The sequence below is a fragment of the Myotis lucifugus genome, unplaced genomic scaffold (assembly GCF_000147115.1).
Source record: "Myotis lucifugus unplaced genomic scaffold, Myoluc2.0 scaffold_202, whole genome shotgun sequence".
NCBI classification, from domain to species: Eukaryota; Metazoa; Chordata; class Mammalia; order Chiroptera; family Vespertilionidae; genus Myotis; species Myotis lucifugus.
Window position 1 is genome coordinate 350,886 of NW_005871250.1, and position 140,674 is coordinate 491,559.

Here is a 140,674-nt window from a genome sequence, read left to right on the forward strand (position 1 = left end):
GAGAGGGAATGCAATGATCTTCTTCATATAGTGACAGGCATTTATGTATTTATGTATTCATTTATTAACATCTATATAACTATATCTATATCTATATCTATATCTATATCTATATCTATATCTATATATCTATTTTATTGATTTCAGAGAGGAAGGGAGAGGGGGAGGGAGATAGAAACATCAATGATGACAGAGAATCATTGATCGGCTGCCTCCTGCACGTCCCCTACTGGGGATCGAGCCCACAACCTGGGTATGTGCCCTTGCCTGGAATCTAACCCTTCAGTCCGCTGGCCGACGCTCTATCCACTGAGCCAAACCAGCTAGGGCTAAAATATATTTTTATTGATTTTAGAGAGAGAGGAAGAGAGAGAGAAAAACATCACTGAGAGAAACACCAATTGGTTGCCTCCTGCATGCCCCTTACAGGGAATGGAGCCCGAAACCTAGGCACGTGTCCTGACCGGAATCAAATCTCAATCTCCTGTTTCATGGGTCGACACTCAACTCCTGAGCCACACCAGCCAGGGCCTTTCCTGTTAGTAACAATGCTGCAAAGCCTGTCCTGGTACCTGTGTCATACCTATGTGTGTGTGTGTGTGTGTGTGTGTGTGTGTGTTTGGCGGGGGGTGGGGCGGGGGGGTGGCTCTTTCGGACAAAGGCCTGGAAGAGCAGTTGTTGGATCACAGGTCGCATGCATTTGTGATTCTGAGATATATTGTCCTCTGTCCCCCTACAGAAGTTATAACCAATATGTCCTCCCACCAGCAATAGATGGTCTCTCCAGGCAGCCTGGGAGAGAGGGAGGAGGAGGATGAGAACCTGGGAGGAGAATACATAGATAAAAAATAGAAATTAGGAACCTGGCAGTGAATACATAGATAAAAAATAGAAATTAGAAAAGATAGAAGTAAAAAATGGAAGAACCTAATATTTTTCCTAAGCCTGGAATGATACCCCATATTGGAAACCATAGGCCTAGCTTTAAGAAAGCATTAGAGGTGTGTGTGTGTGTGTGTGTGTGTGTGTGTGTGTGTATGCGCGCGCGTGCGCAAGAGCACATGTACTAACTCAGGAATGGAGGTGCTGGGAGAATTGGGAGGCTTGGGACATGGGAGGGATTTTCTTGAGTGGCAGGGGCCTGGGCCGAGCCTGAATTGGAGCCCTGAGTGAGGAGGGGCCCATACCTGTGTAGTAGATGGGCTGGGCCTTCGTTGTCTTGGCTTGGGAGCAACTTGGCAAGATCCCTGGACCCCAACTTTGGCTGCATGAGATGGGGAGCCTTTCAGCTTCATAATGATCCCATTCCTCACCCTTAGAGTCCCCTTAGATAAGTCCCTTGCCACCTTAAACAATGAGCTTAACTATGGGGACTTAGTTATGTATTTATTATAATTATATATAACACTAGAGACTTCTGTTTTTATTTCTATCTTTTCTAATTTCTATTTTGTGTGTGTGTATTAAAGGAATATAATATATTAGCATACTAGTACTTTACAGAATTTGTAAAGAATTGTTTTAAAAAATAACCTACTTAAAATTTATTTATTTAAATAGACATGGAGATCCAGCTAGCCCCTAGCCTATTTTTCAGGAGAGGGAGGAGGGCTTGTGCTAACAATGACTGCTATTGCAGGGGGCTCAATTTGACAGGGAACCCAAGAGTAATGCGATCATTGCTTCACCTGCTCGCTGTAGAACAAATTCATATTCACTGCCTATGTGTGAGAGGGTTATGGTAACAGCGGGGTGGGGGGGAGTTATTGGAGACAATTTCCAACTATGAGCAACCTGGTTGGTGGGATTAGGGAAAATTACTTTAACGTCCCCTTTAGGCCTTGGCTTAAGTTTTGCGTGTTCATCTCTCCCCTCCGCTGCTGAGGCCCCCTCCCTGCCCCCACCCCACCAGCCCCCACCCCACCCATGTCTTTCCATCTGACACTCCTCAGCCAGCCCTTGGGACTGCAGGCTGACTCCAAGCCTTCGTAAACCACCCAGGACTGTTAAACAAATCCTATAATTAGAAGCCAGGTTTCCTAAACGAAGTGAAAAATGTAACGCTGCCCTCTGTTTGTTCACTGGATGCTCAACGCATGTCCCATGACCCAGAGGAGCTGTGACTTTGGGTTTCCAAGAAGCCTTAATAAGGTAATGTTTATAAAGTTCTTAACTTTACAACTCCGCTGGAATACAACTCCGCGAAACAAGGAAAAGCCACAATTCCAAAGAGATACCCCCTACCCCCATCTGCACCCCATCCTGTCCCAATAGTGAGGAGTGTTGTCCCCTTATGGGGTATGTGCAGAGCCCCAAGACTTGGATTAAATTGAGTGAGTTCTGCCCCCAAGTCTGACCCTGAATGGCTGTGTGATATTGTATTAGTCTCTTTCCCTCGCTGGACTTTATTTTTAAAAGTAAATCTTTATGAATTCAGTAAAGTACTATTCCAGTCTCCCGGTCTGGAAAAGAGAAGAAATGATAAGACTTGCTTGTTCTAAAAGTCCCTTCTGACTCTGACATTCTGCAGTTTCATTCTGTGCCTCTCTGGCATTGGGTTTGTCTCAAGCAAGGATTCTTCTCAAAATTGGACCTCCCTTCTCTGTACTCTACAAAAGCACTCGGTAATGGAACTTGAACTGGGTAAATCTAGTTTGGGGTTGGCAAGACCCATAGGTGTACCTCTTCCTCCCTTGGATTTGAACACCTAAGGGCCTCTCTCATGAGATAAAGTGCACAAAAAATAATGTGAAAATATCTTGTGGAAAATAAAACAACAAAAAGAACTCTAACTCTTGAAGGATTTCAAATTGGTCAATGTGAGGAACAAGGAAAAGAACAAGGCTGTGCTGTCTGGAGATGGTAGTGACTGTTAAGTTAACTTCCCGCTTTAACATTATGTTAACAACATAATAGCTGACATTTATTGGGTTCTTTCTATGAACCAGACTCTGCTGAGGACTCACATCCATCCTCTGAGTTAACCTCACAGCAAATCTGGGAGGTAGGTTACTTTCTCATCCTCCTCATTGTACAGATAAGAAACGGACAGTTAAAGAGATGAAAGAATTTTCCCAAAGGAAATAAGTGGTTGGAATAGAGACTCCAGAACCCATTCTTGACTTCTATAAATCTGTTGCCTATAAACCTCTGATCCTTTGTGGTAGTCAATGTCATGATGAAGCATCCATCACTCTGTGTCCCTGAGCGATTCCGACGAACAGAGCATGCCCGGCAGCCAACTTGTGAGAAAGACACCTTCCCTGGGCTAAGCCTCCAAGATCTGGGGGCTGTTTGTTACTGCAGCCCAACATGGCCCCTCCTGACTGATACTCCTTGTCATAGGGCAGAGGGAATAGCTTTGTTCTGTGTATTTTCAAAGAGCAAATTTGTCACCAGCAGAGGAAAGGGAGGTAAACATTTAAAACAAGTAGATACTAGTAAGAGATTCGGGAGCATTGAATAGGAGCATCAGTGAGAAGCCAGAAAAATGACCAGTAAGGTCTCGTTGAGCCTGGGACTGTAAGAAATGGTCTAAAAATTGAGAAGATTTGGAATGATGAGGTCAGAGCTAGCTCTGTGGTTGAGATAATGGGATAGAATGCAAGGGAAGCCCAACCTGGAAGACAACAATTATAGACATAGATAGCTATGTGATCACCAGACTGAAGAGCCAAACCAGCCCAGCTTTTCCATGAACACACTACTGGAGAGAAAGAGATCGGGATCCCAACCCTTGAATTTTCTCTGGAACTGACTCAGAAAACATTCTCCCTGGCACCAAGCCCTCTCGCCAAACACATTCCCCTCCAATGTAGATTTATCCGTAGAACACAGCGAGGCCATGTCAGAAATCATTTGGATGACCTTTGGCACTCTGTGTACCCTGCCGAATGACAGGCAAGGGTGCCCCCCGTAATTGCTGCTTGGCTTCAATGCTCCTTTCCTAAGCTGGGGCAAAGGTTAGCATGGGTGGTGGTCAAAAGTGGCCTCAGGGGCCCAGGCTTTCATCCTAAGCTCTGCCCCCTTTCTGTGCTACGTGACCATGGGAAGGTTATTTCCCTTCCCTGGGCCTCAATTTCCTCTTTTGTAAAATCTTTATATTCACATGGGGTTGTTACACACAGTAAATAAAGTCAGATATAAAAGTGCTTTGTAAACTGTCGAGTGCTATACGCATGCCAAGGGTATCGCTCTTACCACCAGGGCGATGATCGGCCGTATCTGCCTGGTTCCTGGGGCTGGACCATTTCTGTCTCCCAAGACCAGAAACCTTGAAGCTGTCTTCCAACATAAAAACAATTATGGAGGCTTCTTTCCTGGGAACCAGACTTTGGAAATGGCCAGACTCCACATGAGCCATTTCTTCCTCTTTCCTCACAAATACAATATTTATGAGAACTGACCTTCCAATGGAAATTTGGCAAGCTACCACATTCTGGAGACATTGTACCTTCCTCCACACGCCCTGAGGGCTGAGGTCATGGGCTTCCCAGGAGATCCTGCGGTTCCCAAGGATGCAGGAGGTACAGGAGACTGAGAGGAGAGGGGCCCAGTAAGAGTCCCTATACCGACCATAGGCTGACCCTAAAGTACCAGTATGGTGATGCCTGCCATCCTCTATAAGAGCATCAGCTCAGGACCTGTTTAGCTGTTCACTGCTGTTTGCCTCCAGTAGATGCTCAAATACATTTCTGTGTCCAATGAAGCGAATGAACCCTCCTCAGGGGTCCTCACTGCCCATCCTTTGCAACTTACAGTTTCCCAGACAACTTACTTAAACCACCCCCTGGTTTCTCAAGATCATCTCTCAACAGGTTCAGGCCACAGAGACAAGCTTCTGCATGGAGGCCAGGGCTGGGATACACTGGCGGCCTCAGAGCCTGTATGTTTTTGAGGCTGTTTTCTGGGGGGAGGAAGGATGGGGATGGAGGCCTTGGCTATATCATCAAGGTTCCTTGCTGAAGTGCGATGTAATGCTGCCAGTCACCCCAAGGGGTGGGTTGTGAGTGGCTGTTCCTTCAGCAAGACCTGCCCTGGTCACAGGTCCCCAAGACAGGCAGTGAGAAGCACATGCATCAATTAGACATGTTAGCTGCCTGTAAAACCTTCCAAACCATAACAAAACGAAGCACACACATACAAGACTCCGCCCCTGAATTTGCACCCATACAGATACACACCAAACAAGTGCAATAAAAACAGCACCGCTGCGGCAATGACGGGAGCTAACATGTAAGGCAGACTGATAAATACCGTCCATTTTTAGCTTGGTTCCGGGGAGCAGGCCTTTGAACCCAAGCTGCAAAGGAAATCTCCTCTCCCCCTCCCAGGACTCCTTTCCTATAAACAGCCAGAAGACATGGACCCCCTTCTTCTCCCGTCCTCCACGGCCCAGGCTTCTTCCTCCACCGGGGTCCACACTCTGGGGGTCTGAAGGGAACATTTCTCATGCTGTACCCTCTTCCTGCTTCCGCTGGAAGAATGGAGCCTCCCACCCAAAGTAGACACAGACCCACCCTGCAAGAGGGGGGTGGGCTGACAGCTCTGGGGGGAAAGCCAGAACTCTGGATCTTGTAAGTCCAGATGTCCCGTAAACTCCGACCAGAGTATAAACATCCCCCGGGACCGAGGAGAGGATATGCTGGTGGGCAGGGGGGCCGGCGCCTCCGTCTGCCCTGGGGACAGGCTGTTTATTCCATGTCCCTCACGAGCCCTCTTGGGCTCTTTCCTGCCCCAGGTCTGGGCAAGTCCAGGCAGGCAGAACAGCCCTATATAGTGGTCCGAGGCCTTGAACACAAGACTTCAGCCTCTCAGGGCTGGAGAGGAACTATCTATTAAAGCTCTACCAGTCCAACCCTTTCCTCTTCTTGAATCTCCCTCACAGCACTCCCAGCCGGTCTTCTGGCCTCCGGTCTTTTCGGCTGACGGGGAGTTCACTCTTTCCCAGGGCAACCCATCCTACTATTGGGATTTGGCAGTTAGAAAATTCTAGAAAAGAGCTGACTAGAATTGTTCTGTGCAACCTGACTGAGCAGCGCTAAAAGCCACGGGTTCAACAAAATAGCAGCAGGGCCATTCGCTGAGCACCGCTCTGTGACAGGCACTTACCTCCTGAAACCCCCTTCCTTCTGAGGAGGACACATGCGCTCAGGAAGGTTAGGTCACTTGCCCAAGGTAACCCAGCTGTTGTGGTCAATGTTTGTGCTTTAAACCTTAGTCGACACTGGGTCTTCCCAATCAAAACCAAAAATAGCACATACACCCGCAAATCACCCTACAACAAACAGGCACACACGAAAACCAACCAAGTTACAAGGAAAACAGCCCAAACTTGCCAAGTATTAAATGCCAGGCAAGTCATAATTTTTATGACAAATCAATGTTAACAACCCTCTGGGGAAACTGAGGCTCACTGAGGTTAGAAGACATGGACATGGTCACGTACGGAGGGGCGGGGCAAGGGCCCAGCCACCATTTCTGAAGTCTGCAGTCTCCCACGATACCACATCGCATCACGTGTGTGGTGGGGGGACTTTAGCCTAATGGAAGTAAACGTTTATAATTATAATGGTCATTCTCACCAACTAGAGCTTTAAAACATGGGGTGTACATCTTCGGAGAGAGATCACCTCCCTGTACTGGAGGCGTCCAGCGAAGGTGCTTTGGAAGGGTTTCCTACTCTGGTGGGAGCTACACAAGATATCCCTGAGGTTCTATGGGCGGCGAGCATTAACAAGAGACTGGGCACAGCGCACAGTATGCAACCCAGAAGCAGCACAAAGTCAGTATGCAACCCAGAAACAAACTCGGCGTTTTCAAGAGTGGATGCTGGGCAGGAGGGAGGCCTCGGCCACCCAGCCCCCGAGCACAAGCCCACCTCTTAGAATCCTGCCCCAGCTCACACTTCCTTGATTGGTCCCCGTGGGGGAGGAGGCATTGGCACCTGGCCTGGGCAGAGGGTCATGTGGATGTGGTGCCCCCTCTGTACATCCCGGGGGCCGCCCATTCACCGAGGCCTTTCCCTTTTTTGAGAACTGGGAGCTTGCTGGCTGGGTCTGTTCCCACCAACAGTGTTCCCGTCCAGGGATCTTAAAATAGTGCCTCTTGGCTGGGGCTCTGCAGTGAGCAGTGAGGCAGGCATTTGTGCAAATATGGGCCTGGGAGAAGGACTCCTACCAGGAGGGTGGAGGGTGGGGTGGGCAGCATGGCAGGAGAGCCAAGACCTCCTGTGGAGGATGCGCCCTCCTGGCCACAGCCCCCCTCCATCTTGCAGCGGAGGCGCCGGCCAGTCTCCTCCTGCCTCCCCCAGCCTTACCGGGTCCACTTGGACTGGTCTTTAGACTGAATCCCATGGGCCCTCCTGGCCCAGCCGAGGTTCCCGGAGAAGCCCACTATGAACAGGGGCCTCTACGTTTTTCTGCTGGTTCTGACCTTGACCCCACCTAACAATGCCCTTCCTACCTGGGAACACCCCAGAAATATCGCTGAAGGCCCAACTCCAAATTTGTTTTAACAATAACAGTGACAATTGCAGCTGCCATCCATCGAGTGCTTACTGTCGGCAGGCCCGCTGCTGAGTGCTTTGACATGCATGATGTCATCTGAGCCTCACGACCATCCACTGGGAGCCAAGTTATTATTATCTCCACTGTGCAGACGAAACGAAGGCTCAGAAAAGTCAAGTAAGTTTCCCAAGGCCACAGAGTGGTGAACTGGTCGAGGCAGCATTAAAACTCAGGCCTGTCAACCTCTGGAGTCTGAACTCTTAGCCCTTGGGCTGCACCTCCTCCACCGGGGCTCCCTGCTGTTCTGGCCTCCCGTTCTCCATCCCGGCCTGATCACCCTGCGGCCTGATCACCCTGCGGGACATACCACTGGTGTGATTCAATGCATGAAACAGCCAATGCCTGCGTCGTGTCGGGAACATTGCTGGGTGCCATGCCCATCCGCTGGGAGTCCTCGGGTCCCCTTGAGGACTCTTGTTTGGGCTTGGGCTCCGTGATCTCCCCAACACGCAGGGTCCAGTTTGTTTGAGAATATCAGGGTGAGGCTGAGGCAAGCACAGACTCCCCCTTGGTGACCAAGAGACCAGCTGGACGTCCCCCCTCCTGCCCTGGTTGCAATGCTCCTCTTCTTGTCCCACCGTACGGAACAGCATGTGCATGAATCAAACTTGGGCTCCCTGAGCATCAGTTTCCCCTTTCTATATTTGGGAAAAAGTTAGGGCCTCACTAGGGTGGGTGGGAGGATTAAGTGAAACTGTGCATGAAGGACTTAGCACAATGCCTGCCAGTCAGTAAGTAGATATTAAGCAACAGCTATTATTATTACTAGTTGCTATTTTCTGGAAATTATGATGTCCGGGTGTCAAATGGCTAGGGCCTAGCACATAGTAGGTGCTCCAAGTGAAGGAAATCACTCACACAGCAGACAGAAGCCCCCTTGCTCATCCTTTCCCCTCCCACCCCCTCCTGCGGCTGTGTCATTCCTGCTCTAATGAGGAAGGTGTCCTGGGCACTGGTCCTCATTAACAATAGGGTCACTCGGGCAGCCAGGGGTGGGCACAGGTCCCAAACCCGCTCTCCCAGACCCTCAGTTTCAGCTCCAGGGCCCATTCCAGAGAAAAGAAGCGGCTGGTGTCGAAGTTCCCTCAGGCTCTGCCAGGATCTTCAGGGATGTCTGGTGGCGCCACCTGGTGGCGAGCACAGCACTGCTCCTGGTCAGGCCTGTAGCTCTAAGTGCCTCCACCCTCTGCTCTGTAGCCCATCGCCCCTTCCCTCATTCACAAGTACCATGTACTGACCACCTCCCGTGTGTAAAGACCTAAGGACCCCAACTTTGCTGTGGGGCAGAAGCCCCTGAAGCCGAAGTCACTATGCCTCCCTCTCAGGCCTGGCTCTGACCACACTCTGCCAGAATCCGCATCGGTGAAGGCAGATGACCCTCCAGTGGTTTCCAGAAGCCAAGGCTGGAGGAAGGGGCCTTCTTCCTGGCCTGAGCTGGCCAAGATGGTCACTGGGCCCACCCTTGACTCCTGCTGCCCCATTCTTCGCCCTGTCCCTCTGGCTGTTTCTCTGGTTCAGAGGACAGTGGCAGTGGGGCTGCGACAGCCCGGGGTGGGAGTGGGGGCCCTGTTGCCTGAGGAGGTATTTTCAGAGTCCCCCTCCCTCTGGAGTTTCCAGCGATAGAATGGAGCCCTGTCTAGTATTTGACCAAATAAGGTGGTATCTCTCGATGAGCTCAAGCCTCAGCCAGCTTCTCAGTTATGCTGTGGAAACCTGCCCTGGACAGATTAATCTTGTGACATTCAGGAGCGCCTCGCACCCCGCGTTCTTCCCCTAGCCCATTCCTGTAAATGGCCAAGAGTGGCCCCTCCACAGGGCGCCGCGATCCTGGATGTCTGTTCACAATGTCCCTCCCCTGCCCTCTTCACACTCCCCCCCCCCACCCCCCATCCCGCCACCCTGGGTGGACTACTCCCTCACAGTTGGCTGGGCTGTTCACTTGAGTGAGAGAGCTCGACCAGAAGGGCTGGGCAGTTCAGCATGTGATTCCAGGACACATAGACCCCGGGGTCACCTGAGCTCACAAAATTGTGGCCAGAGCCTGTGAAACCCAGAGCGCTCTCAGCCAGGAGGCTGGGCCCGGGGGGGTGGAAAGGAGACTCGGCTGAGCAATGCAAACTGTGCTAGCTCTAAGAACAGTTAATGTTCATAAAAACAATTATAAAATTATTTTATAATAATTTTCATAATAAACAGTTAAGTGTTTATTGAGCAGTTACTACGTGCCAGGCACTGTGCCAGATGGGCTATTTCTTTTACTCCTTATAATAGCCTCCAAAGGTGGATGCTGTGATGATCCCTTTTCGAGAGATGTGGGAGCTGAGCCTCAGAAAGGTTTCAGGGAGAAATGGGCCAGGCCTCTGTCAGTTCCTGGGCACGGCACTCATTTTACAGAGAAGGAAACTGAGGCTGAGAGAGAATCAAAGTCACAGACAGTCACAGGGGGCCAGGTCCCTGGCGTGGAGACCTTCTCTATGCAAGGGAAGGCCAGCACGACTGGCCATGAAGTCCTCATGGATCTGAGACTTGGCTGGTGTGAGAACACAGATTCAGAAACACATTCCCAGCAGGCCAGAATTGCACAGAAAATGTCCCAAGAAAAACAGCCTGGGCTGGTGGATAGAGCCCTGCACAGGACCAGGTATGAACCCCAGCTCTGTCCTCTGTAGCTCACTGTGTCATCCTGCACAAGTCCCTTCCTGCTCCAGCCTCAGTTTCCCCGCCTGTGAACTAAGGAAGCAAAACTCCCGTCACCAAAGGCTGTTGAGCTCACCTGAGACCGGGTGAGGCCAGAGCGCCTGTGTCTGTTTCCCTGGGAGATGGGGTCTGTGTCCTGCTCCTGGCCAGCACACTCTGAGAACATTTGCTCTCCTGACCAACGGACAGCCCGTCCCTCCTCTGCCCTCACCCCCTTGCCATCCCCAAAGCAAACGAAGCTGATTGTCTTAGCAGGCCCTGTGGGTGCTGGCCGGCCGGCCGGCCGCAGGCCACAGACGGAGGTGCCACCCGCCAGAGCCCCACCAGACACACAGGGCATTGTCCCTTAGTCAACAGCCCCTGGGCACCTCGGCCGGTTCCTGGCCTGCCCCCACGCCCCTCACCGCCTGCCACTGCGCCAGGCCCAACCAGCTGGGGGCCCAAGCCGATGACGAGCCCACCCACCCCCGGCAGCCCCCTGATGAGCTATAATTGCTTCGCTCCATCCTGTTGCTGCCATTCTCTTGGAGGAGGCATCTGGGGTTCCAGGCGGGCGGCAGCTGCAGGCCGACCGCCTGGCTCGTCGGGATGGACTGGCTGTACAACCTGGTACGTGGCGCTTCCCCACCCCCACCCCTTTGAGGGCCCGAGTGTTTCCGTACTTCTTTCCTATTGATTAATGTCTGGCTCTGTTTGGCTTGGAATCGGCCGAGTTCTCCCTCTGCCCTCTCCCCCAGGGCTGGAGAGAAACAGACTGGTCTCACAGCCTGCAGCCATGGCCAGTAGCTCAGGCTCCTGAACTGGGCCCGTCCACACTGAAGCCCTTTCAGGCCAAAGGCACCTGGGGAGATCCTGGCAAACTCAGTTATCGGGGTTTTTCCAGCGAGTCCTTGGGTGCTGAGAGCCAGGCGGTGTGACCCGGGGCAAGCCCTTCTGTGTCTCTGTGTCCCACCTGCAACATGAGAGAAGGGGCCTCTGCTTCTGTTCCGTGTCCCTCTGCATGAGGAGCCAGAGTGTGAGAACACCGAGTGAGAGACGCAGATGCGAGGAGAAAGCCTATGGTTAGGGAGACATCTTTCTGCATCAGGATCTGGGACCAAAAAGGAAGAATGTAGTGACTTGACTCTCTGTCGTGGATTTTGCTCCAGGAAATGGCTCTGCCAAGAGGGACTACGCTCAAACTTGTTTCCAAGGGTCAAGACTTGCTGGGTAGCCTGGAAAGGTCAGGCGCGGGCCATGTGAACCGTGGGGTGAGGGACACAGGGCAGGCAGGGGCCTGGCTAGATTCCGTGAGGAGATGAAACTCCCCCTGAAGGTTTCCCCCATCTGCCAGCCCTGGCCCTCCCCCAAGCCCTGGCCCTTCTCTCCCCGGCTTCCTGAGGAGTCTGGGTTCTGCTGGCCCCCGGGGCCTCTCCTGTGTGAGCCAGGGGCTTTCCTGACACTCCGGGTTCTGAGGGCAGAAATGGACGGCAGGTGAGGGTGGAGAGGGGTGGGTGAGGGAGGACGAGGGGTGGGGCAGGCAGAGGGTTAGGGGTGGAGGAGGAGAGCACAGGTGCCATGGAGTCCAACAGAGATCCTGGGCCTCCACCTGCCCCCCTCCGCAACTTCATCTCATGCCCCCTCCCCCTGCCCGCCCCCCCGCCCCCTCCCCGCCACCCACACTCTACTAGGCCTCACTGTTTCCTTCCAGCAAAGCTCTTAACCAACTCAAACCTCCTCTCACACTGTTTCCCATCTGCCTCCCTCTTATCCTTCAAACTTCACCTGACATGCCTGCACCCCAGAAAGGCTTTGCGGGACCCTACACTGCCACCTGGCTAAGCGGGTGGCCCTGTTCTTCTCTAACCATGTGCTGCAGGGTCCCACCATCGCACGTATCTCTAGGGAGATTTAGGTGTTTGCTTTCTTGTTCACCACCTGTTCTTTCTCCCAGACTGTGAGCTACAGAAGGCAAGGATGGTGACAGCCACTCATTCACTCAGACACGGGGGCTAGGACAGTGTGAGGAAACTGGCGCAATGCCTGTCCTCATGGGGTCTGTGCTTAGTGGGGGACAGGCCTAGAAGAGAATCACACTCAGAGACTGTAAGACTGTAGTCATGCAAGAGGCATGTGGTGTTGAGAGCCCAAGAAGGCCCACCAAGGCCTCCGTAAGGAAGTGACACTAGAGAGGCATTTAGAGGGCGAGGAGAGAGGCCCTCTGCAGGTAGTAGCCTGTGCAAAGTCCCTGTGGCAGGAAGGAGCATGGTGAGAGGAAGGGAATGAGAGAAGGCCAGAGGCTGAGACGTGGGTGTGAGAGGAAGCTCAGGCCCCGGAAACTGACTTTATTAGATTTGCATTTCAAATAGCTGTTCTAGATGTGGAGAATTGATTCGGAGGAGGGGAGGGGGACTGTTGAGCTGTTCAGGGAAGTGAGAACACTGATGCAGATAGAGAGAAGTGGATGGGTGGGAGATTCCCGCCCCCCCCCCCCCAAGGAGAAAAATAGACTTCATTTACAAGTAATGATATTTAGAAAAGACCCATCCTTGGCCCTTAAAAACCTTTCCATCAGTTCAAATGGGCAGGGAGATGTTTGAAGGGTGCAATAGACAAGACTTAGTGATGAGTGTGGTGCATAAACGTGTTGGCACACAGGAGTGGTGGGCTGGTGGGACCAAGACAGGGCATGGCAGGTAAGAGTCACTCCCATAAGGCCTTTCCTCTTTTTTTTTCTCCACTCTGAGCCCTGACTCTTGGCCCAGAGGGAGTCCTGGTTCTCTGACCTTTGACCCATGACCTTCCTCCTCAGCTATTTCTTCTTACCATCTCCATCTTCCTGGGGCTGGGCCAGCCCAGGAACCCCAAAAGCAAGAGGAAGGGGCAAGGGCGGCCTGGAACCGTGGCCCCTGGGCCTCACCAGGTGCCACTGGACCTGGTATCGAGGGCAAAACCATACGCCCGCATGGAGGAATACGAGAGAAACCTCGGGGAGATGGTGGCCCAACTGAGGAACAGCTCTGAGCCAGTGAGGAGGAAGTGTGAGGTCAACCTGCAGCTGTGGCTGTCCAACAAGAGAAGCCTGTCACCATGGGGCTACAGGTAGGCCAGGCTGGGTGGCCGTGGGCAAGCTGCATTGCATGTTGCGGGTTGCACGGGGAGGGGGGCACCTTGCCCACTGTCCCCATCATTGTAAGAGTTAAGACCTTGGATGCAGAGGCCTGACGCCTGGGATGGAATCCTGGCTCTGCTTCTTATTTGCTGGGTGGCTTTAGGCAAGTTGCTTAGCCTCTCAGTTTCCTCAGTGGAGGTGATAGAAGTACCTACTTCCTAGGTTTGTTATTAAATGAGATATCCATGCAGAACACTGCTGTTATTGTTCTCCAAGTCCCCGCTGAAGCACCTGCAAGGCTTTCCCTGAACGTCACTTCCTCCAGCTTGGGGTGTCTTGTGTACACCTCTCAGTTACAGTTACAGCACTTCCGGGTGGTCTTGAGTTGACTGTGTCCATATCTGTCTCATGCTAGACTAGGACCTTCTACAGATTCTCATGCTCCATCTAATCCAAACCTCCAGGGCTGAGGCCCAGAAGGTGGGATTTTATACATCTCCACGTGATGAGGAGGCACAGCTAGGTTTGAGAGTCACAACCTGCTGCCCCTAGATGGAAGGGGTGGTATCTTAGCTTGGTTGTAGCTCCACTTCCTAGCACAGCCCCTGGCACTCAGAAGCCACATCTATATGTGTTGAATGAATAATGACGAAACAGACTAACCCTGAAGGGTCCTCTCACAAACTCAGGCCACACAACCGATGTCCAGAATAGCATGTTCAATAGAACATTCTCTGATGATGTCAAGTCCAACCAACCTCATGTGGCTCTTGAGCACCTGAAGTGTGGCTGGTGTGACTGGGAAGCTAATTTTGATGAATGTAAATAGCCACATGTGACTAGTGGCTACCATATCTGGAATGTGGCCATTGGAAGTGGCCATTAAGATCCTCCAAATAGCCGAAACCGGTTTGGCTCAGTGGATAGAGCGTCCTCCAAAGCTGGGCCTCTCACTGTACTGTGCCCTTGACTTTTAGGAGATCTTATAAAAATGCAGGTTCTGATCAAGAGGGGGTGGGGGGATGGGGGACACAGATTCCACATTTCTAACAAGTTCCCAGGTGATCCTGACACTGCAGGTCCACAAGTCAAGTTCACCCCTCACGTTTAGCAGACGAGGAAACCGAGACACAGTGAAGACAAGGTCCAAGTCCCCATCCTCTCAGCTGTAGGAGGGAACTCCTCTGTGCTGTCCATCAGTGAACACCCTAGGCCAAGGACAGACTCGTTCCCATGGGTGGGTGCGTGAACAATATTTGTTGCATAAATAGAAATTAAGTCAGAATAGACCCCAGGCCTCCTGACTCCTCTTTTAGTGAGAATTAGGCCTAAATGTTCTCAAATATTAACTTCCCGTGGATTAAGTTTCTCAAGACTATAAGTAAGGGGGTGGGGAGGCAGAGGGTCCTTAGCTTCTTTGAGACCCCACAGCACCATGTAGTAGCAGGATAAGGATCTTGCTGGAGGAAAGAAGAAAACTGGGTGACTGACTGGTGTCCTTGAACCTGGATAACCTTGGGGTGCCTGACTTGCCTTCCATGGTTCCTTTTCTCACCCGGAACACGGAGTTGATTACTGTCCTTCCTATGGCGAAACACAGGCTTGCCGGGGAATGAAAACCCGGGGTTAGGAAAAGCAGAGGCGTGGGGCGTGGGGGCCAATTTGCTGCCCCCCCCCTCCCAAACACACCACCAGCAGCAGCCCTGCGTTCTCTCCCGTCCTCCTGCAGCATCAACCACGACCCCACCCGCATCCCCGCGGACCTGCCCGAGGCGCGGTGCCTGTGTCTGGGCTGCGTGAACCCCTTCACCATGCAGGAGGACCGCAGCATGGTGAGCGTGCCCGTGTTCAGCCAGGTGCCCGTGCGCCGCCGCCTCTGCCCGCTGCCCCCGCGCACCGGGCCCTGCCGCCAGCGCGCAGTCATGGAGACCATCGCCGTGGGCTGCACCTGCATCTTCTGAATGGCCCCGGCCCCGGCCCAGGACCTGCGGGCAGCTGGAGAGCGCCCTCCCTGCACCCCCATGCCACACAAGGCCAATGAAAAGTAAACGCTGTCTTTCTAAAGCAAGACCTTGGCTTTGCTCCTTGTGGCTCTGAAGCCAAAACCAGGGTGGGGGTAGGAGGTTCCTGGGAGGTAGAGTTCAGATCAATATAAAGGAGGACTTCCCATCGCTCAGCCTTCTCCAACACTGAAATAGGTGATTAAAAAAAATACTGCATTTACTTCCACCATTTCGGACAGTCACATACTTCCTTTAATTTGGGTTTATAAGGCTTATTTCAGTCATGTCATTGGAGCGTGGTTGCCATAAACGTCTGCAGGAGTGACCAAGCGTTAACTCTCCCTAGGTAAGTGCAGGACCATTGCAAACAATCTCTCCCCTGTCTCTGTGAGGGTCCAGCAAAGGCTGAGCCGCTCAAGAATATGGCAGAGCGGATTCCTGCTCTGGGAGGAATAAGGTCGCCTTCAACTCGGATTCTCTGCAGGTTCAGCCTTAGACCCAGAGAGGAGCCTTGGGGCTGCCAAAGGGCAGGGGTTTTTACCCTGGGCCATCGAGCCCCTGAAATGGTCGTGTGGGAATGCACTTATTCTGGACTGGGGATCTCTGGCTTTGCACTCGAGAGTTGAGAAGCATCAACATAGACCATGCTTTCCTCCAGCCGTATCCACAGGGGGATCTGGTGAGATGGTTTGCTGACAGCAGTGGTTCTGAAACGTTAGCCAGCGTGAGAATCACCCGGAGGGCTGGTTAAAGCGCAGATTGCCGGGCCCCACACGCAGTGGTTCTGAAATGATTTGGTCGGTTCGACATGGGGGCTGAACCTCACATTTCTAAGGCAGTGTTTCCTGCTGCTGGTCCGGGGACCACCCTTCGAGAACCACTGGTTTATATCAAAGCGCTTTACTGATAAAAAAGGCAGTGTGGGTCGACTTGCCCGAAAGCTCCCCCCGAGCTGCTAATTCCCACCCACCCATCAGCCCCTTGCAACTCAATCCTCCCCCTGCCCTCCTAGCCCCTGCACCAAATCCTAAATCAGCTGCTCCCAGGTCTAAAAATACCTTCCTGCCCCCAGGACAGCTGAGGGGCTCAGGCTGTTTCTGAGGGTAAGAATAGCTGGCTCTTTAGAGTTCGTTTCAGTAAGAGGGCCATCAGCCAGTATAGAAATCCGCGGCTGCTCTCACTTCAACGCTTACAGCAGCTTTAGCTCTGAATGTATTAAGGCTCCATAATTCATGAAAGGGCACCGGTTAGGTTAGGTATGTGTCTGTCTGGGGTGGTAAGTAACTTACCTTTTTTGGTATCGTTCTAGAGTGGATACTGGTTAAAATTACCCCAGGAAGCTTCGGCCTGGCTCCAGACACATGGAAAATAGATTTCTTGTGCCAGCCCATGCTGATGCCTCCAGCAGCCGTGTCCCCTCCCTGGGGGGTTGCTTGTCTCTGAGGCCCCCACAGCCTGCTCTTCAGGCCTTAAGACTGGAGCCGCACACGAGGGACCCGGGGCCTCCAGGGCCTTTTTGTGGGGTGAGGGTGTGGGAAGATTTGAGAGGCAAGATGGTTGCTCTGGTCCTGGGAGGAGACCCCAGGGGCCCTGGGCATAGGGGTTGGGTGGGGAAACTCCTCACCTGGTGGGACTCCTCCCAGAGCACCAGTCACACAGGGATCCTCAATGAACACCAGTTAGTTTATTAGTTTTATATGGAGGTTCGCATTTTCTCTTTCCAGGCGTCAGTTTCTCATCTGGAGCTTGGTCTCGTGAGCCTGGTGGTGGTGGTGGTGGTGGGGGGGGGGGGGGCAGCTGGCCCTTCCCAGTCTCCTGGTTTAAAGGCAGCAGCAGGGAGCTTGGGACCTTTGCAGAACTGGGTCCACACTGTGCCCCCAACCTCCTTTGGTTGGAGTTTAAATGTGTCTCCCGCTTTCCACTCTCTGGTGAGAGTCCCCCAACTCCGTAAGAATAGGGGCCTCATCTGCCAACGTCAGTGCTGCATCCCCAGCACCTAGCAGTGCCACATTCAAAATAGGGGTGCAGGGCTTGGTGAATGAATGCATGCATGCATTCATGCAAGGAGGCCTCAAGGGGAGCCCAAGATCTGCCCCTAGCTCCCTCTGTTGCTCCTTCAAAGGTGGGTCAGGAGCAAGGCACTCCTCCCTCCCACTGTTCTTCACCCACCCCCAACTCAACCCTCCACAGCCCTCCTCCCACCAAAGAGCTGAAATCCTGCTTGAGCCACCTGCTCTAGGAGTGAAGTTCCTTTGAGTTCTAAATGTATACTCCACTGCCCCCAGGATGACTGAGAATGTGTGACCTCTTTCCTGTTTTATCTGGTAGATGATAGGACTCTTTGTCTTTGCAAAAGCTCTCTCTTCTCCCAGAGGGCTGTGGGTCCCTGGGGGCTCCTGGTAAGCCTGGGGGCAAAGGTTTCCCCCTGGTTCTCATGCTCCCTTACGGATCTCTGCCCTTTCCTCGTAGGTGGGAAGGTGGTGAGATGCAGCTCTCAGGTTTGGACCTGGGGAAGTGGGCAGCAGGGGCATTTTGGCCCAGTTTGGTTCTGAGCTGTTCAGGCCTGCGTACCCAGACAAAGGAAGTTTCTGAAGAAGCAGCCAGCTCCACAGCACTCAAGCTGGGCATGGAGCCAAATGCCAGCTTCGGGGATCAAATGTAACTGCCCTGGTTTGCCTCTTTTGTGCACATCCGTAGGGAGGCAACAAAGGGGTGGTTATCAGGGACAAATTTATTGGTCTTGGTCCTCTGGCCCCAAACCAATGATCATCCATTACTCCATGATAGCCCGAGGCATCTCCATTTTAAATATAAACCATGGAAGGATGCCATTTCACACTGATTTCACTGGACTTGAGAAAAGGGAAAGGTCACAGCCCCATCCTACCTGTGGCTGACATTGTGCGTCTCTCCAACACCCTTTCTACCCCTGGGCCCTTGTAGTTTGGATGAGACCACCTCTGCTCCAGGGGTGGGGCCTGACTGTTCTAAGCCAATCAGCATGTGGCATTCACTTGGCCACAGGAATTGGTTCAGCAGGGGCCCAACTGGCCCAGAGCCCAGACTTTGGCTCAGGGGTCGTGGGAGAAGATGCTCTCGCTGTGGGAGCTGTTGGCAGGCGTCCTTGACCATGAGAGAAGTAATGGCGCTGGCACTGCACAGTGCCCTGAGCTGGGACTGTTATGATAACCAATAAAACCCTTTTATTGCTTAAGGCAGTCTGAGTTTGGTTTTCTACTACGTCAACCAAAAGCATTCTTACCGATGTGTCAACTTCAAAATTTCTGTAGTAACCAAGGGCATGTTTCTCTAACTTTTAAGGCACCAACGCTTTAATGACCACTGCCATCACCTCCGCAGGGTAAAACTTCAGAGCCAGTTTGGGCCTCTGCCTACTTGAAGGGGATTTTGCCCCATGCTGAACTCAATTCATTAGGAGAAGCTCCAGATTTTAACTCTGTGAACTCACCAAGAAACCTTGGGCAAATTACTTCCTCATTTGGGGCTTTTATCTCCATCTCTTCAAAAAAAAAGGGAAGTTAGCCCTAGCCGGTTTGGCTCAGTAGATAGAGCGTTGGCCTGCGGACTAAAGGGTCGCAGGTTCAATTCTGGCCAAGGGCATATGCCTGGGTTTCGGGTTTCATCCCCAGTAGGGGACATGCAGGAGGCAGCCTATCAATGATTCTCTCTCATCATTGATGTTTCTATCTCTCTCCCTTCCTCTCTAAAATAAGTGTATTAAAAAAAAAAGGGAAGTTAGCCACATTATCAGTGTCCCTTGGCAGTGTTGTGTCCTCCTGGGCCCAACCCCAGAGCCAGATTTAGCAGGTCTGGGTGGGACTTGGGCATCCTAATCATGTTAACCTCTGAACTGCACCCCAACACCTTTTCTTTTTTTACTCTGCTGGGGTCAGTGCTTGGGGGTCAGGTATGACTGCCGTATGCTCATCTAGGGACTTGTCTCCATGCAAGACAGGTCATTGTTACATTCCTCAACCCCTGCATAATGGACAGACTGGTCAATTCCTTCAAGTGCCAAGGAAGTTTTCCTCTTCCTACGGCCTGGTATGTTTCCCATTTCCCAGTGGTTGCCAGGAAGCTTGGAGCTACCCTGACTGTCCCTCGGGGGTAACCATCTCTTCCCTGGGTCCTACCACAGCCATCTCTCCAACAATGGTATTGCTGAGAGGCTTGATGTCTAATAAGTTATTTTTTTTAAAAATTGATTTAAGAGAGAGGGGGAAGGAGAGAGAGGGAAACATCGATTTGTTGTTCCACTTATTTATGCGCTCATTGGTTGATTCTTATATGTGCCCTGACCAGGATCAAACCCACAACCCTGGCATATCGGGATGATGCTCTAACCAACTGAGCTTCCTGGCCAGGGCAATAAGTTCTTAACCAGGCACCTCACATCCAACAAGCCCTCCGCAAATAGGAGCTATTATCATGTCTTCTGTTTCCTGATCTTCCCTTCTTCTTGATTTGTGACCATCTGGTTGCTTGTGTCATTGTTGGTGTTGCCACAGGTACATTTTGGGAATAGGCAGTGAGAAACAACAAAGAAACTGGATTCAGAGTTCTCTGTCTTCTATTCATTCCCATAATTATCTCTGTTTCCTACTTAGAAAAGCCAGTCAGAATTTGCTGGAGAAGATGGACTTTTATTTCTTCCTTTAAAAAAATAAATAAAATGAATACACTGGTCTGAATTTCCTTCCCTTCTCTTACTCTCTCTTAAAAAGGAACAATCGCCCTGGCCGGTTTGGCTCAGTGGATGGAGCGTTGGCCTGCGGACTGAAGGGTCCCAGGTTCGGGTCCGGTCAAGGGCATGTACCTTGGTTGTGGGCACATCCCCGGTGGGGAGTGTGCAGGAGGCAGCTGAATCGATGTTTCTCTCTCATTGATGTTTCTAACTCTCTATACCTCTCCCTTTCTGTAAAAAAAATCAATAAAATATATTAAAAAAAAAAGGAACAATCACTCCAAGAATCCTTAAGATAGAGAGGCAGAGAGCAGGTCACCTGGACCCACTGGAGAGATTTCACTCGACATGGGAGGGGTCAGAAGGAGGCTGGGCAGGCGAGCGTGGCTTGCGCAGCCTTGGCTGCTGTGGGGGGTGATCCATCTTCAGCAGAGATGGACATTCCCAGGCTCGCCTGGAGCCCTCAGAGTTCAGTCTTCACCTTGTGCATCAAGTCCTTTTGGTCAATTTTGTCTAGGTCCTGGTACCAGCGATTGTAAGCGAGCAGGGCCACGTTCTTGGCAGCTACAGCCATGACCTCCACGGAGCTGGCTGCCCACTCCAGGGCATTGAGGTGGAAGAGTTGGTCGTGGAGTGCGAACCGAGGGAGAGTGGTGCGGGAGCCGTGGATGGGGTGGGCCTGCCACTCGGCTGTCTGCACTGAATAATAGGAGCGGAAGAGGGTCTTTAGCTGGGACCGAAGGAGAGGCTTGGGGGACTGGACTCGCCAAACGGCTGCCTCCTGAGGCTGCTTCCGCCGGAAGTTGGTCGAGATGTTGACGGGACAGATATTGTCCAGGGCACAGAAGAAAGTGGGGAAATCTGTGGTAAGGATGCTGGCGAAGGGGAAAAGCTTAGGGTCAGGGAACCCGAAGTAGGAAGAGTTGAGGTAGCCGTGGACCAAGGAGACAACGGTGGGCTGGAAAGAGTCCTGGATGACGTCGATGGGCGGGTCGAAGCCTTCAAAGGCGATGGTGCTGCTGTTGTCCAGGTGCAGGGGGGTGGCGATGACCACGATGTCGTAGAAGTCGAAGCTAGTGCCCGCCTCATTCTCATACTCGACCAGGTACAAGGGTTTCCCTTCTGGAAGGAGAGAAGAGAGCACAAAAGTCAACTCATTTCTTGGCTTCTACCCATCGATCTCTCATCTGGGGCCCAGAATGGAGGGTGTGAGACCCCTGGGTGTGGCTGGGCTGTCCAGATGGTGGGGGTCGTCTTTCCATGCAGGTGTGGCTGCAGGGCAAGCACTGGACTGGGAGCCGGGAGACTCAAGCTCTGGCTCTGCTACCGCTGCTGACTGTGGTCAAATGAATAGAGCTAGATTGATGCGAAACTGTGTTCTGGCTTTGACATTGGAATTGGGACAACAGTGCCCTCTGGTGTCACTTGACAAGGCTGGGACTTCCCATTGGTTTTTTGGAATCCTCCCAGGCAGATCGAACTGGAGTTTGGGGACAGAAGAGGCCTAAGTGTTCACTGTCTAGGAATGGGGTGGCCACGCCCCCTGCTGTCTGCTTACCTGTATGCTGCAGGGTCACAGAGGTCACTGTGGCATGGATCACGTTGGCCTTGGTGAGCTTCAGCAGACCGGAACAAACCAGCTTGTTGCCTCCCTCCACGGACCACAGGATGCCTTGGGCCCCCGCTAGTGCCATGGCTCCTGGGCAAAGGGGAAAGGGGGCAGAATCACTGGGCAGTAAGTAGGGCTGACGAATCCACTACCATCCTACCTGGCCTCCCTCTCAGGCCAAGACTCCCCCCAGCCATGGGCACAGAGAGACATAACACACAAAATTAAATGTAACAAATGTACAATGTTATGAGGTGACAACACCATGCTCAATGCAAGAGCCAGCTACCTAAGAACACAGACTGTATGATTCTATTTATACAGACTATCCAGAATGGGCACATCCATAGAAACACTAGGTAGATTCATGGTTGCCTAGGGCTGTAGAGCTGGGGGTATTGGGGAGTTGATAGCTAAAGCTAAAGGTATGAGGTTTCTTTTGGGGGCAATGAAAATGTTCAAAATGGTAGTGATGCACACCTGTGAATATAGTCAAAACCACTCAATTGTATACTTTAAATGGGTGAATTGTGTGGTATGTGAATTGTATTTTGAAGGATACACACAAGATACTAAAAAGGGAACAGGGAAGCTCCATGAGGGGACACGTAGCAGGATCTGAAGACTGGGAAGGAGCTTGTCAATTTCAAACCTTTTCATTCATTTATTCACCAAAAATGGGCTGAGTGCCTACAATGGTCCAGGCACTTTCTAAGTGTTAGGGGCACATTAGTAAACCAGGGAGACAGAGATTCCTGTCCTCAGGAAGCATAAATTCTACTGGGAGAAAAATAAGTAAGTGTAATCGTCTGCTAGAAGATGATGCCTGAGGGGAAGGGAGACCGGGGCTGCTGGGGGCAAGAGGCAGGGTAAGACAAGGAGGTGGGGTAGCTTCAAGAGAAGGCACCGCCTGCACAAAGACATGATGGGGAGAGAGAGTTTAGCACAACTGCGTCTCAGGGAAGATTGTTCCAGGCAGAGGGATGGCCACACAAAAGCCCTAAGGTGAGGAGCATGGAGGCATGGTGAGGAGGGCAGAGTGGCGGGACTGGGGTGAGCGGGTGGGGAGAGGCGGTGGGGCCTGGACCATGTAGGGCCTAGGAGGCCACAGAGAGGACTTTGGGTTTCACTTGAAGGAAAACAGGAGCCCTGATGCAGCTTCACAGGCAGACCTGACACGACTCGTCTTTTGTTTTAAAAGGATCATCCAGCAGATGTGGTGAGAATAGCCTGTAAGGGGCGGGGGTGTGGGCGGACCCAGTGGGAGACTTGCAGCAATTCAGGTGAGGGATGATACTGGCTTACACCAGGGAGGAAGCAGTGGTGGGAACCTGCCGGATTCTGGATGAAATAAAGCAAATGAGATTTCTTGACACACCATGTGGAGGGTGTGAGAGAAAGAAATGCGTCAAGATTTGGGCAGGAGCAACCGTGAGGAGTTACTACCAACCCCGTTGGGAGAAGCAGGCTCCAGGAGGAAAGGTCGGGAGCTCAGGTTCGGCCGTGCTGACTCTGAGACAGCCATTAAATGTCCCAGTGGAGACATGAGGGTGGCAGCTGACATGTGAGACTGCAGTTCTGGAGAGAGGTCTGGGCTGGAGGTCATGCTTAGGAGGCAGGTGGGTGGAATTTAACGCCCCGAGACTGGCTGAGCTCACCAAGGGCGCGTGAGAAGAGGACCAAGGACCGAGCCTGGGCCCTGCCATGTTATGAGGCCGGGAGGAGAGAAGGGCCCAGCCAAGCAGGCTGGGAGGAGAGGCCAGCAAGTGCCTGTGCAATTTCTTGGCCTTAAATGCCCCAGCTCTCCATCCTCCCACGGCCCCAGCAAAATCCTACCACATCTTCCAAGGCCCGGACGGTGGCCATGCCTGGGGGAAGACATGCCCAATGGCTCTGCAGGCAGATTTAGTTATGTCCCTTCTTGTGGCCTGTGCTGGAGGACAGTGGGTTGTGCACATGCTCACTGACCCAGTCATGAGCTGGGAAGATTAGGTGGGCTAATATGTAGATGAATACCAGGGCCCAGGGGCCCACTGGGTAGTTACTGAAACTAACCTAGTCAGAAGTAGCAGAAACACATTGGACCTGAGATCTGAGCCTCGCTTTTGCCATCTGTAAAGTGGGGTAGATACATCTCCTGCCAGCTCGGAGGACCGATGCCAGAATCAAATGGGGTCGGGGCCACTAAGTGCTCAGGCAGCTGCACTGAGCCAGGTAGATGTGAGGTTGTTATAGGGAGTCAGCCCATGCTGGGCACTGTGGGGCAGGGGAGGGCAGGTGGGCAGGCCGAGGGCCACAGGCTCACCAGCAAAGGCGGGCATCGCTGCTGACTGGCCGTAGCTGGCCCGCAGGACGGCAGAGACGATGTCGTCGATAAAGCGCTGCGTGACGCCCACCTGGAGCAGGGACTCCGCCACAGAGCGCTGGGTCATGTTGATGAAGCTGGACTCCCCCAGCGAGTAGAGCAGCTCCTCCACGCCCGAGAAGGCATAACCGTGGGCCTGGTACTTATAGATCCTGGGAGAGATGCGGAGCGGGAGCCCTTACGCAGAAAGGCCTTTGGGCAGACCACCCGCTACTGGGCCACTGCTCCTGGGAGGCCCGGCAGGGACCCACCCTCCTCTGCATGGTTACATTCCCCTGAGTCTGTTCACTGGCTGTGGGGGGCCTGGCCCACCTAAGGGGACAGCGCTGAGTGAAGGGCAAATGCCTCGGAATCCCATCAGACCGGGCTTCACATGGTGGCTCTGCTGGATGACAGCTGCAAACATTCTCTGAGCCACTCCCTGTCAAGGGCACAGTCCTCCTCTTGCGCAGCTGGGACTGCCAGGCACTAGGCCACCGCCCCACGGATGCATCCCCCTCTCTAGGACCACATGGGGCCCGATGGCAGCTGCCTCATGCCAATATTGTCACCCTCTCTGCTAGCCCAGCCTGTCCTCTCCTTTAGCTTGATCTAACAGGACTGCCACCTACTCCCCAAGCTCGCATCTTGCCCCTCCCTCCATAACTCCCCCAATCGCAGGGAGCATGTGCTGATGGATTTCCGGGTGGGTTGGCCTTTGACATGTTGCCTCTGCTTGGGCTGCTGTGTAAACATGTTGAGTCTGGTTATTAACGGGATACCCAGATGGAGGTGTCCAGTTAGAAATGTGGGTCAAGCAGTTAGAAACGTGGGTCTGGAACTGAAGGGGAAACAGGCTGACAGGGAGAAGTGTCTCCCACAAAAGGGAGAAGTCAGCTTTGTATGTTTGCATACAATGGACAAGGGAGAAAACCATAAGAGAGTGGTGAGGATATGACGTTTGGGGGCTACCTGGAGAATATACGGAGGAGGTGCCATAAAAGGCACCGTCAGGAAAGAGGGGAGAAGTGCCAGGGACAGGAAGGAGCGCCTCTGTACCTGGCCCAGGGGCAGGGGGACCCTTTGTGGGGGACTCTGAAGGAGAGCTGGAGGGCCAGCGTGGCAAGCAGGTGAACTGCGAGAAAGGGACAGAGTGACCACAGCCACTCGGCCTTGTGCTCTGGAAGTGATGGGGAGGGGCTGAGACCCAAGGAGGAGAGAAGGGTGAAGAAAGGTGTTTGTTTGCGGTGGGGAAACTGGGAGATAGCAGTGTCAGGGTCAGCCCGCAGGCTGCACACGGCCGACAGCTATGTTTCCTTCGGCTAAGAAGAAGAATGGGTTGCATACATTGAAAAGCTGGGAGATTTCACATGTAACTCCAGATTTTCAGCTTCTTCTGAAAAAACTGGAAGAACTAGCCACATGAGGTAGGTATTCCCCCACGGCCGCACTTGGTGCTAGCAGAGTGCCAGCTGCCCCCTCTGAAGGCCTTGCTCTTTAGGGTGCCCCACCCCACCCGCTCTCTCCCACCTGCTGCTGTATATCCCCTTTAGGTGCCTGAGTTTACAACCCCTGCTTAGCAGAGATAAAGAGGATGCTATCGTGATAATACCAGAGGCCATGCCTATACCAACTCAGGACATTCCTCCCCCTGGGTGCTGGCTCGGGGCCTGGACGGAATGGTGCTGGGTCCCTTTTCCTTTTGGACAATGTAGAGTCAAGCCGGTTCCTTGCCCACCTCGTCCCCCTGTCCCTACCTCATGAACTTCTCCATGACCTCCTCCACCCACATCTGCAGCCGCAGGAAGCTGATGCCGTAGTGCCACCAGAGGCGGAAGAGGTTCAGCAGGTACCAGTCCGTCTCCTCCAGCACGAAATTCTCCCCGCCGAAGATGGCGCTCCTGCCCACCACCTCTCGCCGGTGTTTCAGCCCTGAGGAGACAAGGAGGAGCCCCTCAGGTCCCCTTCAGAGGGCCCCCCAGGAGACCTAGCGGTGCCGGAAGCTGAAATTCGGGGCCTTTCCGCGGGATGCAAATGGACTGGCTCCCTTCAAGGGAATATGAACTCTATGGTTCATCCATCTGTGCTGCTTGTTTAAGACAGTCAACCAATGCACGGGGGAAAGGTTGGAGCTGGTTAGTCAATAAGGAGATAAAGATTAAAATAATGGACTATTTTACTTTTTTTTCCCCCCAAAAGGGATCCACTCAGTCATGAGTGAAATTCAGGTGCCATCCTGAATGTCGGGGGTGGACAGCTCTGGGATGGCAGCCCTGGGCACCAAGACCACACGGGAAGAGTCTCAGCTCCTTGTAACCACCACGCTCTACAGCTTGCAGAGCACAGGCACATGTGTATCTCACTCCGTCCTCTCATGGTCCAGGAAGAGGCAGCACAGGTGTCAGAGATGTGGAAACCGAGGCTTACAGGTTAAAGGACCTGTCCCAAGTCACAGGTTTTTTGTCTTCACCCTCCCATTCCCGTCTCTGAGTCACCAGCATCTTTGTTCAGCATCCTTCCAGAGATTTTTTGTGCAAATACTTATAAAAGTGTATATTTCTGAGTTCTCCCTCTCCCCCCACATTCTATACACTGTTCTGTACTTTACCGACATGCTATGTCTTGGAGATCGTCCTATGCCTGGACGTAAAGGACGCCCTCATCTGGCTGACCAGTCTATATACTTAAACAATAATTATTTAATCTCAGATCCCAGTGGGTGGGCAGGTAGGGTATTTTCCACCTTTTGCTATTCTAAACAATGCTGTGATGATAACTGTATGTGTCTGCCTCATTGCACATGTGCAAATATCACTTCTGAGAAGTGGAATTTCTGCATCGAACAGTATACGTTTTTGTGGTTTTGATCGATGCCGCTGGGGTTCAATCCCAGCTCTCTCACTTATTAGCTGCATGGCCTTAGCCGAGGTGCATACATTTTCTGAGCTTCAATTTCCGCAGGAGGAGCTATGACCCCATCTTGCAGGCTGGTAGGGAGGATTAGAGGTAATGTCTACGTACCACCTACAAGGATGCCAGGTACCTGGCAAGCACACAGCAGGTGCAAGCCATTACGATTATGATTATGAAGAGGCAGCAAATTGGAAGGGAAAGAAACTGGCCTGGGAGTCAAACCTGAGTTGTAATCCCGGCTCTGCAACTAACTCACTGGGTAACCTCAGGCAAGTTCCTTCCCCTCTCTGGTCTCAGCTGCTCCATCTGTAAAATGAGGAGATTGGGCTCCATGACCTTCTGGCCTTGACCATCAGGGGTGGGCAATATGGGAAGGGCCTGATGGCTGCTGCCAGCCCTAGGGGCTGGGCGATGGAGCCCCAGGGCGGTGCACTCACCCAGGTGCTTGACGAAGTCCTGCATGTGCAGGCTCAGGGAGTGGAAGGAGGCGGCCCCGCTCTCATAGTGCTGCTTGTTGACCGAGATGGTGGCCAAGCGGCCACCCACCGTCCCCTTCTCAAACACGTCGATCTGCACCCGGGGGCCGAAATGCTGCTGTAGGAAATGCGTCACGGCAGAGCCCCCGATTCCAGCTCCAACCACGGCTGCCAGCAGGCCCGGGAGGCAGGCAAGGAGAGAGACAGAATATGGGCATGAGACTGCAGGACACACCCTCACGGCCTCCTGGGCCAGGGGTTCCCAGGCACTTGCAGAGGGTTAGAACCTCAGAAAGGCCATCTGCGGACTAGTTGTTAGTAAAGCGAATACTCAAGAGCAAAGGACAATATGAAAACTGCCAACTACTGTAACCCTCACTTTGTAAAAAGAAGAAAAAAACACACACACATTAGCAGCAAAAAAGCAGGGACCTTAAATTTCAGGATGATCACTTAAAGAGAATAAATTTAGTTTGATAAAAAACCCATTACATTGTCCCTATTTTTTTATTTCACTATGAAAACCTGGTCACGCCCTGGCCGGTTTGGCTCAGTGGATAGAGCGTCAGCCTGTGGACTGAGGGGTCCCGGGTTTGATTCCGGTCAAGGGCATGTACCTTGGTTGCGGGCACATCCCCAGTGGGGGGTGTGCAGGAGGCAGCTGATCGATGTTTCTCTCTCATCGATGTTTCTAACTCTCTATCCCTCTCCCTTCCTTTCTGTAAAAAATCAATAAAATATATTTTTTTTTAAAAAAAGAAAAGAAAACTTGGTCACTGACTGGTACTATTAGGTAGAACAGTGTTTGGAAACCATTCTTTAACCCAAGGTTTGGCAAACTAGAGCTCATGGGTGAAATCTATGCAGATGCCTGTTTTTCTGCAAACAGTTTTATTGGAACGCAGCCAAACCTGTTCTTTAGCTTGTCTCTGGCTGCTTGCCTGTGAGGCAGAGTTGAGTAGTTGCAACAGAGACTATAAGGCCTGCAAAGTCTAAAATATTTACTCTCTGACCCTTTCCTGAAGAAGTCAGCCAACCCTTGGTCTAGTCCAACCTATTACCTGACACATCGTTTCTTTATCTGTCTTGGCCAAGACTGGAAAGCACCCTGTGATGGGTTGCTCAGAAGCGTATAGGGGACTTTATTCCAGTTTAGGCTCTTGTTACAAAGTTTCAGCTCTTGGAGGTCTTTTTGCGTCTTATCATCCCTTGTGTGTCCTACACCTCTTCCCTTCGAAAACTTGGTTCACACGCCATCAGTATTCTTATTCAAGTCACTGATAAAAAACATCTCACCGTTTTTTATCAGGGCTGTGAGGTGCTACTGGGAACCACCATCCAGATAGATACTAAGCTAGATACGAATTTAAAACAGGACTGTGAGAGGACAGTAAGGCAGCTCTGAAGCTACGGAACTGGCCTGACACCGGACCCACATTGTATCTGATCCTCTCATCTGACAGTCCAGCTAGTAACTCTAGTCAAGAAGAAAATAAGATAAATCTGGTGTGATTTGTCCTTCCTAGACCTACGGTGGACCCTGAAACCACCAGCTCCTGTCCAGTAGGCAAAAAGGCAAGGCTCTTTATCATCTGGCCTCCACTTACTTATTCCATCCCCTGCCCCACCCTTGCAACCCTTATCTCTGTGGAGCACGTGACTTTGCTCTCTCGTGCCTCTGCCTTTGACTGCATTGCTCCCTTTACCAGGAATGCGCTGTCACCCTCTGCCTCGCTGGCTTCTAGGGCCCTCATGCCACTGCCTGGCTTGCCTGGCCCACCTGACGAGTCAGGTGTCCCTCCGGCATATTTCCGCGTCACACTGTCTTGACCCCTGGCCTGGTCCTTGGCACGTTCTGCTCAAATGCTCTGTTTGAGGACTGAGAGCAGGTCACTCTGCCCCCAGAGCCTGGCAGGCAGGAGAGTCCATTAAGTATTTGTTGTACCTTGAGAAAACAAACCAAACCACTTCCCCCTCCTCGGTGTTGACAAAGCCACTTCCAAGAATGCCACTAACCGTTTTAAACCAGTGTGCTCCCCTCCCCTCCATTTGCAACAGAGCCCCAAACTGTCCACTCTTCCAGAGAAACCGGTATCACAAGGCCTGGAAGCTGCCCAAGGGTCAGAGGGAAGCAGAACACCTGGCTCACTCAACACCCATGAACTGACACCCACTCTCTGGGGCACACGATGAATCAGACAGGGCCTCTGTCCTCCTGAGCCCAGGCAGAGAGGGGCAGACAGACTCATGCACAAGCAGCTACGATAATGTGTGACTAAGGGCGACAACAGGGTTCCAGGGAATCCTGAGGAGGAAGCAATGAGTCCTGCCCGGGGGTGGGGAGACACAGGATTCACAGGAGAAGGGTCGCTTGGTTGGGACTCTGGAGGACAACCTGGAAGCCCGTGAGCAGAAACACATTCTCCACAGAGAGAAGAGCGTGAGCAGGGCAGCGTGTGGAACTACAGGGGACTTAAAGGGTCCAACGCCACACCGAGGGGTTCAGATGTGACCCTGCAGCAGTCTGAGGGTTAAGCCACGCTAACAGGAAGCTCCTCATTATGGTGTGGGTAGAGTTCAAACCACCAAGGGTGGACGGAGGCTCCTGTCAGAGAGCTGAGGACAATCAGGAAGCCACAGGGCAGCCGGGCATTGCCAAGTGTCCTGCTTTAGATGACCCCTGGGGCAAGGTAGGCAGGGCCAGCTGGAACGAAGCAGGCAGCAAGCTTCGCATTGCCAGGAACAATAGTGCTGGGAGGAGGCCACTGACCCAGTGGTCAGTGGGTGTCCTGCTCTGTTGTCCATTCCCAAGAGAAGGAAGAGTGCCCAGCACCTCCAGATACTGCCTGCCTAACTCTTCCCCATTCTTCAGAGCCTGGCTCAAAACCCACCTTCTCCACAAGGTCTTCTTTGGCCATGCTGGCCCTCAAGAGTCTTTCTTTAGAAAACCCCAAACTCTCGGTCCCAAATTGATTTCTGACATGCTTCGGTCTGTCTTAACCCTTTGTGGCCTGAGCTGTGGCTTTGTAACCCAAGACGCCTTAGCACTGCACTGACCCTAAGTGTGTGGTGCTCCCATGGGACATCCCTCCCTGCCAAGTGGGGCACACAGAAGGAAGAAGAGTGGAGTGGGGGCTCCTACTCCCCCACACCAGAAGTCCACCACCTCTGCCAACCTATGGAAGTTTTCCGTGAGGGACATGACAATCTTTTGAGTCATGTTGAGTTAAAATGACAATCGTTAAGAGGAAAAAAAACTGTGAACAAATATGGAAAGCTAGTCAATGACATGCATGATGAAGTGCTTAGCAAAGCGTCCTGATGCCTGCAGTTTATTTTGAAATCCATTAACATGTCAGATGGGCTCATGGATGTGGACAGGTATGTGATAAGGCAAGTAGAGTAGCAGTCTGGTAATGGCAGGAACCAGGTGGTGGGTAGAGGGATGATCACTGTGAAATTCTTTCAACGTCAGTGGACATTCGAAATTTTTCAAAATAAAATAATGGGGGATGGGGGGGAAACAGGCAAAACCCACAAAACACAACACACACAAATACTATAAAATGACTGCTATTAAAAAGTTCCCCAGTCTGTCACTCAGCAAATCTCCAGTAGACCTACCCTGGGCTCTGTCTCCACTAGGGCTGTCTCCTACTCTCCCAGAGGCCTGGTTTAGGTGCTGCTTCCAGAAGCGCCCCAGGGCCCCCCCAGAGCCATCAGAGGCTGGGGTGAAGCGCCCTTCCTCTATAGCAGGGTACTCATAGCCTTAGCACTAACTTCCCGGTATTGTGCAGTTTTCTTCTGCAGGAACTAGGAGTGCCGTGCCTGCTACCCAGGCCTTCAATCAGCCTTTGTGCATGCCAGTCTCTCATACCCTGACCTCTGTTATCGGGGGCACTTGACAAAGAGCCTGCTCCATGGCAGATGCTCACTGTTTCGGAATTTTTCGGTGAGATCACTGGCCAGTCCTGCCCAAGCCCCTTTTCCACCCCAGATAGCCTCGACACATGCCCATGCCACCCTCCGCAGCAGCACCTTGCCTGCTGCGATCCCCTTCCGCGCCCAGTCGCAATCCCTCGCCTCCTCCCCACCCAGCTCCTCTCCCGGGGACCCCTCCATCGCCCAGCTGCCTTCCCCATCCCCCACCCAGAGGCTGCCGGCTGAGAACCCTTTTCCCGCGCAGCCCTCCCCAGCTCAGCACCCCATCGCGTCCTTCCCGCACCGATTTTACTAGGCCCGGCGTCTCCGCCTGTAGCGGCGGCGGCGAGGAGCGCGGCCAGCGCGGCGAGGAAGCGAGCGGCGCGGGCCATGGCGGGCGGCGACGGGGGCAGCGCGCCGGGGTCCGGTGCTCGCGCTGGTGCTGGGCTCACCGCCCCGCCCGGGAGCGACATGGGCCGTCCCGCCTTCCAGCCCCTCGGCTCACAGCCTCTCATTGGACGAGCAGCCGTCCCTCTCGGGCACAGGCTGCATCTCTCTCGGGCAGGCTCTGTCATTGGCAGCTTCCCCGTCCCGCCTCCTGGATCTGGGCTCGTCATTGGTTGGCTTATCCAGGTGTGCACTTTCGGGTGCTCAGCATCAGGACCTGGGTCCTGCTGCGGGAAGATTGGTGGAAGAGGAAGAACTAAAGCTTAGACGACTTCGGTTCAAGTCCACCTCTGAGAGGTACTAGCTCTGTAATGTGCCTCCTCTGTGTCTCAGTTTCCCTGCTCAACCTTCCTAGGTGGTTGTGATAATCACGTGACACAAGGAATGTGAAAATGCTTGGTAGTGTTTGCAAATGCTGGAAATTGCTGATCAAGCATGCAGCCAGGGTTACCCTCTGTATATGCTTCTGATACTGCTGTTACGTTTACTTGCAGTTTCTACATAGTTAGTCGCTAAGCCTTCTACTTAAAAACAAAACAAACTAAAGGGAAGGATTTCATCCACTCAGTGAAGGAAAGGTAAAAAGGAAGGGATAAACCTCCATTTTCACCCTCTAAGAAAACTAGACTAGTCAGTGTGGATAGTTTGCCACACTGAAAGACAGATTTCCTCTAGCAGGAAATAAAATTGGGGATAAATAAGTAAAATCCATGTTTATTGTTAGATTATGGCTAAGAGAAGAAATTGAAGGGATTCAGAGAATAGTAATGGAGCTTATAGCCGAGGTCCTAAACTAGCTTTGTGTCTTAAGAGGGCCAAACTGGATTACTAGTAAAGTGGTAGATGAATAAACAAACATTTATATATATATATATATATATATATATATATATATATATATATAAAACTCCACAAAAAAACACCCCAAAACTTTGGCTATGTTTGTGTCAGAATGCAAAATCTTTTAAGTTTACTTCCAAAGACAAAAAATTCCTTAAATTTTTTTTGAGCAAAGCTCTTTTCTGTGCTGACTTAATGGTGTAGGTTTTTTGTAGGGTAAATCATATTAACTTTAAAACAACTTCTTCACTCTGCTTGTAATTTCAGGGTCCTTGAAAACTCTAGAATCTAGAGCTGTGTTTTCTTCTGTTATGAAGTTCTTCCAATCCTAACATCACATTGGCAGTGTGAGCGCATCAAAGTTGTAGGCCGAGTTCAAAAAAGCTGTACGAGGAAAGCAGAGGCATGATTCTAGAAGCAGGGGTGTTAAAACAACTAGTGAGACTGGGGATGAGGTTGGGTGGCTCTATCAGTTATCTACTGCTGCATAACAAACTACCCCAAAACATAGTGGCTAAAAGTAAGTTATTTGTCCCAAACCCGCACTTTGGGCAGGGCTGTGAGATCAGGTCATCTCTGTCCCATGTGGTGTCCGGTGAGGCTGAAGGACCCACTTTCAAGATGGCTGGCAAGATGGTGCTGGCTGTCAGTTGGGTTGGGCCAGCTTAGCTAGGCCCTCAGTTCTACCCCACAGACTGCTTCAGCTTGCTCTTGGTTTGGTGGCTGGCTTCTAAGAGTGACCATCCAGAGACGGAAGGTTTGTGTTGAGAAACTACATTCTATTGGTCAATCACAAAGTTCAAATTCAAGGAAACTTGGAACCAGGTTTTCATGTTTTAAAACCTCCACTGTGAAATTAAGATGTGGACAAAGTTTATGAGTACATAGGAACTAGAATTTACTTACCGACTAACACTGGGAATATGGGAAACAACAAATCCTGGAGTCAGGGTGTGCAGAAGAATGAAAACGAAAGGCCACACTGCAGGAAAGGCTGGCTCCAAAGAAAGCCACTCAGCCAGGAGGCTGGGGAGGTGGAAGTCAGCTGAGCAGAGGTAAAAACAAGGCCAGGCAGAGGTTGGGAAGGACAAGGTCACGTGTTAGTAATCTGGTTGAGGATGGTAAAACATCCAGCAGTTCAAGTTAAGTGTTTAGAGCAGACAAGACAATTACAACCAAGAAGCAAGCATGAGAAAATAAGGCAATTCTAGAGAGGAAGGCAAAAACAGGAGTCTAGATCTAAAAAATACAAAGGAATCAGAAAGCAGCAGGTCAAGGAGCTATAAAAACAGACAAGACTTCAACACCAGGGGAGGCTGGGGAAGGCCTTCACTGCATCCATTTGGCTGGGCTGCTGTGAAATCTCAAGGTACCGCCACTGAGCACCAAACACGGTGGGTCACAGTCACTGAAGTGGCCACAGCATATCAATGAACAATATGAATTAGTCAAACAAAGACACTACACATGTGAATTGCAGTTATTTCAAGTTGGGTTTTATTTGTTATTTCTGAATATCATATATCATCCTTAGTTTTCCCTCTTTGATTTTGTTTTAGTGTTTAAGAGCCTTTCTTCACTTAGCAAATCCTTTGCCATGAAAGCACCAAAGTTACATCAGTATTGTACTGACTGGTTCCTTTACGGCAGTGGGGAAAATCCGCTAGAATCCAAGTACCAAAACACCAAGACCCCTTCTTTACATGAGCCAAAGTTTCGTCCCATATCCACTGCAAGCCAATGTCTTTTCACATTACCATCAAGGTGAAAATGATTCAGAGCACCAACACAATTTTCTTGCTCAATCAGTCTAAGAAATGTGGATTTCTTGCATTATGGTTTAAAAAAAAAAACAACTCCACACAAAACCAAACCCCAAAACAACCAGAAGCTGGAAGAAAAATACATCACTCTGATTAGCTTGTAAGTTTGAATAGTTAAGTACCTCTCAACCAGTATTCCCCTTTCCCTAGACTTTAGGCAGCTATAAAAACAGGAAAAACAATGTGCATAGTAAAAAACAATAAAAATAAATATTTGAGGGCCTACTAAAATAGGCAATTTACACATTTCATTTAATCCTCACAATACTGTGAGAAGATTATAACCATTTTTACAAATAAGGAAGCAGGCTCAGAAGGGTGAGATGAATGGGGCCAAAGGGTTATGACGACTGAGCTGGGATTTATGTTCAGGTATATACCTACCAAGCCTATGCTTGATTATGCTGCTCTGGCTCTCAAAAGCCCTTCAACTTGAGATTCGTACTAGCTCCATTTTCTAAATTTACACTTTTAAGTCCACAAAACTACTAAATAAGAAAAGAATTTAAAATTATTCTCAAACTACTAAAACAGGAGCTTACAAGGAATATTAGAAAACTCTTCAAGTAATCAGAACATTCCATACCTAAAATTACGGTTATTTTAATTCACTGGTAATGATAGCCTGTAATCCAAGGGCACATGAATAAATATAATTGGCTTATTTTCTTATTGTCACCATCTGTCAATCTCAAAGGAACACAGGCCAAAACAAAGACAAATTCCTATTGTGAAATCTGAATGCTCATTAAATTTATACTATGCACTTAGCAGGATGCTAAGAGGTTCTGGTTTTAAAATCTTACCACCAGTGTTTTGTTTGCATTTTAAGAGCATGCATTCTTTTTTAAAGTGTCTAAGTCTGATAGAGATGGTAGGGCTCATAGGCGATGGCTCTATTGATATAAGTCTGTGTAGTGTCCTAGAATTATGTATGTCTAAGAGGAACTTTTACCATTCCACTGGAAGCAGTCACAGAGTTCCAGTAGAAATGGATTTATTTTATGGGTAATTAACTTAAACCTAAACCTACGCAATTAAAACAATGAAGGGAAAAAAACAACAACCCTAAACCTATGCAATCTGAACAGCTAACACTTAATTGTCCGCTGGGAACATCTCTGCATGTTCATTAAAGAGCTGTTAAATCTTAAATGATTGAAGTTATCTAGTTGTTCCTTATTTGAGTTCTCAGTGAAATTTAGTTCACTAGTTTTAGAGAATTTTTTTTGAGTCCAATTCTAAAAACACTGTGTTCATATGCCAGAAAAAGTGGAAAGGGTGAAATTAGTTTATAATTAAGGCCTCTTCTAGCATTAAAATAGCCATAAGTGACCTCCTTTCTCAAGTCTGATGTATCATCCATTCACTAACTCATACATTGAACACATTTTATGGAACACCAGTTATAAGAAGCAAGACTGAAAGAATAACAAATAAACATATAGGCTCATTAACTCTAGGAAGTCAATACATTAAAGGGGTGATACGTTTGCATACATGTGACATAAAGGGAACTGGGTATCTTAATTTCTCAATGTTCCCTGCCTTCCAAGTGTTGCCTGGGTCTTTAGCCCTTATAAATGGGAATCAGAAAAAGAATGAGTGTGAATATAATGTCTACCTGGCAGGAACTTTAAGGACAAAAATGGCTTAAAGGAAAATAAAATTTAAAAAGGTAAAGTCTGAAAATCTATGTATATAAAAATTAACCCAAATGATCTAAATTCATACAACTATAAAGCTTTATCATCTAAGTACCCAAATGTTGAACCAATCCTTTCCCCCACAAAATACAAGATCCTATACAATTCCTGTGATGGGGACTATTAAAAAGGAATATTCAGTTGAAAATACGTAAACATATATTCATTTCCAACTTTTAAAAAGATTTTGGATTGAAAGTCATCAGAGTACAAATGCAAAGATAATTTTAACATATTTTGATAAAGGCCATAGGAACACTTGTCACGTTGTTCAAATGCCCAATGGCAAGACTCCTGATGAGACAGACCAAACAGGTCACAGTAAATCAACAGAGTGTCTTAGAAAGAAAGCCAATATGACTAAACCCAAAAAGATCACATGAAGTAGCTCATGTACAATACAAACCTAGTTTAATAAATAAAGGAAACACAAGTGGCTGCACTCTGAAGGACATTCAGTTCCTCATGGCCCATTCACAGTCTTCTCTGAGACTCCACTGCCACTTCCACCCGGGCAAGTCTAATGGTGCGGCCATGAAGCTTGTAGCCGTCTTGCCTTACTAATGCCACCGTGCCAGGCTGCACCCCAACACCAGCCGGCACATGACAGATGAGTTCATGCTCATGTGGGTCGTATTTGTCACCAATGGGGGTCATCTTCTCCAGGCCATGCTTGGCAAACACACTTTTCAGCTTTGCTTCTAAAAGCGACAATCCTCGGAAGATCTTCTCCAGGCTGAGCTTCTGGTCCCCAGGCTCTGTTTCCTCAGAAATGCTCTCTGTAGTCTTCTCCAAAATGTCTGCCAGCTCTACCAAGTCCTTACAGAAGCTCTGAATTCCTACGGAGAAACCAGACACTTTTAGTGTTTATGAGGAAACCACTCTGCCTTTGGGGGTGGAGTCTGGGGAAGGCCCAGAGAGGTGACTAGTGTACTGGCCACACCAGGAAGTGGGAAGATTGCCACACAGGACTCAGGGATCATCATCAACCCAACTGACAAGCCAGTTTCTCTTGGAAGGCACATGACTAGGAAGCCTACTAGGATGGTAGGCAGATGTAGAACCCAAGAACTAGGAAAGACTATGTATAATGGGCTCAGGAATCAGTCCTTTAAAACCATTTTTATGCTTCTTGTATTTTTGTTACTATTCATTTTTAGCACCGAGTTATGTAAATTTTGAAAATTTCTGCCTGTCTCAGTTATGTTGAGGCATGCATTCTCAATGGGGACAAGACATTAGCATTTCATGGGAGGCAATAATAAAAAATTAGTTGACAAAAGACCATGCTAAAGGTGAGTCAAAAGAATGGTTTATTTTGAGGACTGGCTAAATAGGAAAGAATAATAGGTTAGGGGTCAGGAGATAATGAACTCAGTCTATATCTATCACAAGTTCACTTTTGTCATCTTATCTATAAAAGAAGACTGGAATAGATAGAATCCAAGGGCCCTTCAGGCACTTCCTTCTATGTATAGTGAAAGTATAATGTTACCTAATAAATTGTGAGTACAGCAAATAATCACAGATTTGCCCTTTACCTTTGAAGCCCTGTTACTCAACTAACACTGTTATGAACACATTTGGAACAAGATGCATGTAGAGAAAAATTTCTGAAAGACTTTGAAATGGACCAAAGAGAAATTAATGTGATCTAGCACAGCTTCCAGGGTTATCTGCTTCCATATGGTCCAAGCTTTTGTCTCTGAGTTACTTTATAATTTAGCAAGTTGTAGAATACTGAGAATAATGCAAATAATTCTTGTCCATACTCGTAAATATAGTTTGGTGGAGATACAATTGAGTATTGCACTGGATAGACCAATTTTGCTACTATGAAGCAAGTTTCAGCAGTCCTGATGGCCAATGTGTCTGTTTTATGGATTCTTCTCTGACCATCTTAATGATTCACTTGTTAATGAGTTAAACACAATTGTTTGTATGAGCACTAGAGTGCTAAATGTAATGCTTGAAAAGGAAATAAGGAAGGTTTGGTCAAACTAAAGACAAGCGTTATTTTAGTAAATGGTTCACTTGACAACATTCCCCAAAAGCAGCATGAGAGCCTATGGTAATAATGGAAGGGTAGGGTAGGGATCAGTTAAGGACTCAGATGTGTTCTCACTATGTTCAGTTTGCAGAACTGTTGGTAAGTAGCCTTAAAGTTAAAGGTACTCTTTATTGTGAATAAATCTCTCACCAAATATCTTGGCATCTTCTACACATCTCTGGGTTCGCCTTCTTATGTTTTCACCATCAGCTAGAGCTCTCTGGTATCTCACCTGACCATCAAAAGCAAAGTTAATATGATGAGAAAACAAATGCTTTTTTGGTAGGAAAGAATGTTTTTGCATACTTTACAAATTTTAGCCTTGTGACAGGTTTTTAATTTAAAAAAAGAAAAAAAAAAGAAATTGTAGGAATCTTTTATCAGTTACTCCAAATGCCCAGTCAAAGCAGGAACCTACTCTTTCTTTATAGAAGCCCTGAAAAGCTGTCATTTAGCCTGCTAGCTTGAACATATCAACAGTTTTCAAGCTCATCTTGAGAAAAAGCTTTCTTTTTCACATTCAGCCAACATTATCACTGTCCAACTTTTGTTCACTGAATTGAACTCTAAGACAAACAAAAGTACATTTAAAAAAATGTGTCATCTATTTGAAGGCAGTTACTTTAGTCTCTTTAGTCTTTGTCTCTTTCATTTTTATAATCCCTGGTTCCTTTAAATGCTGTCATAGAACATGCTTTCCAACCTCCTTACCATGTTAGTCTTGCTTTGCAATTACTCTAATATCTATCTTCACCAAAGTGTGTTTGTCAACCCAGTACTGGGAGCAGTATGCCAAATGTAGTATGATCAGTAGAGTATAATGATAAATAACCTGTCATTCAACAAATATTTATTGTCAATCACATGCCAGGCCGTGTACCTCCTCTGAAGCTACCAAAATATAAAATATCTAAATACTGTAACAAAATAGGGAATTGAAAGAGATTGCTATCCTTAGTCAGTGATAATTGACATAAAAAACTTTACTTGGATATTTAACCAGAGAGAGAATGTGAAGAGCCCATAATATAAAATCTACTCACGGTTAAATCCTGGACTTCCTTCTCCAGTCTAACAGCTTTTAGCTTTAAGGCTCTTTCTGCAAGAGAGGGCCCAAGCTCATCAGGAGGATCCTCAGAACTGCAGTCCTCACCCGCAGTTCTCTGGGTGGCAGTGCTGAAAGGATGCAGACAGCCCCTGAAGTAGGAGGGAGACAGCGCATAATGAAGAAATGCCATCATAAACAGCCAACAGTTACAACGGAGTTCGGAGACTGGAAGTTTCCAGACTGAACTCAAGACAAGTGTTTTCAGTCACAGTAACAATATGAACAATTATAAAATGCTTACTAAGCACTACAGACTGTTTTCAAGATTTTACTTAAATCATCTTTTCATTTCATAACAATGTGTGAGATAAGTACTATGATCATTCCTATTGTACAGATGAGAAAACTGAGGCTCAGCGAGGCTTAAGACTTGTTCAGGATCACATAGCTAGTATTCTATGGAGCCAGGATACTGGCACCAGGCAGCAGAAATAGCCAGAAATGGGGACACAAAAATTATCAAGAAGAAACCAAGTTCTGATACTCAGATTCAGTGGGGGCATTTATCAGTTGGGGGAATTCAAAACACAAAGCCATAAAGCTGGTTCAATCCTTGATTTTATAGTTGGGGAAAATAAAGCCCAGGACAGGGACTTTATCAAACTGAAGTTAGATCTAGAATCCTAAATCTTCTTGATTGTAAACTGTAAGGCTTTTAGAGAAGAGAACCTGTGCTGAATAAGAAAAATTCTGAGATGGTAACTCACCTATATGCAAAATCAAGTCAACTAAATATGCATAAAACACTATATGTTATGGACTGTGAATTATAAACAGGTGAGTAAGGAAGATCTTTGTATTTAATTATACGTATAACCTACAATTTTATACAGCTAAAATGTTTGCCATTGCATTCAGTTTATATAGGAGGAAATTTGGAGTCGGGGCTAGTTTGTAGATCTAGGATTGCAGCACCTCTGACCTTTTCTTCAATGAGGTTTCCAATACACCTCCTGGATCCTCGTCATTTGACGATAAGTAAAATTATCAAGAAAATCAATCTGTGAGTACAAAAAAGCTCTTTAAAAATGGTTTACTCACATAAACTGGCATAGACTGAGGAGTGCTCATTGAGGTGACATCCGAGCAAAGGTTCAAAGAGGGTAAAGGAGTTTTGCTTCAAGAAAGGGAAGAGGGAACAGCTAGTATAAGGCAAGACTTTCATATTCCCAGACTTTCCAGACCAGGCCTGAATCCACTGGTGTCAGATTATACACATGAAATAACTTCTTCCTCGTAAACCCCTAACAAACCATATTTATTCAATAGAGAGGAGGTGGCCAGACCTCAAGTCCTGGAAGAGAGGGGAGTTGTGGCAATCCCTGCAGAACTGGAGTGGGGGTGCATTTTATCAGGAGGAGCCATTTTTCTCCTGGTCACTTCCCCACACCACAAACTGCCACAAAGTTTGAAAAAGGCCCGAATGCAACCTCTCACCCAGGTGTTAGGGCGGGGTGCTTGCCGGGTCAGGTGTGTGAAGATAAAAAGATGACAAATAGCTTTGCAGACAGTAAATTTTCGGATTCCCCCGCGGATTAATTTACATTTCAGAGGTCCAACCTGACCCACCCACATACTCAGCCATTTCCTTCATTCCGAGGAAGAAGTAGTCCACAGGGAGTTGTTCCTGAGAATAATTAACATTGCTTCCTAATTACAAGCGCCGATTCTGGAGCCCTGAATGGTTTCCCGTCTGGAATAGTATTCCGAGAAGTTACTCAACTTTTCCAAACCTCAGTTTCCTCAATTAAACCGGGACTAATACAAAAAATTGCCCATAGTTCTACCATCGGCATAAGTGATCAATAAAAACGGCCGCAGCCCATAGATAAAAACAGCACCTGGAACTTCACAGACCCCCAAAGGCAGGGGAAAGGGCGGTTGGGGGGGACACCAATGCCAAGCCCTCCTTTTCCTGAAGGTGAAGCGAAGCCCGGAACACGGGGAAGGGGCGGCCGGAGTCACACAGGAGTCGGGGAGAGGGTCCCATCTACCCACAGACACCACAGCCGCGGGGAAGCGGCCGGGAGAGGTACCTGCCCAGTTCAACCCATGTTCGGGGCTGAAGAGATCTCCCGCCTCCGAGGACGTGACCTCGGGTTTTCCCACCTTCTCCGCCGGGCAATGAAGCGCGGCTGTGGGCCTCAGTTTGCCGCTCTGTAAAATGGGGCGGCGAGCGCCTGATCGGAGTGGCCGAGAGGCTTGGTGAGTCCTTTTGTCCACAACTGCCCCTGCGGCTCGCTCATCCCGCATTGTCCTCACGTCCCCGACCCACGGCCTGCTCCGCTGGCTTACCTGCCATCGGACGCGGCAGTGGAGGCCAAGAGGTGCTGCACCCGCCGCCGGACCGCCCACAAGGACCGCGCGGCCATGTTCCCGACCTAGGCCGACAGAGGCTGCGCATGCGCACTGGCTCCAAGTGATGAGAAGCGCTCACTCAAAAAACCACGCTTCCCGGCAGCCTTCGCGGGCGATTCTCGCTCCCGGATGCCGGAAGCGAACGTTCATTTCCGGTGCGCCAGTCTGTTACCGCGCCGGGGCGCAACACTTCCGGTCCTCGGTGGGTTCTGCACGTTGTATGTGTTTCTGTTTCAACGGCGTAGGCGCGGTGCTAGCCGCGGGTTCCACGGGGATCCCAGATGTGCTCCTTTGGAGCTTATGTGAAATTATAAACAAACAAATGCAAACGCGATATAAAGTCAAAATAGGACCGAAGTTTAAAGGTGAGGGTTATGGTGTTGCGGAAGACTAATACAATATGGCCGAATGTGGGGAGTTTTCCTAAAGGGAATAGTATTTGAACTGAAAGCTGTGGAGTGAGTAAATGAAAGAGCAGGAAAGTAGTTCAGGTAATAGTAAGCAGCTTCTGCAATGATCCAGTGGAGAGGAAGAGTACTGCGAGAAAGGGACTGAAATACTGGAGGAAGGGGTGGTGACAACGTAAGACGTAAGGTTAGGTATTGACAGATGGGTTTAATATAGCTTAATTATACTATATTAGAGAAGAGAACCTGTGCTGAATAAGAAAGATCTTTGTATTTAATTATGCGTATAACCTACAATTTTATACAGCTAAAATGTATTGCCACTATATTAATGTGGCAATTATATGAATTAGGTTAATATAATTATATGAATTAGGTTAATGTAAATCATTAACCTAATGTAAATCAGATTGCCACTATAGCTTTTGTGTACAGGATCCAGCCCGGCAGGTGTGGCTCAGTGGTTCAGTTCCCGTCAGAGCACATGCCTGAGTTGTGCGCTAAATCCCCAGTGTGGGGCATGCAGGAGGCAGCTGATCAATGATTCTCCCTCTCCCTCTCTGAAATCAATAACAATATATGTTGAAAATAAAATAAAATATTGGGTCCTGACACCCCTCCTTCCTCCATCACTGTTCCCTGCTTTTCTTCCTCCAATTTTCTCATCTCTCTCTCCCCCACCCTCCTCCCCCCACTCCACTAAAATGTGAGTTCCATTAGGGTAGAGATTTCTTTTTGGTCTGTGAACAGTACCCTGATGTAGTTCAAAAATTTTTGAATGAGTCTTATTTTGATTGCAATGGGAACATTCTACAAAGCCTGTACATGTTTAAAGGAGTCACTTTGCTGTAGGGAGGAGATTTCAGGATGTGAGAAACAGGTAGGGAGACAAGCTGTTGGAACAGTCCATGCAAGGGTTCTAGGGTCACCTCAACAAAGACATTATCTAAAATAGCTATTATTTTAGGTGTGTCCAGCACATTTTTGTTTCCATATTAGTATTTTATTTGCTTTGTTTTCTTTTTGCTTGTTTTCCTAATGAGTATGAGCTTCATGAAGTTGTTTTGTTCAGAGCTGTGATTTCTGACATCTAGTACAATAGATGCTCAATAAATATTTGTTGACTGCATTGATGAAGTTTGATGGAATGAGTAGAGATAGGAAGAAGTGGATGTATTTTCGAGAGATTTAGTATGGAAAGCTGACAGGATGTGACTGGTGGTTGGGGTTGAAGGCATATCCAGGCTAGTTACTGGATAGTCCCTAAGGTTTTAAAAAAATATTTTTTAAAGGATGAGAAGTGTGCCTTCCTTATTTGAGTGCATGCACCAGAACATGGGTTACTTGTACCTATTTGGGCCAGATTTTCTCTCTGTTTGTCTGTGAATTCCATGAGGACATGAATTCCATGAATTGCATGTTTATATTCTATCCAAGGCTCAACTCAGATGTGTTGAAGCTAACACCTTATGTTTTCTTTTGGCCTTAGGGGCAGAGCAACACGACTTAAAAAGGGATTATGATCCCCTTTTCCATATAAGAAAATTGAGGCTCAGAGAGGTTGGTGAACCTGCCCAAGGTCCCCCGCTAAGAATCTGACACTAGAAGTTTGATAGTCCAAACATCTGGGAGTGTTGGGAAGGTTGGAGCTTCAAGTCCACCTCAGATCCATGAGCCTATACTTTGAAAAACAACCAAACAAAGCATTTAACAAGCAAGAACTGGCATCTATGCTTTAGCCGTTTTCTTTTTAAAAAAACCACGTATTTTTATTGATTTAAGAGAGGAAGGGAGAGGGAGAGATAGATAGAAACATCAATGATGAGAGAATCATTGATCAGCTGCCTCCTGCACATCCCCTACTGGGGATTGAGCCCGAAACCCGGGCACATTCCCTTGACGGGAATCAAACCTGGGACCCTTCAGTCTGCAGGCTGACACTCTATTCACTGAGCCAACCCGGCTAGGGCTAGCCATTTTCTTTACACTTCTCTTAGTTGCTCAACTTAGACCAAATGTACTGCATACATTCATTCATCTATTTATTAAATGCTACTGTGCTTCATTCTGAATGCTGCAATGCAAGGGGAGGGGGAGAAATGAACGAAATAGAGCCTTTATCCATTTGGAGCTGAGAAGGCCTCTAGGGTCAGACCTTGCATTCCCGTGCTAGCTCCACTACTTCCTAACTGTGGGCTTTGGCCAATTATCTAACCTTTCTGGTTTCCATTTCCTGAACTGTGAAAACTTGGATAACAGTATCTATGTCACGGGATTTTAGTGAAGACTAAAGGGATAATGCCTAGAAAAGGGATTAGTTAGCACCAGGACTGCCTACATAATTTAAAGCAGCGATCGCCAACCTTTCGGACCTCACGGACCACCAGTGGGTGACCGCTGATTTAAAGGACAAAAGGAATATGTGGAACCTCTTGTTCCAAATTTATTAAGAGGGCAACAGCAGAGCAATCAACCAAGCACAGAACCCTGCCAAGCCTGACTGCACAGGTTGCATGCCTGTGAAGCTGGCTCTGGCTGGCTAACAGAGTGCCTGATGCATGGTAGTGTTCAAGAAATGTTAATTAGCCCAGCTGGGTGTGGCTCTGTGGTTGAGCATTGGCCCAGGAACCAAGAGCTCACCAGTTCAATTCCCTGCCCACGTTTCGATCCCCAATAGGGGGCGTGCAGGAGGCAGCCAATCAATGATTCTCTCCCATCATTGATGTTTCTATCTCACCTTCTCCCTTCCTCTCTGAAATCAATAAAAATATATTTAATAAATAAATAAAAATTCTTTTCAAAATGTTAATTATTAATTTTCTAGGGTCCACCTCTCAAAGGAGTCTTAAGATTTATTGGTGGAAAAAGACACTTAGTCTCAAAATAACTACATGGGAAACAATGACACAATTGGGTTGTCAGGTGACATTTCAGATTCACATTTTAAAAAGCATATTGACAATCCAGAGTATGTGAGTGCCTGCTATTGAAGATACACAGGTGGAATCTGGATGAAAACTCAGTTACAGATTGTTGCCTTATAGCTTTTGGTGGTTGTAATTACCATGTAAAAGTCAATAATAAGAAACACTATTGACTAGATGTTTACTATTACTTGGACACTGTGTAAGATGCTTCCCATGTATTATCTCACTTAATTCCCCCAATGGTCTTGGGAGGGATGTACTATTGTTAACCTGGTTTTGATAGGCAAGGAAAACAAGAATGAGAGAGGTCAAGTGACTTTCCCAAAGTCACAGCTGTAAGTGGCAGAGGCAGGGCTCAAACCCAGCCCTGTCTGGATACAGACAGCTCTATAAGCCCTAAAACTTATGCTCCATCACTGGCCGGCTGGGTGCTTTGGGTCAGGTTATTTTTCTTGCTCTGGTCTCCAGCTACCTCAGAGGGTGGAAACGTTTGGATGAGGCTTCAAGTATGTAAAGCCTTAGGCAGGGTCAAGTATGTGAAGCCTCTAGCAGAGTGTCCAGAGGTTATTATGGGATTTCCCTTCTCTCCCCTTGAGCTAACCTCTGAGCTCCTACAGCTCAATGGTTTTATCTTTATTGGAGGGAAATGTAGTAGACTTATAAAATGCTCACAGTGTTGAGAAAGTCATTAGTGGCACAGCAAGGAGACTGCCCAGGACTTGAGGTCCTTGCTCCTCTACAAAAATATCAAGTGCTTGTAAAAGGCACTCATGTGGCAGAAATGGGCCACTGTCCTCTTGGTTCTCCCTGACAGTTTTACTTGATGGCAGATATGGAAGAGCAGACAGGTGCGCCTCTTGAGTGCAAGATGAGGATAAACATATTAAGAGTGTCTCCTGCATTTCTAACCATAACTCTGGAGCCAGAGCATCATATAAAATAGGGAAAGGACTTGATTGACAGCAAATGACCCCACCCTACAAAGCTCGATACTTCTTGTGGACATTAGCAATCCATGCTCTTGTCGCTGAGCATCACTCAGAGCTTAACATAGGTCAGCAACTGAACCTCTCCTTGCCTGCTGCTTACTTAGATCTCTGATTTGAAAACAATTCAAATCTGGAGTTCTGGTCACTGCATCTGCCTAAAGCAGATGAGGAATGATTGTAGAATTTGCATGTTCTCTATAGCTTTTGTGCACCTTTATGCAGGAAGGGATAGTTCTATTGATTTTTCAGCCTATTTATCTTGCCCAAAGGCTGTCAATAATGCCCAACACAAATGTGATTGGATGATCAAGTCGCCTCTCTCTATTGCATCACTGATACTTCAGCACTGCCTTCCTTTGCCCTAGGGACTGGGAATGGGATGCTGAGAGTGGGATGGAATGGCTTATTCACATGTGCTTTCATTTCTTCAGAAGGGAAGGCAAAGACATTTAACAAAACCTTTACAACTGGGCAGATGTCTGTCTCCCTCCACCCCCATTTCCCACCCTCTGTAAAGTTATATAGGGATGCCCTTCATTTCCCTCTTCCCTTCTACTTCTTCCCTCCCTATACCCCTTTTGATCATGCAGACAATAAAGGCTGGTCTTTTGGGTGCCCCAGAGAGTGGGGGCTACTTTCAGTCTTCTGGTAGCTCCTTGTGAAAAAAGCATTTCCGCCTTAGATGGACAAGCTGGTATTTCCTTTGGATAAAATTCTCATCCTCTTTCTAGGTCTTCTTCATTTCCCATTCCTGAAGTACAGAAAGACAAGACCGATCAGTTTGTTGAATAGTCTAGTGTGACTTGTAGGATAAAAACACTTCATTGCACATCGATTGGTTGCCTTTTGCATGTAGCCTGACTGGGGCTGGGGATCGAGCCTGCAACCGAAGTACTAGTATGTGCCCTTGACCAGAATCAAACCCATGACGATGCTCTTATCACTGAGAAAAACCATCTAGGGCTGTACCTTGGCTTTCTGCAGCACCCGTCCTTGGTTGGAGGTTACGATGGATGGGCTCCTCTTCCTCAGCTCAGAAACACAGTTGACAGGGAGAGGTTGCTCTGGAGGATTGTTCTGGGGTTTATTTGCAGTTTCCTGTTGATGACAAGAAATAATTACATAGGTGAAGTCTAGTGCTGTCTACCTCACCCAGCCTGCCCTCCAAAGAATGCATATAAAAGGTACTATACACATATACTAGCATCAAACAGGATGAGGGAGGAAGGCCTTGGAATAAGCTAATGACAGCTGAAATGACTGAACCCTCACTATATACTAGGCATTGTGTGGATTAGTTTATTGAGCCTTTTCAAACCTATGAAGTAGGTACTATTAGTCATCTTATTGTAAAGATAAGAAAAGTAGGAAGGTCAAGTCACTGCTCAAGGTCACATGTCTGGGGAGTGGGAGAGCTAGGTTTCCTACCCCACTGTTCTTCCTATCTCTTTCTCTCCTGTATTCCTTCTAATTTTCTACACTACCCTGAAATTTTCCAGGTGATTGCTTAGTACCTTACTGGATGTAGTTCCTTACATGGGACATATTAACAGCTTAGCTTGCAGGGAATTTAGAGAAAACTTTATCTCTAAAGGTCATGGAAAGAGTCAAAAGTGGAGGGAAAGTCTTTTGGAATGTGAACATCAGGGCCTACTGGTGGGAGGAAGCAGCTGGGATGAGTTAACCACTTCTTGTCTGTCCACCAGCCCTCTGTGACTTTGTCCCTGGCCTTTAAGCTCTTAATTTTTAAAAATCGTTATTGTTGAGATTATTACAGATGTCCCTCTTTTTCCCCCCCTTATTGCTCCCCTCCACCTGGTCCCCGCCCCACCCCAGGCCTTCGTCACCCTATTGTTTGTGTCCATAGGTAATGCATATATGCATATAAGATTTTTGTTTAATCTCTTACCACCCCCCACTCTCCTTCCCTCTGAGAATCGTCAGTCTGTTCCATTTCCATGCCTCTGATTCTATTTTATTCACCAGTTTATTGTGTCCATTAGATTTCTTACTCATTTATTTTGATTTTTAGATTCAGTTGTTGATAGGTATGTATTTGTTGCCATTTTGTTGTTTATATTTTTGACCTTTTTATTTTTCTTCTTCTTCCTCTTTTTAAAGAATACCCTTCCACATTTCATATAATACTGGTTTGGTTGTGATAAACTCCTTTAGCGTTTTCTTGTTTGTGAAGTTCTTTATCTGATCTTCAATTCTAAATGATAGTTTTGCTGGGTAGAGTAATCTTGGTTGTATATTATTCTTTATTTTAGTCAATGTATGCTTTATTTCTGACTGGTCCTTTTCCATTTTTTTTGGAGGTTTCTAGAAGATTCTTGAGTAACCTTACGACTGTGGTTTTGAACTCTAACTGCAGTACTTTGCTTTCTTCCCTTTCTTTCATTTGTGATGTTTCTTTGTCTCCACATTTTGGCTGCTTCACTTTCTATGTATTGGGTAGAGCTACTATGTCTCCTTGAGTTGGTAGAGTGGCCTTATGTAGTAGGTGTTCTGTAGGGCCCAGTGGCTCAGCCTCCCCAGTCACCTGAGCTGGGAGCTCCAGGTGCACCTCTTTGTGGGCTGTGAGCACAGTCTTGTTGTAGTTGAGATTTGATTGCTGTTAGTATCACTGGGAGGAACTGATCTCCAGGCCAATTGACTGTGAGGACCAGCTGCAACCACAGTGGGAGAGCTGCTGGGCAGGAGACACCTCTATGGAGCAAGACTTGCTTCAGTGGGGCTTTGTTGCTCACTGAGTCTGCCCCTGAGTGTGTTGCTTATGGATGTGTAGAGTTGTAATGTGGTATGGTCTGACAGTGACCACTAGGTACACTGGCTTTTGAGTCTCTAGGGAGGTGCAAAGTCAGCCACTGCATGGGGCCACCCAGCAGGAGGTACAGAGAGATCTGCAGATTCCTCCTCTTTGTATTGGGTTTGGAAGTGCCCAGACAAGGCCCAGCTGTGAAGCAAGTCAGGCTGGTGCTGGTGCTGGGTCTTGGGCCTTTTATTGATAGGTTTGGTGCTCCCTGACCCAGCTCTAGCTTGTTTGAGAGAATTTAGCCTGAACAAGGACAGGGCATTCATATGCAAAACCTGCTGCACACAGATTGGGTGGGATTTTAAATTGGATGAGGCAGGGTCTTAGGGAATCACCAGGGCAGAGCAAACAGACATGGCGCCAGTCAGCCCTGGGATCTACTGGGAAGGTCCCAGCATAGGAACAGTGATCCCTGCGAGCACCTCCATCTGGGGGAAAGCCGCCCCTGAGTTCCTGCCATGATGCCAGACAATCCACTTCCTCCTCGTATGTGTCTGTGTTCCCTAAAGCCTCGCCCTGGTACTGGAGCTCAGAGGAAGCAGGACCTTGTAAGTTCAGTTCCTGGTGCTGGCCTTTTAAGAGGAATAGCTGGGTCTCCAGCAGCCTCTGTGTTACTGAGCCCCAATCTGCACTGGTTTTTACAGCCTGTATTTCTTACTGCCTGTAGGGACTTCTTTTCCCAGCTCTGGGACCCTGGGCTAGGGTTCTGGTGTGGGGTTGGGACCCCTGCTCCTCTGGGCGGCCTCCACAGAGGTGATCTCCCTCCTGATTAAAAAAGCAGCACATGCAGGTGCCGGACCAGCCTGTTCCATGCCTCTGCACCTCCTATGAGTCTCAGTGTGCTTTCTTCTTCTCTAGTTGTAGGACTTCCATTCAGCCAGCTTTCCAGCAATTCTGGATGATGGTGGTTCAGTATTTTAGTTGTAATTTTGATGTGGTTGTGGAGGCGGTGAGTATAGGCATCTACCTACGCCGTCATCTTCTGGAAATCCTCCTAAGCTCTTAATTTTTAAGTAAGGTTGGAAATGCCCCATGGAGAGGAAATGTAGGGTGGGAGAAACAGCCCTAACTTCCTAGTCATAGGGAGTGGTCTGACCAGGCAGCTGTTATCTTGGACAATAATAAGATGAAAGTTCTCAATGATAACTTGCACTTATCAGACAAATTACTTCATTTCTCTGAGTCTTAATTTCCTTGTCTGAAAGCAAGTAGAACATCTATTCATTTGAAACATTTATTGCACGCCTACTATTTTTCAGAGTATGTAAAGGTATAGGGCTATTATGATAAAAAATACAGTCCAATTCTTTTTATTTTATTTTTAATATTTTTTAAAAATTGACTTCAGATTGGAAGGGAGAGATAGAAACATCAATGATGAGAGAGAATCATTGATTGGCTGCCTCCTGCTTGCCCCTACTGAGGCTTGAGCCTGTAACCCAAGCATGTGCCTGACCTGGAATGGAACCGTGACCTGGTTCATAGGTTGATACCCAACCACTGAGTCACACCAGCTGGGTCATACAGTCCAATTCTTAATAAAAATCCCAGTTTCCTTGTCTGTCAAATGGGGTGAATATGCATAGTACTATCTCATAGGACTGCTGTGAAGACTATGTGAGACAATACAGGTTAAGATGGTGTGGTAATTGGTTAACACAAGTTTGTTATTCTTATTCAACGTACGGTAGTTATTATCAGTAACCTCAAGGCCACTTCTAAGACTGCATTCAGGATACAAAGTCAAATAAATGGCGGTGCGTCAGTGGAGAGAACACAGGCCAGAGAACTTGCTGCGAGAGTCCCCTTCCTAGCTGTGCCACCAATGGCATGTCCCTTAGGGCCTCCTTTGTTATCTGTAAGTGAGCATAACTCCTAGCCCCAAAGGATGAGCAAGATCTGTAGCATGTGAGGGCATTAGGAGCAGCTGCTCCTGGTGTAGTAGGGAGTGGACTCACCGCACTCTTGTTCTTGCTGCCTACGGAGAGTCCCAGGGCTGGGCCCCCTGCCAGAGACCTCTGTAAGCGCTCCTTCACAGCCACCAGCTTCAGTTCCAGGTCGATCCGGTGCTCTTCCTTCGCCCGACACTGAGCTTCCAGTGTGGCCACGGCCTCCTGCAGAACCTTTAACTTTGCTCCTGTTTCCAAAGACATGGATGAGAAACAGCTGAGCCTGGCCTGAAGCATCGAGCAGTTTGGCAGGGCCTCAGGCCCGAGTCTGCCCCTCCAGAGGACCTTTCCTATCCTCAGTCCTGGTTAAGAGGTGGACTTTGGGCCTGGGGTAGTGTGTTTTTTACCTTCCCAATACCCATTTCCCCATCTTCTAGATACAGAACCCGGCTCTTCCCCCTGGGAAACCACATTTCCTCCATTATTATTTACTAGAGGCCCAGTGCACAAAATTCGTGCACTTGGGGGGTCCCTCAGCCTGGCCTGTGCCCTCTCGCAGTCCGGGACACCTCGGGGGTTTTCGCCTGCTGGGACGGAGCGAAGCTGGCAGTCAGATATCCTTCTCACAGTCTGGGGCTCTCGCACTCCAGGAACCCTCGCTCCTTACTACCTGCCTGCAGCGGAGGTGGCGGGAGAGGCCATGAGCCCAGCTTCTGGCTGAGTGGAGCTCCCCCTATGGGAGCACACTGACCATCGGGGGCAGCTCCTGCGTTGAGCATCTGCCCCCTGGTGGTCAGTACACGTCATACAGACCCGTCGTTCCACCGTTCGGTCTATTGTCATATTAAGGTTTTATTATATAGGATAGTTTGGATGGGTGTTACTCAATCCTAGTTCAAGGGGTTGGCACATAACTTAATCCTGGCCCATAATCCTATCTCAATCAGGGTCACAGTGATTGGCTTAGGGATCAAAGTTGGTCCGAGTGAAGTGTTTGTGGGGGCCACTAGGAAGAGAAGTTTTCTCTGCTGGGGTGGCTGAGAGGATTAGGTGAGGGCTGGAGAGAATGAAACCAATGTAGAGGAAGGCCAAAGCAAGAGTTGGAGAAATGTACTTCCTGGTGACATCATTTAAGTCCTTTGACCTTGATATACCTGATTGTTCAGTTTTTCAAGTGCATTTTTCTTTTTTTCATTACTACGCCAGTTTAACTTTGGTTTCTGTTCCTTGTAACCAAGAGTCATAGAGCTTTACATTAACCAGGGGTTCCTACTAGGATTCTGCTGCTTATTCAGTTTAACCCAACATATCTATATTAGAGCCTTCTTGGTACCAAGAGCTATCTATGTTGGGCCTTTCTAGGTTTAAAAATTGGTCCATGTTTGCCCTGAGGGAGGCTGTACTGGAGGGTTTTCTAGTAATGGTGGGTTCTTTTCATTCATTCAGTTGTTCATTCAGTAAATACATATTGCATGCTCGCTATGTACTAGGTGCTGTCCATCATCCCCAGCACCTGGACCTATGCTCAAATAGCCATGCTCAGCACCCATCTGTGAATGAATGAGTTAATGTGAGGTTCAAAATGATCTTTTATTTCTCTAATTCTAAGGGACACGCTGTTTTTCACATTTTAACTTTTCTAAAATCAGATTGCATCTTACATTAAGTGTACACATTTTTGTGATGCTTTTTTATCCCTTTACCCCCAAAGCAGTTATCAAATAGGTGGCCCTTCCATTAGTCAGGAGGATGATGATGGTGGTGGTGGTGGTGGTAGTGGTGGTAGTGATGATGGTGATGAAAAGGAGGAAGGAGGGAGAAGCTCACCTGTCTTGAGTAAGAAACCAGGTGATCTGTTCTAGGGAAAGGCCAAGCCCTCCAAGAGCGCTCAGGACCACACCATGTAGGTACCTGGATTGTTCCGAATGGCATCCTTTAGCGCCCTCTTTTCTTGCCGCAGTGCCATCAGCTCTGTCCGGATTGTCTCTTTTTCTTTCTCCAGCTTCTCTTTTTCTACCAGGTACCTCCGGGCATCCTCCTCAGCTCGGTTCTTACCATACTTGTATTGATTGGCACCTGCAGAGTTAGGAGGCAGGAAAAGGGCCTCAGTTCTGACCTCTGAGAAGGGCATTTGGGTGGTGTTAGCGTCTCTTTCAGCCTCCACTTCTCCATCTATAAAAATGGGGACATTTAGAGCGATAACCCTCGATATAATTAATGTGGCTGCTCTAAGGAAGCAAGGAGCAAAAGGAAGGTAGTAGAGCTGAGGGGTGAGGAGCAAGGGCTTTGGAACCAGACAAAGGTTTGCATTCTCTTTTGCCCTTTATTGGTTGTGTGACATCAGGCAAAAGAGAATAGTGATGTTTTTGTGTCTTTCCCTCAGCTATAGTTTCCTCATTTGTAAATGTGGATATTGATCAAATTTATCTCTTAGCATTGTGGTAGGTTCAAAATGAGATAATTCATGAAAAGTACTTAGTGTAGTACCTGTCAAATAATAAGTGCTTAGTAAAGGTTAAATAATAATAATAATAATAATAATATAAAACAAATTCTGTGATGTATAACACATTTTGGTTTTAAAAAGGCATATTTTATAGTCAACTCTTAAGTATGTGTAAGACAAGGAGACTGGTAGATATAACTCTGATCCATAGAGAATCAAGATCTTGGGCTAAAGTCAGGCATTGCCCATTTTATTACTAGGAAATGGGTGGGGGTAGAGAGGGACCTAGTAGTCTACTATGGGCTCTACACTATGATGATGGACAAAAACAACAAATAGCTCGGTTGCATGGCTCAGTGGTTGAGTGTTGACCTATGAACCGGGAGATCACAGTTTAATTCCCTGTCAGGGCACATGCTGGGTTTGCGGGCTAGATACCCAATAGGGGGCGTGCAGAAGGCAGCCAATCAATGATTCTTTCATCATTGATGTTTCTATCTCTCTCTCCCTCTCCCTTCCTCTCTGAAATAAATAAAAAAATATAAAAACAAATAAATATAGCAAAAGTTTGAGTATTTACTAAGTACTGGGCCACTTATATGCATTTCCATTTCCTTCTCATAAAAACTGACTATTGCCCTAACCCCGTGGTTGGCAAACTGCGGCTCGCGAGCCACATGCAGCTCTTGGGCCCCTTGAGTGTGGCTCTTCCACAAAATACCGACTTCTGCGCATGGGCCACGAAGTTTCAATCGCTCTGTACGTGCGCCCGCACGTGGTATTTTGTGGAAGAGCCACACTCAAGGGGCCAAAGAGCCATATGTGGCTCGCAAGCCGCAGTTTGCCGACCATTGCCCTAACCGGTTTGGCTCAGTGGATAGAGCGTCGGCCTGCGGACTGAAAGGTCCCAGGTTCGATTCCGGCCAAGGGCATGTACCTTGGTTGCCGGCACATCCCCAGTAGGAGGTGTGCAGGAGGCAGCTGATCGATGTTCCTCTCTCATTGATGTTTTAACTCTCTATCCCTCTCCCTTCCTCTCTGTGAAAAATCAATAAAATATATTTAAAAAACAAACAAACAAACAAAAAACCCAACTGGTTATTATTAGCTCTATTTTATTGTTGAGGAAACAGGCACAGAGAGGTTAGATCTTACTGTTAATGATGGCAGAACCTAGGTTTGAGCCCATGTACACCTAACTCCAGGGTCCATGCCAGGCAATACTGCTCTAGCTGGGGCAAGGCCATAGTCAAACCTCTCAGGGAAAGTTTATGTACTAGTATGTTGTTGCTACAGTCAGCCACACAAGGTCCTTTGCAAGTTGGTAGGGTGTGGAGTGATTCCCATGATTTACTGATAATTGTGTGGGTCTTGTCTGTCCAGTTCTTGTAGAGATTGCAGTGATTGCCCAATGACTCATGCAAAAATCAGTTCCTGCCACAACTACCCTGCAAGTCAAACCAGATCGTAAATAAAGCATGGAGGGCAGAGAAGGGGACCCCTACTTCCTCCAACTTTCCAGATATACAATGGTATATCAGGGGAGCTGGCTCCCAGACTTTTGAATTTTATAGACTGGTAAAATCAAGAAAATGGGTAGACCAACAAAGGGTTGTTGACATAACAGAAAAGGCCCTTAAAAATCCCAACTACCATCTAATTATTCCAAACATTTTATAAAATAAATAATATTGTAACATCCCCAGAGTTGGGAGAACACAAATGCAGAATAAAGTAGTCATTGACATGGAATAGGTTTAGATTTATGGAAAACGTCCCGCACTGTGCTTATTTTTATAATTTCAATTGCAGATGAGGGAAAACTTCCTTAGGGTCTGAACCAGTGAGTGGACTCACTCTTGGGAGTCACTGCCCTGGTTTGCCTTACTATGTTGATGCCAGGGAGAATAGCTTATCTCATGCCCAACTCTGTAATCCTTGAGTCACTCAAATGGTGGTGAAGAAGCAAACTAGATTGTTGCAAGGAGCTATAATTCTGTGGGCCTCCTAGTAGTGGTGATAAAGTATTTGCCTCAGAATGGCCCAAGTATCTTCCAGAAAAATCCGGGCTTCCATAGTGGAGGGGAAAATAAGGAATGTTTAATGTCCAAGTTACTAGTGTAACTAATGCACTAATGTAGTATGTATCAGTGCTTCTTTCCTTTTTATTGCTGAATAGTATTCCAGGTGATTTTTTAAAAAAAATTAAATATATTTTTATTGATTTCAGAGAGGGAGAGGGAGAGAGAGATAGAAACATCAATGATGAGAGAGGATCATCGATTGACTGCCTTCTGCATGCCCCTACTGGGGACTGGGTCTGCAACCCAGGCATGTGCCCTGACCAAGAATTGAACCCAGTGACCTCCTGGTTCCTGGGTCGATGCTCAACCACTGAGCCACACCCGGCTGGGCGCAGGTGATCTTAAGAGGAAAGCCTTAGCCCTGACCGGTTTGGCTCAGTGGATAGAGCATCGGCCTGCGGACTGAAGGGTCCCAGGTTCGATTCCAGTCAAGGGCATGTACCTTGGTTGCGGGCACATCCCCAGTAGGAGGTGTGCAGGAGGCAGCTGACCAATGTTTCTCTCTCATCGATGTTTCTAACTCTCTATCCCTCTCCCTTCCTCTCTGTAAAAAATCAATAATATATATATTTTTTTAAAAAAGAGGAAAGCCTCTGTTGTTTCTGATACATCAGCTGTTAATCTTATTGGGGATCCTTTATAAGTGACAAATATATTTCTCTTCTACTTTCAAGGTTTTCTCCTTTTGGCTTTAGCATTTTGACCATGATGTGTCCTTTGTGGATCTCTTTGCTTTTATTTTACTTGGGCTTCACTGGTACCCTGGATATATCAATAATGTTTATCAATAAACTTGGCAAGTTTTCAGCCATTATTTCTTTTAATATATATGTGTGTGTGTGTGTGTGTGTGTGTGTGTGTGTGTGTATTTACGCTTCTTTCTCTCCTCTCTTTTTAGTACTTTCTTTATGCGTATATAGATTTCATACAAAGTCTAGATTTCTGGTCTCTCTTGAATAATTGGTGCTGCTGTGTGGTGGCCATCGGCTGGAGCTTAGCGGCCACTCCTGAGCACTCCAGTTTCCTACAGTCTCTCCTACCCCACTCCTTGTTGTTTCTCCTCTGAGGCCACATGCAAGCTGCCCTTCATCACTGTACTTATGATGTGGTTTTCCTTATGGTAGAGTATTTTCTTACACCTCAATTCACTCATTTATTTACCTGCCTGATCCCTGGAGGAAAATGATTTTGAGACTCCCTCCACTCATGGGCTGCTCCTCACCCTTTCCCCTCCCCCACAGAACTCACTGGAGGCATGGCGCTTGACTTTGACCTGCGGATCCACTCGATGGGACTTCTCACTGCAGGAGGAGGCGTGGCGCTTCACGTGGGCACCGGTGGGACGTTCAGGCTCCTCATCCTGGGAGGGCGATGGAGGAAGAAGATGAAGTGCAGGTAGGCCCAGAGTCATCAACACGGGTGTATTCTGGTCCGTGCTCAGTGGGTGAATGCCACGGGACCTCTGAGATCTTGGCTTTACATTTTTAAACTTGTGTGGCACTCAACAGTTTATAAACCACCTTCACTAGCAGTATATTATTGGATCCTCCTACCATTCTGTGGGGTGGGGGCAGCAGAAGATAGCCCTAAATTGGAATATGTGCAGAGAGGAAAATTAAGTCTGAAAAGATTATGGGTGACATATTTGATTTATCATAGATATTTTGTCCTCTTCTTATTTCAAAGTATCGTTAAAGTTTTCTGAATTGTTAAAAAAAAGTCATGGATGACATCGCCAATGATAGAAGTTACATAGATTGACTATACATTTGTGCATGAAGAGTATTAAGAACACTCAGAATCTGTCAAAGCTCAGGAACCACGAGTGGAATATGATAATAATCTATAATAATAAAAGCATAATCTGCTAATTAGACCGGACGTCCTTCTGGATGTCCTTCTGGGATGAAGCTGGGGCTGCAGCTGTGGGATCGAGTCAGCCGTGGCTGCGAAGGCCTACTCTTGCACGAATTTCATGCATTGGGCCTCTAGTGTAATATAATAGTGATTTCAGTAACAGCAGTGCGGTTTACTTTTCTGTGTAAGAACTTCCTGTCCAGGCCCTGTGCTAAGTTCTTTCCTTAAAATATTTCAGTTAGCTCTTGCAATAGTCCAGACAGTTAGGTTTTATCATATCCGTGTGAAGCCCAGAAGTGAAGACCAGAGAAGTGAAGCTCAAGGTAACTCAGATTGAGCCCTGAGTCCAAAGTTTGCTCCTTTAAGTATTAAGCTCTTGCTCCTAAACTCTGCAACTGAGAAAGATCTCAGGCTGCATCCATTGGTTCATCTGTGTCAGAAAGACCATGCAAAGGGAGTCCTAGAGGTGTGACCTCAGAGTGTGACCTAGCACTGCCCAAGGCAGGGGTCCCGATGTGCGTCTGCTTTCCTTGGTAGCTTGGTTCCCCCCTCTCCCCTCGCTGTGGGGCCTGACCCACCACCAGCATCTGACAGAATGTAGGTTTCTGGCTCTCTATGGAGGCTGCTCCACAGCAGGAGCAGTCTGGGTTGTGTGATGGCCACAGAGGCCTCACTGTAATTAATGAGCTGATATCTCCTCGGTTTAGTGAGCAAGACAGGAGACTTGGTCCTGGGAGCTGAAACCCAGACTGTGGATGCCACCAGGTGAAGGCCTACAGGTGTGGCCACCCAGTTATTGCCTCCTCCTCCAGACACCACTGAATCAGCAGCCTTAGTTCACAGAGTGTTAAAGGGCGGAGAGCCCAACACCTGGCTCAAACTGGAATGGTGCTTTCCAGTGTCCAGAGCCCTTCCTCGTCTTGATCTGGGAGCTTTTCACTGTACCACCCAGCCTCCTTTCCAGGGATTCCTCATCCTGCGCCTCATCCTTCCCCTTCCAGCTGCTGGTTAAATGAAAAAAATCTCTGAGGCAAAGGAAAAAAGGAGTACCATCATGTGCTGCATGATGATGTTTCTGTTGAAGCATATACAATGGTGGTCCCATAAGATGATAATGGAGCTGAAAATGGAGCTGATGCCCAGTGACATCATAGCCGTCCTAACATTGTAATGCATTGTTCAGTGTTTGTGGTGATGCTGGTATAAAGAAACCTACTGTGCTGCCAGTCTTATAGAAGTATAGCACAGCCCTAGCCGGTTTGGCTCAGTGGATAGAGCAGTCGGCCTGTGGACCAAAGGGTCCCGGGTTCAAGTTCAGGCAAGGGCACCTACCTTGGTTGTAGGCACCTCCCCAGGGCACATGCAGGAGGCAGTCAATCAATGCGTTTCTCTCACATCGATGTTTCTCTCTATCTTTCCCTCTCTTCCACTCTCTCTAAAGCAGTGGTTCTCAACTTTCCTAAAGCTGCGACCCCTCATGTTGTGGTGACCTCCAATTTCATTGTTACAAATTGAACATAATTAAAGCATAGTGATTAATCACAAAAACAATATATAATTATATATGTGTTTTCTGATGGTCTTAGGCGACCCCTGTGAAAGGGTCGTTCGATCCCCAAAGGGGTCACGACCCACAGGTTGAGAACTGCTGCTCTAAAGGATCAATGGAAAAATATCCTCGGGTGAGGATTAACCAAAAAAAAAAGTATAGCATGTACAGTTATGTACAGTACATAGTACTTGATGATAACAAATAACTATGGTACTTGTTTATGTATTTACTATACTTCAAAAAAATTTATTATAGTTTTAAATGTTATTTTAGGGTGTACTCTTCCTACTTATAAAAAAGTGTGCTGTAAAGCGGTATACCGTGTTACACCTGCAGCAAGCAGCCTCATACATCTTGTGTTTGCTGTCTCTCGATTGCATCATTTTCTCTTGTGCTTCACTGATTTCATGTTGTTTTGTACAGTAACATGCTGTACAGACTTGTAGCCTAGGAATAGTAGGCTACACCCTGTAGCCTAGGTGTGTAGCTGTACCATCTAGGTTTGTGATAAGTTCACTCTATGATGTTCGCACAAGGTCGAAATTGCCTAAGGACGCATTTCTCAGGATGTATCCCTGACACTAAGTGGCGCACGACTGCAGTGAGGGAAAGAGAGAGGGAGAGCAAGAAGTGGCCTTTGCCATGTTGCTGGGCAGCCCCAAGGGATCATACCTGCATCTTTTCGTAAGGGACATCGTCATAGACACGGGGCTCAGGCCACTGATCCTGGCAGGATCTTGCATAGCTAGAAGATACAAGGTCTGCTGTGACGGCACTCTGCAGCTTCCCGTGCTTTCCCGTCCCCTCTCTCATTTGATTCTGGCAGTAGCTCATAGTGGGTACTGGAAGGTTAGTGATACAACCATCCCAGGCAGCACTGGGCCATTGCTGTGTTCAGGGCTTTCTAGGCAGGGACCCACGTGCCTCTCATCACCCAGGAAACAAGTAATGCATCACCTCCATTATATAAACGAGAAAACAGAGGACCCAGACCGGCAAGGAACCAGCCGAGCTGATGACTGTGATAGAGCTGAGATGCGAGCCTAGCTCCTCTAGCACCAAACTCCACGTAGCAGCCCCGGGCCCGCCCAGAGGCTTGAGGGTGTGAGAGCCTAAGGTTCCAGCATGCGAGCAGAGCCCGTGTCACTATAAAAAAGGACTTCTCCACTTTTGCTCACTCCATCCAAGGCTTCCCCCGACCCTGGGCCGCCTCCTTTAGCCCGCTCACACCTGCTGCTGGAAGAGGAACACACCCACTCTGACTTCCCAAGGGAACAGAGCCCTCCTCAGCCTTCCCGCCCAGTGCCCAGGGCTGGACTCCGAGCCTCTGAGAGGGAGCCGAGACGGGAAAGGTCCTGGGCGGCTGTGGGCTGTGGGTGCCGGCTCTTACAGGAAGGAGTTGCGCCCGGCGCTGACGATGCTGGTCAAGGTCTCCACGTCCACGTAGTCGTAGTGCAGGGCCTCGGGAGTGACTTTGGAGCCCATCTCCACCAGCAGCAGCCCCAGCCAGCGGCCCATGTCCTCTGAGCAGCTTGCCTGAAGGAGTGGAGGCAAAGCTGAGTTCACGTTGGCTGCTGCTCACGTCACTCAACCCCATATTTATACAGTACCTGTTATGTACCCAAAACTTAGGGATCCAAGAAGAACAAGGTTAGAACTCATCCAGGAATCCAAATAGCCCCCCCCCTCCCCTCAGTTCAGGTCTCTGCTCATTATCCTCAGAGCCCTCCTGACCATTTAGATATGAGAACGTTTGAGTCTTCCTGAATCTTCTTAAAAAATATTTACTTTTCACTAGAGGAAGCTATTTCTTACATAACCCAATCATATTATTTCTTGTATCATAATCGCCAATTATTTACAGGAAGATCGGCAAGAAATTGCTGGTCAACTAAATGCATACTTATGTTAGTTTTCATTGAAACAGCATTATTATAAAATCAACTTAGCCCATACATGCTGCACTTGAATGCAGAAAGTACGCTTTTTGCCAGAGAGCTCTGTATAATTTAAGAGGAATAAGAGACCCATCTTAAACTATCAAAAATAAAAGTGAGTTACTGAAGTAATATTTCTTGAACTTAAGAACCGAGAGAGGCAGTGGGCACTGGGCAAAGAAAACAAGACCAAGGGGCTGGTTTTAGTTCTAGGATGAGACCAAGAGGCCACTGACCCTCGGTGGAGCCTTGCACAAAGCACTTGGCTGCCCTGGCCTCAGTTTCCTTGTCTGTAACGCGAGAGGGTAGTTGTTAACATTATAAAACCTAAATAGCCAAAAGGTTGACACAAAGAAGAGAGGCCCCAAGACAAAAGCCAGCAGCCAGGCCATGGCTCCCTTTACTCCCACCACCAGGGGCCTCTGGACTCTCTTCTCTCACCTCCAGGATGGCCACCTCCTGCCGGTTGCGCAGGATCCTGAAGGCAAATGGGTGTCTGGGCCCAAAGCCCGGGGCCACCTCACAGCCCCCGAGGGCAATGGCATTCACGTGGGTCCGGAGGTCTGTGCGGTCCTTGTGGAAATACAGAGTGTTGCACTTCAGGCGGCACCAGCGTTCCTTCCAGCCGTGGTTCACCATCACGTTCAGGTAGCCTGGGAGGGGAGAGCGCAGTGTGACCTCCCGACAGCCCAGCCTTGCGGAAACCCAAGGTGGAGGGTGCCCCAGGGCCACAGCGCCTGGACAGCCCTTGTTCTCTAGCTAGAAGAAGGCCTTCCGATCAGCTCTCTCCTGGCCTGTGATCTCGGGCATCCTCTTCTCTTTCTGAGTTTCAGTTTCCTGTCTGCGAAATGGGGACTGCTAATCATATCTGCGCTTCTCCGCACAGCCTTTGGACCACCCCAAGCTTGAGGAAAAGGGCAGGGACTGCTATATATGATGAACAAGAGACACAACTCTCCCTCTCGCCTTTCCTCTCCCTAAAATAATGGATCATGCTGACCCCTGGTGGCAGCATGTGGGAGTAAAAGCATCTAACCAAGATAAAGAATTATAAAATGAGGGCGGTACAGTCCTGTGACCCATGGGTTTAGAAATCCCTCTGCTTACAAAATATTTCTGTATAGCCAGGTGCCTTTATACTATTCTTCCAGGGTTAGAGTATTATTGTATATATAAAATATATGATTTTTCTATTGAATTCCAGCACATGGAACACTGCATTTCAATGAGCAGAATAATACGCTTTCCCTCTCAAACCACTTTTAACTCACATTGAATGCATTTATAATGAAAAGTACTTAAATATTTTTTATACACCTCGTATGTTATATGCTGGGAAATAAGATACTCTCCTCTCATCATAGTCTGAGACCTAGAGACAGGTAATAACTGGAATTAAGGTCACAGAAATATGGGAGTCAGTTGGCTTTTCCTTCTGCTGAGTGTCAGGTCCTCATGGGAGAGTAGAGATGGGAGGACATGGAAAAACGATGGGGTGGGGGTTAGCTATCCAGTGGCAGGATTCTCTCCTCTGTCCTGGGGGCAAGGTGGATGAAACCTGGAGGGTCTCTTGGCTTGGCCCCAGGGGCCCGGTCAACTGGGTCTGAATTCTCCAGTGAATGCCTAGTATGCCCAGGACCCACCACAGCATGGAACCGCCTCTTCGGTGGAGGACATCGGCAGGTCATCGGCCAGCGCCTTCCTCTTGGAGAAGCTGATGATGCGGGTGATCTTGCGGCCTGCAGCCCTGCTCATCGAACCCTTCAGCTCTGCCAGGCTGCTCTTCTTCCCTTTGCCTGTTGCTGTAGAGATGGGTCAGGGGAGGGGAGGGAGACCCGTGACCCAGGTCTACCCACCCCTCACCTTCCCAGAGGCCTCGCCCACAGCTCCAGATGTGGACAGGTCAGGTCACCTCACCCAGGTCTCCAGAGTGGTCAGGACCTGCTCTGCACTGCGTGCGTGTGGCAAGCCCCCGCCCCTCCCGGCTCTGGCATCCCCACCTGATCCCCCACAGGCTCCTACCATGTTCGCCGGCCTCTCTGCGGCCAAGGGTGGAACAGTTATCGCTCATGCCCAGGCTGTCGGAGTCTGAGGTCTGCTTCTCTTGGGATAACCTCTGGAGAAGGACACAGACAGCCCCACATCAGAGGGCCCCTTGTTGGTTCAGTCTCCCCCAGACTCCAGCTCAGGAGGATTAGCTAACAAATATTGGTCAGCAACAGTTATGTGCTTGATGCCATACCAGGTATGGGGGTGGACCATGATGACTTAGAATAGTTGTATCTTTGAGATTCTCACAGTCTATTTGAGGAGCAAGGCAACTAATGATAACACATTGAGATACATGTCCTAGGAGTTTGGACCAGGTGACGAAGATCTGGGAAGATATTTAAGTGGGAGACTAATGTACTGGTAATGCAACCAGATTAGCAAGTTGGCTCCAGTGGCATCATGGGGGATGTGATAAGAGGGAGCAAGACTGGAAGCTGAAGAGCTACTTAAGAGTGTGTCATCCTGGGCAAGGTGAGACTGGGTAACAGGATGAACCAAGGTGACAGTGAGGATGGAGAAAAATAGATGAATTGGCATTTTAAAAAGTCATGACAGGTCAAATAAGTGCCTACTGGGCACAGGCTCCCTATCTGAAAGTGTAACTCATCGAAGAGTTGTAGTAGAAATTAAATTGGGTAATACATGCAAAGCATTTAGAACAATGCCGGCCCCACAGTCACATTCTATAACTGCTAGCCTGTATTACATCATGTCAGACCCATGTATGTGGGTCTTAAACCTTCCCCTAGGATTTGGGGCTGAGTCCCTTTATCACCCAGAGTACTGGGCAGAGAATAGACACTAGCACGTTTTTTTCCAATGGTCTGACCAACTACTAAGTGAGTGCTTCACTCACGTCTCAATGGGGCACACTCTGACAGACAAATACTGGCAGTTAGTCACCCCGTCCTCTGGCTTGTGCTGCACCTTGGATATAGGCATTCACTCATTGGTTAGAAATTTATCGAGTGCTTATTGTGGGGCCAGTTCTGTACTGGGCACTCCTGGCTTGTGTGACACCACTGTGGGTACCTGCTTCACCACCAGCCCAAGTGTCGTCCCCCCCGCCCCCCCGGGAAGAGCCTGTGCCGAGCCCCCACTGCCTGGCCCAGAGGAAACTCCTGGAGACAGCTGTACCTTGTCCAGGTCCAGTTTGCACAGGAGGACTGGGGATCTGGGCATGTCTGCCCCCTCGGCCCCTGTGATGGGCTTGCTCACCTCTCGGATGACCTGTGGGGAGGACACACAGCTGTGAGCAGGTGGGCAGGGATGCTGTGGAAGCAAAAGGAAGAATGGGGTCTGTGTGGCCAGCGCCACTGAGCAGAGAGGTTGGGACCACTGGACAGAAGAGACAGGTTGATGCGGCTTCCTGCCACATGTGTGGGCACATCAGGGTTTAAAGCTTTCTCCTGTATCTGTCCCTCGAGTTGAAAAGGTATGGGGCTGGGAACCAAGAGGCTTGGCTTTTAGACCTTGCTCCATTGCTAATGAGTGTGTGGCCTTGAGAAAGCCACTTGTCTGAGCCTCAGTTTCCCCATCTGTAACATGGGTTATAACTTCATTACGTTGTCTGAGGACCAGCGAGATGACGGGTGTGAAGGGCCACGTGAACTGGGCTGCTCTGCACAAGGGTGAGAGACTCACTTCTGTTGACTGTGCTGGACATTTACAGCAGCCTGGAGGGCAGCCAGGGTTATTGCTTCTATTTCAAAGATATGGACACTCCAGACGCCAAGGCATTTGCCTCCTCATCCAAGGTCACCCAGCATAAGCATCCAGATCATGTAACACAGGTCATCATTTGTGGTTTACAGAGTCAGGTGACTTTGCATGGAATAGCCCATTGTATCCCCGCAGCAGCCCTGTGGGGGAGGGACCACTGTGGTCTCTAAGTTACTCATTAGGATGATGGGGCGCCAAGAGGCGGAGCCATGGTTGCCTGCCCTTAACCTCTGGGCCAACGGCCTCCCAAACCGGGTGTTAAGACAGGTCTCTTAACTCCCAGTCTAGGGCTTCTTTCTCTGACCCACCTGCCCCTTGAGGGCAGAGGCTCCACTAGCAGTCAGGTTCTCCCCTCCTTTCCTTCCGGAGACAAAGGCAGTAAAGAGAAACACTAAACATGGAGGGGGTGGGGGAGGGGGAGAGAGCTGGTTATCACAGGAAGGAAGGGAGAATGGGGAGGGAGGGGTTTGGTTTCTTTGTTCCAGCAGGAAGATCACAGTTGGAGAGAAAAAGGTGTCAGAGTGAAATGGAGGGAGGGTGCAGGGTTGGAGGGCCCCATGAAAGGGACTGGGGGTGCTGCCTTCATCATCGTGGCACAGTAATCACTGATAATTACCGAGCACGTACCGCCTGGCAGATACTATGTCAAATGCTCTCTAGAATTCTTACAAGAACCATTAATCAGAGGAGGAAACAGAGGCGAAGTCATCTGCTGGTCACACAACCACTTAGGCCTGGGACTTGAACTCAGGTTTGTGTGTCACCCAAGGCCTCCCTCATCGTCACTATGCCACCCTACCTATGGCCTTTGGTGTAGATTTCCCTGTTAGCTTCTAATCCTGGCCCCAACCACTTGGCTGTGTGGTCTTTGGCAAGTCACATAATTTCTCTGTGCTTCCGTTTCCTCATCTGTAAAATGGAAACAGTAATAGTTCCATTGCAAAGAGTAAATGCGGTCATGTGTGTAAAGCTCTTAGAACAACAGACGGCACACAGTACGAGCCCAGGACATGCTAACTCTAATGGTTCTGTGCAGCTGCAAGATGCAGAAGCTGGGCCACAGTGGACGTTTCAAGGATCCACATTTCACCTAAGACAAGGATGGAGTTTTCCTTTTTTAAAAGAAAAAAAGGATTAGCTTATCTAGTGGTCAGATCAGCTTCCTTCGTAGATATTAAGCTCCCTATTCCAGGAAGTGCCTCAGTGCAGGCTGGACAAGCCCTCAGTAGGGACGTGAGGGTGGTGATTCAAATGATGAGAAAGAACACAGGCCTCCAGCCTGAGGTCTGTCTCCTGGAGATGCCCGAGGCCCATTTCCACACAGAAGCCCTAGCCATGCACAGGCATCGGCCCCTCCCTGGAGCAAAGCCTGCTCTTCCAGGGGCAGGGGCCCACCCCACTGAGAGCTGGTCCTGGGAAAGAGAGGGAGGAAGGGAGGGCAGGGAGGGCAGGTGGAAAGGGGGCACAGCTCCCTGTACCTTCAGCCACTCCTCGGCCTGCTCCCGGCTCTGCAGTGCTAGCACCAAGATCTCCGTAGCCCCCTGGGAGAAGCGCAGCTCATGCCTCTTGTGCCGGCTGTCCTTGGGCACGTAGATGACATTGCAGGCATCCAGTGCCAGCCTCAGATGTGGCTGCCGGTCTTTCGAGCTTTTATAACACTGGACAGGGAGAGAAGAGGTCGGGGTCTCCTGGAGTGGAGGGTAGAGGAGGGAGACACCCTTGCACAAAGGGGAGCTCTACCTACCCCACAGGTATCTCCCCTCCCCACCCAGCCCAACTGTGGGTACTACGTGAAGACAGGGGCTGGGGCTGTTCACCCCCGAGAAGAGAGGGGGTATCTTTGGGCAATCTTCAGATATCAAGGGCTACCGAGGGGCCCGGGGGGCACAACTACTTATTAGGAAGAGATAAATTTTAGCACAGTACTAGGAAGACCATTCTAGTCTAAAGAACTTCTCTAAAGAGAAGAAACAGGCTGGCTTGGGAGGAAGTTAGCTCCTTGCTACTAATGGGCTACATGGTAGGGATGTGGGAGAGGGAATTCTAGCAGAGATAGAGGGTTGGATTTGGGAAGTCAATAGTTTATCAATAATGGTGATCACTTCCCAGTTCTTATTATGAGGCCAGCATAACCTTGATAGCAGAACCTGGCAATGACATTACAAAAAAGGAAATTTATAGGCTAATCTCTCTCATAACAGTTGCAAAATATTAGCAAAGAGAATCCAGACATGTATAGAAAGCATAATGGGTCAAGACCAAGTAGGGTTTATTCTAGGAACGCAAGAGTGGTTAACATTAAAAAACCAACTGTATCATTCAGCATACTAACAGGGAAAAGGAGACCCACCACTTATCTCAATAGAAGCAGAAAAAGTGTTTCATCAAATTCTGCACCTTTTTATAACTCAACTCCTATACGAGGAATAGAAGGGAACTTCCTTAATGTGGTAATAAGGAACATCTACAAACAACCCACAGCAAAGAGCCCTGATGGTGAATTACTGAAACTTTTCCTTTGACATGTGGACTGAGACAAGGACACCCACTCTCACCACTTCTTTTCACATTGTGCTAGAAGGCCTAGCTAGTGCATAAGTCAAGACAAATAGAGGGCATGCGGGGAGGAAAGAGTAAGTCGTGACTCTGGACTGATTCTGGACTGGGATTAGCTTTTCACCGCGCCAGGGTGAGAAAAGGTCATGTTCAGATGAATGTATGTTAGGCAAGGTTTGTCAACAGACTTGGGTAGAAAGCTATTTTTTTTTCCTGAAGTTATGTCTGTCCAATCTTATACTTTGGAGTTAAGGGCACATTTTCTTTTATGACATAATAGGGATGAGAGATGGCAAACTAAAAAAAACTAAGAAAGCAAGTGCTGCATGGGCTCAGTTTTGGAAAAAAACGATGTATGAAAATGAGGGTGGAAATATGTATATTGAAACTTAGGCCCAGCTGGTGTGGCTCAGTGGTTGAGCATCGATCTGTGAACCAGGAGGTCACAGTTTGATTCCCGGTCAGGGCACATGCCTAGGTTGTGAGCTTGATCCCCAGTGTAGGGTGTGTAGGATGCAGCCGATCAATTATTCTATCTCATCATTGATGTGTCTATCTCTCTCTCCCTCTCCCTTCCTCTCTGAAATCAATAAAAATATATAAAAAACACAACTTAACAGGCTTGCCCTCTTTGGGACATGTCCACTTGAATCTTCTTTTTCAGTGAATTTTCTTTCTCCTAAACTCTAAGGGTCCCCATGAGACTTGCAACCAGGGGAGCAATGGGCAGCTTGTCCTGGGCAACCCCCTGAACCTGTCTCCGAGGCCCCCTTTTCTCTGACTCCCAGTGAGCTGACAGCAGCCCGCCTGGGCTCACTTCCTTCCCCTAACGTTTCTGGAGAGCGAAAGCAGCCCGCCCAGGCTCTCCTGTTGCTTCTTCTACCCTAGGCCTTCTGTGTTTCACTGTCCCAGCTTTAATAAATGTACTCTAAAATAAAATAAAAACCCCCAAAACTTAACAGTGGCTCTTGGTCAATGGGATTATAGATGGTGTTTTTAAAAATCATTTTCCACATTGTTTTGCTCTAGCTTTATAAACACTTTACTTGCATAATGAAAACATTGTTTTAAAGCGATAAAAAAAGTTTGTCTTTGGCAAAACCAACTCTTGGTAAAGTCTATGTCAGGTCTTCTAGTTTTTTGTATTTTTTTTAAAATTCTAATCCAGTGGCAGAGCACCGATCTTCAAAGCACCAGGGCTTGAGCCTCTGTGCACAAAGCAAGCCCAGGGTAACTGAGGCAGACATGCCCACACACACACAGATACACACGCGTGCACAAGTCCACGAGAGGCCAAGAGGAACACGCCCGTGCCCACTCACCAGGAGCTGGTCCTCCTTGATGACAGTCAGCTGCTTGGCCCACTGCCCAAAGCGCTTCTTCCGCAGCAGGAAGGCACATATCCTGCAGTCCCTCACCAGGTGCATGGAGGCCTCCTCGGAGGGCCACTGGTGCGTGGGCTGCAGCCCCTTCCCGTCCTCCTCCTCCTCATCGTAGGACTCGTAGGAGCTGCTCATTGCGTCAGAGTCGTTATCTGCAGGCGCCATGGGAAAGGACCTGCCACTGTGCCATCAGCTGGGTGGCACCTCCCTACCCCTTCGAAGGCATCCCCGCTCTGGGCCCCAGGACCACGAAGGGGTGGGTATGAGGCGTGGTTATGGTGATGGCTAAACACCCGCATGGGCGCTGTGCTTTACCTTTGCCACTAGCTTTGTGGCCTTGGCGACTTTACTTCTCAGAGCTTCCATTTCCTCATCAGTAAAACCGTCACAGTGAACAACAGTATCATAGTATCTGCCCATTTGGGCTGTTGCGAGAGTCAGTGAATGTGGAGTGTTTGGCTAAGTGCCTAGCAGTGAGTGAGTGCTCAGTAAACATCAGCGACTGTCACTACCCCATCATCTTTGCATCCACTGTCTCGAGTCATTCTCATGACACTCCAGCAAATCCCCATTTTATACATAACGAAACTGGAGGCTCAAAGAGAATGAATGACTTGTCTAAGGTTGGTCACCAAGAGTCAGGGCAAGGACTCCATCAGGGGCTCCTGACTCCTGTGCTGGTGATGTTACCCCTGAATCCCAAGGTCATTGAGGACAAGGGCTTTGGGGCCTCCATGGGGACACTAATGGGGTCAGGGGGTTGGGCACATGCATGCCAAGGGTCAGGTCAAGGGGACAGAACCCTACTGAAGGCCCGCCTGGTACTTACAGGAGCTCTTCATTTCTCCGTTCATCCTGGTCGAGGGGTAGCTGCTGTCTGCGTCCTCGTAGTAGCCATCCACAATGGAGTGGGCTGGGCTGCAGCCATCTGTGGGGTTGGCAGAAGGAGCCGCACTTTGGAAAAATGCAGGCAGACTCCAGGGGCCAGGGCTGGGGAAGACCCTGGATACCATTGCCCACTCAGGGGAGAGAGTGGCCCTCCCTGCAGCCCTCCCGGCCAGGGTGTGGCCTCCTCAATGTGTCTCATCTACTACAGCTCCCCACATGCCCTCTGTGCTCCTGTCACCAGGAACTGCTGGTGGGCCTTGTCACACCTCCAGGCCTCGTTCATGCTACTCCCTGTGCTGTTATTTTCTCTCGGAGAACTCCTATTCACCCTTCAATACCCAGCTCGATGTTCTTCTCTCTGACCTTCGCAGGTAGAGCCTGGTCAGCCCCTCCTCACTGACCCCAGAGCACTGGTGTGTGTGGACGTGAGTCTTGGTCCCTGTACTACATGGAGTGGTATCCCAGCCCCCTTCCTTTGCCGCATTCTTTGCCACCTCAGCCCTTCTGCTCACTTCCTGATACATCCGACCTCTTAGTATCAAAGCAATTCTCCTTCTAAGCCTCTGTGACTACAAAGGAGGAAATGGACTAGAGGAGATAATACTAATGCATGTCAGAGTGAATACAGCAGCTGCCTGTGCTGGATTTTCACAGCACAATCCCACTCAGGGGTGCAGCACAGTACAGGGGTGGGGTTACCTCACAGTTCGTTCTATTCAGAATTACCAGGTGTCTTTTTAAATTGCCGATCCTTGGTTGTATCCCCAGAAATTCGGATTCACTGGGGTGGACAGGGCTGAGGACTCTGCACTTTAAAATCCCCCAACTATTTAATAGGACATTTTAAAACATATGCAAATTAGAAACTATATCGAACTCCAAGGGTTTGGATTTGAAAAAAAAAAAAGGTTATTTTGATGTAGACCGTCTCTGGAGCACACTCTGAAGTTCAGTGGGTTAAGGGCGTATGTGTTGGGATTGATCAGATTTCAGTTTAAATCTGCCTCCATCATTTGCTGAGTGACCTTGGAAAGAAAACGGTTTTATCTGCGTTTCACCTTCTTCATCTTAAAGTGTCAAGCACAGTTTCCCCCATGGATTAGTGATATCAGGCATTTAAACTCTCAGCACAGTGCATGGCACATTATTCTTATTGTCTCCTCCAGTTCCCAGAGTGCAGGGATGTAGGAATCAGCCCCATTTTACAGACGAGGAAACTGAGCTACACACATTTTGCTAGTGACAGAGCCTGGATGAGACCAAGGCTGCCAGCTTAGGGGACAGCGGCACATCCCCTCTTCAGAAAGCCTTCCTTCACCCAGTCCGGCTCGCTCTCGCACCACGCTGTTCTTCCGAGCACTGCTCTGGGCTCCCAGACCCTGCTGTCCATCTGTTTCCGGAGGAATGCAGTGCTCGGATTCTCAGCGACTGGGACAGCCAGTTCTGTCTCCCAAGTGTGGCTCAGAGCCTGCCTTTCCCAGCAGGCACTCTGAGGCCTCACGTGCTGGTGGCATGCCCTGTGAGGAGGACTGGGTGGGTCAGGACCAGGGGTGTGGGGGTGGGGGAGGAAGAGGTGTGAGGGAGAAGAGGGAGGGACAGCCTGGCCCAAGTGCTCAGACACCTGGGGCTGGATACTGTGTGAAAGGAAGGATACTCCCTGATGGGCTTGGCACGCTTTCCCTGGACAAGCTCCCTGGCCCTTCCTGAGGCCCTCCCTTCCCTACTGCCCCAGGATGCCTGCTGCTTCCAGGGGCAGCTTCTCCGTGCCAGCTGAGAGGGGGGTGAGCTCTGTGGGGAGGTGGAGGAGCCTCATCTGAGGGGCTTGACCTGGGATTCAGGGCACAGAGCACTTCATTCCCTTCTCTCCCCGCTGCCACCCCCCCACCCCCCGTTTTTCAGTGGAGAAAATAAAAGTCACCTGTTCCACAGACAAAATAGCTGCTAATAGTGACAGTAGACCCCACGGCTATGAAGGATGGAGAAAGCCACTGATCACCTGTCCAACCTCACCGTTTCACTTTGTTTGAACTAGTTAGCAATCATAAAAATACTATGCCACAGTGGCCCAAAGGGGGAAACAACCCAAATGTCCATCTGATGGATGAATAAACAAAATGTGGAATATTATTTGGCCAGAAAAAGGAAGGAAGTACTGATATATGCAATGCCATGGATGGACCTTGAAAACGTTATGCTAAGTGAAACAAGCGAGAATCGAAAGGCCACACATTGTATGATTCTATTATATGAAGTATCCAGAAAGGGCAAATCCACAGAGAAAGCAGATTGGTGATTGGCAGGGGCTGGGGGGGTGGGGGAATAGGGAGTGATTGCTTAAATGGTATGGCGTTTCCTTCTGCAGTGAGGAGAATGTTTGGGAGCTAGATAGTGGTGATGGCTGCACAGCACTGTGAATGTATTAAACGCCATTGATTGGACACTTTAAAGTGGTTGAAATGGTCTATTTCCTGTTATGTGTGTTTTACTACAATAAAAAATATATATGCCCATGGTGAAAAGCATAATCAGCACAAAAGAATTTGAGTGGGAATATATGTTCCCTTCACCCAGTTTTCTATTCATTTCCCACAGGAAAGCACTGTTGAGTCTCTTGCATATCCTAGAAAAATTGTTAAAATGAATGCATGTGCATATATACTGTTAAAAAATAAGTGGAATCATGTCATATGCAGTATTATGTGTTTGATTTTTTTCAGTGAATGTATCTTGGAATTCTTTTCTGATCAGCACAGGAGACCTATTCTATTTACTTAAAAAAAAAATCCTCACCTGAGGATACTGTTCCCTTGATTTCTAGAGAGAATGGGAGGGAGGATGGGGAGACAGAGAGAGAAACATTGATGCGAGAGAGACACATCAATTGATTGCCTCCTACACATGCCCTGACCTGGGCCAAGGATCGAGCCTGCAACCCTTTGGTCCTTGGGCCAACGCTCTAAGTACTGAGCCAAACCAGTTAGGGCTATTTACTTTTTTTGTGGTTGGAAAATATTCCAGCACACAAACATTTTCATATACATGTTCAAATACTATGCTGGGTCATCCAAAAACCATCATCTTCCTTCCTTCCTTCCTTCCTTCCTTCCTTCCTTCCTTCCTTCCTTCCTTCCTTCCTTCCTTCCTTCCTTCCTTCCTCTCTCCCTCTCTCCTTCCCTTCCCTTCCCTTCCCTTCCCTTCCCTTCCCTTCCCTTCCCTTCCCTTCCCTTCCCTTCCCTTCCTTTCCCTTCCTTTCTTTCTCCCTTCCTTCCTTCCTTTATTTCTTTTAGGTGTAGAGGATTTTATTTCAATGTACATCATAGTAAATTGTGGCACTCCACCTAAATTGCTGTTCCTTTCCATCATTTCTTAGCACTTGAGATGAAAGCCCCTTTTGGGCCTCACTACCCTTTTTTTTTTTGTCCCCTCCAACCCCACCCCACCCACCCCACCCCCTTCCAGACATTTTCACTACCCTTTTCTTAATCTATGACTTTACAGCACAAAAGCAATTACAATGACATCCTATGACAGTTCTTTCCCTGAATTCCATCTCACCAACCTACTATCCATGTCAGGCTACTGTTCTCCCAAGTTACCAGGAGAACCAGATGTGATCTTGGCAACTGAACATCATGTACTTTCTTGTATGGATTGCTAAGTCCCCACACCCAAGCCAGTGACTTATCTGATTCTCAAAGGAACAGCCACCTGTTGTAACACTGGAGGAGACCGATTGAGAACAAGTCAAAACCAGACACTCTCCTTTTGTGGTCAACTTAAGAGATTTTTTAGTTTTTAAATATATTTTTATTGATTTTAGAGAGGAAAGGAGAGGGAGAGAGAGATGAAAACATCAATGATAAGAGGGAATCATTGATTGGCTGCCTCCTGCATGCTCCACACTGGGGATCAAGCCCGCAACCCGGGCATGTGCCCTGACTGGGAATCGAACCGTGACCTCCTGGTTCATAGGTCAATGCTCAACCACTGAGCTATGCTGGCCAGGCTAAGAGATTTTTCAAAGATAATTTGTACTAGTGCCTTCTAAATTATTTTATTGTGCTCACCTACCGGTAAAAATATAATCATGAACTATAATTATATTTATGTATAAATTACACATGCATAAATAATTATTATGTATGTCTATATTATATATATGTATATATACACATAATTATATTTAAACTAATTAGAAGCTTCATGCTATTATTAGCTAATAAATTCTATAAAACATTCACATAGGAATTTTTAAAAGAGCTATTGATCTAAATGTAAAAGATACTTCTGATACTTCTCCCACAAAATCTCATAAATCCCCTGGGTGCCCACTCTCTCCGCTGAAGACCTCTGATTTTGACCATGTGCTTCTTTATCATATGCTTTGACTTCATGACCTACATAACCTAATCTGCCTGTAAGCTGTGATTCTGCTGAAACATGCCTTAGCTCACCAGTCCACTGAGGAGGAGCACTGAGGTTAGCACAGGCTTCAGGGCTAGGCAAAGGATGTAGTGGTCATCTGTGCATCTCCACCCTAGTGCATTTACATGCATGTATCTACCCCTCTTTCTTATTTTAAGAGTAAGGGAACAGAGGCCCGTAGAGAGGAAGGGGATTTCCCAAGGCCATACAGAACTGGGACTAGAGCCCAAACTCCTGACCCCTGGGTCCACACCCACTGATGTACCCAGGACATCATTAAAGAGGCCATGTGCTCAGGCAGCTACTCCTCAGGGGGTGGGCATGGCTGGCGGGTGCCAGGCTTGGAGCTTCAGGAGAGGAGCCTCCTACTCCTTGCCCTCTACTCCCAAGGGGACCAGAACTTACTGTGAGAGCTGATGTACTCCGGGGACTTGCCTGGCCCCAGGGGAAGGGCCTCCTCATAGTAGTCCTCAGGCGGAGGCCTGTTTGGGAGCGGTGGAGGCAGGTCTGCTGCCTGGAGGGAGAAGGAGGAGGTATGTGAGACTAAGGCCAGGAGAGCAGAGGGGAGCAGCAGAATGACAGGAAGGAGGCTGGGGAGAGGGAGGCAGGTGCTCCTATAAGGCAAGATCTGACTGAGTAGCTATAATATCTGATAGACTTGCAGAAGGGCAAAGCTGGGAAACCTTAAGAGTGTTTGGTTGGTCCTGTGTTTTTATCCAAGTTATTTAAGCAGCAGGGCTTCTGTAATGTCTAAAAGTTTTGTGGACTGTCACATAGAAGGAGTTACACACTTGAGTGAGCACATGCAGAATTACCAAAAGCTACTGTGAGTTCTGCAGTGCCCTATAAGCACCTCTACACACACACACACACACACACACACACACACACACACACACACACGAGGAGCAGCGGGACAAGCAAATGTGAGATGTTATTTAGTGAGGCAGTGTCGCCTCGTGGCCAAGAGCTTAGGCTCTGGGGCCAGGGAACCCTGGCTTTACAGCCACACTCTATGACTTTCTAGTTGTGGGACATCAGCGTGTCACTTATTCTCTCTGAGCCTCAGTTTCCTTTCCTGTAAAATGCGGAGAACCTCACTCAGATGCTGTGCGCATGTAAAGGACATAGTAAGTTGTCAACAGTTGGAACGGTTGATGCTGATGATAGTGAGTTATGCAGTTGAGACACAATGCTTGATGTGATTATGGGTCCCTTGATCTAACTCTATGGCCCCAAGGCTGGGAACCCAAGATATGATCCAAACCTTCATTTTGTAGGTGAAAAGCTCAGGCTCAGAGGCCACACAGCAGGAGGGAAGAGGGTAAAGGCCGCTCAGTTTCTGGCCCAGAGCTTTCCCTATCACTTCATCTGTGTTACTGCAAGCACAAGTCATGACAGACCCTTTGGGCCTAAAGGGACATTGTCACTGCTCAGCAGGGGCACAGTCAGCATGAGTCAGTTTCTGCCCTTACCTACCACACGGAAGAGAGAACAGGGCCCTGCACATCCAGGAGCGTCCCCAGCATCAGGGGGCCGCTTCCCTTGCCCCCTCCAGAGGAGCAAAGGGCCCGAGGGTGTGGGAAGCCAGCCCATGACTCACATGTTTCAGAGACGGGCTCTTGGCTGGCTCAGGGCTGGCTCCTTTGCCGGGCTCCCCATCGTCCTCCGGCATATCCCGAAGGTCGCTCAGGTCACAGTCTATGAAGCGTCAGGCCGTTGGGCAGAGAAAGCCGAGGATGAGCAAGGCAGAGCAGGAAGAGGGCTGGATTTGGGGTCAGAAGGCCTCCAATACCAACTCCATTAGTAACCCTAACGACCCATGACTTCATCGCTCTGAGACTCGGTCTTCTCATCTGTAAACCGGCCTTGTCTATCGCTCAGGGTTATGGACAAGATCGAATGAGATAACGCTTGGTACAGTGCTGTGCAAATTTGTCAGGGTTATGTCACGAAAGCAATGTCTTCCCTAAGTCTGTCAGCCCCTAACACTCTCTCACTTGACCCATAGCTTTCTCCCTGTGTTGAGCCTCCTCTTGAGATAAAACACTCATTACACACACATGGCACCAGCCCAGCTTGGCTGCTCCCATGCCCATGGTGCCACTGCACTGCTCAACCCAGGGTCCCAGCGGCCACTGCTGATGAATGCGAGGTAGCAGGCAAGACAATGCCCCATGTGCCAGACCTTCCTTGCCTGCACGTTCATCCTTTCCTTTCCTCAAAATTTGGGGGTGATTTCCTATTACCGTACATTGACTAGACTTTCAGACGTGGCAGGGCCCAGAGAGGCTCGGGGACTTGCCTAAAGTGACCATTGTTGTCATGTTGGAGCCAGGCCCAGGTGCAGGTATCTCCCGGCCCAGCCAGGGGCCCTTCCAGAGACTGAGGTCGGGAGAGGGTCACTTACCAAATTCTTCAAAGAGGGACTCCACGAAGCTGGGCCCGGAGTGGAGGTCGGCTGTGTTCACATACAGATAGGAGACTTCTTTTTCTGGGAGGAAGGAGAACACACCAACAGTGAGGAGGACGGGGACCCGCAGATGCTGACTCTGAGGAGGGGCCAGGTCTCTCCCACTGCACAGGATACAAGATTCAGTTTGCAAAGCATGTGCACAACCAACATGATTTCTTTAGTTTTCAAACCTTGTTTTCATTTTTACATTGTTACTGAGGATCTCCTCCAAGTGAAAGGATGCTTGGAGCCCAGAACAGAAAACAGAATCCAGGGGTCGCCCTGGAGTGGCCGGGGGCAGGGGCTCCAGCCAGCTCAACGACCACTGCCCCTTCCTCCGCCCAGTCCTGTGAGGGCAGCCAGTGACTTCGACCTGCTTTGTCACTGGGAAGTGAGGCTCAGAGAATCACTGAGTAGTGACCTCCCAGCGTGTCACTCAGATGCCTTCAGTAGTGCGGGACACGGGGCCAGCCCATCAGGGCTCACTGAGCTCTTGATGTACACATATCATCTCGGGGACTGATGGGTGTAGAGAAAAGGCTGGAGCAGGCGAGGAGGCCTTGCTGCTGGGAAGACAGGCAGAGAAGCTGTGGGGAGCAGAGGGTGGGGAACGAATAACAGCGTGGGGCCAACTCATAAAGATGGTGTGTGTCAGTGTGCGTCTGTGTACAGGAGTGTGCGATGTGTATGTGTTTGTTGTGTGTGAGAGCATGTGGGGTGTGAGAGATGTGTCATGTGTTATGTGTGCTGTGAATGTGAGTGCATGCTGTTGGTGAGAGCGTGGTGTGTGTCACATGTAGTGTATATTTGCTATGGATGTGCTATGCATGTGAGGTGTATGTGAGAATGTGGTGTACGTGTGAGTGTGGTTTGTGGTGTGTACCTGTGTGTGGCATGTGCATTGTGTGTGTGAATCTGTAGTGCGTTGGGGTTGGAGAAGCACACACAGTACAGGCAGGGTTGTGGTGGAGAAGGGCCGAAGTGGATGAGGACATTGGCCAGACCACACACAGTGTTGAATGCTATGCTGTGAGGCTTGGGCTTCCTCCTGCCAGCAGCCCTGGGGAGCTACTGAGGGTCCTGAGGGGCTCTGGGCAGAGTGCTGACGCCTGACCTGGGAGAGGCTGCAGGCTCTGCAGGATGGAGGCCACGGCCATCTTCTTCTCCAGGGTGGTGTCGCTGAGGTACTCGTGGTCCAGGAGGCTGAGCAGCCCCGTGAGCTCGGGGAGCAGCTGCTCCAGCACTGCAGAGGAAGCATGGTTACAGCGCTGCACCCCGGATCCCGGGACCCAGCCCTGCTCCCACCCCCTAGAGGCCAGGGGAACAGGGGACAGAGGGCGAGGCTGGGTGCAACAGGGAGACCTCAGAGGCCTTCACACAGCTGTCCCAGGGCTGGCCACCTTGGGAGAGCCCTGCTCAGTTAACTGTGACATTCCTCTGGGCTTCTCCACTCTGCCTCAGACCTCATGTGGCCTTAGCCTGAGGACTGAACCTCCCAGGCTTATTCCGGCAACTCTGAGTCCAGGTGGCCCGAGAAGAGGCACTTAGGCCTCCCTTTGTCCCAGCATGCCCTCTGCTTTGCAGGCCCGAGGCCCTTCCTCACCACTGCCCCAGGCTCAGTGCAGGCCCCAGGCTGGAGCCCTGGCAGTCCAGGACACAGGCAGGAAGGGAGCCTTCCTGTCCCATCAGTCCATACAGTTCAATCTCTGGAACCTTCTGTTTCCGGTGCCTTGGCAGGAGCCAAACTAAATATTAACCCTTCCCATCCCAGGCCAAAATCTACCATTACCATTCTTTCTTTCCATGCGACACCAGTGTTTTTTAAACTTGAGTGTGTATAGGAATTAGCTGGGGATCTTGTCAAAATGCAGATTCTGACTCGGGAGGCCTGGGTGGGACCTGAGAGTCTGCATTGCTGATACGCTCCCAGCTGCTGCTGCTGCTGGTTGAGACCACAGGGAGTTGCAAAATCCTAGGGCACAGACTCCTTTCAAAGCTGGAGCGTGCCAAGACCATGATGTCATTGATGTCTCCCTGTCCCGAAGAGTAACAGGAACTTGGTTTGCCTTAGAGCTAAAGACCAGCCTCATTACAGTACTAGTATTGTCCTGCTTTGCAACTCGCCAATCCCTTGTGCATAACAACAGCTAACCTGTGCTGAGCTGCCTAAGCCCTTTCAGACTTGCAGTCTTATTTAAATCTCCTATCAAGTGTTTTATTATCTCCATTATATGGAGGATGAAACTAAGGCTCGGAGTGGATAAATAACTGCTCCAGTCACACAGCCAGCACAGCCTTGGTTGGACCTGGTTCCCCATAGCACCATATTGCTTTGCAGTATTTTATAGAATCCCACCAACAAGTTTTGGGAGAGGTCCCATGATCACCCTAACATTTTAGGTGAAGAAACCAAGGCTCAGGGAAGATAAATAACTTGCTTGAATTACACAGACGCAAGCAGAAGAGCCAGGACTTCAACTCTAGTATCATGACTTTCAACTCCATGCGCTTCTTCCCACCCTGGGCCCTCCTGGGGAAGTGGTGAGACTGACCTGTAGCTACAGGGTCTGGATGGCGAAGAGGAGCTAGAACATCCTGCTTAAGAGAGCTGACCCTGGAGCCAGACTGCCTGGGTTCAAGTTCAGGCTCCATCATCCATTAGCTGTGGGACCTTTGACAAGTTACTTAGCCTATGACTCGGTTTCCTCCTCTGTAAAGGGGGTAATAACAGCACCTGCCTCTGAGGGTCCCTGTGAAGATGAGGTATGTCAGGCATGAAAAATGCTGTGCCCATACATAGTAAATGCTCACAGGGAGGCCATGCTGAAAGCTACAGGGAAAGCCCTGTGGGGCACCAGGGGAGCTTTCTGTGGCCTGCAGTCAGGGTTCATAGTTGAAAACCCACGACACTGCTCTGCTGTCAGGCAGGAATGCTACGACTATGGGGTTCAGTGGCAGTTTCTCTCTCGATACGTGGTTTTGAAATGTTTTGGCCTCAGGATTCCTTTACACTTTAAAAAATTATCAAGTACCCCAATGAGCTTTTGTTTTATGTGCGTTATATCTGTCAACATTGGCTGTATTAAGAATTAAGACCGAGAGAAATTTAAAACACAAGAATACAGAGGCACACATCCCATTAGCCTTCAGAGCTACCATGTCATCACATGTCATGTAACCTCTGGAAAAACTCCACTGCACACCCACGAGACAATGAGAGTGAAAAGGCCATGTACGGCCTTAGTACTGCATAATAATAGTTTTGACCTTAATAATAGTTTTGACCTTAATAATAGTTTTGACCTCTGAAAACATCTTGGGGACCTCCTAGATGCGCCCCCACCACACCTTCTAGAGAATTACTGTCCTTCAATGAATGACATCAAACTTTTCGGACTATTTTTTTAAAAAGAATGTACATTCATTGGTTCTCATTATATTCGCAGAGTTGTGAGACCATCACCACAATCAATTTTAGAATAATTTCATTACTCCCAACATCCTCAGCCCTGAGAGTCACTAATCTATTTATTGTCTGTATGGATTTGTCTATTCTGACCATTGCATATCAGTTAGAGGAAAAAACCAAAACACTATGTGGCCTTCTGTCACTGGTTTCTTTCAGGCAGCATAAAGTTTCCACAGTTCATCTAAGTGAATCGGCATTTTATTCCTTTTAATTGATAATAATATTCCAACCAGTTGTCCCCTCTGTCCCTTCCTTTCTCTCCCCCTTCCCTCCCTTTTTTCCCATCCTCTCTTCCTCTTGGCTGTGAGTTTTCAAGGGTTTCTTCCTGCTGCTCTCAGCAAGCGCCTATGTGTGGCAGCATTCCTGCTTCCCACACTCTCCTGCCTCTGACTTAAGGTGTGTCGTGACTGTTTCTAAAGCAATGCCAATTGGGTTGCGAGTGAGCTCTCTGCATTTAAAAACATGAGCTACAGTATTCAGGCTTTGTAACACTTTTTGTTTTGTTTTCTCCGGGTCCTTGATGGGGTTCCTAACATGGAACCTTGACTTCTAAGTGTTTTTCGTTTAACTGAGATATGACCGTAAAAGTCCAAATAATGCGAAGGAGACTGAGGGGACTGAGTGGACCTGGGCGAAGCAGAGGGGGCGTGAGGAGATCCCAGGGCTGGTCCTGCAGCCTGGCAGGCGCTGGCAGGCAGCAGGTGGCGGAGGGAGCGTCGTGTAGCATTTCTAAAGCGCAGCTGCTGAGGAGCATGAGGGTGGGGGTGGGGGGGTTCCGCTTGCAGGCAGGGAGCGGGTAAGAACCCTTCCCTAGAACTGAGCCGTTATCGTGTGCTGGGAGTTAGCCTGCGTCATCTCATTTAATCCTCATAAACCACGCAAGAGGTATGCTTATTGCCGTCTGTACCCTACAAGGCAGGAAACGGGGGCTTGGAGGAATGAGATCATCCAACCAGTAAACAGTAAGGCCGGGCCTTAAGCCCAGGTTTTTCCGACTTCAAACCCTGCCCCCCCCCCCCCTCCTGAATCCGCCATCAGCAGACTTTGGCTCGGAGCAGCAGAGGCCAGGCTGGGGTGGGGAGCAGGCGGGCAGCCCCTCAAAGCCCTCCCGCTGAGGGCTCTGGGCTATGACTTCACTGGGGCCCCTGACCTGGGGGGGGGTCCCCTCACTGGGTGGGTGAGAGCCCCTGCCTGTGGGTCTGGAATTCCTGCGCAGTGGGCCTCTCCCCACTGGCCCTTTGAACTTCAGAGCCCAGACTATGAATATCTCCTAGAAGAAAAACAAGTCACGCAAAGCACACACCTGACTTAACAGTGGGATCTCATCCCAGAGAGAACCTTATCTTCGCGCAGGAAAGCTTTCAGCCAGGACTCGGGTTTTCAGGGACAACACGGAACTCCCCGGCAAGCTGGCTGTCAGGTGCAGCGAACACAGAGGTGCCTCTGAGGGCAGCTTTGTCTTTAAGGCCAGATAATTCAAGCCTCAGAGATTTAAACCACAGGGAACTGAATTTGTAGAAAAATCATATAATGCATATGACAGACTGTTCTGCCAGAGTTCATCCATACCCAAGGCTCACATTTTAGCAAGACTAAGACTCTCCCAGAAGGTTAGTTGGAAATGCAGATTCCCAGACCTCCTATCAGGAGAGTCGGATTCAGTAGACCCTGTACGGGGACCCAGGAATCTGCACTTGAATGAGCACCCCAGGTGATTCTGATGCAGGCAGTCCAAGGTTCAATCTCTGAAAACTACGCCACCAAAAAACATACTACGGGGAATGTCTGTGACCACAGGGAACGAGGGAAGAACTCTCTCATTCCTTAAAAACGTATCAGTAGACACCCCCTCCTGAAATGACGGAGAGTCAAGGTGGGAAGAAGAGTCCCTACAGAAAATGATAACTAGCTGGGTGTGGAGCCTAGCTTAGAAGAGCACAGTGAGTGGGCTCTAGGGTCAGACCTGTGCAAATCGGAATTCCTGTGCTGCCATTTCCAAGCTGTACAGAACGGGCATGTTAGAGATCTCCGAGCCCAGCTTTTCTTACCTGTAAAACGAGAATAATAGGACCCCGACCGCCTAGGCTGGGAGAACTAGGCCAGGCCGTGCTTGCAAGCACTCAGGATGGTGCTGTGCCTGAGCCAGCCCTCGTTCCGTGAGGGCCGTGGTACTGTTGTTGCTGCTGTTCTTAAACTCCCCACAACGATGCAGACCCCACAGTGTTGATCAGAGAGTACTCAGCAACAGGTCCGCTGCAGCTGCTGTGACAAGTTCCACGAGGACAGGGACTGTGCCTCAACCATAGTAGATGCCCAGGGAGCATTTATTCAGAGAACACGGTTCTAACTCTTAGTTTAACGAGGTGGAAAGTGAGGGTCGAGGTTATTTGACTTAGTTATGGTCACACAACCAGTTGAAAATGAAAGTACCTTGTATTACATCCGCACCAAGCTTGAAGCTTAGAAGAGTCATAGAGGAGCAACGCTGGGCACCACCTGGGCCCCCTCCCAGCTCTGCCATTTCCCAGAACAGTGTGGGCAGTAACAGTAGCTGCTTCCCATGGCCATCGTGGGGACGGGATGAAGCGATGCTTGTGGCGTTCAGTGCACCCAGCAGGTGCTCTGTTCATCCATATGTGGCTCCGGCAGCCTCAGGTGCAGTGGTCGGCACGAGGGAGAGGGGAGCTGGGGCAAGAGGACATCAGGGGACTCTGCCAGCCCTGGGCCCGACACTGAGCTTGGGGCGCCTATGGCAGTGGATCCACTTCCCTCAGTGCTCACTTTCTGAGGACCCCTCCATGTCAGGTGAGGGGACTGCATCTTCCAGTTGGAGGGACAGTAATGCAACCCAGAAATCCCGTTCCTGCCATCCTGCCAGGAAAGATCTCCTTCACCCACCCCTAATCCACCCCCAACCCCCTTCTTTGCTCCTGGCCTAGATCATTTCTGCTTTCTGAGTGCAGGCAGGGGCATCAAGGACAGGGCTGTCTTTTATGTCTGAAGTTTATTTAGAGCCACGAATAAATTTCATTGATCTTGTTTGGTTTAGTTGAGCCTTGGGGAGATACAGTGAATCCCAATGAGGAAAAAACACAGGAAGAAATGGTTTAATCATTGTTTATAAGTCTTCAGTCTTTCACTATGTGGGACAGGCCAGGCACAGAAACCCCAGATGGGCGATAATTGTTCTCTGGGATGCAAAAAAGTTCGCCAAATAAAATTAGAAACGTATTTAAAAATACATCTAAGATTAGGCCACAAAGTGCTTATTGTTCCTGGTGAATACCCAACCAAGGCTGACACCAATGTTCTCTTTGCTTCTTCACCCTCCCTACGTAACTGAAATCAAAAGGTATAGAGCAGAAATGAAACCACAGGCAGGAAAGCACTCTTCCTTGCTGCCAGGACCGCATCCCCAGCCCACACCCCTGATGCGGCCTGAGAGTGAAACCCTCAAGCCACAGGCTCCTCACTGCCAGTGCAGACCCAGTGCGGGGAAGGCGGATTCATTTAGAGAACCCAAAGGTAACGAGTGTAATTTGCATGACAAGAGAGAAGTGAATAAATTAAACGTCAGCAAACCACAGAATAACAACCTTTGTTTTGCTTCGCACTAGGTAGGCTCAGAGGGTGCTCTGACTTCAGATTTCACCCTGGTCACCTTTTAGCCTGGAATTTACAAAAATGCTTGGCAAAGCTTTCAAGTTAGGATTTCAGTCACTGCAGAGCAGTAGGAGGAAACACAATTTCTCCTTTCCCCACCTCACTACTTGGCAAGCATCTTTAGGACAAAGATAACTCATCCTTCTTTGTTCTCATAATCAGAGGAAAGGCAAGCAGCATGGTTTAAAGCTGGAAACTAGGAAGAGTTGGCAGAATGTGGTTTTATGCAGGGCCTACAATTTTTCTTTTGGTTTATTTAATTTTCCTTTCTCATTTCCAAACAGCCAAGCAAAATCACCCAATTTCCATCTCATAAAGGCTCCTGCCCTGGAGAAAGAACTAGTGCACTAATTAAGACATCTTTGAACCTGACTTTAGAGATGACTCTGTATGCCGTGTGTTAACGACCTAGCACATCACTGAGGTATGACCCATGACAGCAGTGGAGGGCCAGTCGCCCTGGAAAGGAAAGCAGGACACTCAACAGGTGTGACCTCCATGCTTGGTGGGGGAAGGAAAGGCAGAGGAACCTCTCCTGGGCCTGCCCACCCCGCAGCCCTTCCAAAGAGACCTCCCTCCAGGCTGCCTTCATGCTCTGCCCCCCAGCCTCCTAACCCAGGATTTTGTATATGCTATTCCCTCTGCCTGTCAGAACTCCCTTCTCCTGAAACCAGTACCGCCCCCTTCTGCTCTCAATTCACTTCTGACTTCCTAAGGGAAACTCCCTGTCCTCCGGTCCGCAACCACTCCCCTACGTATGCTATCCTAGCATCATTCTCCTTACGTCTTTCTTCGATTAATGTCCGTTTCCCCTACATGAGCCCGAACTCCCTGAGGGCAGGAATAGTGCCTGCTTTCTCTAGTGCCTGACACAGATAAGTGCTTAAGTATTTGTGGAATGAATGAATTCTGGAAGCAAACTTTTCTTCCGAGTTGATAAAGTATAATGACTAGTTAATGTGATTTGAAAACCAGGCCTGTCCTCACAGTGGCTCAGCATAGTAAAAAGATGCTCAAAAAAAGAAAAAAGAAGAACCAAGAGCCCTGGGTAACCAAAGGAACCAGAAGCCCAACTGGCTAAGCTCCCCAAACCCCGTTTTGGTTGAACTTGTACCCCTCGTGTGGGTATGGCTGCCCATTATTTAGTGATGCCCATTTTGTAGTTGGTGGATTTTAATCTTAACATATAAATTAGGAAATTAAAACTAACATATATTGAGCGACCCAAACTACTCGAGTTCAAGTCCTGTTTCCACATTTCCTAGCTGTGTACCTTTGGGACACTCACATAACCGCCCCATTCCTCATGTACATCATCGGTGACCTGTGAATATACCACCTCATCAGTGTGAATGGGCCCTAATACATGAGCATGTGCCTAGAACAGTGTCTGGCACATAGTAAGTACTCAATACATGTTAGCTATGTACATTACTCTTCCATAATTATCATGTAGGTCATACTCTGCTTTAAGAGAGTTACATGTGTATTTACATAATTTCATTCTTTTTTAAAAATAGTTTATTGATTTTTAGAGAGAGCGAGAGAAACATCGATGTGAGAGCACAACATCAATTGGCTGCCTCCTGAACTGGGGATCGAGCCTGAAACTCAGGCATGGGCCCTAGACCAGGAATCAAACTGGCAACCTCCTGGTGCACGGGACTGCACCAAGCTAACTGAGCCACACTGGCCAGAGTGATAATTTCATTCTTATGGCAAGGTGGGCTAGCCCATTTTGTAGGTGTGGGAACCGAGGATTGCAGAATGGGAAGAATATTGAGGAGCTACTAAGGGATGCCTCCCCCATGCTCCTTCAGGGGGCTACTTTTGTCTATGTCCAGCTCTGGGTAAAGCAGCCGAGAAGCCCCAGCCATACAGGCGAGGCCAGTAGAATTGCCCCTTCACCTCAGGGGTGCAGAAATCTCTCCTTCCCCTGCCCAAGGTCTCTTCCAAGTTGCTGCAGATCTACCCATCTGGAGCCACGGGGACATCCCACTTCCTTCCTTTGAATTTACAAGCATTTCTCTAAGCCCAAGAGAAGGCCATTGGAGGGGACCACACTGGTTGGACTAGCATTGTTGATCACTAAAACAAACACTTCCTGTTGTCTCAGAGTATACAGGGGAGACCATAGGGCTGGAAAAGAATGAAAAAAGAGTAGCAAAGAAATCCCAGCTGCAAAGCCAATGCCTCAGTGCCGACTGCTTTCCAGGAGTTAAATATAGCGCTGGTGTGAGGGAGGGCAAGGGGGAGCGAGGTCACCTTGGAAGACTTTTGTGTGTGTTAATTAAAGCTTTGGCAGGAAACGGAATATCCTTTATGCTGAAGAGAATAGTACAAGTTTGACTCCATGGGACAGAAACAAAATCCCAAGGAAGGGAGGTGGTAAAGAAAAGTTGGAAGATTTGGGATTTGGCATAAGGATCTGGTTTGGGTTCTAACTCCTGCCACTTACTAGTGTCGAATTAGGGATAAGTCAGTAGCTCCTCTGAGTGTCATTTTCCTCTTCTGTAATGAGGGGTGTAGAATCCCCATGTGTAGGTCTGTGTCAGGGGGCATTGGGAATGGCTAGGAAAGAGTTTGTCAACCGTGGGGATTATAATTAGGGATAGTAGAGTAGTACAATTCTCTCATCTACTGGAAGACAGGGAGGCCAGAAGTCAGGGAGGTCACAGGTCAGTGGGGCAGCAGGTGGTGGTGCAGGGTGACAGGGTCAGTGAAAGCCCTGCATCTTAGTGGCCTTTCTAGCTCTGCCTAGCTCCTGTCTTCCACCAGCAGCGCCCTTGCTCCGGGCACCTGGTTTCTCAGGCCTGGGCACCAGGAATCATAGCTCCCTCTTCAAGGAGCATTTTTAGACAGGAGGGGGTGGGGCAAGCCACTGACCTCTAAGGAAATAACTTTAGGCTGTGGGACTGGGCTCTCCCAGAATTGTTCCTTTGTCTGCGGATTCCTCCCTGTTTAGTTGACAAAGGAAATGGTTCCAGGAGGAAGTGGAAAACTGTGACACACACATTCACCCCCCACACAACATGGCAGCTGTTTCCACTTTCAGCGTCTGCACCACCTCCCTCACCGAAGCTGGGAAACAAGCAGTCCCAGGGGTGGCCTGGGAGACCCAATGATGAAGCAGGTAGTGCTTTTGAGATCGTAAGTGATGTTCCAGATGTTGTGCTAAACATTTTGTGTTGATTACCTCATTTAATCCTGGTAATGACCTTGTGAGGTAGATACTGCTTTTGCCCTGTTTTACACAGGAACCAAGTGAGGCTCCGAGAGGCACAGTCGTTTGTCTAAAGCCACATAGATAACAGGACCAAGAATCAAACATAGACCTAACTCTAGCGCCTAAGCTTCCTATGGTTGCATTACAATCCCTGTGGCTTCTTCTCCTAACAGGGATTCCCATCCCCAATGCTTGCTGAACCCAAGAGTGAGCACCTCAATGACCGCTCCCCACTGGTGTCCGCTCACAGGACGGGCACCTGGCCTGAGGCCTACCTGGGGCTGGGCTTTCTGTTTCTGGGAAGTTTGAGTTTGAGGACCCATTTCGCCAATAGCCTGGGGCAGACATCAAGAACAGCTGGCTAGGGGTGTGCAGATAATGCGCATAATAAAAAGGATATCCAAGAACGACAGAGAACATTTATTGAACACTGGGCACCATGTCTGACCCTTTTATTTCTTTTTATAAATAGGATTTTAGGTAGACAAAAATTGGGTTAATCCTAATTCTTTTTTTTTTTTAAATATATTTTATTGATTCTCCACAGAGAGGAAGGGAGAGAGACAGAGAGTCAGAAACATCGATGAGAGAGAAACACCGATTAGCTGCCTCCTGCACATCTCCCACTGGGGATGTGCCCGCAACCCAGGTACATGCCCTTGACCGGAATCGAACCTGGGACCCTTCAATCCGCAGGCCGACGCTCTATCCACTGAGCCAAACCGGTTTCGGCTAATCCTAATTCTTGCTTGTCATTATCATTCCATGCATATTCATTCCTCTTTCATATAGTTATTTATTTACTTAGTTATTTTTGCTAATGTGGTAACCACCCACGAATCTACAATTCAAAGCAAAAGCCAAGATCTGGACGGTATCTTACATCCCACTATGATCCCACGCTTCTGTGTTCCCCACCAACCTAGCTGCCATCTTAAATGCTGTATTTTTCACACTCTTGTCTTCTTCCCTTGTCTATAGTGTCATTGCAACAGACGTATCTGTAAACATTTAAACATTTTTAATTGTTCTTCCCTTTTTAAAAGGGCATAATGTTATAGGTAATCTTTTGTGACCTTTTTTCTTTACTATTATTATACAAAGAGTTATCCAGTTGTTGCCTGTCATTGCATTTACTCACTGTTTTGTGTGACATTCCATCGTGGGAACATTCTCTGTGCCTAATCTTCTGTGCCCACTACTTCACTTAATCTTTGTGGCGATCCTATATCATAGGAGCTCTTCTCATCCCAGTTTTACTGACAAGCTACTGAAGCCTAGTGAGGCTAAGGAGCTTTCTGGCGGTCACAGGGGCCAGGTTTGAATCTTTCTGGCTCCCACTGTACACCCTGTTTTGGTGTAGAGGAGAGAACACAGGAGCTACAGTCAAAAGCCCGGGCTCCAGCCGCAGCTCCACACTTACTGGTTGTGTGGCCTTGGGCAAATGGCTTCATGTCTCTGTGTCTCAGTTTCCTTCACATTAAAGTGGGTGATGATAGCTGCCTTGCCTACCTTTCGGGCCTATTGTGATACTCAAATCTGTGAAAAGTGAGAGCACACTGTACCGTGAAGTTTTGTAAATTGGTAAATTGTGGTTAATAGTATATTGTGCCATCTGCTCCCCTCTCTGCAGTCAAACAATAGAACCTGTACAGGATTCAGGAGATGAGAATAAACAGAATCCCTCTTCTGAAAGGCAAAGGTTAGGTTGATGATCAGCCCACAGAAACCTCAGTGTTATAAAGAACCAGAAAATCATCAATAGATACTTCAGGGAACATAATATATATTTATCTTCGTTATGTTCGATGGGTCTTTTTAAAAATTATGATTTTTTAATTTCTTACCTATTTTCAATATCTGAGACCCCACCTATCCCATTGTTCTTTTTCACAGTATTTCCTCTGCATGGCTTTCAGCTGCTATCCATTATTAGCTTGGGCAAGTTACTTAACTTCTTTGTGTCTCCTCATCTGCAAAATGGGGTTAGTAATAACTATACACTTTATAGAGTTGTCATGTGGACCCAGTAAGGTAATACATAGAGTGCTTAGAGCAGTTTCGGATACATACCAAGTTGCCTATTATTGTTATTTAAATTTTCTCCTACTCCCAACTCATCCTTGGGAGTTGGTTTAGATACCACTTCCCCCAGGTCAGTGATTCCCAACCACTTTTTGGCCATGCCCCACCTAAGCATCTCTAAAATCCTGATGCCTCCTCCCCACCCCCGTGACATAATTATTCAAAAAGTGAACTCCTATTCATGTGGAGGAAGCCTAAAAGGCCATTAACTTGGTCTAAACAAGCTTCCAAAGAACATGGCATCTATGAAAGAGAAAAATAAAAGAACAAAAGGACAGTTGAAGTACTGAGGAAGAAATCACTAAGAAAATCTTAACACTCCGGTGTGGGGTGAATTTCCCGCCAAAATATAAGATGGCTCTGTCTTTTGGTTTTGTTCCATCCACCAAAAGGGTGGATTACAAACTAATATTTGGTAATACGCAGTTACAATCGGCCCGAGTTTACACGTTTCCCGCACTCCACCGCAAATCTATATGAACCGAGTTAAAGACGGCTCCCGCGGAGTACGCGCAATTCACGCGAGCCGACTTAACTCGTTTCCCCCACTCCAAGTGTTAATAATCCTATATAATCCTATATAATAAAAGGGTAATATGCAAATTGACCCTAACAGCAGAACAACTGGGAATGACTGGTCACTATGACACACACTGACCACCAGGGGGCAGACGCTCAATGCAGGAGCTGCCCCCTGGTGGTCAGTGCACTCCCACAGGGGGAGCTCTGCTCAGCCACAAGCCAGGCTGACGGCTGCCAGCACAGCGGTGGTGGTGGGAGCCTCTCCTGCCTCCTCAGCAGCGCTAAGGATGTCCGACTGCAGCTTAGGCCTGCTCCCTGCTGGCAAGTGGACACCCCCCCGAGGGCTCCCGGGCTGCCAGAGGGATGTCTGACTGCCAGCTTAGGCCCGATCCCCTGGGGAGTGGGCCTAAGCCAGCAGGTGGACATCCCCCGAGGGGTCCCAGACTGCGAGAGGGCACAGGCCAGTCTGAGGGACCCTCCCGAGTGCACAAATTTTTGTGCACTGGGCCTCTAGTAATAATATGAAGTGATATGAAAAAATAGCAAATAAAGTTTTAAAACATATACTAGTAATAGAGACTGAAATACATAAGTATGTCACAATATATATTTATATACTATATATGAGGCCCCTAGAACCATAAGAAATGCAAAAAATTCACTGTTAATAACTCATTCTCAAATTGCCCCCCTGTGGGGCATTGGGAACCACTGCTCCAGGTGGTCCATCCTGCTCTCCTGCACAGGTGAGGTCATCCTGTTACACCCTTCAGAGCAGATGACTTGTTCTCCTCCATTAAACTGTGAACCCATGGGGGCAGAGATGATGCCTGATTTAATATCTGCCACTGCTACCCAGTGCCCTGCACAGTATATAACAGGTGACTGGGGAGGGATTAATTGACAACCCAGAATTCAGAGAAAGGATCGCAGACTAGGGAGGGGGCTGTAAATCCTGCCTATGACAACTGTCTCCAAGAGCAGAAGGGCTCATGTGTGTAGGGGGCGGAGAGGGAGGGTGGAGCACTAGGCCACCGGGGGCACTGGAGGGCAGAAATCTGAACCAAGAAGAAGCAGATGTCCCTTCCAAGAGTTTCATCAGAACAGTGGGTAGTTAAGACACTGGGTGACTGGGTGAAAAACACCTAGAATCAAACCTGGGACTTGTCCTCCCTAGCCCAGTGACCCCAGGCAGGTGATGTCACCTCATTTTAACATGAGAATTGTGATAATGAGAGCACTGACCTCAGAAGGCTGAGGTGAGCAGAAGGGGAGATAATGTACGGAGTGTTAGGCATTGTGCCGAGCACAAGAGTCCATCTGTAAAGTTTGGCTGTTACTATTGATGTTGTTGGCAGTCACAGGGGATTCAAGCATCACCCAGGGTTAGCCTAAATGTTCCAGGTGGGAGGCTAAAGGTCAGATTCAGAATGGCCACCTTGACTGCTGCCCAGGTAAGAAGTCCCTCTCTCCCTCCCCTCCCCTCACCTGCCAAAGCCTCCCAGTGCTAACCCTGGATTTGGTTCTGGGCCAGGCAGCCAGGAATCCAGTTCCTAGGGAGCCCAGCCATCCTGGGGTGAATCCTGCCTCCAGGACTAGGGATGGGGATCAAGAAAATGATGGTTGAAGGTCCTAGGAATGAATGTCTTGAGTCTTGAAGAGCCCCAGACAAATGCCTTCATTAGACCAACCATTCTCCACAGTGAACGCGATTGAAAATGGACAGTTTGAAGTTTTCTCTCTCCTGTTCTTAACTGAAACATGAAGGCCAGTTAATCTCGTATAGTCTGCTGCTCACCTGCAATATTTGCTGAAGCTCCTAACCGGTCACCTCTTTCCAAGCTCCCCCTTTCTACTCTGAGGTGAGCTCACTGCTGGCTTCAATTATTTCCCCAAATGGCAACACTCAGCATAACCCCCGCCTGCTCACACCCCAGCAAGAACTCCCCAGGGCCAGACACCAGTTCCCGCTGTGACACGGGTGAAGAAAGAGCTCCACACATGCGAGCGATCCCTGTGGTTTATCCCCAACTCCTTTGTAATCCCATCCTTCGGATGGGCAATCGAGGAGAAGCCAGAAGCCGAGGGAAAGTGTTACCGAGAGAACTTGGATTCCATTCTAATTCATTAAGAAAGGCGATCACTGACAAAGCTGTACTTTAAGCATTAGCTTTTTTTTAAATGCTTCCTAGTGCTGAGCGCTTTCCTTGCATGAATCCAGTTACTCCCCCTGGGTAGGCAGGAGATTATCATCTCCATTTTTAGTTGAAGAAACTCAGACTCAGGATTAAGTGGAAGGAGTAGAACTGTGATTCAAACCCCGGCAACCTGACACCAGAGCCACAGCACTCAGCTCCCACATTATGCTGTCTCTATTATTAGTTACAAACCCAGCGACACAGGCTCTCAGGGCCTGGGGCACACCCAGTCAAGGACCTGGAAGATAAGGCCCCTCTCTTGGGAAGGACTTCAGAGCTTCCATTTAACCTGTCCCTGCGTCCCCGGGCTGTAGGTACGCTGACCCGGCTTGCACCCTCAGCACGTTTCCGGGACTTTCTTCCAGTCTGTCATTTCCTCCACCTGCAATGCCACCTCTCCGGTGCTTCTGAGGCTCCTGGCTAAAGTGTCCCTTGAGCCCTCTGGTATTTTTATATATTCTCTTTGATGGACAATGACCAGGTATGAGTTCATGCCATAGACACTAGTGACCAAGTCTTACTTTCTCTGCCTCACTAGGAGGTCCCAGGGTACAGGGGCCCTGAGTTTCTCCTCTGTAACCCCTCAGAGCTGCACCTGATTGCTGGTGAGAGGTGAGGAAATGTGACCCGCCTCTGGCTTCCCAGCATACTCCTAGATCCGTTTTCTTCTTGGTTCAAGTGGAGCTAAAAAAAAATCCCCCTTGGTTTCTTATCAGCTGGATCTGCTCTCAGCAAACCCTTCAACAAGAATGGGCAGGAAGAATAAATATTTATTCTACAAATGAATAAATCTGATTCCATTTTCAAAAGAAAGCTTTAGCATAAATTATCATAATTTCTCCATTCTAAGATGCCACTGGTTTTAAGATGTTTTATCTATTGAAAAACAGCTTTTTGGGAAAAAACACACAGAAAGAGGAACAAATCAATGTATCATTTATAAGCTATGTTCTGATTTTTCAAATTATAAGCGAAAGTTTGTTTAGAAAATTATAGAGGTGGTAGGGGTGAGTCAGCTGGGCTGCACAGGCTCAGGAAACAAGTTACAGAAGCAAAAGAAGCTTAGGAGGGAGGAAGGCAAAGGCGAGGCGCCTGAGGGTAACAAGAGGGGGGAAGAGAAAGGCCCCAGCATGCTCCTGAGGGGGAGAGCGCCAGAGATATTCGGATTTTTAAAAAACATGTCTTGGAATCAATGAAATTAAAAAAATATGGTCCAATTCAATTTTTATTTTTTTGGCTCTGTTGGTCCTCAGATAAAAGGCTCCCAAACCTTGACCAAACCACTGTGAAGCATGAGCAGGTATCGGCAATGTGTCCTGGTCAAGCCCCAGCCCTGAATCCCTGTGGGCTGCTGGGTCAGTGAGGGCATGTCATGGCCATCCATGCACTAGAGCAGCGGTTCTCAACCTGTGGGTCACGACCCCTTTGGGGATCGAACGACCCTTTCACAGGGGTCGCCTAAGACCATTGGAAAACACATATATAATTACATATTGTTTTTGTGATTAATCACTATGCTTTAATTATGTTCAATTTGTAACAATGAAATTGGGGGTCACCACAACATGAGGAACTGTATTAAAGGGTCGCGGCATTAGGAAGGTTGAGAACCACTGCACTAGAGGCAGCTCTGAGCCCGCAAATCAGTGGACAGGTTTTTTTCTCCACAACAGAGATATGTCTGTGCTCTACTGATACCTTATGACCACATTAGTGGTGCCGTGGGAAGCCAACTGGGAGCTGATCATGTGACCTTAGGCAACATGCTGCCCATTGGGCCTCCGTTTCCCCAGTTGTAAAGTGAGGGGCCTAGGATGAGATAGGTGGTTTTCAAATGCTGTTCTGAGGAAGCCAGGGCATCTGTGTAGTTTCCTTAGGGGCTGCCTTGGGAGTAGGAGGGATGCAGTGGGCTGTACTCAGAGTTCTCATTTCTACTTCACCCAAAGCAGCTCTGTTGCTTAAGATTTTGTTTGCAAAAGGATTCTGGGGCTAAAAGTAGTTCAAAAAGCACTGGTAAATGGCCTTCTGCCAACGCTGCTCTTGAATACAAACTTTTGTAATGTCTAAGGACAATGCTTCATTCCTCAGTCTGAACACACCCTCAGAATCCTACTCACCACGGTGCTCCACACAGACACGCCCAACTCTACATTCTAATCCAGGGACTGGCAGACTTTTCCTTAAAGGACTAGACAGCACATATTTTAGGCTTTGCAGGCCAAACATGACCACTATTACAACTGTTCAACTTTGCCATTGTAGTGAGAAAGTAGCCATAGTGAATGGGCATGGCTGTGCTCCAATAAAACTTTATTTACAAAAAGAGGTGGCAGGCTGGAGTTGGTCCATGGCCTGAGGTGTGCAGATCCCTGCACTATAATACTTCGACCTGACAGGTGAAGAAACTGAAGCGCAAGGAAGGGATTCAAGGAACTGGTTTGGTTGGGATCCCCGTCTCCTGGGCAGTGAGTGCAGGTTCACTCCCTCGCCCCTGCACTGCTCACTTAGCTCTGACCCCTCCCCTGGGACTACACAGCTGAGGGAATGGTGCCTGGAAAAGGCACGAGCCCACCTCTCCCTCTCAGGAGATCAGCTTTCCCTGGTTCCTAGAGGACTATAAAAAGCCTGAGCTCGCCTCCTGCGGGACCTGCTGTCAGAGCTGGAATGACTGCAATGCTGCCACATTCTGCCCCCACTGCAGCCTGACAACTGTGTCAGGGAGAAGAATCCTGCCGGGCTGGCTCTGCACCTCCACCTTGACCTGGGTGCGGCTGGGATTCCCGAATGGAATTTTAGAAGGAGCACAAACCCTGCCTGGGCCCTTGGGAGGCAGCCTCTTTGTTAATTCCAGGAGGCTCAGAGCTTCTTGAATTCTAAATACCAGAACTCCTACGGCCACAGCAGTAATGTGAAGGTTAAGAAATCAAATCTCACTGGCAGCTGCCTGGCCCTATTGTTCAGATCGCTTTTCTCTCCCCTGTTTCTTGGCAGCCTCCCTGCCCCTGCTTTGAAATATTTACCTGATAAGTCCTTGCAGTTTCTCTAACAAGCCCTTCATTGAACTGACCTGGGGATCACTCTCCAACATTCATGGGGAAACAATAGAAAGCAATGGTAAAGAACTTAGGTTAGGAGGTAGGCAGGGTGGGTAAATAAACCTTTCTAACCTTCATCTGTAAAATGGGGACACTGAATATATATATATACTAGAGGCCCAGCGCACACAAAATCGTGTGCGAGTAGCTTGCTTCCGTTTGCCTCAGCTGGCCGCCCTGCCCATTGCCACTTGTAGCTCACGCCCCACCTTGCCCGCTGTGAGAGCCGCTGCTCTCATGCACCAGCTTCCCTCTGGACCTGGGCTTCCCTCCGGCAAAAAGCGTAATATGCTAATTAGACCAGACGTCCTTCTGGACAACCTTCCAGATGAAGCCAGGGCTGCGAGGGAAGGTCGGATCCCTGGTGCCAGAGGGAAGCTGGTGCTGGCAGCCGGGGAAGGAAGGCCTACTCTTGCACGAATTTTGTGCATTGGTCCTCTAGTGGATAATAAAAGCCTACTATGCAAATCGACTGAACAGCGGAATGACGGGTGGAATGACCAGTCTCTATGATGTGCACTGACCATCAGGGGGCAGACGCTCAATGCAGGAGGTGCCCCCAACCTGCAAGGCCCCAGGCCAGCCAAGGCAAGTGCCAGCAGCCCCCCCCCCCATTGTCCTGCCCATCACCCTGCAGAGGGAGGTGACCGGCGGTGGCAGTGGTGGGAGGCAGGGCTGGCCGGCGAGCAGGCCAGTGCCTCCCCCCCTCCTCCCGATCGCCCTGCCAGTTGCCTCCTGCAGAGAGAGGCGACCAGTGGCAGCGGCGGGGTCAGGGCCGGCAAGCGGGCAGTGCCAGACCTGCCAAGGCAGGTGCCAGCAGGGGCCCCCCCGGCCCCCCTGCCAGTCACCCCACAGATTGGCCATGATTGCCGGCCAGGCCTAGGGACCCTACCCATGCATGAATTTTGTGCACCAGGCCTCTAGTATATTGATAATTCATACGCATGCCCTATCTGTAATTTTAGGAAATAGAAGCTACACACTGTACAGACACTCAGAACTCATAGCTGTACGCAGCATTTTTGGATGGAATTTCTCCTGCAATAAAATTAATGGCATGTTTTATGGACATAAGGCTAAATTGTCTCAACTTCATGCTTGTTGAGAGGATTAAATGGCTTGACATACACATGTAAACTGCCTGAGTCATGGTGAACACTCATTGGCTATTATTATTAAACATCTGCTCTGTATTAGACACTGGAAATGAGATGAAAAGATAGTTTAAGACCATGGGACTTATATATACATGGAGGAGGCATTTCAGTTAGTGCAGTGAAATCTTCTAAAAGAGGGTGGAGTGCCCAGCTGTTGTGGCTCAGTGGTTGAGTGTCGACCTATGAACCAGGAGATCAAGGTTCGATTCCTGGTCTAGGCACATGCCAGGGTTGTGGACTTGGTCCCGGGTGGGGTGTTGTGCAGGAGACAGCCGATCAATGATTCTCTCTCATCATTGATGTTTCTGTTTCTCTTTCCCTCTCCCTTCCTCTCTGAAATCAATAAAAATATAGTTAAAAAAAATAGATGGTGGAGGTAACCCAAAGTCGGAGAAGAGGTGAAAGCGGGGATGTGGCAGGGGGGTTTTCACAGGAAGTCTCTTTCAGGGAGGGAGGGTAGCAGAGTCATCTTCTGAAACCTCGTTTTTTACACCTGTCCAATGGGAAGAATGTTTCAGCTGTCCACTCCACCGGGCTTTTGCCAGAGTTGAGAGAAGCCACAGAAGAGAAGCACAGGGCTGGAAGGTTCCCCAGAGAAAGGGTTTTAGTGGTCAGTTCTTTGTGAATTCCTCTTATCACTCAGGTTCCTTCTTACCCATAGCACCCCCTCACCCCCTCAGTGAATGACTGCTGAGTGAGAGCATGTGTGATCTCCAGAGGCTGCCAGGCTCTGAACGAAGCACGCTATGATGCTCAACACCCTTGACACTAGCTGAAATGGGAAGAACTGGCAAATGTGAAAATGCTTCTAAAAGTTAAAAGCTTCATGAAAATGTATGTTCTCATATTGCAGAAGTGCATGGATGAGTCAGGACTAAGATGTGGGATTTCTACTTCCATCTCCTGATCCATTTCTGGTACTGTGTGCTGGGACACTTGTTGGGGGTTTGTCTTCTCAGGCTGGAGTTCATATAAGCCATGGCAGAGGCAGCGCGGGTAGGGAAGCAGAAGCCTCTGGATGAACACAGTGCATCTCTGGAGGAACACTGCACAAAGATTTTTGGGGTGGGAGTGTGTGCAGATATACAGGGTATCCCCAAAAATGTATACACACTTTAGCAGCTGATGGCTCAATTTTGAAGATGAAATGTATTTTAATAAACACTGCCTTTATAATTATTCAAAATGTGCGCATTCATCTTTTGGGGACACCCTATATATGAACTACAGTAGAAAATTCGCTTGGCCTTTTAAAGATAAAGTGAGACATTTCAGAAGGCTACTTTGGGTAGCAGACCCAGACCCCAGAGTCCCACTTGGTAGAAAAGGGTGAAAGGCAGTGCTAGAGTGAGCAGTAGGTGTTTGAGCAGGTTCAAGGGTCAAGGTAAAAGCAGGGCATTAGAACAGTAAGGACATCAGACTCACCTAGGAGCTTTGCAAAAAATGCGCATTCCCAAACCTCACTCCATTGATCAGACCCATTGTGGGATATATTTTCAGTAGGCTCTGAGCCCAGCTGGATTTGAGAACCACTGCTGTAGACAAATTAGGAGTAGTCCTGAAGGCAGGCTGGAGAAGGCGAGAGTAGAAAGAGGAAGCTCCTATAGGAGATGACAGTATATAGGAGAAGACACCATCCAAGATATGTTTTTCAATAAAAGTCAATAGGACTCAGAGTCTTATTGTAGAAAGGATGAAGGCAAAGGAAATGATAAATAATGATTAAGTTTATGTTTCTGTCCCTAAAATGAGAATCATTGAAATGGAGAATCCTGGAGCTTAAAGGGGCCATATCCAATCCATTCGGTGAATTTTGTTTCTCCCCTTGTTTCATTTATTCATCATCTCATCAGACATTTTTTGGGTACCTATTATGTGCCAAGCATTAAACGAGGTGCTGGAGAGAGCTGTGGACAGGTCAGAAGGGCCCTGCTCTCACAGAGCTCACATTAACAGCTAATTCAATCCCACAATTAATTATGATTGTGAAAATGGCAACCAATGAGAAAAATAGGGTTCTAAGAGTACCTTAAAAGGGAGATGTAGCTTTGGAGACTGGGAAAGATTGCCTTGAGGAAGTAATGTTTGAGCAGATTGCTAAGGATAAATAGGAGTTAACCAGGTGAAGGTACAAAGGCCAGTGTGAGGAGAGCCCACAGTAAGAGATAGACAGGGGCCCAAAATAAGTTTGTGACAGCCAGGGAAGGACCTTGAGGGCCACCACAAGGATTGTAACCTATTTCTTAAGAACATTGGGAAACTAATGAAGGGTTTAAGCATGATCAGATCTATAGTTCTAAATAACTGTCTTTAATTGCATCAGTCCCTCTTCCCAAATTCCATCCACAAGCAGAGATAATTCCTAAGTCCATTAAAATCTCTGATATAAGGTATCCTATATAATAAAAGGGTAATATGCAAATTGATCAAACAGCGGAATGACTAGTCGCTATGACGTGCACTGACCACCAGGCGCAGATGCTCAACACAGGAGCTGCCCCCTGGTGGTCAGTGCGCTCCCACAGGGGGAGCGCCGCTCAGCCACAAGCCAGGCTGAGGGCTGGCGAGCGCAGTGGGGTGGCCGGAGCTTCTCCTGCCTCCGTGGCAGTAATAAGGGTGTCTGACTGAGGGCTCCGGGACTGAGAAAGGGCTCAGGCGGGGCTGAGGGGACCCACCTCCACCCCCAGTGCACGAATGTTGTGCACCGGGCCTCTAGTATTTAAATAAAAGATAAATGCTTTAGGTTGAAGTATACACTCCTCGAAGTCCTGTTCTCTATAATTTGCAAAAGGGCCATCTCTATGGAAACACTGTGAATATTAAGTGACAGGTATTCTTGACCTATATATTACTGGGTCCCACAGGAGCCATTCTATGGCTTCTCTGATTTGTGGCCATTCAACCTCTGCTTCATGATGTCCCTGAACAACTCCAGTTCTGTTATTGATAACTCTTCATTTGCCTGCTTCTCCTAGATTTAGGCCAAATTAAGCCTCTGTTTTACTTCTTGAATAGCTTTCTGAAGTCTATTACCTCTCTACAGGACTGATCCCAGATCCCCCCTTCAATTTCAGTCTCATTCACAAACAACTCCATTTCCTTCAGTAGCTCCTCACGTGGTTGTGTTGTTAGCAGAAAAAGAGAAACAGGAAGGGTCATCTGATTTGGTGGTGAATAAAATGAGTTCAAAATTGGGTCACTGGGAGGTTGAGTTGGGACCTCCGAATGGAAATGTACCACAAGCAGGAGGTAATGCAGGAGTAACTCGTGGCTGAAGATGGACATTGAGAGTCCCCTCTTAGAGGGCTTGGTTTTCTACAGGAGTGAGTGTAGAGAGTGGGCTGAGGTGGTGGGGGGATAAGAGGAGAGAGAGGGGCAAGAGCCATCAAAGAAGAAAAAGCAAGTGAGCCAGAGGGAAATATGGGACATAACAATTAGTAAGCACCCAGCATGGGCCAGGTGCTGGGCAGATATTACCACATCTCAGTCTCTTAGTGCTGGGTGTCATTCTTGCTGCTTTACAGACTAAGGAACAAGACTTAGTTGGGTCACTTCACTTGCCTTAGGGCAGGAGAGGCAGAGGCCATGAGCACGTATAACCCTGGGGTTGGGGGGTGGGAAAGGCAGAAAAGGCTTCCTGGAGGGATGCAGCGGTAGTTATTTAACCTAGACTTATTTGATTCCCAAATCCATGCTTTTCCCATCTCTTTAAAGTTGGAGAATACATTTAGAAAAAAGTAGAGGGTCAACGGAGCTACAGAGAAATCCAGGAGAGGAGACTTGGAATAGGTGAAGGTTAGACAAAATAGAAATCATTTGTAGCCCTTCAGAGTGGGCTTTCAGCAGAAGGTGTGATTAGCTGTGAGACTGTAGGGAATGAAAGGGAGTGTGGGAAGGAACAGGAAGCCATGAGTGATCATTTATTTGAGAATTTGGCCAGGAAAGGAAGGAGGAAAATGCTTACGGGTGGCGGGGGTATGTGTGTGTGTGGGATTGATTTTTTTGTGTAGTTGCAAGTTTTTTTTTTAAAGGGTAAGAAGGGTATGAGAAGCTGATGGTATCCAAAAACAAGATTGTTTTTCCAAACCAAAGATCAGAATGGAATAATGATATGCTTTTGGCAGAGGATGGGGAGGGAAGAACTTATTTGGCAGGGTGCTCACCCACGTGAGAAGGGGGGCTTGAAACTGATATTTGAGGGAGAGGCAGAAAAAAAACCACCCTGACTAAAATGGAGAAGCCAAACATTGGGAAGACTGACTGGGACAAGGAAATGGAAGTGGTGCCCAGTGACCAGCAGAAGCCTCTACAGGGAAGAGAGTGAGCTTAAATACCATATGACCACATACATCCATTGCACAGTGTGGCTAGAATCCAAGTAATTATATTTGATAAATATAACATCTATCATTTATTGAATATTTCATAAGTGCTAGCTTTTCCCATGACACTCCAAATGCAATGAAACTGGAGTTCATAGAAATTAAGTAATTTACCCAATTCATACAAGATCACACGGTCAAAAGTTGCAGTCACACTCAAACCCCAGTAGTCCATTCTCTGACCCACTCAGTTCTGAGTTGCCAGGCTGTTAAAGGTGACCTCACAGATGTTTGGATGGAAAAGATGAGTATGGATGAGTATGACTTTCAGAAGGACAGTAACTGATAGAGGTGGTGGAGAGAATGAACTCGGATGTCAGGGAAGAGGTATGGGAATTCATAGCCATGGGGACAGGCTCATCATAGAATAGCTACAGGCTGGTTGGTCAATGGAAGCTATGGATAGGGAAGGTGTGGCTTTCCTAATCACCTCAAAGCTGATCCAACAGAGGGCAAGACACAGAATGGGTTCTTCTATCGTCTCGAACAATAACAATTTCACTTAATGAAAAGCAGAGCTTCAAATTATTTCTTGAATTGCTCAGTAGACAACATGATTTCCAAAAGAATATAGAATGCAGCAAAAAACCTCCCATCTTGGGTTGAATTTGATTAATTGAAAGATAACTAGGTGTGAAGTGAAAAGGAAAAGAATATTGGGAAAATTAATGACTTCATATGAGCCAGGCAGATCAGAAATAACCTTGGACATTAAGAAGGAAAATCCGAGAAAATTTAGACCAAAGAACTTAAAGAGAAGATGGCTTGAGAAGACTGGAAAATTCACAAAAGCAAAATTGTGAAGACACAACCACAGTCAGTAGGCATGAATGTGTAGAATAAATAAGAGAAAATGGACACTGAGAAATGTCAGTTGGATAGTGGTCCAGTTATTGAACTTGGATTTCCAAGAGACAAGCACCCAGGGGCTCCAGGATACAGAGAAGATCATGACATGGACCCTGTCTCTGAGTTGTACAAAAGCTGACCAAAGGAGGAACTCATAAAGTGTCATCAGAGTCAGACCAGTGTATGGAGGATCCAAGTAAAGCAATTTTATTATGTTAAATCTGATTTTAAAAGATTGTAATTATCATAATAGCCAGCATTTATTGAGTGGGTCCCATGTTCTAGGCACTGTTTGAAGTATTTCCCATGCACTTAATATCTACAACAACCCCAAGATATAGGTATTATCAGTATTCATATTTTATTCTCATATAAGGATAAGTGAATTGCTTGTCCTGTAGAAGGTAGTGTATTAGTCTATAGCAGGGGTGGGAACGTCCAGCCTGCGGACCCCTAAGGCCCAATAAATCATTTGGTCTGGCCCTGCCAACGCATTAGGGTTGAGTTAATTAAATGTTTGGTCAAATATAGCAGGCAGAATCTTAAGTTGATAATTTTGTATGGCCCTCGAATGATGTTATAAATATCCAAATGGCACTTGGCAGAAAAAAGGTTCCCCACCCCTGGTGTGTGCAGAGAAGAGGCCATGTGAGGACACAGTGAGAAGGCAGCTTGTGTACAAGCTCAGAAAAAAGGTCTCACCAGAAATCAACCCTGGTAGTATCCTGATCTTGGACTTCTAGCCTCCTGAACTGTGAGAAAATACTTTTTTGCTGTCCAAGCCAGCCAACCTGTGGCATTCTGTTATGGCAACCCTAGCTGTCCAATATACCTGCCAAGCCTGCTTTCCCATGATGTGGGGAATAGTGATTAGTGCCTGATCATAGCCCCTGTCCCACCACTTGTTCCAAGAGTAGCCATGTAAAAAGCTGAGCGTGGTGCCTGGTGCATAGTAAGAGCTTGATGATTTCAGTTGATATTGTTATTAATGCAGAAGTGTGGTTTCCTCCACAGTATCCTGGCCATGACAGTCCGCCTCCCCACATGGTAGGTATGGGGTTGAAACTAGACCTGCACTTCTGAAACCTTTATTGACAATGGAAGAGTATGCACACACCCTCTTGGGGACAGAGGCACAAGGAACGTCTGCTGGAATGATTTTTCAAGTCTCATGTTTTATCTTAAAAGCACATACAGATTTTGCATTCTAATGAATACTTAGTCATGTTTTGCTGATAAAGTGCAATAATTTATCATGGTAGACAATTACAAGCAAGGATCTAGACCAGCTGTGGGCAAACTACGGCCCGCGGGCCGGATCCGGCCCATTTGAAATGAATAAAACTAAAAAAAAAAAAAAAGACCGTATCCTTTTATGTAATGATGTTTACTTTGAATTTATATTAGTTCACACAAACACTCCATCCATGCTTTTGTTCCGGCCCTCCAGTCCAGTTTAAGAACCCATTGTGGCCCTCGAGTCAAAAAGTTTGCCCACCCCTGATCTAGACAGATAACTGGGCCTGTGTGCCCCATCTACTTTGCTGGCATTTTGAGAAAGCCTTTACAAGTCACAAAGAACTGTTCTGATGTGAGGACTTAGTAACATTCTCTTTTTTAAAAAAATCAGCATTACGGTTAACCTGAGGTGCACTGTAAAAAGTTTGTTTCATATAACTAACTGAACCACTGTTAGTGAGCTCCTACTGTGTGCCAGGCATTGTGTCAGCCACTTTTAGCCTTCCAGAAGCTCACAGTGGGGCAGGGCAGGTAGATGCTAACAGGTCGTTGGATAACTTAGTTATGGCCCACTGTGATGAGAACGGGGAAGGAGAAGGAACGTAGCCCTGGAAAGCCTGCAGTGGGGGAGAGGGTCAGAGCCCTGGAACATTCTGAGTCCTAACAGATTCCCGGGAAGTCCAGCTTCCTGGGGAGAGTGCTCCGGAGGCAGCCTTCTGAAGTGAAGCGAGGCTTATTAAGTACTTATACTTGATCTCAGCCAAAAGGCCGAGAAGCGATTGTTTATTAAGCATTAAAACTAAGTGAATTATTGTCACCCTTGGGGTGTCTGAGGAAGACATAGTTTGCTTTCCATAATTCTGGATTTTTGTACCGGGGCCTGACAGGCTGGAATTTGACCATTTGTGGGGGTAACTGGGTGGGGGAGCGGTGCTCTGCTTTAGATGTGTGATGTGGGAGGTGGGGACAGAGGAATGAGGGACATCAGAGGTGCGTCTTTTCTCTTTCTCGTTTTCCTCCCCGGCAAGTGTGCATACTCTTTGCAGACCTGTCTGGTGAGAACTGCTTTATAAATCTTGAACTGGGAGCCAGGGGTCCTCTGCAGCCCTCTGAACTCTGGCTTTATCTGCGAGTGCAGGGGAGGCTGCCCTGACGCTTGCTCATGCACAGGTCCCTGCCCCCAGTGCCCTCCTAATTGCTTCCACACTCCTGGTCGCTTCTTCCCCTCTGGTGGCCTCAGCACAGCACACAGGCAGACGGAGGAAGTGTGTAAGATGATTGTAGGGAGGGGGAAGAATTTTCCATTTCACCACAATAATAACAAGAATAATAATGCCCCACACTCACCAGTTTATCAAGTGTATTCACACCGGTGGTCTCTTTGGATCCCAGAGGTGGGGGTTTAGGACCTTGGTGTCCCAGCCTTGGACACAGTCCCCATGTCCAAGCAGGCCCCCTCTTTACAGCCTCATGCTCTTCGAGATGTCTAGGCCTTTTCCTAAGCACAGCCCCCTCCTCTCTTTTCCCAAGTCCGGTCTAATTTCTGCAAGCCCCCACCACTTCTGCGAAAATTCTGTCAAATACACTCATCCCCTGAGAGTTCAAGCAGGAAGGGGACCGGGAGACGACGGCACTAGCCCAGAGAGCAGAAGGGACCGGGCTAAGGCCACACAGCGTGTCAGGAACAGAGCCAGGGCTCAGCCACCCGAGCGCCTGCCCTCTCTCCTCCCAGTGCCCTGGGCAGCTGCGGGCTCCCGTCTCCCCGGGCCTCCCCCCAGGCGCACAGTGGGGTCTTCGCATGTGGGGTGTTTCTGGGCTGTAACCTGTCAACCTTAGTGTACCCTTCCGGAGGGAAATGGGGTGGGAAAGCCTGCCGGACTCGGGGATCCTGGGGGGATTCTTTTATGAAGTTAAGACTGAGTGTATGAAACACTGGTTTTACACACAGGAGACCCCTCAGCTCCACGACCCACAGACACCGGGCTGCCTGAGGCAGCAGGGGGCACCTGCACACGCAGCACCGGGCCTTCCACTCCCTGCCCCGCCGCCCCAGGGTCCCTCCCCCCCCCCCCCCCCTCGCCTCCTGTTCGCCCGGTTCTCCCTTCCCCGCCCCGTGCAGCAAGGGCGGCCTTTGCGGCTCCTCTTACCCCGGCCTCGGTCCATGGCGCCGGCCGATGATCGCGGCCGGGGCGCTCGGCGCGGGTTGCGGTGGCTCCGGCGGGGCTGGCGGTGGCGGCGGGCGGGCGCGCTGCACTCTCCAGTCCGCCCTGCGGGAGCGCTCTCCGTGCGTCCCCTCCCCCAGACAGGATGCCCGCCGGCACCCCCGCCCGCCCCTCCACGCCGCTCCGGGAATAGACCCGGAGCATGCCTCGCCCCCTGGGCCGCCAGCGGTGTCCCCTGTCCCGCACACGCCCGTGCCACGCCCTCCCTTCCGCACGCTCTCCACGCCCCTCCCGCTCGGCCGGAGGACTCATTTTCCGGTTGCCGCGCTTTCTTCTGCGCCGCTGTCCCAGACCAAGGTGGTGCTTGTTCTCTATTAGTGATGGGGGGCTCGCTATGGTACCTCCCACCCAGGCCATCCTCAGATTGCCGAGGCGTTAGAGCATGCCTACCCCCTCCCCCTCCCCCATGGAATCAAAACCTCTCTCTCTGCTGCTGCCACCCAGTTCCTGGCTTTGGGGTTGTCATCTTCAGTGGACAAGTCTTTCCTGAGCAACTTCTAGTGCCAGACAGTGGAGCAGGTGCTATGCCGGTGTCAATAAGGGTGAGAAAGAGGAGTGCAGTAATAATAATAAAAAACAATACCTTGTGCAAAGGCAGAGAGACGAGGAAGGGCCTGAGAAAGAGCATCCTGCCCTTTCCTGGACTGGGGATTTTTTCTTCATTGCTTTTATGGGTAGGTTGAAATGAATGTTGGCTTTGCAAAATTGCCTGGGCAGTTTGTTCAGTGAGCACTTGGAGGAAATGTGGTGCAGTGAAAAACAACGGAATTCAAGTCTGAAACTTGTGTGTGAGGTCTTACTCTGCTACTTCTTAAATGTGTAATATTCAGCCTTTGAGGCTTGCTTGCTCGTCTGTGCTGCGGAAAACCTCATACTGGCCTCACAAGGCTATTCGCAGGGCAAATGAAATGATGATACAAACCCACTTTCTAAACCATAAATAGCTATAAAAATGTGAACATTATTAGTTTCCAACTTCCTCTTTGTTCCTGCCCACTTTTCCAATTTGAAAAGGTCAGTTTAAATTCTAAAGCAGACAACCAACAATTTACAAGTGGATGAAGTCCCAAAAGTTCACTGCTTGAACTCTGAAACACTTGGAATTAAGGTTATAAATTGTAGTTAAGTTCCAAGGCTAGCCCGTTAATACTTTAAAAACATAATATTTATTTCACTTGAAATAATTTTATAATAGAGACCATAACTATTGCAAAAACAGATGGAGGCTTGGGTAGATTAATTCTCAGAAACTTTCAGGGACTTTGGAGGTTTATCAGAGAATTGGAAAGAAAAGTCAGAGGGCTAAGAAGGATTTATATGTATCTGTAGAAGAATCTATATGATGGATTAACTGAACTCTGGTCTGGAAAAGATGTAAAAAACGGGAGAACATGGTCTGTGCACAGTTCTAAGGATTAAAAAGGTGTAGTCTGGTTTAGATAATTACCCATAATGTCCACTTGGTGGCACTGTTGACTAAATTGACTACAGCTTGGTTGTGGTCAGGAAAATGGAATGAGATGGGTGAGGAGGCTGCTTGTGGGTTTTGGCAAGGAATAATTATATATATATTTTTCTGTACTTTTCCTTTAATGAAGTTTATAGTTACCCTAAAAGCTATACCCACTTATCGTCAGTTCACTTAAGAATGTTTATTGCACTCTGTGTAAGTTTCTATTGGGAGAACTAACACTAAGTAGGAATAATCTCTTCAAGTAATCTACAATCTAGGAAATAAATATGTACAAAATAATTTAATTACAGATTATTATGTGAAAATCACCTGAGTAGCACAGAGTGCTTTTTAAAAATGATGTTTTTATAATTGATTTTCAGAGAGAGGAAGGGAGAGGGAGATAGAAACATCAATGCTGAGAATCTTTGATTGGCTGCCTCCTGCACACCCCACACTGGGGACCGAGTCCACCACCAGGGCATGTGCCTTGACCTGGAATTGAACTGTGACCTCCTGGTTCATGGGTCGATGCTTAACCACTGAGCCACACAGGCTGGGCAGAGATAAAGTGTTTTTTAGTTAATCAAAACAAAGCAAGAATTTCTTACTGATCATGGTGACAGTACTGGAAGACAGACATTTGGTGAGTCTGCATTGAGGAGATAACATTACAAGCAGAGAAAACATAAGAGCAAAGACACAGAGATAGAAGACTGCAGGATATATCTGCAAAACCATTTGTTTGGCTGGACTGTGGGGTGTCGGGTGGGAAGCACTGGGGAGAGAGAGGAGAGGGGGGGACGTGGGTCTCCTCCCCTTCACATTTCCCTATTAAGAGTACAACTACCTGGAAAGGATTTTTAGGATCTGCCTCATGTCTTCCCTTTCGTTCTTGCCCAGTACCAAGTCTTCCAGGTTCGCCCGGTGCTGTCTAAAGAAATCTGGGTGAGGAGCTTCAGCTCTGTAGAAAACGATATTAAATTCGGTTCCGGGAACAATACCAGGAAGAAAGCTTTCAACTCCCTCATGCTGCCAGTCTTGTGAAAACAAATGATACTCTCCAGCCTCATTCTTAGCTTATCAGGTGGAACTGGGAAGCCATGGGGAAGGAATATTTGAAGGCTAAAGGTTCTTTGTCCCAGTGAGAGAAACATACTCTAGCCTTCTAACTTGTCACCTTGTCCCCAGCTCTGCTTCCACGCTGGCCACCAGAGTGACCATTCCATGATCCCAGTTAGATTCCCCCTAACTGCGATGGCTCCCTCTTGCCCTCAGTGTAGAGTCCACATTCCTTATTAGGTATTTAGGATGCCTTCTTCGCTGAGCCCCAGCCTCAGAGTAGACAACATTGATCTCAGGAGACCTTGGAAGACCACAGGTTGGGGGTTCGAATCTGGATTCCTGAGCTGACTCTGTCGCTGTGTGAGTCTCAGTGCTTCCATTGGGTCATCAGTGTAGAATTTCCTACTTACTTCTCTCCTTGCCTCTCCCTGGCCCTCGGATTGCAAGCACTGCAGGGGTGGGTGCTGTGTCTTACTGCTCAATCCTTAGTGCAGTGCCTGGCACTTAGCAAGTGGTAATGTCTTGTGGAGTAAGTCAGTGTGTAAATGCTCAAGTATTCAGGAGGCGTCTGTGAATTCATATGTCATTGGGAGGGGGGGTGGTGTCATTTACCCTCTGGGATTGTGTGTTTGCTTATTTATTTGCAGAGGGAAATGACATTGCATTGAGGTGTTCTGGGAGCAATGCCTCTGTGCTCTCCTCCCACAGTGCGTGCTGCTGTAGACATGCAGCCCAGCCCAAGGGGCTCCTCCTCGCCTCAGGGCCCCTCTCCCAAGCTCCTTTGTGCAGGGCAAGCCCCCAAACCCCTTACTCGAATGTCTGCTCAGTGCTGCTCATTGGATGAAAACCTCTCTTGTTCCCCTCAGCACAATGTTGCCATTATAGCCGCTATCCAGGAAAATGACACATGCCTGCTGGTCCACTCTGGGCCCCGGAAAGCAGATAGAGATCTGAGTGGCAGCTGCTGGGAGAAAGAGAGTTTCACGGATGGATGAAAACTCCTTCTTTTGTCAGACCTTCAGTTTCTGTTGCAGGGCAGGGGCTCCTACCTGCACCCGGGCTTCAGGGCTTAGTCTCAGTAGTCAGCAGTGGCTCGTGCACTGGTTGTATCTGGAGGAAAAGGAACTTTTGTTTTCATGTCCAAATGCTGCACGAAGCCCACCCCCTCCTTTTGGGTCCTTCCTCCAGAATGGAGCACCCTTGGCTCCATAAGTGAGTCTCACAGGCTGAAGCACCTACAGGGCCAGGCGGGGGAGGTGTGTGTGAGCTGAGCTGGCCAGTGGGGCCGTGGCAAAGCAGGGCACTCTTGTTTCAGCAAAAGGCCAGTAGCCAGCAACCTGGGCCAGTGTGGCCAGTGGGAACATGGGCCTAAAGTGGCCAGATGTTCAGACTTGTTAGGAGAATCCATAAATCCAGATTTTAGTGTAAAATCTCTTTTGATGTAAAAAATGTTGGTAACTAATACCAATTGATTTAAGACATTGCAAAAGCCAGTTAAAACAGCCTGTGGCTTAATCTGGCCTACAGCGCCCCCCCCCCCCACCCCCACAGGCATATGGAACTCTGAGGAGAATTTTGGACCCAGGAAGACTTCTGGGGAGTCTGTCACACTAGGTGCCTCCCCCCTGAGGGACGAGATGATGCCCAACAATACAGCACAGACTGGCTCTCCCCTGAAAGGCTGGGCTGCATGCCCATCTTCACCTCTAGGCATCGGGCTGACGCCAGGCTGCAGGTCCAAAGTGAATTTCTTAAAGCTGAAACTAGAAAAACTTTGGAGCCAAGAGGAGCCTGAGAGATTAGCCAGTCTGGAGCCTTCCTCTGTCAGATGAGTAAATTGAGGCAAGAGAGGAAGAAGTCTTGCCTGAGATCACATGAGGCCTTAGGGGCAGAACCAGGAGTGGTACCCAGGGCTCCAGATTCCATGACACCAGAACCACACTCCTCCTGCCCCCACAGTATCACTCTCTTCAGTTTGTGGGACACAAAGAGCTTGACTTTGCAACGAGGTAGATCTGAGTTTGATACCCAGTTAAGAGCATGATCTTCAACCTCTCTGAACCCCAGATGCCTCAGCTAAAAATTGGGGCTAATGACACCTCCCACACAGGGTGGTTATGAGGCTTAAATTCGACCACCTATGTATGTATGTACCAGGTGTACCCGTTAATAATGCAGATTTTGTAATCAAAGAAAACACGATAATTTCAAGAGAAACATCAAAAGTGCTTTATTCAAAGTAATGTCCATTACTAGCTACACATTTCCCCATCTTTCAGGTAATTTGTGGATACCGTCCCAATAGAACTTTTCTTGTTTTGAGGCAAACCATTCAGAGACCCAATTTTCCACTTCGTATGTTTTGAAGTGCTGCTCAGAAAGTGCGTGTGCCATCGATCGGAGCAAGTGGTAATCTGAAGGAGCAAGGCCTGGTGAATACAGTGGGTGGGATAATACTTCCCAGGCAAAATCTTTTAACGTGTCTTTAACTGGTTTTGAAGTGTGTGATGGTGCATCATCATGAAGCAAAATTACTTTGCCATGTCTTCTGGCCCATTCTGGTCGTTTTACGATCAAAGCATGGTTCAAATTGACCTGGACATTCTTTGTCTTTCACATAGAAATCATCACTCTTAAAGCGTTTAAACCACCGTTCACAAGTATCTTGAGATGAAACATGTTCACCATAAGCTTCCCGAAGTATACTATAACTTTCAGCAGCACTTTTCTTCAAAATAAAGTAATGAATTAAAACTTCCCACAAATGCTCTTTTTTTGGGCATGAAATTTGACATTTTTAAGCGTAAAAATATCTATGATGTTAACACCTTCAGAAAATTTGACATATGAAGTTTTGAAGTGTGTTGTCAATACAATAAAATAGCATACATATCAAATCGCATATATATATCAACATATGTGTAACTCCATCTAGTGAAAAAAATCCGCATTATTAACCGGTACGCCTAGTAAAGTGCTTGGTGCCTCGCCTGGCACAGAGGAAGCGCTCTCCAAATCCCTCTGTTTAGGGAGGAGTTGTGCAGCGGCCACGTGCATGGGCTTTGGGGTGAGACATCCCTGAGTTCAAGTTCAGGCTGTGCCACCTACAGCTCTGAAACTCAAAAGCTCAATTTCCTCATCTGTAAAATGAGGATAAAAGTAGTGCCCGGAGGATTAAATGAGACAGCGTTATTGTCAAGGGCGGGGGGAAAAAAAAGGACACATATGTAATACCCTTTGTAATGCTTTAAGCAATAAAAAAAAGATGAGACAGTGTAAGCACTTAGTGCAGGGCCTGGCCCACTGGCGGAAGTGTGAGTTATCACTGTAATCAAGGCGGGTTTCCTCTGACGTTGCTTCTGGAAATAGTAAGGGCGACTGAAGTCCCCGCCACACACCCAGGCTGCCCCCTGCAGGGTACTTTTTGTAAATCACACCATTAGGTCCTGCCAGGTTCCCCCTTCTCTGCAGGAACACCTGATAGAGCTGTCGTTTTGTCAGAAGGACACATTGCTTGGGACAATTTCTCCTGATCCAGGTGGGCAAGGCTGTGTGCTAGAGGGGCAGTCACACTTCTTTTGTATCCACCCGAGGGCTTTGGGAACAAAAGGGCCCTTGGGTCCAGGTCCTACGTGCATCGTTCAGTGACGACCGAGGCAGATTTTGACCCCTTCGTATATATTCACTTGGCTGCCCTGGCAAGTCTTCCCTCCCATCCCATGATCCCTCGGGGCAGCTGCCTGCACTATTTAAATTGTCATCACTCTCCCTCACACGGACAGGAAAGGCATGCACGCCAGACTCCACTGTCAGTGCTAATTCGCTCTGGAAGCCAGTGTGTCTTTCATGACTCCTTTGGTGGCAAGTGACGGAATCACAACTCCAAGCAGCTTAAACAAAAAGGGAATTTATTTGCTCCGAGGGTGACGGGGGAGTGGAAGGGGTGAAGTTGGCTTGAAGGCAAGCTCAGATCCCCAGGAATGCAAACAGCATAGTTGCTACTTTCTCTCAGTCTCCCACCTTCCTCTGTTCAGTCTTCATCTGGTCCCTTCCAACCTGGCTAAGGCCTCACCTCTCCAGGCCTGCACGCCTTGGTAGCAGAGGTTCCAGGGGACAAAGGCATGCTTCTCTCCCTGTAGTCCAGCACCGGCCCAGAGGGGGCTCTGACAGTCTGGCTAAACCACTTGATCTAAGAACGAGGGAGATGCTGTGGGTCAGAGGCACACCTCTCCTGCAGCCAGGTACTGTCCCTGAAGCACATCATTCTGTCCTTACCACCCTATGAAATAAATGCTCTGATTCCTATTTTGCAAGTCTAATTGCATGTGTTGTATTGATTTGCTAGGGTTGTCATAACAAACTACCACAGACTGGGTGGCTTAAACAATTGAAAATTATCTTCCGGCAGTTCTGGAGGCTGGAAGTACAAGAGCAGGTGTTAGCAGGGTTGGTTTCCTCCGAGGACTCTCTCCCTGGCTTGCAGATGGCTGCCCTCTGGGTGCCTCTTCACGTGGTCTTTCCTCTGTGCATGCAACCCTGGTGTCTCTCCCTGTGCCCTATTCTGCTTTCATAAGGAGCCCAGTCAGTTTGGATTAAGGCCCACCCTGACAGCCTCATTTTTACTTAATCACGTCTTTAAAGGCCCTATTTTCAAATACAGCCACATTCTGAGGTGGGGGGAGGGGGGAGAAGGGATTGGTCTTCAACATATGGGTTATTTTTGGGAGCGGGCACAATTCAGCCTATATAACCGGTGCCTGGTGGTGAGGCTGAGTCCAGTTGCCGTGCTATAATGTCCCTGCCGAAGCTCACGGAGGTGCCTGTGGAGGCAAAAGCTTTACCCCCAGAGCAGCAGCGGGGGTGGGGGGGTGGGGGGGCAATGTCTCCAGGGAAAACCTTAGCAAGGGCCAGGGACTTCTGTTGGCATGATGCCCCGGACCAACCGGTGGTACATGATGGTCTTGGCTCCCTGCGGTGGGCGGGGTTAACCCAGGCCCTGTTCGATTGTCAGAGTAGCTTGTGTTTTCTTCTCTCTGTGGCACCTTCTGCTAGTTTTCCCTTTGGCTCCCCAAAGACCAGTCGTCATGAAGAATTGAGGGAATCCACGTCCTCTCCTCCCAAAGGGTGGAATTCAGACTACTGGTGAGGATGTGAGATCAACTCAGATGTTACACAGGCCAACATGCTTAAAGATTTGATGAAGTTGTCTAAATTTGTATTTAAAACATAAGCAGTTTGCCTTCAATTACAAACCCATAATTTCAATATCAGCTTAAAATAGAAACGTCGGGTATGAATTAATTGAAATAAAAATATTATATAAGCAGCACCGACTAAATAAATAACCTTATGAACATTGTGAAGGTGATGTTTGAGTGACTGCAGTTTGGGAAACATTAGGATAGATTCCCCCTGAGAAGGAAACGCTTTCTGTCATGGGCATAGTTGTCGCTTGACTTTGGGGACCTGATTCATCCGCACACCTGGCCCTCATTTGCCGAGAGGACGAGCCCTGGGGCTGACCGCAGGCCCGGGCTCCCCGGCCTGTGTCCCTCCCTGTGCCGACTGGACCAGGCTCAGTGAAGAAGCCAGTGGGCCCTTGGGTGGTAACGAGCGGCTGGCCGTCATCCTCAGGGCTTCCGGGTTTCATTTATTTAAAAGAGCCTTGCTCCGAACGGCTTGGCAGCAGCTCCGAGCTGTGTATATAAAAGCAGGTGTTTATCACTGTGTAGTCAAGGTTTTTAGCAGCTCAAAGTCTGATGAGGAATGAAGCGCATGTAAAACTTAGTTACCCAGGAGCATTAACAGAGCTGGCATCATTCTGCCATGTTAATTGCTATGAACTCTAGCAGTGCTTTGTTCTCTTTAAATTTTAAGCTCGTCTGCTCCACGTTTGGCTCTGCTCGGTGGCTAGTGCTGCTGCTGACACGTTCCACAGCCGGTCCCCACGTTTCTGTGCCCGGTGCCCGGTGAGGACAAGCAACGCTGGAGGCAGTGTCGCTGCGTAGTCCTGATCTGCTCACTCAGTGGGCCTGTTTCCGTGGCTGCCAAATGTGGGCCTCACGCTCTAACCTCCTGTGACTTCTGTGCTCTTCCTCGCCCCCCCCCTTGTGTTCTGATTTATTAATGTAAGATTGCCCCCCAGTGTCCAAAAAGGTTATATGCATGGGGAACAGGCTCCTTTCTAGGACTTCATTAAGCCTAAACAGGAAATGGTGTTGCGCTTGTCCCTAAAAGGATGGTGGTTGAGAGTAGTGCTTCTCAAACTGCACTATGTGTGTGAATCATTAAATTATTAATGATTATTATCTCATTAAAACACAGAGGCAGATTGACTAGGGACACGAGATATAGCATTTCTTATAAACTCCCAGGTGACCCCAGTGCTGCTGGTTGGGGAGCGCACTTCAGTAGCAAGGCTTAGGCTGCAGTGGTTCTCAACCTTCCTAATGCCGTGACCCTTTAATACAGATCCTCATGTTGTGGTGACCCCCAATTTCATTGTTACAAATTGAACATAATTAAAGCATAGTGATTAATCACAAAAACAATATGTAATTATATATGTGTTTTCTGATGGTCTTAGGCGACCCCTGTGAAAGGGTCGTTCGACCTCCTAAGGGGTCGCGACCCACAGGTTGAGAACCGCTGGCTTAGAGTGATTCTCCCTGCATCCGATATATTAGCAACCACCATGCAAGCCAGACAATCTCCACAAAGTTTGAATGAATATGAGGTGTCCTTCGACCCTATGCACGTTCTGGCCCCTGCTTGCCTTCCCATCTCTTCTAATCTCCCCTCTTCATCTACTTCACTTGCTCTGATCTGTCCTCAGTGGCACTTTTAGTTTCTCAAATATATCAGGCTCTTACCCACCCCAGTGCCTTTGCACATGCTCTTCTTCAAGCCTAGAGTGCTCCTACCCCCACTTTTCCCTTTTCATCCTTCAGTGAATATATGAACTGAGTTCCTTTCTGCTTCTCTCTCCAGCACCCTATTTGTTGTTTCTGTAGCAGTTATCCTCATGCACCATCTCTTTTTTGTTTATTTTCTTACAGTCTGTTTTCTCCTCTAGACCAGAGCTACACCAGAGCTCACACCTGCCTTCCACATTGCTGGATGCCCAGTGCTCCTGCCTGGCAGCATATGCTCAATGAGTAAATGTTGGTTGGGTGCACGGTAGGCAGGGAGCAAAGGAACATTTCTGACTATCCTTTTGCACGTCTGAGCCACCTGTCCGGAGGGCCTTTGGTGGGGATGATACTTAGAAGAATCACAGAATGAGAGGTCAGGAAAGGAGCCTCTTTGAGTCACATTTTATCTTCAGAGTTGTCAAAACATGAAAAATGTGTGTATCTTAGGATAGATGAAATACAGCAAGTCTAGCATCTCTTAAACAGAGTTTTGTCAAAGTAGTTTGTGAATTATTGGATTAAACAAAGTTACTATAGTACTTTGCAGACTTTTGCCGATGAGCATTGTGAGTGTCCAAGCAGGGGTGGCAGTGGCTGTGGCTGAGACACTGTGATTCATTTATCCCGAGCCTGTTCCTTGTCTGCCCTGCTTCTCTCCTTTGCCATCAGGACGCCTGCCTCCCACTACAGAGGCTGAAAATGCCAAATGCTCAGTTTCTGAGGCTTCTTTGCAGCAAGGTCATGGGTCTGTTCCCTAGTTCTGGCCAGTGGGACCTGCGGAGCAGTCTCCCGAGGATTTCCGGGAAGGTCTTTGTGATTAAAAGAGACACGAAGGGAAGTTTCTTTCCTGCTTTTTGATGTGGTTGTGTGAGGACATGATGGCTGGAGTCACAGCAGCCCTTTCATAAACATGAGGGGGTCACACCTGAGGACACAGCCAGTGTGCTGATGGTGAAGAGATGCAACAACACCCGGGCTCCTGATGGAATCACGGAGCTGACTAGTCTTGCACCTTGGCTTTCCGGTTGTGCAAGACAATGTGTGTTCTCATTGTTCAAGCCGTTTCTAAGAAGGCACTCTTCTCTTGGAGCTGAACGCATCCTGACTGATAAGAGTGGAGAGATAAGCCGGTCTCTCCAGGCGGGCAGCTTGGAATTGGTCCCTGGCTCTACCAGGGTAGTTATGTATCCTCTTCAAAACTGTTTCCTCATCTGTGAGACAGAGATAAGAACAATGGCCACCTCTTGGGTTGTGACAGGGGCTTAAATGAGGTGGTAGATGTAAACTCCTCAGCACAGACCTTGGCTCATTGTTGGGACTTAATAACGAGGAACTGTTACTATTATAACTGTTTGATCACAGAATCTTATTTGTCCTTGGAACACCCTCTTCCATCTTGCAGGACCCGTGTGCTGCAGGACCCAACCTGGGTGATGCTGACCTCATCAAATTTTCCTATTTTACAGAAGGAGAAACTAAGGCCACAGGAGAGCTGCTCTCTAAGAGACTCTTATTTTGAAAAAAGCTAAGAGACTCTTATTTTGAAAAGAGTGTGTGTGGTTCAGTCTCTTCCCATGTCACTCATTTCCACTCCCACTACAAACGACAGCAGGACACAGGTCTGGGTTGAAATCATGTGCCTTTATGGGAAACAAAAATACCCAACAACAATAACAAAAGCCCTTCAAATCTTGCCAAGTTCTCAACCAGTGACAATGAGGCAGTTTCAATGATTGCGTCTGGCTGGGGACATTTCTAAGGGGTCAGGACAGTTGAAAGACATTGGCCATAAAGAGAAGTAACCGAGAGGGTTGATGTTTTAAATGAGAGCATAATAGGCCTCCCTTCCGGTCCCTCATCCTTTCACCCTTTCAAGTTACCGTCTCCTCCCAGTTTACAAAGATGCTTCCTGAACTTTGCTCTAATGCAATCTCCTCTAGAACGCTTTCCTTAGTCTGCACCCACTGCCATCTGCCTTTTCAGTAATGTCACAAACACTTTCTCATGCCATCTCCCATCACTTTCCGCCTTACATCCATCATCGTTGAGTCCATGCCTTGTTAGTAGGCATGTCCCCCAGACCAGGCCCATGCTGATCGTCCCAGCGTCCCACCTCCCTCCCCCGTTCAGTGCTCAGTATACAGTGAGTGCTCAGCATCAGCAGGTGCTCAGTGAGGGTGTGTTGAATTGAAGTCAGTCCTAGAGTTGCCATGTCACATCACCGGCCTCTTGAGAGTCATAATTGTCATTTCCATGCATTCGTCCTTCCTCCCAAGACCTCAAAATTGCCTGACTCAGGGCATCTCCAGGAAGGAACAGGCCCCACCAAACATCACCAACTCAGGGTAGAAGGCCTGAGAAGAAGGCTCAGCATTCACTCCGTTCCAGAAGGCAAGGAGGCAGGAAAAGCAGCCACTGGGGAAATCCAGGAGGCTCGTGAGTGGTATGGGCCAGTGCTTCATTCTCATGAGCAGCCATTCTTCAGAAAGTTTCCCCTATGATACCTGGCCCACTTTGTAGTGGGATTCAGGTCCTGGTTGGGTTGCCCTACCAGCCCCAGGACCAGCAGGCCTAGACCAGGAACCTTTCTTGGGAACATGGCCTTTGTTACCTTGAGAGGGGTGATAGAGGTTGTCTGTCTAGTTGGTCGGTTAGAGCTATGGTGGGAACCTTAGCCCTGGGTGTGTTGAGTTGTCAGGCACATAGATTGTAGTAAGGCTGAAGAATACAGGCTGCAATAATGGGCCTCTCCTCCAAAGGGGGAAGGGGTCAGGCAGTGCTGGGAGCAGTGAGAGGGTGGGGGAGAGGCCCCAAGAGGTCCTGCAGCTCCAGTTCTAACAGGTGCCCTTCTCTGTCTCCCACTCCTGCTCCCAGCTCCCACTCCCTCTCTCTGGTTCTCATGGTAGGGGCCAGGCAGAGGGGCCAGTTGGAAGTGGTGGAAGAAAAGGAAGCGCCTTTTCCTTTCCTACCATGAGTCATAGATTGGAACCAGGGAGAGGTTAGGATAAAGGACAGAAGGAGGAGGATTGAAGAGCTGAGGAGAGGCCAAGGCCCTGGCCACCTCTGTTTACTGCTGTGAGGAGTAGTCGTGAGGCCCACACTTCTAACTGCATCACCCCCAGAGAGCACCGAACTCCTAATTGTGGGTGATGAGAAAATTCTGCCAGGGCTCTCAAAGGTGCTCAGTGACTTTGGGAGGTGGCTGTGGATCCACCCAGGGGAAGGCCCCTCTGGGGCCAATAAGATGTGAAACAGCATGGTCAGCGTCCACACTCAAGACTGGAGAAAAGAGCTAAGAAGCAGAGAGAGGAGACCTCAGGCACCTCCTTTAGGAAGGAGGGTTGGACCTTGGGGGACTCAAGTTAGGACAGATGTTTCAGTATAAAAAGGATCCCTAGTAAAAGGATGGGCGTCCCCTCAAATTCCTTCCCAAACCCCATTACATTTAGAAAAGAGAAAGTAAGGAGCATAAAAATATTTTGATGACGTGGGCTTGCCTGACAGCACAGAAAAGCAAGTCTCCTGGCAGGCAGCATGCCCCATTACACAAGGGGATTATACTGAGCTCCAGTATAGAGATTTTACATATATCTTTATATAAGTGCATATATATTTATAGAGCCTCTGTCTAGAACAGCCGGGCTTGCTTCTTCAGTTCGTTCCTCTTCCAGAGGGCCAGCCGGTCAAACTCAGAGATGGTCATGCCGAAGACTTGGTAGAACTCTTCCTGGGACAGGTGGCGCTAAAAGGAAGTGGGAGGGGACAGAGAGGAAGCAGCTTGAGGATGTGAGGTGTAGGCTGGGGGCTGGTAGAGGCAGGAGCGGTCACTGTATGTTTCCTCTGGGTGCACTGTGCCCGGCATGGTGTCTGACCCACAGAAGGTATGTGATGAATATGTGTTGAATGGATAAATGTGTGAATGAAGGTTTCCTCGGAGGGATCTCGGGGGCTGGTCTGATTGAAGAGGCTGCCCCCACTCAGGATTCAGGTGGGACTTCTGCTTCACCTAAGTGCCTCTGGATGCATCCAGGTTGACCACACCCTTCTACATCCCTGCTACACGCATTCATTCTGTGTTTAGGAGTGTGTATGGACTAATGCTACTCCTCTGTCCTTTAGGGGGAAAGGGGGGCATAGCCAAGGTATTAGGGTGTATATCCTCTTATTAATATTTTTACAAATGATCTAGATGGCTGATCCTCAGGCTAGTCAATGAAAAACACTACTGTTCATATTTATCCACCCACTGAAATGTCCTTTCATCTCTTTCTTATATGAAAACAATACGTTGTAAAGTAAAACATTGCTTTGCATTCCATGGCAGGACCTCCACCCAACCCTGCTTCCTACCTTCTGCCTGCTCTCCCTCTCAAACAATCTTGAAACTTGATACATTGTCAAAAGCTTTTAAGATTTAAAAATATATGGCACTTAAAATGTGGCAAAATATCAATAATTGGTGTATTTAAGTGAAGGGTAGATAGATGTTCATTTTGCTATTCTTGTAACTTTTTGGAGTTCTGAAATTTTTCAAAATAAAATTTAAAATTGTGTGTAAAGAGAGAAATATATGGCATATATCCTGCCTGAAAACTTACTGGAATCACTGAGATGACCTGTTGGTAGCAATTATAGTGGTTAATTGACTTAGTTCAGTCCACTTCCTGAACTGGTACAGGGGGCTAGGGCCCAGTGGTCTCAGCTCAGGCAACACGTTAGACATGCCCGTGCGTCTCTGAACACTGATGCTGGAGTTCCTTCCCAGACTGCAGTTTGACTGGCGGACCCTCTATTGGTATTTTTAAAAAGCTCCCTGGGTAGTTCTGATGCTTAGGGAAGGCTGTGCGTCCCTGGTCTGAGCTTCTGAGTGTCCTGGAGGGTGTAGGAGAGCAATTGGTTTTCAGGATGAACATTTCCATCCCTTAATGCTGGTCACGGAACTGCCCTGGGAGCTGTCCCCTTCAGCACTGGAAGACACTCTCACTGCCAGACAGTGAAAGGAGGCCTTTGGCTGAATCACGTGTTTCTTCGCTGCTACCCCAACATGCTAGGGCTGGAAGGACTCACTCGCATTCCCCTCTGACTGCCCCAACCTTCTCTCTACTCTGGGTGAATTCCTCGTTGTCAGGTCAAGGTGGTTGATATGCTTCTCCTCCCAGTCTAGACCAGGGGTGGGCAAACTTTTTGACTCGAGGGCCACAATGGGTTCTTAAACTGGATCGGAGGGCTGGAACAAAAGCATGGATGGAGTGTTTGTGTGAACTAATATAAATTCAAAGTAAACATCATTACATAAAAGGGTACGGTCTTTTTTTTTTTTTAGTTTTATTCATTTCAAACGGGCCGAATCCGGCCCGTGGGCCGTAGTTTGCCCACGGCTGGTCTAGACCATGTGGTAAACGACACACGGTCTTGGCAGGCAGAGGAAATGGATCTATATGCTAGACACAGGGCTGGGGGAGACTGGAGGAAGAGGTGAGTGACACATTCTGGGGAGGCTTGGGGAGATTTGGGGCACAGGCATCACTAGAATGCAGCCTTGAGGAGTGAGAAGGCTAGTGGGAAGGGAGGGGCAGTCCAGGGAGAGGCAGGAAGAGGCCCTGGGGTGGAAAGGACAGAGGGTGCTCCTGCATCAGAAGTGACCCGGGACTGGAACTTCAAGCCAAATGTACTGAATGGCTCGAAAGCCCAACGCCATGCTCAGGTCACATCCGTGCCTGTATCTATGCTGTTTCTATTGCATGATGTTCTCCTCCCTCTCTCTGCCCATCCAAACCTGCCCACTTTCAAAGGCCAGCCAAATCCTTCCTCTTGCTGGAAGCCTGGTCCTCCAGCCGAGCCTTAGTGGTCTCTGAGTAAGAGCAGTCCCACACTGGCAAAGTGCTTGCTTTGCAGGACACTGCCCGACTCAGCGCCAAAGGCTTTGTTTCATTGTGTCACTTGGCAACTGGAGGGAAGCATGGCAATCACCCTACCTTACAGAGGAGAGAACTACGGTTTAGAGTCGTGGCCACCTGGCCAAGCTGCCCACCGAGGGATGGCAGGATCAGGGTTGGAACCTAGGGAGTCTGACTTGAGGCCTCCTTATGCTTTTATTTCTGCAGTGCTGCCTCCCTGTCCCCTGTTACAACACTGGTTTTCTCTACAATCCTGCACAAAACCAGGGCTGACTTTCTTCTTATCTACCAGACTCTGAGAGCAGGGACCAAATCTAGCTTCTTCTTTCATCTGCAGCATCATCATCTGCAGGTGGGACACGCTGTGCTTGTGTCGCACAGAGGCCGAGTGAATTGAGGAGGCAGCACAGAACCTCAGGGAACAGAGCCTCTACTTTTTCAACAGGCTGTGTGACCTTGAAGCCATTCATTTCCCTGGGCCCCTCCTGAGCTGGGTGAGACCAGGCAACTGCTAGAATCCCTTTGAACCCAAAGGCTCCTGCTCAGTTTTCTACGCTTACCTCTAAACGTGTCCGGTCCACGTCCTTGGGCAGTCGGTTTCTTCCTCTTGTGGTCACCAGCAGCAGTTCATAAGGGTAGATCTAAGGAGAAAGGATGCGGGTAGGAGTTTGCAGATTGGGTGAGGGCGGTGGGCTTGTCCCTTCAGCCACATTTTGTGTCTGGGCTTCCTCCTCTACCCAGAAAGAGCCAGAGGTTCAAGTCTGGAGGGAGGCCTGGGTCTGCCTTCCCTGGGGTTGCCTGGCAGCCTCAAGCCACCCTTTCCCAAAAGGCAAGGGTCCAGCGTCCCCTGATCTTCTAGGGATAAGCGTGGTGGCATTTGACATTAATGTGGGCACAAGGCCTCCTGAATGTAAATGGCTCATATCTGGTGATTTGGAAGGTTCCAGACGGTCTCTGAGGCCCACGGGGAATGGTCTGATTTCAGGAGGCAAGAGTCATAGGGAAGGATTTAGGGAAAGTGGGCCAAGGAACTGGAAATGCTGGTTTTAAGAGGACCCTTGGGGTTGTTTATCGATGCCCCCATTTTCTGCGTAGATAGTACTGTCATCCTCCTGCTGGTCCCCAATGTAGCAGGTCCCAGTGTCTCAGGGACCTCCCGGGTCTGTGCATCTCCTTTACCTTGTACTCTGTAGAGAAAAGATACACAGAATGGAAACACATTGGTCTTTGCTGTGCAGACTATACTGGCCTCTGTCTTAGAGACCCTGTCCTTGCTGAATTCATCTCACATCAAGGCCAGTAGGAGTACCATGGCTGGCTGGAGATAGGGGTTGGGCTGATCCAGAGATAGGGTTTTAGGGGGAAAAATGACTTTTGAGAGATTTAGAAGAGAAATAAGACGAGTCTGAAGCACAGGGACAGACCCTCCCTCCATCGCCTGGGGCCCCTCCACGTTTCTGTAGGAGCTGCCCTCCTGCCGGAGCCTGCTTGACACTGGTGAGGCTGCGGGAGAGCCTCTGGCAGACTGCCCACAGCTCATGGAAGTTTTGCTGGGAACAGTGTGCATTTGGCTCCGAGTGTTTCCCTGCACGCAGCGCTGGCAGCAACTCTGGCTCAGCCGTGCCGGGACAGCAGCGCTCTGGGATGGCTCCGGGAACCCAGATGGGACAGATGGCCTGGAGGTCACCCAAGGCCAGGGATTTGAGAGGATGAGGGGTGAAGAGTGGGAAAGGGAGGGACTGGGAAGTGAAAGGGAGTGGGAACTTGGGGTTGGGACAGAGCCCAGCGTGGGGCCCGAGCCTGTAGCAGTCATTCACTGAGGGTCATGTCACAGCTATGAGCAGTGCGTCCGAAGTCCCTGTGACTCACCTCGCATGCCCCAGTTGACGGCATTCATGCTGTCGTAGTGGAAGAGGTCCGCACTGGGTGTCTGCAGGGGAGACAGAGCCAGGGCCGGCCTGAGGCGAGCTCACCTTGCCTCCCTGAAGCACTCACCTATCTCCAGAAAATGGACCAGGGCGTGTGGGACATGGGGCCCTCGCAGAAGCCCCAGTCTCCAGTTGGGGTCGTTTAACTCACTGTGCCCAGGCCCAGCACATAATAAGCACTCAGGAAACACTCATTTATTGGTGAATTACATCTCATGCTTTCTTTCATGAGATCTACCCTATTTAAAAATGCTGTTGCCCTCTCCCCAAATCTGTGACTTCCCTTCTCCTGCTCAACATTACTCCCCCTACCATAGCACTTACTACCTTCTACATTCCATATAATTTGACTTGTTTACTATTTACTACTTGCTTTCTGTTTGTCCCTACAAGAATGGAAGCTCAGAGGGCAGGGGTTTTTGTCCTGCTTGGTCCCTGATATATTCCAGGCACCCGGAGTGGTGCCTGATGCATATAAAATACTTTAGATAAATAACTGTTGTGCGAGCAAATGTCCAGGTTTTGAGCATGCAGAGGACAGGGCCTGTGTGTCCTTTAGCAGGACAGCTGGATTAACACCAGCCGCCATGCTCCAGTGGAGCTCAGATCCCTTTCTATGCTCGACCCTAAAGTAGCCTAACGGGTGTACAGCCTCCACTTCTGTCCTTCTGTAGTCTCTAGTCCATACAGCAGGGAGTCAGGTCACACAGCACGGTTACTGGAAACCCTCCGAAGTCCTTACCAGCGTGCAGGGCCCTACTGACACCCTATCAGGCTTCATCTCCCGGGTCGGGCTTCATGCTCACTCCATGCCAGCCCTGTGTCCTCCCCGCCCTGGGCCTTGGACACTGTGCGTCCCTCTATCTGGATGGGTCTTGCTGGTCTTCAAGCAGCAAGAACCTCTGTGCCCTCAGGCCTGGCTTACATCCATCCCTCTCTGACCGCCTTCTTTCCTTACCCCCATGCTTTGAGTTCCATCTTAGCACTTAGGACCACCTGACTGCAGATCCCACCTTTACTTGCTGGTTGTCTGTCTCTCCAACTAGAACTCAAGCTCCCCGGGAGCAGCCACTTTATTCACCGTGGTACCTCCAGCACCTAGAACAGTGCCTGGCACATAGTAGGTGCTCAGTTAATAAACATCTATCTCAGTGTCCCTGCTTTCCCATCACCTGTCCAGGCACACAGCCTCTCCTCTTGCTGACAAGACGTATTTTTTTTATTCTCTGTAGGTCCTTAAACCAACTCACCGTTTCTGGGAAGGTTTTATGTTCACTGTTTCTGGGAAGGTTTTATGTTGCAGGCCATCAAAGAGCTCAGAGTGCTCCAAGGCAAGTGTGGGCTGTGGGCTTGAGTCCTGGCTCTGCACTTACTGGGTGTGAGAGCCTGAGCAGGTCACCCCTCCCCTCCGTGCCTCCATAGTAACTACCTCGCAGGGTGAAGGAGTTAGTGCTTGTAAAGTGCTTAGCACAGTGCCAGGCATTCGCCAGCCTCTCCCGGGGGCTCCTTTTCACATAGGGCTCACAGAGAGGAGAGCAAGCATTGCCTTTGGGTTCCTTCAGTTGACCCACCTCTCACCCCAAGGCCTTTGTCCAGGTTCCACCCCTAAGTGATCACCATAAGCACCACAGCAATGAGCTAATGCTGGAATCGCCAACATCGCAGAGGCAATGTCCCCGCATAGCCTTTCTTACCCTGTGCAGCCCATTTCTTCTGTAGGCAGGCAGGGAGGCAGACTTGGAGATGAGGGGATCTGAAAAGAAGGAGCAAAACAATTGCTAGGGTCCCCTCTCTCTCTGAGTTCATCTGGCTGCAAATGGCCAATATTACCCCCCAATCCCGGGGGCGAAGGGGTCATAGCCGAGGCCACCAGCTCCTCCCACTGCTCTCCAGGCTTGCAGCTGACTAATCTTAGGGGTGCCTCAGCCTGACAGAATTCTAGGCCCACCCAAAGCACCCACTAACACAGTCTCCTGGCCTTGTCCTGCACACATCTACCTTCTTATGATGGACTCCTGTCCTGGCCACACGGTGGCTGTGGACAAAGGCCCTGGAATTGGAGGTGAGCTCGAAACCCAGACAGGTAAGCTCTCACATGGGTGGAAGAGGTGCATACTCTTCCTTTCCTTCTGGGAGCTACTGGGCACATCAACCTTTGTTCTAAAACCAAAAATCGAGGCCCACCAGCTGACAAACACAATGGGGTAGACTATTGGAGAGAAGGACTGTGCTGGGACATCCATGTTATATGCTCATCACAGCTATGGGGGACCTGCAGCTGACTCAGCTCTGGCCCTCACAGAACACCATGGGCTGAAGTAGGGCGGGCAGAACATACCACTGTCAGCCAGGTAGTGGGACCGAGGGGCTGCAAGAGAGAAAAGCCACAGATCAATGTTCATGGGGACAGACAGATATGGTGGACAAACAGACAGGAGCTGGAGGGGAGAAGGGGCCTCTTTCACTACCTCCTTTCCCACTGGTCAGTTTCCAATTGTTGTACTTGTACCGCATCCTCCCTCCCCCTCCCAGCTCCTAGACCAGCACCTGGGGCATAGCAGGTGCTGTGTTTTATTTGCTGCACAGATGCCATTGAATGTGTTGAATTTTGAGCAGCATGGGTGGTGTACTGCACAGAGCCCAGAAGCAGAGGCTAAAATTAGTGCCTCTCAGTGGTCAAACTATCCTGGCTCTGCCATTAGTAGATACTTAACTTCTTCAAGTTACTTAATCATGCTTCAATTTTCTCATCTCTTAAATGGGGAGGGAGTGTCTCCTTTACAGGGTGATTGTAAAGAACATATGACCTCATACAGAACAGTACTAGCACAGTGCCTGACACATGCAAAACACTGAATGAACTGGCTTTATCATCATTACCACCATCTCCTTTCATCTCACCTAAAGTCAGGGTGATTACCCTTCATTAGGTTACTACTCATCCAGTATTGACTTGTATCCATCAAGTATTGATGTCAAGAGGATTATTCTTGACAAGGTTATTACCCATCAAGTATTGCCTTGAGATAGGATTTCCTGGCAGGACTGACTCCCACAGGGGTAAGAAAGAGAGAAGGCAGATAGAGCATGTGTGTGTCCAGGAACAGGGATGGGATTGCAGTGACTCTTAGGGCAAACTGCTTGAATCAATTCTCTGCTTTGTGTACCTCCAGTGATAGGAGGCTCACTACCTCAAGAGGGGCCCCTTATATCTTTGAGCCATTCAGACGAGTAGAAGATGTTTTTGTTGACATTGAACCTGATTGGAAGTCACTGCTTCAGATGCCCCAAGAAGCAGAGTGACTGCTCACCGCAGCACATGGTCTCACTTAGTGCCCTGCAGAGCCCCTTGCCAAGTCTGTATTCTAGAACCAGGTGAGACCATAGCAGGGGGGAGGAGAAAGCCCCACCAGGCAGGCCTCCAGAGCAGTGCTTACAGCCATTGAGGGACATGTCATAGCCAGCTGTGTGCAGGGCCTCCCGGCTGCTGGTGGAGCTCCTGGGCGGGGTCCAGGGATCTGCATAGGAGCTGGACCGGGCCTTCATCTCCTCTTTCAGAATCAGCCGGCCAATTCCGCTCTGGAGCTGGGGGTGGGGGAGAAGCAAGATGAAGTTAGAAGGAAGCCAAGAGCCCTGAGATGGAACAGGGTTGGGCGAGGCTGAGTGACTGGACTCTCTATAGTGAACCTCCGTCATTTTTGCCTTCCCAGTGTCCCTCCCTCCTTGCAGCACCCGTATTTTCTTCTGGGACTTCATCTCTCCTTCACAAGTGGTCCTGTGGTCGGAGTGAAAGTTACATACTATAAACTTAACCATTTTAAAGTGAACAATTTAGTGGCATTTAGTACAACCACAGCCTCTATCTAGTTTCAGACATTGTTATCACCCCTTAAAAGGACCCTGTACCCATTAGGCAGTCACTCCCTATTTCCCTCTCCTCCCAGCCCAGTCCCTGGTAATCACCAATCTGTGTTCTGTCTTCATGGATTTACCTATTCTGGATATTTCATGTAAATGAGATCGTGTAATATGTGGGCTTTTGTGTCTGGCTTCTTTCACTAAGCACAATGTTTGTGAGGTTTATCCACATTGTAGCATGTATCAGTACGTCATTCCTTTTTATGGCTGAATAATATTCCATTGTATGGATATACCACATTTTTAAAAATCCATTTGTGAGCTGATGGACATTTGGGTTGCTTCCACCTTTTGGCCATGTGAATAGTGCTGTGATGAGCACGTGTGTACATATTTTGAGTACCAGTTTTCAGTTCTTCTGGGTATATATCTAGAGGTGAAATTGCTGGGTCACATGGTAGCTCTACATTTAACTTCTTGAGGAACCACCAGTTTCTGCAGGAGTGGCACCACTTTCCATTCCCACCGGCAATGCTTGAGAGCTGCTGGCACTCACGTGCCACTGCGGGAGAAGAACCTGCTTGAGCATGAGGCCAATGCAGAGGCAACGGCACAAGAGCAGAGGGAGACAGCTTCCCCAGGACAGTTTTTTGAGCAGCTGGATCTAGTTATACTTGAAGCTAATCCTACCATTTGACTTTTCAGTTATGCCATTCCTTTTTTCCCCATCAACAAATGACTTTGCAATTGGTTTCTGTCACTCGCAAGGGAAAGCATCCTCAGTAACATACTGTCTAAGCCAGAGGTTCTCAACCTTCTGGCCCTTTAAATACAGTTCCTCAGGTTGTGACCCAACCATAAAATTATTTTCGTTGCTACTTCATAACTATAATGTTGCTACTGTTATGAATCGTAATGTAAAAATCTGATATGCAGGATGGTCTTAGGCGACCCCTGTGAAAGGGTCATTTGACTGCCAAAGGGGTCGCGACCCACAGGTTGAGAACCACTGGCTTAAGCATCTCATTCATCAGGGTGGCCGGCTCACCTTGTGCATGCTGCGGTCAAAATCGTCCTCCTCTCCTCCGGACGAGAACCTCCTGGCTCGGGGCACTGCCAAAAGACAGCGAGGATCAGCTCCTGCGTGTGCTGCCCACTCAGCCTGCTCTGGGGAGAGGGCGCAGGGGCAGTAGAGCCTGGACAGGTGGGCGTTTCCTTTAGGTGCTGCCACTTTCAAGCCAAGTGACCCTGCCCAAGTGCACTTGGTGAGCTGCCGCTCCACCATGGCCTCCTGTACAGAGATGCCCAGCATCCCTTTCCATTCCTGGGCTCTGAGGTGGGCGTGAAGCTGACGGCCCAAACAGTGCTAGTAAGCCGCCCTGTTGGGACTTTGCGTGGTGGGAGAGAAGCCCTTTTTCTGCCCAGGGTAGGAGGTAAGCCTGGACCTGCCGGAGCTCCCGCTGCTATGAAGAGGGCAGAGTCAGCCTGAGAATGGAGCCACCCAACTCGGGGGACAGGATAAGTCCCGATGACGTTCATTCACCTCTAGATCCAGCCGTGCCACGAAACTTTCAGTCACATGATCCAGGAAATCCCTAATTTGGCCTAAGCCATTTGGAGTTGGGTTTTTTGTTTGTGATTGAAGCAGTTTCATCTAAGATCTCCCCTCTCCCCGACACCTGCTGGCTGTGCAGCCTCTGAACACCTCTCTCTTATGGACCCTGGTCACTGTTCACTTTGAGTCATAGTTGTGCTGGTGTCTTAGCTCCTTTCTAAATGGAGACTTCTTTGAGGGCGAGGAAGGGGTCCTCTCAGCTCCTCAGAAGCTTTGCTTAGAATGGACATTCAGTTAGCAAAGGTGTGTATTGAATCCAAATGGCACTTGATGAAAATTCCTCCCCGTACTGAAAGGAAACACTTGGGATGCCAGATTGGTTGGGGTTGCGCCTTGAGGACCATTAAGACTCTTTGCCGGGTGCCTACAAAAGCCTTCCATCCATCCTCCAAATTATTATTCCCCCTGCGGCCAAAGTGGTCTCTCACAAACAGAGATCTGATCACGTCACTCTTAATGGCTTCCTACTGTTTAGGATAAAGACGAAAACCCACAAGGCCGGTGGGATCTGGCTCCTCATCACCTCCCCCACCCCGCTCTGAACTCCGGTTAAGCTGACGGCCTTTCTTCCCCCCCATGGAACTGCCCTCCCATCTTGGGCTTTGCAGATGTGCTTCTACAAAGCTTCCTCCTCACCCTTCCTGTAGCCACAGTCTGCATCTGAGACGCTTTGTCATCTCCTAGGCTGGACAGCTTACCCCTGTCATCAGCTCCCTTACCACCTGTGTCTCACCTCCAGCATATCACCTCCTGCTCTAGTTAGGACCCGTGTCTTCTCCACAAGGCCAAGGACATGGTCTGGTTTGCTCCCCAGTGTTTCCGTGGGCCCATGACTGGTCCTCATTACATGTTTGTCGAATGAATAAGTGAATGATCATGTGAAGGAGCAGGTGACTATCCTGGCCCTTGTGTCCCTGGTGTAGGTGACAGGGCTCTGGCCTTGGCTGCCCTGCGGGGCACACTACCTTTGGGGGAGCCATGGTAGGTCCAGTACTCAGACTCTGAAGCGTAGTAGGGGTCTGGAGAGTAGGCTGGACTGTACTTGGAGGCCTGACTGATGTCTTCACTTGTTTTGCTCTTGGTTGCTGTCGACAAATCGCCTGCGAAGGAGCCAAAGAGAGAGCTGTAGGGAGGCAGAGTATTCTAGACCAGTGTCCTGTGCACTGTTTCCCATGTCTCAGCCAGGCTCCAGCCCAGGGGATTAAGGCCACAATAGGGAGCATTGGCGCTGGAAAAGCACTGAGGCCAAGGCCTGCATTTGACAGGTGGGAATCTGAACACCAGAGAGGGGAAGGTGCTTGCTCAGGACACACAGCTAGTTAGACCAGAACAGGATCACACCTCGCTCAGGGCTCCTTCTACCACATTCCACGGACTCCCAGGTGTGCTGCTGAGTGAACACTAAGGCCGTGGCTCCTCCAGGTGAGATTGGACACGTCCCAGGTGAGCCCTTGCCCTTCCTTATCTTCCTTACCTTCGAGCAGTTGGCCTTGTTGTGGATTCGAGTCACATTTAGGGTGGGAATTGGCAAGCAAGCCCTGCTGCATGTTGAGTCGGGTCAACCTGCTTACCCTGAGATGCCAAGTCCTTCTTGGGGAGATTATATGACCCGAAGGAAGGAGCACTGGACAAGGAGGGAGTCAGCAACGCTGGGTTCTTTGCCCAGCTCTGCCACTTAACTCAGTTGCAACACTGGGAAAATCCTTCCCCTCTCTGCCTCAGTTTCCTCATCTGTGAGCATCAGAATTAGTCTTGGCTCAGATGCCATCCAGCTTCCAGCTTCCACATGAATTCCACAGCATGGAGTGACCATCAAACCAATCGCAGCCACAAAACCTTCTGGGGCAGTGACTTTAGCATGTCTCAAAGACTGGCAAGAGGCTGACTAGGGCAGAGAGAGGGCTGGCTTTAGGACAATTCCTCAGAAGAGAAGCAAAGTCTACACTCCTGGCAGCCAGGGCAGCAGAGGGTCCTGGGATGGCCCTCAGCCAGCTCTAGGCTGTGCCCCCTCCCCCAGCAGCACTTGCTCCCAAAGCTTCCCAGTTCTCTTTGATGTGGTTCAGTCAGTCCCCAGCCACTCTCCTCCAGCCCTTTCATCTGCCCTCTTATCCACTCAGCCCACCTCCACCCCAGACGCCTGCTTTGGTGCTGCCTCCCAGAGCCATCTGCAAATCCTGCAGTCCTGAGGGCTTTGGGGTCTGGGGGCCTTTTCCAGATGTAAAGTCTAACTTTGTCAGGGTTGGTGACTTTCTGTGGCCACTTGGGGCACATGGTATGGCCTCTGCAGCCACACACAGACGTGCACATGCTCACAGACCCTCTGGACCCCAGCCCGGCCCCTTCCAAAATCGAGGATGTTTGTCTAAATGGTCGTAAGTACCCAGAGCCACTATTTATACTTGTACCACCCCTTCCACCAGCTCAGTGAGTTCAGATCCCGGCTGAGGGCTGCTTCTGCTGGCTCCATGCTCCACCAACTCTGTTACCCACCTAGACCCGTGGGCACGCGAGGGTGACAGGGTGGCAGCCGCGCCTCGGCTAAGAGGTGTGCTTACTGCACTGAGGCTCAGTAAGTGCTCCTGCAGGAACCGCCAGGCCTCAGTGATGAATGACTGAGCGTCAGTGCCCTGGGAGCGCCCCTCCCAGCGGTACGCTGACAAGGGTTACTCTGACCATGGAATTTAGGACACCAGACAGTAGGGAAGGGGGATTGGGGAGATGGTGGCAAAGGATTTAGGGGATATGAAGCCTTCCTTGCTCTTTTAAAATGTCAGCACACTCTTGTCCAATGTCCCCTGGAGTCAGTAAGGACCGAGGTGCGGCCTTGCAGGTGCCCCTCCTGGTGACCGGTGCAGCGCCTTCTGCACATGTGTTAACTGCCCCACATCCCTTGCCTGGCCATGCCCGCTCTGCCTCAGACCGTACCATGCCGTTTGTAGATCGGGGGTTTCCGGTAGATGTTACTTTCTCCAGCTGCCAGACAGACCCAGAAGGGACAGAAGGGAAGAGAGAGAGAGAGAGAGAGAGAGAGAGAGAGAGAGAGAGAGAGAGGAGAAAAGGAGAAAGCAGTTGGTCAGTTGATCTCAAAAGAGAGAGATGGTCCATAAGTTTTCCCAAGGGTCCACCATCTTTTCCCAGGTGGCCTTCTTCTTTAAAGCTGAACTTCCAACCTTGTACCACCAGGTTCCAGGAAAGGTGAGGGGAGAGGAATGGATGGATTCAAATGGTGCAGAGGAAGGACTTGGGGCTTGAATGGTGGGCATGCAGGCAAAAGGTGGGCACGTGCTCAGCAGGCCCCATGCAGGACGGGCCCCACTGCCTCCACCCAGCAGCCACGCCTCATGCCATGAGAAAGTGCCCTGAATGCTGCAGCCAGGGTTCAGCGTCATCTCCTCCCACTTCCTCAAAACAGACAGGCTGGGACCTTTCTGGGGCAGGTGAGAAAGGTGTAGATGAAACAGCAGAACGAGCTCCCGGGAAAAGTGAGTGGGGAGTGAGAACCTGCGCTCGGAGGTGGGGGAATAGTCTAGGCTGTAACTCAGGGCGAGATCTTGTCCAGTTCACACCTACAAGCTCACCTATCACTATCCCCCAGGCTCGCCACCTCTAGCCACACTGGCCTGTTTCAGGGCCTTTCTACTTGCTCTGCCAGGATGTTTTCCCCTGGGATCTTCGTAAGGATGATTCCTTCTCATCTTTTGGCTTTAAGGTTGTCACCACCTCCAAGAAGCCCTTCCTGACCACCTCATCTAGCCCAGCCCCACGCACCCCAGTCACTCTGTTTTATTATGTTTACAGCACCTACTGTCACCCAAAATGATCCTTTTACTTATTTGTTTACTCATTTATGATTTCTCTCCCCACATTAGAACATAAACACCATGAAGGCAGGATCTGGGCTGGTTTAAGTTGCAACCTCAGGGTCCAGAATAGTGCCTGGCTGTACAGAAGGAATAACAGAGGCTCAGAGAAGCTAAGCATCTGGCCTGAGGTCACCAGCTTATATATAAGCAGCAGGATCAAGATTTAATCCCGAGTTTTGATGCAACAGCCCCTAACTTTCAGCCTGATTACTGCTGTGTCCCATCACTCCCCCACTGCATTCGAGGCACTTCCCTGGGCTATTTCCTGGCAGTCCTGACCAAGGTTGATCCTGTCAACAGAGTGAAAGACTGGGTGTATCAGGGCTGGAGGGTGGGTTAGTTCCGGTGATGGTTAGGGAGGGTCCCCAGGAACTGGCTTCTCCTCAGTGCCGGTGCAGGGTGCCCGGCAACCCCATGAAGCATGCATCCGTCCATGCCGGGAGTTCCGGGCTGGCAGCCTACCTGGGATGTGAAAGTGCTTGGGAGCCTGGTAAGAGGTTGGAGTGGAGGACCTCACATCTAACTGGCTATGGTATGGAGAGCTCCGGCCACTCTCGGGCCCTGGAGCACGCAGGCAGTGGTCCCCAGAGAGAACAGAGGCAGAGAAAACAGGCATTAACGCGGTGGCAGTCAAGGCAGCAGTGAAGTGTGGGGAGCAGGGACAGTGGGGAGGCGGCTGTGCGCTCATGCACTGTGTCTGCAGAAACAGACCTGACCCTGTTTTCTTGCTTCACCCCAAAGTCAGGTTTTGTGGTTTAGAAGAATCCACTCCACCAAGCTTCAGGAAGGCATTTTTACCCCGCCCTCCCTCCTCCTCCCCTCTCCCTGAATTGCTTTGCTGGCTTCACCCTTAATCTCAGGGCTGGCTGTCCACAACCTGACTGGCCTGGGTGGGGCTGGGCTGTGGGTGAAGGCCAGGCCACAGCCCCATTTCTGGTCCTTTGGTTCTATCCTCTGGACCAGGCAGGCCTAAGGCTGAGGACTGAAGTGTCTTCGTCCAGCTAGGGCCTTTGGGCTGACTGCCACTCTCCTCTCCTAGCAGCTCACCACCCATTCCCCACAGCTGCTCTTCCTCTCCCCTGCCAAGGGCATCTGCAGGGACTCAGTGAGGCCCAGCTGGTCACCTGGGTGGCCACAGGCCTCCAGAGGCCATGCTGTAAAACGGAGATCTCAGAAAAGCCCTGTTCTGTCTCCACAGCTGGGAACATCAACCCACTGTGTTGTCCCCCTGGCTCTTCCTGTCCCTTTGGGGGCGTCCCCCTTCCTTACCAGAGCGATAGTAGTGGTGAGGTGAGCGGGAGAAGGTAGGGGACATGCCCTGCCGGCTGTACGTGGGGGAATCGATGTATCCCGGGCTGGAGGCCCGTCTCTGCCGGAGGTCCAGGTTCTCGTAGATGTCCTGGGGGAGGAAGTGGGACTGTGAGCAAGGCCAGCAACTAGGCGGGCTTATGGCCTAAGGGTCTGGTAGGCGGGTGGGGGAGTGACAGAGAATCTGGGATTCTAGGGCCTGAAGCATGGTGCTGCCCTTCTGAATAGAGATCCCTCCATAGGTTACACGCACAGCCCAAGGCAGGGTGCAGAGAATTCCCAGAGCCTTCACCCATCACTCACAGGCCCTTGAATGGAACCTGAGGGTCAGGTCCCTGGAATCCTGGCCAAGGATCACAGAAGCATTGGGGAGGTCTTCTCTGGGTAGAAAGGGTATATCAGGTTTGCCCCCAATCATTTCTACCCTTTATGCCACCACCCCTTCCTCCAGGTCATGCTCCTATCTCCCTATCACTGCCCTCGTTGGGTCAAGGGCTCGGGCCCCTTGGGGTGAAATCAGGGGCCTATTTGGTCAGCATTAAGGGACAGAATTATATCAAAGGTCTCCCCAAACCAGATTAATTACCTGGGAGTAGGGAGATAACGTTCCCAGCGACTTAGAAGCGAAGAGTTTGAAGGCAGTCATGGAAGGAGAGAGAAGAGGGTGAGAGAGAGGGACAGAGAGCAGTTAAATGGTTCAGCAAAGAGAGGGCCTCTGCTGCCCTCAGCCTTCCTGTCCAGATGACCCTCACTTCGAGTTTTAGGATAGCAGTGCTGACAGGTGGTAGAAAACCTTGAGATTATGTCCTCCTTTTGCAAATGGAAAAGCCAAGGCCCAGAGAGAGAACGAGAAGGCTCGGGACCTCTCAGGGAGGAGGTGGCACGGTCCTCACCTGGACCCTGGCTTCTCCACTGCAAGCTCAGAGTCATTTCATGACCCTTCCTTGTCCCTTTACCAGTTCACAACCCCTCTGTGGTTCCTGAGGACAATGCCTGGATAGGGGATCCAAAGGTAGGGCCAAGCAAGGGCCCGGCTGGTGCCATCAACACGGGAGTTGGCCAGTGGGTGGTGTGGGAAACTGGAGATGGAACATCCCCTCCACGGAGTGCTGCTCAGCCCTAGAACATCAGGGCCAGGTTGGGTTGTCTGTCCAATGTTAACACAACTTCTTAAGTTTCCAAGATAAGTCAGAAAAGCAAATTCTTAGGTGAAATCTCCCAATGTTGAAATGTTGAAAACTAATTTACATTTTAAAAAGGTATTTTGTGAGCAAAACAAAACAAATTTCAGGGCTGGTGTGGCTTATGGGCCCTAGTGCCATCTCTGCCCTTAGGAAAATCAGCTTCTACCAAACACTTGGTCCCCTTTTCCTGGTCCATTTCAGGGGCCAGACACAGAGAGTCTCAGCACCAGGCTCTCAAACCAAAACAGAAGCCAATCCCTCTAGAGAGGAAGGGGACAGTGGTGGAACAGGGACAAGAACCTGAGTCTGTGCCCCCCAGGCCAGGGATCCTTCTGCTCCAAATGATCCCAGCTCAGGAGTCTGGGATGGAGTCAGAAATCTCCTGGGATATCGATGGCCAGGACCTCCCGGGTAGTGGCCACCCTGCCTTCTCCAGAGAACACTTTCTCTTGTCTAGGAACCATTTATTTCAAAAGCCATCTGATGCTGAGTGTTTATACTAAGAGTTCATCTCTTGCTTTGAGTTCAGGGATTTAAGGTCAAGTGCAAAAACTAGAGAACCTACTAACTAAGGATTATAAACCCAAATGGCCATTAATCATGGCAGGGGATAAGAGCCATGGGCTGTGTATGAAATTTCTCCACTGTAAGAAAAACAGTATTTCAAGTGACAAGTAGTTACAGGTTCTCAGCTTCAATGTTGGGGGACCCAGGAGAACTGCTCCCCATCTCTAAATAATGGAAATACTGGTGTAGTGTCATCAGCTCTAATTTTTCAAGTTAAGTCAGATTTTTGGATGAAATCACCTGATTTTAAAATGCTAATTGTAAATTCCAGTTTAAAAGAGTCTTTGGGTCAACACTGTGGAGGGCAAAGTGTCTGTGATGGAGGGGACCGGGGACCCCATGGACCCTCCTCTCCTCCAGCAGCCCCAGAGAGAGGGGGCAAGAGGCCATACCTCTCCATAGCCACATCTCTCCAGCATCTCATCAGACGTGTATCTGGAATGAGGCTCGTAGGAAATGAGGTCGGGGCGTTGTACCTCGTAGATGGACTTAACCTTGGGGAGAGCTGCCAGGTCTTTGTAATTAAGGATCTCATTATCCACTTTAGCCTGGGGAAGAAGGAAACGGGCAGGAAAGAAGCAGAAAGATAAGAGGGAAAGGAGAGAGGCGCAGGGAGAACAAGCTTCTCCAGTTTCCACAAGAAACAAAACTTTAGGATGGAAGACTCGCAGAATGTGAGAATAAGACAGGTCTTTGAGGCCATCCATTCCAACGGGGTCAACACTGATTGTGCACATATGATGTGTGAGGCCCTGCGCTTTACAGGATTTATCTCCTCCACATGTCATGACATCTCTGTGAAGTGTCAGGGTGTTGGCTGCCTTCTGACCCCACAGAGTGAAGATACCCAACTCACAGCATTCTTGAGGATGATGAAGATGGCAAAGACAAATAATTATGGTAGAAATTACTAGCTGACATTTAGTGAGCACTTCTTGTGAGCCAGACTCTGTTCTAAGTCTCTTATATGGACTAACTCCACAACTCACAACTGTAATAGTAGGTACTAATATTATCCACACTTTTAAGTAAGGAAACAGGCACAGAGAAATCAATTGACTCGCCCAAGGTCACATAGCTAATCAGCAGCAAAACCAGAATTCAAACCCAGCCAGCCTAACCTGAGCGCCTGCCCTCTCCAGTGGCCTCTCCTAGTTCCCAAGGGTGGGGCGTTCACTGGCTTACACCTGTCAAAGGGCTGCATCAGAAAGCTGCTCCTTACGTAGAACTGAGCTGAGCCTCTACTACCTGACTTTGCCTGAGTTCAGTTTTCTAGAAATGCATGGATGAGGAGGGAGCTTCCCCTTGCAGGGGACAGCCCATGTCTCATGGTTTCTGCAGCCATGTTCTTTCCATGTCTGTGTCCTCCTTCTGTGACCTGGTTTCTGCTCTGGTTAACAGGATCTGTCGCCCCATAACTACTGTGCTCTCGAGGTCCTGAGGTGAGGCAAATTCAGAGAGCTCACTAGAAAGGGCATCCAAGGAGATTGTATTATCCTCATAACATCTCCCAATGTTTTGGGGGCCAGGTAAGTCTCAGGGCCACGACTAGTATAGAGAGAACAGCTTTCATAAAGACCCTGAAAATGTTGGTATTTTAAACACTTCCCAAGGCCCTTCCCCTATTCCATCCTGTCCATCCCAGTGCTCTTTGGGCACTGTGCTATTCATTCCCCTTTTCTCCTAGACCAGTGATGGCGAGCCTATGACACACGTGTCAGAGGTGACACGTGAACTCATTTTTTTGGTTGATATTTCTTTGTTAAATGGCATTTAAATATATAAAATAAATATCAAAAATATAAGTCTTTGTTTTACTATGGTTGCAAATATCAAAAAATTTCTATATGTGACACGGCACCAGAGTTAAGTTAGGGTTTTTCAAAATGCTGACACGCCGTGCTCGAAAGGTTCACCATCACTGTCCTAGACCCACTCTCCACTCTTCTTGCGCTGACCTAGGCTCCAAGGCCCCATGGACTCTATCACAGACTCCCTGTCTTTCAGTTGGGTTGGCCAAAGCGGGGGTGGGGGCACCTGCAGAGGGGGAGGTGAGTGAAGAGGCTGTGTGCTTGTCCTCCTTGCACCTGTCTTGCCTGGCTGTGGTTGGGCATGGCTCCTGCCTGGGACTGCTCTCCACAGCTCCACCTAGACTGTCAGGTTAATCTGCTGTTGCCAGCTCTTACCATCCTTTCCCTTTAGGCTGAGGGTGGTGACAACTTCCCACTCTTGTAGTCCTGGGATGCTGCACTAAGTGGGTCCCCTAACCCTGCCCACACCTCTGCAAATGCTCCCTTCACAAACCCTGACTCACTTAAACCCTTTGAGGGATGCTACCTCATTTCTGCAAGACCCTGCCTGGGTCAGACATCCACATCTGTACCAATTTTGGGGGGAGGGGTGTATGGGTAAAGGGAACCTCATTTGGAGAGTTCACTTGCTGAAGTAACTGCTGCCTTTCATTCTGGGATATTGGATCTTGACCTTGAGTGCTCTTGGCATCTTGCAAACTTGTTTCAACCCATCAATATTCATCTCAGCATTTTACTCCAAACCTCGGAAACACTAAATTTATATTTCTTCCTATAGCTGCCTTGTTACAGGTTATAAATAAATTTATAGTGATTGGACAGAGGCATCCTAACATCATTAGCCAGGAAGGAAGGAAGAGACCATGAGGAGCTGATCCAAGTCAAGTCACCTGGAGATGACTGTAGCAGTCAGTGGGGGATGGAGCAAAGTTTGAAAGAACCTGTCCTCTCCAGGTACACTAATAATTCTATTTTAATGCCAAACCTCAGTGTTTATGAACACTAAACCAATACTCTTTCCTTCTGCCTGTTATTGCCTGTCCCAAATGTGGTTGGATGGATTCTTCCCTGACTTTGGAAGCCATATTTGGAACAATCTGACTTAAAACATGGCTCACATCACGTGTGCAGTCATTCCCCTGAGTGTCTGAAAGTGAGGCGTCATTAAGGGGAGAGTAGGAGGATACAGAAGGGAGCACACATGCCTATGCGAGGATGTGGGGGTTACTGATCTCAATGTATAGGCCCCCAGCTGGAGGGCACAGTGGCAGGTGTCCCCAGTTGCTGTTGTTCATCTGTAGTCAAGCTGCGTCTGACAGGGGCAACTTTAGGAGCTTCCTCCAGGGTGAACACCATCAGGGCCTAGCTTATTTCACAAAGGTTAGCAAGGCTCCTCAGAAGCACAGAGACCAGCCAGGGATTAAGGGCTTTACAGTGCAGCTCTATATATCCTGAGTTCGTAGGCCCACTTTGGTCAATAACCTTCTCACAGTATAGGCCCCGAAACTAAGCTCATTAATCCTGCTGTGGTCTGGCCCCATTCATAGCACCATTGAAGATTCCTGTCTTATTCTGACAGGAATCTTCAATGCCTACAGCCTGTGATCAAAGTTGCTTGTCCTTTGTGGGAGCCACGTGGCAATATTGACCCATATTGAAGTTGCAGTCAATGGTTACTCTTACATCTTTTAAAAATTTAAACAGAGGAAGAAAGGAAAGGAAATAGTCCCATCAATAGGCATAATCCAGCAATCAAGGAGGAAACTGGATGTGGATTTGGAGTAAAATAATGATCAGGCATGATGGGCAGGGCCCACCCGGGGCTGGCGGGTTTGAGGACTGTCTCTAGAACTTCTTATTAGGGTTTCCTGCTCTAGGCATTACCCCCAGCCCCCATTTCTGGTCTTCTTGGCTCCTTTGACTTGAGGAAGGCTGAAGTAGTCTGGCGTCAACCAGACCGAGGTTTGCTTACTGTCAGTCCCTCCTCTGCTCATCATGGTCCTCTAAGGCTGTGCTTCCCCCACCTCCTTTCTCTTACTTCTATTTACCTCTCAGGTTTGAGCTTAAATGTTTCTTCCTAGGATTCTACTCCCAATTGGTCCTAAACTGTCAGGTTAATCTGCCACAGCATCAGAGCACCCTGTACTTTTTCTTCCTAGCACCTATCAGAGCTGCAACTGATTATCCATGGAATTATGTGCTCAACATTATGGATCAGGTTGGTGAGGCACCACCATCTCCCCAGTGCAGAGGACAGCATGTAGTGGCGTAGACACTCAGTATGCATTTGTTGAATGAACGAATAAATTACATACCCAAGGTCATCTAACTCAACTCTTGTCCCTTATGCCACATCCCTGGCAATGATGAGTGTATCTGTATTTGAATGCCTCTAGGGATGGGAGCTCAGGCACATGCACAAGGTTTACTCCATCCCTGGACTTCTCACATGATTAGGAAGCTCTTTTATGTGTTTGCAAATCCTTTACGGCTGATTCCACATTCATATGGCTTCTTCTTCCTTTCTGCCGCTTTACCTCACACCGCTGTCTCCACATTGACATCCCATTCAATACCCACTCTGAATAGGACTCTAATCCCCAAATTTTCTCTTGTCCTTGTCTCAGTTAAGTAATGGGAAGGATGGGCATTGCACTGTTTCAGAGCTCATCCAGGGCTCTTGCTGTTGCTGCACTTTCTTTCTCATGCTCCTCCTGATCTCGATATTATCCCTGTAACTCTGTTACTAAGCTGTGTGCTCCCCAAGGGCAGGGGCTTTGTCCTCCCTGTCCCACCGTATCCTCAGGACCCAGCACAGAGCCTAGCATGTGTTGGCCCACTGGACAACAGTGGACACCAGCTGGATGAAAACCTGACAGCTGTCTCTGTCCTAAGAACCTCCTTAGATTCCAGGCTCAGGGATAAGAAAGTCCTCTCTGTGCTGAGAAGCGATACATACGCAGATGACTCGGTTGGGTGACCCAATGCTGGATCCAGGGGGTGAGATGGAAGTTTCAGACGTTCGCCTGTGCTGTGGGAGAGACAAAGACAGAAGGGGTGAGGAGCTCACCCCAACTTGGTGGGAAGGGGGAGACAGGGTATAAGAACCCAGCTCTTCAGGGAACATTAGCAATACTATTAAATGCACTCTCTGGCTATTCTGTACTTTCTCTTTGCTGCCTTTTAAATCAATGTCTGAGTATGAATGAAATCAGAAATGCACGGGACTTCAGGCTGTTGGACTGAATATGGATTTGTTTTTACATATTTGTAATTGGCCTTTTAGATAGGAAGTTACTCATAAAACTTTTTATTTGAGGTAATCATAGCCAATAATGTATTTACTTTAAATGAATAAAATTGGTTAGTACTATTCCTTAGTAGTTTGCTCATACAAAATATAAAAGTAGGTTAAACTTCATGTAATTGTACAATATACCTAGTGTTTATAGTATATCCATTGCAAATTGACATCAACCTAAATGATAAACTTAAAAAATCTTTCTCTAAACAGTGGCAATGATGGACTAACAGCTTCCTTAGCAGAACAACACTGTGTCAATCTCAGTGCATCAGAGAGTGGCAGCATGGTGTGGTTAAAAAGTAAACAGATTGAGCATTAAGGACCACTAATGAACTATGTGATTTTAGGGATCTTGAATTTCTGATCTATAAAATGAAGGGGTTGGTTTTCGGGATTGCTAAACTCCCTTTCAGATTTCTCACCCTACAACTTAAAGCATTCTGAATGGGGCTGTATAGCAGTGTTTTGTGAACTAGTGTGGCTCTAGTGGAGATGAATTTAGGTGGAACAGTTGGTAATACAGAATCCTAGAGTGAGAGAGTAAAATGTGAAGTTCTATTTCAGTCCTCGCAGATCAAGGAGCAAGTCTTAATTTTGTGCTAATACATTTCAACAACTGTCTTGACAATTGCTAATTCCCCAACACCCCCTCCCCTGCCTTTTTAACAAAGAGTGCAGGCAACATGATCCAGCTAGAATTTCCAAGAATTATTCTTGAGAATTGTATTCTTAAGAATTATTTCATTTTCATCTAATTTATTTTATGGTTACCTTCTATTTATAGCAAGTAATACTGGTTTTCCACATGGTGCTATAAAGTTTTATTTTAAAATAAGTTTAGTTAAGTAAAAAGTAGTGAGTTGATATAAAGAAAAAGAAAAATGTTAATTATATAGTGATACAGGTGGCACACAGATATGGCAAAAAGCACCAGGGTTGTAGGGTAACTGAAATTTGAGAAATGCCACCAAAGAGGAGGACATAGAGGAAGAAAAGGATGATTAGGTCTTCTTACACCTTAAAAGAGAGAGGCTTGGAAGAAACAGGAAAAAAAAACCCACTCCTAGATCAAAAAAATTATACATCCATAAACCGTCTCTTTCCCAAAACTTACATTAGATGGATGAGATGGCAAAGGAGACAACATTTCACCAGCTGGTCAGAAATTGTACGCATGTGTTTTTACCTGAGACTCTGTAACTTTTAACACGGTCCCAAGGGCCCGAGTTGATCTGAGGGCCAGAGTGCAGGGGCACCTTGGAGATCATCGAGTGCCCCCAACACACACTCCAGGTATCTCCTGCGCAGCATCAAGGACCAGGAACAGGGCCCCTCTCTGCAGTTCTTGGATCAAGAACCCAGAGTCACAGTAATTCAGAAGGACACTGGTCCAGCGTGTGCCTGGAGACCGGCTATGCTTCTGCCTGGCTGCATCACTGTGGGCAAATCCCCGCCCTCTTTAGACCTCGGTCTTCTCACAAGCAAAGCAAAGATAAAATTCCTTCCCGACCTGCCCCATAGTCAAATAAATCAAATCAGACAGTGGCTGTGAAGATCTTTTGCAAACTCTCAATCCCTGTGACAATATTAACTATTATTATTAATAAATGACCTTAGATCGGGGCATCTCAGAGAGGTTGCCATCTTGGTAAGCAATGGTTAGGGTATAGCCTCACCCCAGAAACGCTTAAAAACTCACATGAAGAGTCTGCTGAACAGTTTTCAGCAGTGCTCTCACATCCAGTGTCTCAATCC

At 48.7% G+C, this 140,674-nt stretch overlaps 5 protein-coding genes across 15 annotated transcripts in view; 1 reads left to right on the plus strand and 4 right to left on the minus strand.

The window, feature by feature from the left end:
• Positions 1 to 10,808: 10,808 nt before the first annotated feature.
• Positions 10,809 to 15,424, plus strand: IL17B (interleukin 17B). The gene is made up of 3 exons (XM_006097429.2): positions 10,809 to 10,874; positions 13,057 to 13,346; positions 15,086 to 15,424. The coding sequence occupies exons 1-3, from the start codon at positions 10,854 to 10,856 to the stop codon at positions 15,315 to 15,317; spliced, it is 543 nt and encodes a 180-aa protein (XP_006097491.1). The 5' UTR covers positions 10,809 to 10,853; the 3' UTR covers positions 15,318 to 15,424.
• A 4,901-nt stretch (positions 15,425 to 20,325) lies between these two features.
• On the minus strand, positions 20,326 to 31,774 carry PCYOX1L (prenylcysteine oxidase 1 like). Its single transcript, XM_006097430.3, has 6 exons — positions 31,632 to 31,774; positions 27,368 to 27,574; positions 25,775 to 25,949; positions 23,979 to 24,190; positions 21,623 to 21,763; positions 20,326 to 21,186 (listed from the first exon to the last, which is right to left on the minus strand). Exons 1-6 carry the CDS (start codon positions 31,717 to 31,719, stop codon positions 20,528 to 20,530), a joined length of 1,482 nt encoding a protein of 493 aa, XP_006097492.1. The 5' UTR covers positions 31,720 to 31,774; the 3' UTR covers positions 20,326 to 20,527.
• A 2,314-nt stretch (positions 31,775 to 34,088) lies between these two features.
• On the minus strand, positions 34,089 to 41,717 carry GRPEL2 (GrpE like 2, mitochondrial). 3 transcript variants are annotated; one of them, XM_014463215.2, is made up of 5 exons: positions 41,597 to 41,717; positions 40,343 to 40,418; positions 39,237 to 39,390; positions 38,344 to 38,425; positions 34,089 to 36,982 (listed from the first exon to the last, which is right to left on the minus strand). In XM_014463215.2, coding segments are annotated over exons 2-5 (603 nt in total). In that variant the 5' UTR covers positions 40,345 to 40,418; positions 41,597 to 41,717; the 3' UTR covers positions 34,089 to 36,617. The 3 variants fall into 3 exon arrangements, with proteins under 3 accessions (XP_014318701.1, XP_014318700.1, XP_006097493.1); XM_014463214.2 differs by having other exon boundaries at positions 41,411 to 41,696; XM_006097431.3 differs by lacking the exon at positions 40,343 to 40,418 and having other exon boundaries at positions 41,597 to 41,705.
• A 3,177-nt stretch (positions 41,718 to 44,894) lies between these two features.
• Positions 44,895 to 82,097, minus strand: AFAP1L1 (actin filament associated protein 1 like 1). 3 transcript variants are annotated; one of them, XM_023761224.1, is made up of 19 exons: positions 81,945 to 82,097; positions 77,160 to 77,288; positions 76,001 to 76,084; positions 75,194 to 75,291; positions 73,996 to 74,104; positions 69,107 to 69,205; positions 68,218 to 68,429; positions 65,818 to 65,997; positions 63,755 to 63,889; positions 62,588 to 62,681; positions 62,209 to 62,367; positions 61,007 to 61,218; positions 60,019 to 60,164; positions 59,301 to 59,373; positions 56,468 to 56,579; positions 52,601 to 52,861; positions 50,759 to 50,937; positions 46,952 to 47,080; positions 44,895 to 46,733 (listed from the first exon to the last, which is right to left on the minus strand). In XM_023761224.1, the coding sequence occupies exons 1-19, from the start codon at positions 82,033 to 82,035 to the stop codon at positions 46,710 to 46,712; spliced, it is 2,526 nt and encodes an 841-aa protein (XP_023616992.1). In that variant the 5' UTR covers positions 82,036 to 82,097; the 3' UTR covers positions 44,895 to 46,709. The 3 variants fall into 3 exon arrangements, with proteins under 3 accessions (XP_023616992.1, XP_023616993.1, XP_023616994.1); XM_023761225.1 differs by having other exon boundaries at positions 63,755 to 63,847; positions 81,945 to 82,092; XM_023761226.1 differs by having other exon boundaries at positions 52,601 to 52,765; positions 63,755 to 63,847; positions 81,945 to 82,084.
• Positions 82,098 to 115,206: 33,109 nt separating this feature from the next.
• Positions 115,207 to 140,674, minus strand: part of ABLIM3 (actin binding LIM protein family member 3) — a 102,699-nt gene continuing 77,231 nt past the window's right edge. The window contains exons 10-24 of one of the 7 annotated variants that reach the window (XM_006097433.3): positions 138,575 to 138,646; positions 134,197 to 134,352; positions 132,640 to 132,669; positions 132,015 to 132,144; positions 131,208 to 131,306; positions 129,808 to 129,855; positions 127,848 to 127,982; positions 126,316 to 126,380; positions 124,847 to 124,994; positions 123,748 to 123,777; positions 123,104 to 123,162; positions 121,351 to 121,411; positions 120,661 to 120,668; positions 120,042 to 120,122; positions 115,207 to 117,326 (exon numbers count right to left, since the gene is read on the minus strand). In XM_006097433.3, coding sequence (XP_006097495.1) covers positions 117,213 to 117,326; positions 120,042 to 120,122; positions 120,661 to 120,668; positions 121,351 to 121,411; positions 123,104 to 123,162; positions 123,748 to 123,777; positions 124,847 to 124,994; positions 126,316 to 126,380; positions 127,848 to 127,982; positions 129,808 to 129,855; positions 131,208 to 131,306; positions 132,015 to 132,144; positions 132,640 to 132,669; positions 134,197 to 134,352; positions 138,575 to 138,646 — 1,236 coding nt within the window. In that variant the 3' untranslated portion in view covers positions 115,207 to 117,212. The remainder of the gene's footprint in view (positions 117,327 to 120,041; positions 120,123 to 120,660; positions 120,669 to 121,350; positions 121,412 to 123,103; positions 123,163 to 123,747; positions 123,778 to 124,846; positions 124,995 to 126,315; positions 126,381 to 127,847; positions 127,983 to 129,807; positions 129,856 to 131,207; positions 131,307 to 132,014; positions 132,145 to 132,639; positions 132,670 to 134,196; positions 134,353 to 138,574; positions 138,647 to 140,674) is intronic. The other 6 variants (XM_006097434.3, XM_006097435.3, XM_014463216.2 and 3 more) reach the window with 6 other exon arrangements.

Coding starts and splice junctions, on each gene's coding strand:
- IL17B (XM_006097429.2), top strand. CDS start 10,854: ATGGACTGGCTGTACAACCTG. Junction 10,875..13,056: donor TGGACTGGCTGTACAACCTG/GTACGTGGCGCT, acceptor CTTCCTCCTCAG/CTATTTCTTCTTACCATCTC. Junction 13,347..15,085: donor CTGTCACCATGGGGCTACAG/GTAGGCCAGGCT, acceptor GTCCTCCTGCAG/CATCAACCACGACCCCACCC.
- PCYOX1L (XM_006097430.3), bottom strand. CDS start 31,719: ATGGCCCGCGCCGCTCGCTTCCTCGCCGCGCTGGCCGCGCTCCTCGCC. Junction 24,191..25,774: donor GTCATGGAGAAGTTCATGAG/GTAGGGACAGGG, acceptor CATCTCTCCCAG/GATCTATAAGTACCAGGCCC. Junction 21,764..23,978: donor AGCGATGCCCGCCTTTGCTG/GTGAGCCTGTGG, acceptor CCCTTTGCCCAG/GAGCCATGGCACTAGCGGGG.
- GRPEL2 (XM_006097431.3), bottom strand. CDS start 41,673: ATGGCCGCGCGGTCCTTGTGGGCGGTCCGGCGGCGGGTGCAGCACCTC. Junction 39,391..41,596: donor ACTGCCGCGTCCGATGGCAG/GTAAGCCAGCGG, acceptor CTCCTACTTCAG/GGGCTGTCTGCATCCTTTCA. Junction 36,983..38,343: donor AGAAGATGCCAAGATATTTG/GTGAGAGATTTA, acceptor GTTTCTCCGTAG/GAATTCAGAGCTTCTGTAAG.
- AFAP1L1 (XM_023761224.1), bottom strand. CDS start 82,035: ATGGCAGAGCTGGGAGGGGGCCCAGGTGGTGCCCAGCGTTGCTCCTCT. Junction 62,368..62,587: donor CAGAGAGGCCGGCGAACATG/GTAGGAGCCTGT, acceptor CCATCTCTACAG/CAACAGGCAAAGGGAAGAAG. Junction 50,938..52,600: donor TGCCATTCGGAACAATCCAG/GTACCTACATGG, acceptor CTTTGGAAACAG/GAGCAAAGTTAAAGGTTCTG.